Source organism: Leucopleurus acutus (genome assembly GCF_964270905.1).
Source record: "Leucopleurus acutus genome assembly, chromosome: 1".
Taxonomy (NCBI): domain Eukaryota; kingdom Metazoa; phylum Chordata; class Mammalia; order Artiodactyla; family Delphinidae; genus Leucopleurus; species Leucopleurus acutus.
Genome location: NC_139142.1, coordinates 132,287,656 through 132,431,834, shown reverse-complemented (window position 1 = coordinate 132,431,834; position 144,179 = coordinate 132,287,656). Strand labels below are relative to the sequence as shown.

Here is a 144,179-nt window from a genome sequence, read left to right as displayed (position 1 = left end):
CAGCAATGGGAGGAGGAATTTCTAGAGAATCAGACTTTGAAGGCTAGTGGGATTTGACTGCAGGACTTTGACAGGACTGGGGGAAACAGAGACTCCACTCTTGGAGGGCACACACAAAGTAGTGTGCATATCGGGACCCAGGGGAAGGAGCAGTAACCCCATAGAAGACTGAACCAGACCTAGCTGCTAGTGTTGGAGGGTCTCCTGCAGAGGCGGGGGGCAGCTGTGGCTCACCACAAGGACAAGGACATTGGCAGCAGAAGCTATGGGAAGTACTCCTTAAGGTGAGCTCTCCCAGAGTTTGCCATTAGCCCCACCAAAGAGCCCAGGTAGGCTCCAGTGTTGGGTTGCCTCAGGCAAACCAACCAACAGGGAGGGAACCCAGCCCCACGCATCAACAGTCAAGCCAACTAAAGTTTTACTGAGCTCTGCCCACCAGAGCAACAGTCAGCTCTACCCACCACCAGTCCCTCCCATCAGGAAACTAGCACAAGCCTCTTAGGTAGCCTCATCCACCAGAGGGTAGACAGCAGAAGCAAGAAGAGCTACAATCCTGCAGCCTGTGGAACAAAAACCACATTCACAGAAAGACAGACAAGATGAAAATGCAGAGGGCTATGTACCAGATGAAGGGACAAGATAAAACCCCAGAAAAACAACTAAATGAAGTGCAGATAGGCAACCTTCCAGAAAAAGAATTCAGAATAATGATAGTGAAGACGATCCAGGACCTCAGAAAAAGAATGGAGGCAAAATCGAGAAGATGTAAGAAATGTTTAGCAAAGACCTAGAAGAATTAAAGAACAAACAAACAGTGATGAACAATACAAAAACTGAAATGAAAACTACACTAGAAGAAATCAATAGCAGAATAACTGAGGCAGAAGAACGGATAAATGACCTGGAAGACAGAATGGTGGAATTCACTGCCACAGAACAGAATAAAGAAAAAAGAAGGAAAAGAAATGAAGACAGCCTAAGAGACCTCTGGGACAACATTAAACACAACAACATTCACATTATAGGGGTCCCAGAAGGAGAAGAGAGAGAGAAAGGACCCGAGAAAATATTTGGAGATTATAGTCAAAAACTTCCCTAACATGGGAAAGGAAATCGCCACCCAAGTCCAGGAAGCACAGAGAGACCCATACAGAATAAACCCAAAGAGAAACACGCCGAGACACACGGTAATCAAACTGGCAAAAATTAAAGACAAAGAAAAATTATTGAAAGCAGCAAGGGAAAAACAACAAATAACATACAAGGGAACTCCCATAAGGTTAACAGATGATTTCTCAGCAGAAACTTTACAAGCCATAAGGGAGTGGCATGATATATTTAAAGTGATGAAAGGGAAGAACATACAACCAAGATTACTCCACCCAGCAAGGAACTCATTCAGATTCGATGGAGAAATCAAAAGCTTTACAGACAAGCAAAAGCTAAGAGAATTCAGCACCACCAAACCAGCTCTACAACAAATGCTAAAGGAACTACTCTAAGTGGGAAACACAAGAGAAGAAAAGGACTTACAAAAACAAACCTAAAACAAGAAAATGGTCACAGGAACATACATATCAATAAGTACCTTAAACGTGAATGTATTAAATGCTCCAACCAAAAGACACAGGCTTGCTGAATGGGTACAAAAACAAGACCCGTATATATGCCTTCTACAAGAGACCCACTTCAGACCTAGGGACACGTACGGACTGAAAGTGAGGGGATGGAAAAAGATATTCCATGCAAATGGAAATCAAAAGAAAGATGGAGTAGCAATACTCATATCAGATAATATATACTTTAAAATAAAGAATGTTACAAGACACCAGGAAGGACACTACATAAGGGTCAAGGGATCAATCCAAGAAGAAGATATAACAATCATAAATATATATGCACCCAACATAGAAGCACATCTAAACATAAGGCAACTGCTAACAGCTATAAAAGAGGAAATCGACAGTAACACAATAAGAGTGGGGGACTTTAACTCCTCACTTACACCAATGGACAGATCATCCAAAATGAAAATAAATAAGGAAACAGAAGCTTTAAATCACACAATAGAGCAGATAGATTTAGTAGATAGATTTAATTGATATTTATAGGACATGCCATCCAAAAACAGCAGATTACACTTTCTTCTCAAGTGCGCACAGAACATTCTCCAGGATAGATCACATCTTGGGTCACAAATCAAGCCACAGTAAATTTAAGAAGATTGAAATCATATCAAGCATCTTCTCTGACCACAATGCTATGAGATTAGAAATGAATTACAGGGAAAAAATGTAAAATACACGAACACATGGTGGCTAAACCATATGTTACTAAATAACCAAGAGCTCACTGAAGAAATCAAAGAGGAAATCAAAAAATACCTAGAGACAAAAGACAATGAAAACACAATGATCCAAAACCTATGGGATGAAGCAAAATCACTTCTAAGAGGGAAGTTTATAGCTATACAAGCCTACCTCAAGAAACAAGAAAAATCTCAAATAAACAATCTAACCTTACACTTAAAGGATCTAGAGAAAGAAGAACAAACAAAACCCAAAGTTAGTAAAAGGAAATAAATCATAAAGATCAGAGCAGAAATACATGAAATAGAAACAAAGAAAACAATAGCAAAGATCAATAAAACTAAAAGCTGGTTCTTTGAGAAGACAAACAAAATTGATAAACCATTAGCCAGACTCATCAAAAGGGAGAGGACTCAAATCAATAAAATTAGAAATGAAAAACGAGATGTTACAACAGACACCACAGAAATACAAAGCATCCTAAGAAACTACTACAAGCAACTCTTTGCCAATAAAATGGACAACCTGGAAGAAATGGACAAATTCTTAGAAAAGTATAACCTTCCAAGACTGAACGAGGAAGAAATAGAAAATATGAACAGACCAATCACAAGTAATGAAATTGAAACTGTGATTAAAAATCTTCTAACAAACAAAAGTCCAGGACCACATGGGTTCGCAGGTGAATTCTATCAAACATTTAGAGAAGAGCCAACACCCATCCTTCTCAAACGCTTCCAAAATATTGCGGAGGAAGGAACACTCCCAAACTCATTCTATGAGGCCACCATGACCCTGATACCAAAACCAGACAAAGATACTACAAAAAAAGAAAATTACAGACCAATATCACTGATGAATATAGATGCAAAAATCCTCAAGAAAATACTAGCAAACAGACTCCAACAACACATTAAAAGGATCATACACCATGATCAAGTGGGATTTATCCCAGGGATGCAGGATTCTTCAATATACATAAATCAATCAATGTGATATACCATATTAACAAATTGAAGAATAAAAACCATATGATCATCTCAATAGATGCAGAAAAAGCTTTTGACAAAATTCAACACCGATTTATGATAAAAACTCTCCAGAAAGTGGGCACAGAGGGAACCTACCTCAACATAATAAAGGCCATATATGACAAACCCACAGCAAACATCATTCTCAATGGTGAAAAACTGAAAGCATTTCCTCTAAGATCAGGAACGAGACAAGGATGTCCACTCTCACCACTATTATTCAACACAGTTTTGCAAGTCCTAGCCACAGCAATCAGAGAAGAAAAAGAAATAAAAGGAATACAAATTGGAAAAGAAGAAGGAAAACTGTGACTGTTTGCAGACGACATGACAGTATACATAGAGAATCCTAAAGATGCCACCTTAAAACTACCAGGGCTAATCAATGAATTTGGTAAAGTTGCAGGATACAAAATTAATGCACAGAAATCTCTGGCATTCCTATACACTAATGATGAAAAATCTGAAAGAGAAATTAAGGAAACACTCCCATTTACCACTGCAACAAAAAGAATAAAATACCTAGGAATAAACCTACCTAGGGAGACAAAAGACCTGTATGCGGAAAACTATAAGACACTGATGAAAGAAATTAAAGATGATACCAACAGATGGAGAGATATACCATGTTCTTGGATTGGAAGAATCAATATTGTGAAAATGACTATACTACACAAAGCAATCTACAGATTCCATGCAATCCCTATCAAATTACCAATGGCATTTTTTACGGAACTAGAACAAAAAATCATAAAATTTGTATGGAGACACAAAAGACCCCGAGTAGCCCAAGCAGTCTTGAGGGAAAAAAACTGAGCTGGAGGAATCAGACTCCCTGACTTCAGACTATACTACAAAGCTACAGTAATCAAGTAATCAAGCTACAGTAATCAAAGCTACAGTAATCAAGGCAATATGGTACTGGCACAAAAACAGAAACATAGATCAACAGAACAAGATAGAAAGCCCAGAGATAAACCCACACACCTATGGTCAACTAATCTATGACAAAGGAGGCAAGAATACACAATGGAGAAAAGACAGTCTCTTCAATAAGTGGTGCTGGAAAAACTGGACAGCTACATGTAAAAGAATGAAATTAGAACACTCCCTAACACCATACACAAAAATAAACTCAAGAAGGATTAGAGACCTTAATGTAAGACCGGACACTATAAAACTCTTAGAGGAAAACACAGGAAGAACACTCTTTGACATAAATCACAGCAAGATCCTTTGTGACCCATCTCCTAGAGTAATGGAAATAAAAACAAAAATAAACAAACGGGACCTAATGAGACTTCCAGCTTTTGCACAGCAAAGGAAACCATAAACAAGATGAAAAGACAACCCTCAGAATGGGAGAAAATATTTGCAAACAAATCAATGGACAAAGGATTAATCTCCAAAATATATAAACAGCTCATGCAGCTCAATATTAGAAAAACAAACAACCCAGTCCAAAAATGGGCAGAAGACCTAAATAGACATTTCTCCAAAGAAGACATACAGATGGCCAAGAAGCACATGAAAAGCTGCTCAGCATCACTAATTATTAGAGAAATCCAAATCAAAACTACGAGGTATCACCTCACACCAGTGAGAATGGCCATCATCAGAAAATCTACAAACAACAAATGCTGGAGAGGGTGTGGAGAACCCTCTTGCACTGTTGGTGGGAATGTAAATTGATACAGCCACTATGGAGAACAGTATGGAGGATCCTTAAAAAACTAAAAATAGAATTATCATATGATCCAGCATCCCACTACTGGGCATATACCCAGAGAAAACCATTATTGAAAAAGACACATGCACCCCAGTGTTCACTGCAGCACTATTTACAATAGCCAGGTCATGGAAGCAACCTAAATGCCTATCGACAGACAAATGGATAAAGAAGATGTTGTACGTATATACAATGGAATATTACTCAGCCATAAAAAGGAACGAAATTGGGTCATTTGTAGAGACGTGGGTGGATCTAGAGACTGTCATACAGAGTGAAGTAAGTCAGAAAGAGAAAAACAAATATCGTATATTAACGCATATATGTGGAAGCTAGAAAAACGGTACAGATGAACAGGTTTGCAGGGCTGAAATTGAGATGTAGAGAACAAACGTATGGACACCAAGGGGGTAAAGCGGCTGGGGGTGGGGGTGGTGGCGGGATGAATTGGGAGATTGGGATTGATATGTATACACTGATGTGTATGAAACTGATGACCAATAAGAACTTGCTGTATAAAAAAATAAATAAAATAAAATTCAACAAAACACAACAAAACAAAAAAACAACAAAAAAGAAATTCAAATGCAAATGCTGTGTCAATAGTATTCTGAAGGCAGAAATAACTATAACATAACAAACCAAGACTGGAAGAATTCATAGGACCAAGAGATCAGACTGAGCCGGAGTTGCTGGATAAATTTTCATGGAGAAGGTGGGACTTGAATTAGGTTTTGAAGGATTGGCAAGATTTCAAGGAATGAGAACTGTTTTCTAGGTGGAGGAAGCAGTGTAAACAAAGGGCCACCTGGAGAAGTTGTGCAAGTCCAGAGTTAACACTGGTAAAGACCAGGCACTAAGCAGTCCTAATGCTTACTGGCCAAGTAGTCTCAGTTGCTGGGTTTGAGGGGAGGTCCCTGCAGAGGCACTGGGGTAGAGGAGGGATGCTGAGGTTGTGGTGGCGTGCTCAGGACAGCAGTCAGAGATGGCTTCCTCGCAATTTAACCCTCTGCTGAAGTATTTTAGTATTTTTACAAACAGGACAGCTCCATCCGTGCACACAGGCTAAACGTCTGCCCTGCACTGGAGACTCGGGCAGCTGAGGATGGAAAGACAGCATGGAGTTAAATTGTGAAGGGCTTTGAATGCCGGGGGTCTGGGATTCCCGAAACAAACATGACCCTCATTTATTTTTAGAGACAAACCTTAGGGAACCCCTCCCTCTATAAATATCTAATAATAAATGAGTAGTTAAATAAACAATAGTATATCTACATAATGGAATAGTCTGTAATTATTAATATCAAGTTTCTGAAGACTCTTTAATGACACGGAATAAGTGGAAACAAAACGTGTATAGAGTATAATACCAATTTAGTAACTACAAATATGAAGATAAGAATAGAAAAACCAACATCAAAGTGTAAACTGTGGTTATTTTTGGATGGTAGTATTATACTTGATTTTTATTTTCATCATTACTTTTTTCTATGTTTTAACTTTTTGTATAATGAGCACATGTTACTTTTATAATAAATACATAATAAATGTTATTTTTCAAAAGCAAAGCTTAAAAGTGGAGTTTGGTGCGGTGGTTGCCATTGCTACTATCTTATTCTTTCTAAGCAGGTGAACTGCATTCTCACTTTCACAGTATCCAGGAACTGGGCGCCCACGTGATTCAGTTTACAGTAGCTGAGCAACCTCTGTCCCAGTGGTGTCAGACTGCCTGTCACTGAGCACATGACTGGGAAAGCCTCTCACTTGTCATCATTCCCGAAAGGTCCTCGGGTGCGCCTGTAATTCCAGCAATTCCCCGAGGTTTTTTGGGCCCCAGGAAAGGCACAGGACCTCCCTGAGCATGCGCGAGGACTGACACGGAACTGTAGGCAGCTAGAGCACATTCAGATGCAAATTCTCATTTTATAGTTGAGAAAACAGGCCAGAAAGAAGGCTCTTGCCCAAGGTCACACAGTGAATTAGCCGCAAGGAGAGACTTGGGCCCAGGGCTGCGGGGTCGTGGGCTCTGTTATCAACAGTCACAGGCTCTTAGACGACTGTCTTTCCCAGGTTCTGTTCAAATTTGTTTTCTGTCTACTCTTGAGTAACTACACAGTCAGATGTAGTTTGGGTTAAAGTTCACAGAATGACTTCTATTCTTGTCTGTTTCGTTCCACGCTCCCTGGGTTCCTTCGACTAAATTCTGATCTCGTTTAAATCTCATACTGTATCAAAATGGTGAAAATATTCTTTGAAAACAGTCAGGCAGTTCCTCAAAAAGTTACACACAGCATTACCCAGCAAATTCCACTCCTAGGCATGAATCCAAGAGAAGTGAAAGCCTGTGTCCACACAAAACTTGTATACCAATGTCTATAGCAGCATTATCCGTAATAACCAAAAACTAGAAACCACCTAAATGTCCATCAACTGGTAAGTGGATAAACAAAATGTGCTCCAGATACTGAGAACAAACCAGTGGTTACCAGAGAGGAGGAGCAAGACTGGGGTGGGGGAGCAAGAGGTACAAACTATTAGGTATAAAATAAGCTACAAGGATATATTGTACAACATGGAGAATATAGCCAACCTTTCATAATAACTATATATGGAGTATAAGCTTTAAAAATTGTGGGGACTTCCCTGGCGGTCCAGAGGTTAAGAATCCGCACTCCCGGGCTTCCCTGGTGACGCAGTGGTTGAGAGTCCGCCTGCCGAGGCAGGGGACACGGGTTCGTGCCCCGGTCCGGGAAGATCCCATATGCCACGGAGCAGCTGGGCCCGTGAGCCATGGCCGCTGAGCCTGCGCTCCGCAACGGGAGAGGCCACAGCGGTGAGAGGCCCACGTACCGCAAAGAAAAAAAAAAAAAAATTCGCACTCCCACTGCAGGGGGCATGGGTTTGATCCCTGGTCGGGGAACTAAGATCCCACATGCCGTGCAGTGCAGCCAAAAAAAAAAAATTGTGAATCACTATATTGTACACCTGTAACTTATATAACATTGTACAGAAACTATACTTCAATAAAAATTTTTAAATGTGCTATATCCATACAGTGGCATGTTACATGGTAATAAAATGGAATGAAGTACTGTTAAATGCTAAACATGGATGAACCTTTAAAATATACGCTAAGTGAGAGAAGCCAGCCACCAAAGACCACATGTTATATGATTCCATTTACATGAGACGTCCAGAATAGGTAAATCCTCAGAGACAGACAGTAGATTAATGGTTTCAAGAGGCTTTGGGGTGAGGAGAATGGGAAGTGACTGCTAATGGATATGGGTTTCTTTACTGAGAGATGAAAATGTACTGGAATTAGATATTGGAGGAAAGCCACAATGAAAACAGTATTGTGGTATAAAGAGCTACATTTAAGCTACATGCCTGAGCCTAAGGCAGCATTTAGAAGCAGGTCTTCTACTCTGAAAGGTGGAGTGGAGTGGTGGAATAGGTCATGCCGTAAATTAGCTACTCAGATACTAATTAGAATTCCAGGGACTCCACTAACTAGATACAAGACCTTAGTCAAGTTACTCATCCTTAATCCACCTCAGTTTCTTCATCTGTAAAATGGGATAATAGCCTGTCTTGCAGGTAATTGCATGCACAATGCCTCACACTCAACCTTTTAGTTGCCCCTGGTTTCCCCCTCTCATCTCTAATATCAGGAGTCACTCTTGAAATACTGGGGGGCACTGGCACCCCCCAGGAGATTCGAGAAGACCTCTTAACACAAGGGTCTGGGAGCTTTTCTGAGTGGGTGCTTCTCAAACTGTAACAGGCATAGGACTTATTTCTTTCCCACTGATTTTCTCAAACCCCACAGGTTAGTGACTAGGACAAGGCTTTCACATCAGATCACTTGGGGATCTTGTAAAATGTAGATTCTGAGTCTCTGAGTCATAGGTCTGGGGTGGAGTTTGAGATTCTACATTTCTAAACCTCCCATGCTGTTGTTTCTGGTCCTTGAAAATACCTTCATAGTGGTACAAAGTCACTGGAAATGTTAAACTAGAATGATTTCTAGAAACTTCCTCAAGTAGCAAACTCTGAATATCTAAAGTAGATAAGAGATAAAATAAATGAATATGGTTTCATAACAAAAATGACAGCGTCTGAAATATTATCAAAGATTTTTAAAAGGCCGTTCAGGTCTTCACAGAAATATTCACAGCTTTCCACGAGGGTCCAGAGTTGACATATGAAATTCTCATTTGAACCATAAAAGTTACAAGTTGCATCGAGTGTCAACATTGTCTAAGCACGGCTTGCATCTAGTATCTCCTTTAATCTGCCTAGACCAAGTCTAGGCGGGAGGCAGAGCAGGAATAACTGTCCTCTGTTGGTAGATGACAAAACTGAAGCTCAGGCAGTTTAAGCGATCTGTTAAGGCCACTTGGCTTGTCCCTGGCTGAGCCTGGCCCAAGGGAAACGGCTCCTCTCTGCATGTGGTTTCTGTGCCCTCCTGCTTATCATGACATGACAGAGGATTCTCTGCAACTTCAGATCTTCCCTCTGGTCCTGGGTGTACAAACAAGGCAGCTTCAGGGATAAGGAAGCAAGCTAGAGAACCCCTACCAAAGGGTATCCTCAGAGGTGCAAGCTAACAGAGCTAGTCACATCTCTACCCTTCTCTTTGGTACCACCCCACAATCCAGGACTAAAAAATGTCACAGTCTTGCCTACACTAAAACAAGTGTGTTTGGGATTCAAACACCCATCTTGCTATCTTCTTGCCCTTGTTGTTTACAGGACAGCAGGAAGGCTGCAGGTTGCCAGCCTTCAGCACGTCCCCAGGCTCCCTTCACCCAACATCTCTCGACCTGATTTGTCCCCTGAAAACTCTCAGGTCTTTGGAGGAGTGGGGGGGGGGGGCGGGTGTGGGGTATGGTGGGAAGGCAGAAACCATCTCTTTGTATTTGGAGCGTATGTCCTTTAATTCATCACTTAGGCATTCAAGAATATAAGGGTGTGTGTGATTTTTAACCTTGAAGGTTTCAAGTTGGGGAAGTTTAAAAATATTGATGCTGGGCCCCACCCCTAGAGATCTGTGGTGGGCTAGGATTTTTTAAGTATTCCAGGCATTCTCATGAATAGCCAGGGTTGCAAACTGCCACATTAAGGTCAAGGACTTGAAGAGATCCCCCTACCCTACCTCCACAGGTGAGTTCTATCCACTCTGTCCTAGAGGTTTCGCTCACCCTGAATTTAAAATGTTGTGTGAATGCCATGCCACACAAATCAAGTCGTGTGTATGACATATGGTCTGGAAGGAGGCTGGTGAATTTCTTGTCTCTACCACTTGCTGTCAGAGAGGCGGTACGTGAAGGAAGGTTATGGGCACAGACCTTCTGGCCTTGCATCCCGGCTCCACTGCTAACTAATTTAGCAAATCAGAACATACTGCTGAGCTGTCCTAAGCCTCAGGTTCCTTAGCTGTGAAATGGGGCTATGGGTTGTTGAAGGAATGCAGGGCTGGGAAGAGGACACACTTCCATGACCCTGAACACGAGTGTCTCCTTAAGTTTTGCATCCTGGGCACCTCGCTTGCCTCACCTTAGCCCTTGCTCTGAGGGGGTGCAAGGAGATAATGCATGCCCAGTGCTTCACCCAGTGCCTGGCACGCTTTAGGTACTCAATAAATGTTCATTAGGAGCAGGACTTGGGTCAATAACCCAACTCTTAACTCAGCCAACCTCACTGTATTTTATTCCCCCCAACCAATTAAACTTCATTCCTTTCTGATAGAGAACAGACTTGCCAAGGGGCGGGGAGGCATGGAGTGTGGTGGAGAGGGAGGGGGAGGGAAGGATTGGGAGTTTGGGATTAGCAGATGCAAACTATTATGTATAGGATGGATAAACAACAAGGTCCTACTGTACAGCACAGGGAACTATATTCAATATCCTGTGATAAACCATAATGGAAAAGAATATATATGTATAACTGAATCACTTTACTGTACAGCAGAAATTAACACAACATTGTAAATCAATTATACTTCAAAAAAATTTTAAAAATCAAAAAAAAAACTCCACTGCTTTCTATTTAAGTTAACCCAATTCAATCCCCCCCACTCCACCCTTCCCCAAATCCCCACGGCTTTCCAAACTGGTCCAAGCAAGTTGATTCGATACAGTTTAATTCTTTTAACATCTCTTTACTCATAGAGTTGACATTTAATAACAACAAACATTCGGGATGCCCAGTTAAATTTGAATTTTAGATCACTGAGCAATCATTTTAGTATATGTCCCATGCTATATTCAAATTTAAATTTGAAATAAGTTTGAAATATTTTAAAGTAAAAAATTCAAGTTGAAGCACACTGTATTTTATCTGGCAACCTTACTCACTTGTTACTGCCCAGGCACAGTTGGGCTCTGTGCCCTCTGGTGCTTTTTCTTTCCCACCTTATAGTGCTTATGTTGTAAGACAAATTCTAAGTGGTCCCCAGCAGACTGGGAGCAACTAGGAGATGTGTGCTTTATTTCAATTACTTAGCATAGTTCCCGGTACTGTTTGTGGAAGGTGGGAAGGAAGCGAGAGAGGGAAGGAAGGAGAGAGGAAGGAAAGAAGGAAGAAGAGAAGAGGGGGAAGGGAGAAAGGAAAGTTCTGCTTCTCAGCTAATAATCCGATTTAGTGCACAGATAAGCAAAAATTACACCCTCTCGTGTGCTTAACGCTTTGTCTTTTCAGTAATTAACATATATCCAATGTTTTAAAGTTTACAAATGGTTTACACATATATTATTATTTATTTATTTTGCGGTACGCGGGCCTCTCTCACTGTTGTGGCCTCTCCCGATGTGGAGCACAGGCTCCGGATGCGCAGGCTCAGCGGCCATGGCCCACGGGCCCAGCCGCTCCACGGCACGCGGGATCCTCCCAGACTGGGGCACGAACCCGCGTCCCCTGCACTGGCAGGCGGACTCCCAACCACTGCGCCACCAGGGAAGCCCTACACATATATTATTTAATCTTTGCCTCGAGACTTCAGGGGAGGTGTTATTTTTCACCCCAGGCAGCAGACACAGTTGGATGTCCACTCACCAGTTACTCCAGTAACTCCCCATCCGCCACTTCTTGCTGGTGACGATTGCAACGCTGCTCTGCTCCTCTCCGCCTTTCCCGAGACTCAGAGAAGGCGGCCCCATTCCCAGCTCCGGGAGTGAATCATGGTTGGTCCAAGCCCACCATGGTGGGCCTCTGTCTTTGCTAATCGCCACTTTAGGCCCTTGGCATGATTCTAACTGATGCAATGCAGGAGCCGTGCTGTTGAGGGACTTTGAGGTATGCTCTCCCTTGCTCTTTGTAGAGCGGCTGTCCTGCTCTTTTGCTGCTGGACTGTGCTGTGTCTGAGTACAAGGTCTGGAGGCGGAGCAGAGACAGGAAGAGCACAAAGATAGAAGGAACCTGGGTCCTTGACAACAGCATTGAGCCAATAAAGCCAAGCCTGACGGTCTTCCCTCCCCCTACTCATTATGTTATAATGAGACATAGTTTCAGCTGCTTCCAGTTGGGTTTTCTGTTCTTTGAAGCTGAAGCATCCTCACTGACACACTCCGGTGTTATAGGTAAGAGTAAATTGAGGCCTAAGGAGGCAAATAACTTGCCCTGGATTGCAGAGCTGGTAAACTCCAGAGAAGGGTCCCAGGCCCAGGTGCATCTAGGTTCAGGTCTGAGGTTGTCTGTGCTTCAGGTCCCCTTGTTAACCACTGTCCTCCTTTGTGTCTGCCACAGTAACTCAGATTCCCACTGCTTAGCTGTGTCTTTGGGCTAAGATATTAAGGACCTTTATAAAAATGCAACTGCATTTGTAGTTTACTTCTGAATGTGTATGTGTATTCAGTGTGGTGGACTGATCTTCTTTTTTTTCCCTGAGAGGTAAAAATTAGTCCATTTATACTGTATCAGCATGTTACTACGTGGACACACCTGCTCACACAGCTGACTTTTCTTATAGCAAAAGAGGGATTTTTCTCCTTTTGTTTTCTCTGGAGGGATGAAAGATTTTCAAAGTACATATTTTCATATTAAGTAGAAACTATAAATAATTGATTTTCTAAAAAAGTCACAAGGCATTGGGCTGATGAGCAAGCGAATCTGTGCATTAATTATTACAGAAATGCAAATCAAAATGCAAATCAAAACTACAATGAGGGGCTTCCCTGGTGGCTCAGTGGTTAAGAATCTGCCTGCCAATGCAGGGGACACAGGTTCGAGCCCTGGTCCGGGAAGATCCCACATGTCACGGAGCAACTAAGCTCATGCGCCACAACTACTGAGCCTGCGCTCTAGAGCCCACAAGCCACAACTACTGAAGCTCGCATGCCACAACTACTGAGCCCTCACACCACAATTACAGAAGCCCACACGCCTAGAGCCCATGCTCTGCAACAAGAAGCCACTGCAATGAGAAGCCTGCACACCGCAATGAGAAGCCTGTGCACCGCAACAAAGAGTAGCCCCCACTCGCCGCAACTAGAGAAAGCCTGTGTGCAGCAACGAAGACCCAACGCAGCCAAAAATAATAAATACATTTTTAAAAAAAGGATACTAAAATACCTAAAATTAAAAAACAAACTGCAGTGAGGTACCACCTCACACTGGTCAGAATGGCCATCATTAAAAAGTCTACAACTAAATGCTGGAGAGGGTATGGAGAAAAGGTAACCCTCCTACACTGTTGGTAAATGGGAATGTAAATTGGTGCAGTCATTATGGAGAACAATGCGGAGGTTCCTTAAAAAACTAAAAACAGAGTTGCCCTATGATCCAGCAATCCCACTACTGGGCATATATCTGGACAAATCTATAATTCAAAAAATACACGCACCCCCATGTTCATAGCAGCACTATTCACAATAGCCAAGATGTGGAAACAAGCTAAACGTCCATTAACAGTTGAATGGATAAAGAAGATGTGGTACATATATACAATGGAATATTACTCAGCCATAAGAAAGAATAAAATAATGCCATTTGCAGCAACATGGATGGACCTAGAGATTATCATACTAAGTGAAGTCAGAAAGAGAAAGACAAATATTATATGATATCACTTATACGTGGAATCTAAAATATGACACAAATGAACCTATCTACAAAACAGAAACAGACTCACAGACACAGAGAACAGACTTGTGGTTGCCAAGGGGGGTGGAGGGATGGAGTGGGAGTTTGGGATTAGCAGATGCAAACTATTATATACAGAATGGATAAACAACAAGGTCCTACTGTATAGCACAGGGAACTATATTCAATATCCTGTGATAAACCATAGTGGAAAAGAATGTGAAAAAGACTCTCGCTCTCTCTCCCTCTCTCTCCCTCTCTCTCCCTCTCTCTCTCTCTCTCTCTCTCTCTCTCTATATATATATATATATATATATATATATATATATATGAATCACTTCTCTCTACAGCAGAAATTAACACAACATTGTAAATCAACTATACTTCAATAAAATAAATTTTTAAAAATTAAAATAAGTTTAGATACCTTCTTCTGGAGCAGATGAGCCCTTCAAAAAAAAAAGAATTTGTGCATTGCACTGATGTGTTTCACACAATAAAGCCAATCAAAATATATGCAGGCTACCTTAAAACTGGAAATTCACGGGCTTTAAATTGTTTTTAAAATAATATAAACATCTACAAATGTGCAATTTTGCAGTCAACTCACATTTTCTCTCTCATAGGCTCTGGTCACCCTCCCCCAGCTCCACAACGCCTGCGGTTGATTCCCCGGGGGTGTGCCCATTCCTGGCCCCTCTACACTTCCTGCTTCTGCTCTTCTGGGCTTGGAGATGTGAGAGGGAAATGGTCTTGTACCACGACTGACTGTGGCAGGCCCTCCTCGTTGCTCTAGTTGCTGATCTCCAGGGTGACCCAGGGACCGTGGCCCCTGAGCTATCTCATTGTCAGAAGGTTCTGAATGGATGGGTGGAAGCCCCGTCAGGCCCCAGAGGGGCAGGACTTGAGCACTCCCCTTGATGTTGGCTGGCCCATGAGGGATCTGACCCCATCTTTTCAGCTACCTTATTCCATCCCCAATGGGCAGCACTCCACTCCCCCCATGCTATACCAGTCTCTTTACCTTTGAGGTCCCCAGCTCTGGAGCCCTCAGCCCAGTTGTACTTTTCAAGGACTATGACAGAAGGAGGTGGCCTTGACCATTCTCATCCTAAGGCCCAAGCCTCCCCTCTCCTTCCTCCCAGCTCTGGTCAGGCCAGCCAGCTTTGCAGCTCTACAAGAGATTGTCTTGTGGTTCTCCCACTATTGGCTTTAAGTCGTGTGACCCATCTTGTGACCCCTCGCAATGGGAGGAGATGGCAAAAAATGATCTCACTTACATAAAGGGCACCCTCCCAAAGTTCATCATCACTCCCACCCCAATGCATCTTGCAGAGACTGGGGATGGAGTGATGGGGTTCAGATGGGAGAAATGCGGTGCTGGTGCTGCAGAAAGGACGTTTTGCCTTTCAGAAAGTTTTTACAGGGGTGAGGTGGGCCCACAGGTGGAGTTGCTCTAAAAATGTGAGAAGTTTCCAGCTGTGGACTCTCAGAGGCAATTCTGGAAAAAAGGAAAGATACCCCTATCACGATACATTGTTAAAGTATAGTGCGGCAGGTGCTATACCAGGGACATTTACAGCAGGAAGGGGGTAGGGCCACCTCTCCTTGGCAGGGGTGGGAGTGGGATGGGGCTGAGGTTGGGCTGGGCCTTGAAGAAGGAAGGCACCTGCTAGAGAGAGGGGACGAGATTTCCAATCAGGGAAGAATGTGAGCGAAGAGTCTGGCCTGAAAGGCAGGGCCTGTTCAGGAAAGAGTCAGGAGAGCCCGCCTGGCTGGTCTGTGGAGTGTCTGGGTCTGGGGAAGGAGATGATTCTGGAAAGTGGGTTGCGGCCTGTTGTGAGGGCATAAGTGCCTAGGTAAGGAGCATGGGCTTCTGTTGGCTTACTGGGTCTTTAAGTAGGAGGCTAACATCACAGGATGGGTTTAACTTTTTTGTATATTTTCTCATTATGATAAAGACTGTTACAATGAATTATATATTTTAAAAGTTTCCACTTCTAACATGTTTTTAAAGTCATAGGGTGCACATCAACACCCCAGAACAAAAATTCCCATGGGGTTTTATTTATATAACCAATAATTAAAAGTAGATACATTCTATGGGTAGCTATTTTAATACAGTAACATAGTATATATTTTCATTTCTCTTGAATTATAAGCCCTGCTAAATAATTGTGCAGTCTGAGCAAACCTGCCAAGTCTATAGAATAATGCTTACTATTTTTACTTTCATTTTCCCCCCTTTTCCTTCCTTTTAATTTTCATTTTCAATTAAAACAATAACTTTGGGGAGGGGAAGAGCTTTACCCAGTAACTACTGCACCTGTGCTTCCTGGGCACACAGTATTTTCCCACCTCTGCAGTGATACAGGCAAATAATTCAGTAACTTCCATGCTTTTAGAAATAGTAGCCGAGTTTCAGAATAAAAGTATTTTCCCTGACCCTTCACAGCTCACCTTGAATGCTGTGTGGCTATTTCTAAAACTACCTATACTTTCTCCCCTTTCTTATTTTTACTTTTTATTTAAGAAATTCGAATCTAAAAAAAAAAGAAGAGAAAACTACCTATACTTTCTCCCCTTTCTTCTTTTTACTTTTTAAAACATTCGAATCTAAAAAAAAAGAAGAGAAAAAAAATCAAATCTATAGGAAAGTTGCAAAGATATTACAACAAATGCCTGTATACCTTTCAATGCAATTCACCTACTGTTAACATTTTACCACTTTCTCTTTCTGTATTCATATGCACACACACATATATACATACACACACATACAACCCAGCCTCACTGGTGTTTCCCTTTTTGCTTCTGAACCATATGAGAGTAAGTTGCAGATATAACTCTTCACCCCTAAATACTTCAGCATGTAACTTATAAGTACAAGGATATGCTTTTATATAATCACAATACAGTTATCAAATTCAGGAAATTTAACACTAATACAGTAATGCACATTCTTTAATCAAACTGCCATTATTCCAATAATATCTTTAAAGCATGTTTTTTCCCCCAATCCAGTATCCGATTCAAGATCACACATATTATGTACTTTTCATTCACTTTAATTCCCTTCAATCTGGAAGTGTTCCTTATTCTTTTTTGTTTTTCATGGTATTAACGTTTTTTAAGTTTATGGGGCAAGATGTTTTGTAGCGTGTCCCTCAGTGTCTGACTGTCCCCTCATTATTAGACGCAGCTGATGACTTCAGGGCAGAAATACTACAGAAACAGTGTGTCCTTTGCACTACATCATACCAGGAGGCGCCTGATGTCGGCTGTCTCATTACTGATGTTAACTCTGGTCATTTGGTTAAGGTTGTGTTTCCAGATCTCTCAACTGCCAAGGGACACTTTTCCCTTTGTAATTAATGAATAATTCATGGAGAAAGACTTGAGACTGTGTAAATATTGGGCTTCCCAGCAAATTATCACCTGATGATTTTAGCATCCATTGGGGATTTTTTTTTTTTTGCCCAAATCCTTTATTATAGTAGTTTCAAAACAGTGATTTTCTTACCTATCATTTCTTCTACACTTATCTGATATGAAGATAAGCTTTCCTTCCCCATACTAGTTCCTATCCCGTAATTACTTATCTATTTGTCTACACGTTTGTATTTATAAGTATCAGTATGGGCTAATAGATTCTTTGAATGGGATATGTTATAATCTTTTACAGTTATTATTTACGTTGATGCCCAAATCGTCCCCAGTTTTTCCAGTAATAACCCTTTAACAGTGGCTCCTGTGGGTTTGTGGTTTTTTTTTTAATTGACTGAGGTATTTTCCATGAAATAAAAAACGTTAAAACTTCCTCATTTTCTGGCCCCACAAGACATTCCAGCCTCACCTAGTATTTTCTTGCCCTAGACCTGGAATCAACTGTTTCTCCGAGGAGTGCTTGTTCCTTGTAGTGGAGAATGGTTTTTCGAAACCAAGATTTGGGTACTGGGTGTGGTAGAGAATGTATTTTAGAAAAATCAAATGAAACTCAGCAGGTTGTGTGGCGGCAGTCACACACGGAAAAAACGCCTTCTCCCTTCCTTCTTTTCTTTCCTGGGCAGGGCCTCCGGCATTAATACCTTTCACTCACCACTCTTGCTTCCCTGAGAGGGGCTGGATGAGAGATGCCCAACCACAGAAACGATGGAGCATTCTTTGTGGCCTCCTACCCTCTTTTACTGCCTCCTAGTTTCCCACCTTTGGTGAACCTGCGAGCTTGTCCTGCTCTGAACCTTTCCAACCTTCCCTATATCCAAAAAATTCATCCCAACCCCACCGTTTTCCAACGTGCTCCATTCTTTGGAACGAGAAGAAGAGGATTTGGACTCAAACTCTGGTTCCTCTACCTGTGTGCCCACGAGCAAGTTAATATATCTGGGCCTCAGTTTCCTCATCCTTAAAATGCAGGAATCATCTTTAAAACAATAAATTAAAATGAAAGTGCTTTGATCCTGAGAGACTACTACAAGCAACTCTATGCCAATAAAATGGACAACCTGGAAGAAATGGACAAATTCTTAGAAAGGTATAACCTTCCAAGACTGAACCAGGAAGAAATAGAAGATATGAACAGACCAATCACAAGTAATAAAGTTGAAACTGTGATTAAAAATCTTCCAACAGGGATACCCTGGTGGCGCAGTGGTTGAGAGTCCGCCTGCCGATGCAGGGTACACAGGTTCGTGCCCCGGTCTGGGAAGATCCCACATGCCGCGGAGCGGCTGGGCCCATGAGCCATGGCTGCTGAGCCTGCGCATCCGGAGCCTGTGCTCCACAACGGGAGAGGCCAAAACAGTGAGAGGCCTGCGTACCGCAAAAAAAAAAAAAAATCTTCCAACAAACAAAAGTCCAGGACCAGATGGCTTCACAGGTGAATTCTATCAAACATTTAGAGAAGAGCTAACACCCATATTTCTCAAACTCTTCCAAAATCTTGCAGAGGAAGGAACAGTCACAAACTCATTCTATGAGGCCACCATCACCCTGATACCAAAACCAGACAAAGATACTACAAAAAAAGAAAATTACAGACCAATATCACTGATGAATATAGATGCAAAAATCCTCAACAAAATACTAGCAAACAGAATCCAACAACACATTAAAAGGATCATACACCATGATCAAGTGGGGTTTATCCCAGGGATGCAGGGCTTGCTGTACTGACCAGGGCTGGAGTAGTAGCAGATGTCTTTGCTTTCTGGGAGGGAGTGAGGGTGGAGTGTTGGGGCGAGAGGGCGTGGGAGAGTGATTCTCAATCATGGCTGTACATTAGAATAACGTGGGGAGCTTTTCAAAAGTCCCAGTGCCCAGGATGCACCCCAGGCCAATTATATCAGAATCTCTGGGCGGTGAGACGAGGCATCCCTAATCTTTAAAGCTCCCCACGTGATTCCAATGTTAAGTGAGCTAATAAACCTAACTCCTGCTGTCCCTTCTCTTCTCTTCCTTTGGGACTGTGACCCAAAAGGGTAGCTAACGGTGGCAACAATAGGTCTGGGGCAAGGTGGCGAGGAAGGCAGTTCAGAATGGGCAAGCTTTTCAGATCCCCTCGGACACAAGCAGCCGTGCATTGGGGCTGTTTCCTGAGTGTATTTTGGTGGAACTTGTTAAGTGACATCATTTGAAAGCTAAAAAGGTCTGCTTGCAGCACAATGTTGATACCTTCCTCCCTCACCACCCCTCCCCAAGTACAAAGGATCTTATGTTTAAAAACTCTCCTTGGGCTTCCCTGGTGGCGCAGTGGTTGAGAGTCCGCCTGCCAATGCAGGGGACTCAGGTTCGTGCCCCGGTCTGGGAAGATCCCACGTGCAGTGGAGCGGCTGGGCCCGTGAGCCATGCCCGCTGAGCCTGCGTGTCCGGAGCCTGTGCTCCACAATGGGAGAGGCCACAACAGTGAGAGGCCCGCGTACCGCAAAACAAACAAACAAAAAACTCTCCTTAATAATAGTGATATACCGAAATGATGTTGAAGCTGCCTGTTCAAAACATCAACAATATACTTAAATGTAAAATAAGCACATTATGCATGCAACCTGGAGTTAGCCAGAGACTGGTCATCTTGATCGCATGCTGTCCTGTCAGGCAGAGGCTTCCAGGAGACCACATGGGTGCCCCCCAGTCACGCCCTCCCATGCTGGGCTGGTCCCTGGCCCACATTTGAATAATTTGGGTTTGGGGATTACAGTGAAGCTCTGTGTTTATGTTATGTTCTTGCTAGCACGTTTTTTGGAGCGGCTATCATGTAGTGTCTCTACCCCCAAAGATGGGGGGTAGTGTCTCCTTGTTCTGTCAAAGGGGTGGCAGGAAGGGCCAGAAAAAGATCCAGGGGACTTAGCTACTAGGGTCCCTCTCTCCGCCCTTGAGCAGATGTCTTTGCTTTCTGCAGATCTTTCCATTCCTCAGGTAAATGCCTAGTTCCACCTGCAGTGAGGCCAGCTGGGTAGATCATGCAGTAAGTAGTGCAGGTGGTTCTTGAACTGTCGAGGTGACAGAGCACCTGGAGGCCGTGGTGCTCTTTTAGCTACTGTGTGCTGATCGCCTACCATGTGCCCAGTGCTTTGTGTGCACCGTTTGTTGTATCCCAACGGCCCTACACCCTGCTGGGTGGATATTATCCCTACTTATTCTCCAATGATAAAACCAAGGCCCCGAGAGGTGAAATAAGTTGCCCAAAGTTACACAGCTAGTAAATGGCAAGACCAAGATTGGAAACCAGGGCTGACTGACAGACTCCACTCTCAACATTAAACTACACTATTCCAGGAGGTCCAAGTTACTGCCTCCACCACCTCCTCTGGCCTACAGAAACGTGAGGATTCATGAGCAAGTCTTGCCTCTCCCCAAAACCATCAAGCTGAGAGGTGGTACTTGTAGACATCCTGCCCTCCTTCCAGAATGATTTCCTCTTACCTCTATGACCACCACCAGCAGACATGACAATGACATAACAGACAGCAAGGAAAGCATTTCTTTCACACTGGCCTCAGGGCACTGTTCCCAGCCTTCTCTGGAAACTCATTGTGTGGACACATCTAGAACACACCACAGGCCGGCAAGGCTCATCTCTGGCTTTCACGCTCTATATGGACATTCTGCTTTTGTGTCCATCCATTTTTGGTCCCCCTGGTCAGCAGAGGCCAGACTTGTAATGAGTTGAACTTAAAATCTAGTCTTGATTTTAAAAATTCAGGCTCATAGGATCTTACAGGCACAGAATTTTAAAGCTGGAAAGGATGCTAAAGATTACCCATTTAGATGGACTAGAGAGCCAGAAATAAACCCACACACCTACAGTCAATTAATCTTTGACAAAGGAGGCAAGAATATGCAGTGGAGAAAAGACAGTCTCTTCAGCAAGTGGTACTCGGAAAGCTGGACAGCTGCGTTTGCTCGGTGAAGTTAGAACACACCCTCACACTACACACAAAAATAAACTCCAAATAGCTTAAAGACTTAAATATAAGACATGACACCATAACACTCCTAGAAGAGAACATAGGCAAAACATTTTCTGACATAAATTGCGGCAATACTTTCTTAGATCAGTCTCCCAAGGCAAAATAAATAAAAGCAAAAATAAACAAATGGGACCTAATCAAACTTACAAGCTTTTGCACAGCAAAGGAAACCATAAACAAAATGAAAAGACAACCTACAGAATGGGAGAAAATATTTGTAAATGACATGACCAACAAGGGCGTAATTTTCAAAATATACAAACAGCTCATATATCTCAATAATAAAAAAACCCCAAACAACCCAATCAAAAAATGAGCAGAAGACCTAGACATTTCTCCAAAGAAGACATACAGATGGCCAACAGGCACATGAAAGGACGCTCCATATCACTAATTATTAGAGAAATGCAACTCAAAACTACAACAAGGTATCACCTCACACCAGTCAGAATGGCCATCGTCAAAAAGTCTGCAAACAATAAATGCTGCAGAGAGTGTGGAGAAAAGGGAACCCTCCTATACTGTTGGTGGGAATGTAAATTGGTGCAGCCACTGTGGAGAACAGTGTGGAGGTCCCTTAAAACACTAAAAATAGAACTACCATATGATCCAGCAATCCCACTCCTATGCACGTATCCAGAAAATACGAAAACTCTAATTAGAAAAGATACATGCACCCCAGTGTTCATAGCAGCATTATTTACAATAGCCAAGACATGGAAGCAACCTAAATGTCCACTGACAGAGGAATGGATAAAGAAGATGTGGTATATCTATACAATGGAATATTACTTAGCCATAAAAAGAATGAAATACTGCCATTTGCAGCAACATGGATGTACCTGGAGATTATCACACGAAGTGAAGTAAGAAGTCAGACAAAGACAAATATCATGATACTGCTTCTATGTGGAATGTAAAAAAATGATGCAAATGAACTTATTTACAAAACAGAAACAGACTCACAGATGTGGAAAACAAACTTACGGTTACCTACTGGGAAAGGGAAGGGGAAGGGATAAGTTAGGAGTTTGGGATTAACATATACACACTACTATGTATAAAATAGATAACCAACAAGGACCTACCGTACAGCACAGGGAACTATATTCAGTATCTTATAATAACCTACAACAGAAAAGAATCTGAAAAAGAATATATATATGTATACGTACAACAATCACTTTGTTGTACACCTGAAACTAACACAACATTGTAAATCAGCTATACTTCAAAATAAAAAACAAAACAGAACAAAGACAAAATAAAAAAAGAAAAAAAAAGGTTATCCTTTATGTTTCCTTTATTTACAGCCAGGGAAACTGAGGTCTTAGACACCCGCTAAGGTTACAATGTAAAATCAGTGGTCAGAGCACAGTACTACCATGAGAAATTAAGTCACATGATCCCTTTCCCCTTGTCAGTCTATCCCAGAGTTTTGCTCCTCTCTGACACTTCGATTGCTTTTCCAGAACTTACTTCTGGGACTTCCTCCACCAAGAGATGGGGCAAAGTAGGCAGTACCTGTGAGTGGGCAAGACAAAGGGGACAGGAGGTCACTCACTTTCAAACCCAGGCCACAGCTTGGGATCAAATGCAGCCTGGAGAGATGCTGGTCACAGAACACTTTTGCCTCAGAAACCAGGAACATTTTGAGGTAACAACTCCACGTGGCAGGAGGGGGACAGGGCATTTAGCAATGCCCCTCAAATAGATGCCACTGTGAGGAAGCTCCAGTGGCAGGGGAATCCCAGACCTGGGTCCTAGTCCCCAGTTGCCTGGAGAACCAGCTCTGATCTCCTTGAGAGCTCTGGCCCCAGCACAGCCCCTGGTGTGTGCTCAGTGAATTATACCTTTGAAACCACCTGGGGAGCCACATGAGGAACCCAGGTGCGTTTCTGAGGTTTCTCCTCCAGTTGGGGGCAGAGAGCAGTATTTCACTCTTATTCCACAGATGCAGCTCTGAACGACTTTAGCAGTTTTTTAAAAACTCCAGTTTATCAGGGCTTTCCTGGTGGCACAGTGGTTAAGAATCCGCCTGCCAATGCAGGGGACATGGGTGCCAGCCCTGGTCCAGGAAGATCCCACATGCCGCGGAGCAACGAAGCCCGTGTGCCACAACTACTGAGCCTGCACTCTAGAGCCTGGGAGCCACAACAACTGAAGCCCTCGTGCCACAACTACTGAAGCCCACACGCCTAGAGCCTGTGATCTGCAACAAGAGAAGCCACCGCAACGAGAAGCCCGCACACCGCAATGAAGAGTGGCCCCCGCTCGCCACAACTAAAAAGAAAGCCCACGCGCAGCAACGAAGACCCAGTGCAGCCAAAAATAAATAAAGGAATAAATTTATAAAAAAAAAAATCCAGTCTATCTTTAGAGTAAGAAGATTGGTTACTGTTGACAAGATTCAAGGGAAGTGCTGTAGACTTTGAAGGCATTTCTACAGGAAGAGCTCCCGAAAGCCTTGGAGCCGTGATTCTCAACCCCCTGCTTGTTAGAACCACCTGGTAAATTTGAAAACCTCCCCCTTCCCTGGCCCTGCCTGCATAATTCAGTAAGAACCTCTGGAGGTCCACCAGCATCAGTACTTTAGATCTCCCCAGGCGGTTCCAACACGGCCAGTTGCAACCCCTTGGTGGAATTAGTGGAGTCTCCCGTGGCATCCTTTGCAAAGGACAGCAGTGGTTTGGAGAGCTAAGTTCCCACGTGATTGCTCCAAACTATCCTTAAGCACCTTGTTAGTCCGGTTAACCCCCGACAGTGGGGCACACCTGGGTACATGTCACTGATCTGATGTGATTCAGGCGCAGCCAGACCCAGCACCGTGGTTGAACAGTCCTGGATGGTAGCTTGTAGATGGCTATAGCCTGTTACATGGCTTTGAGGTGGAAAAGGAGGAGAGAAGCGGCTGTAACAAAACAGAAGGGTCTTGCTGTCATTCCATTGGTTGGTCCCAAGCATTACTCTCTTCGCCTCTTCTTTGTTACTGCTGGAGAAATCCAGATGTCTGCTGGTGGTCTTGGGAAAATGGATTTGAAGCCCAGAGACAATAAACAATTTTCCCAAGATTACCAGCAGATAAGTGGGTATTATTCCTATCTGTAAAATGGGAATAATACTGACCTCATAGCATTGAAGAAAGGAGTAAATGAAATTATGTTGGTCAAACTCCTGGCCCAGTGCCCGCCCCTGGAAAAGCCACTCACTGAATAGCTAATATTTGTATTCACTGATTGGCATGATAATACAAAAGACTCAAAAAGTTTGTTTTTAAAGAGGATACTTTACGGGTCAGTTCTATTTTAATGTGCATAGGAAAGGTGAAGAATTTCCATGTCTTCATTCAACTGCTCAGATGTGAGTACCCAGCTCACAGTTAGCCACTTATGATGCTAATGTTTCTCTGGTGGATGTTGATTCAACATTACACTCGCAGAGATGGCCACATCTCAGTACCATAACAGAAAGCGGAAAGCGTAAAAGTCTATTAAGATAACATCTTTCATGATCCAAAGAAACTCACATCTTTTTTTTTTAAAGGGAACTTTGTATTTATTTATTTATTTATTTATGGCTGTGTTGGGTCTTCGTTGCTACACGGGCTTTCTTTAGTTACAGCAAGCGGGGGCTACTCTTCATTGCAGTGCATGGGTTCCTCATTGCGGTGGCTTCTCTTGTTGCAGACCACGGGCTCTAGGCACACGGGCTTCAGTAGTTGTGGCACGAGGGCTCAGTAGTTGTGGCACACGAGATCAAGAGCGCAGGCTCAGTAGTTGTGGCGCATGGGCTTAGTTGCTCCATGGCATGTGGGATCTTCCCGGATGAGGGCTCGAACCCATGTCCCCTGCATTGGCAGGTGGATTCTTAACCACTGTGCTACCAGGGAAGCCCGAAACTCACATCTTTGACATACTTTCAGGCTCTGACTGCTTTCAAAGTCGGGCACAATAGAGCTCAGGGGAAGAGATCCCCCATCAACAATAGTCATAATCCCTAACCTGTACAAGATGCTTTAGTTTTCTGTACCATTTTTTCTTTCATTTTGGCCATGCTGTGCGACATGTGGGATCTTAGTTCACCAACCAGCAATCAAACCCGTGCCCCCTGCAGCAGAAGCGTGGAGTCTTAACCACTGGACCGCCGGGGAAGTCCCTGCTTTAGTTTTCAAAGCACTTCCCATATTCAATGCAGTAACCTTGGAAGAAAGGCAGGGGAGCCTTATACTCATTTTACAGATAAAGAAACTGTGGACTAAAGATATTCAACAGAGCTGGGCCTGAAATGAAGGACAGTGAATGGGGTAGATGTGGCACTGTCCTCATGGAGCCCACAGTTTAATGGCGTTTGATGAGTACAGTCACTGTCTGTCTCCAATTGGCTCCTCTGCTCAGGGTGGCTGCTCTTTCCAACCTGACGTTAGCAATGAGTGTCTAATGTAAATCTCTACTGCACCTATGCTCCAGAAAAGGCAGCTACTTTTGCTCATCAGCCAGACACAGCCCATGGCTGATGGGACGTCATTCAGTTTGGTCAGCTGGCGCCCTCATAGGGGGTGATCAGAGCCCTACGCGTGCTGTCTTTCACGTCTTAGACGTTTGGATCTGAAGACCCAGCGGTCCAAGGCCCGCCCTTGTGGAGGGTTTCCCCTTCACCACAGTTTGGATTATGGAGCCCTGGAGGTGGGCCCGGTGACTTCTGTGTCAGGTGTCGGAGGTGGAAAAGTGAGGGAGAGGGAGGCTGGGGAGCTATTTTCATCTTGTTCCAATGGCTTAAAACACCAGCTTTTCTTGTGCCTTATTTAGATGAACAGTCTTGACCTAAAAAAAAAACCAGTCTTGACCACAGTCAAAGCTGTGACTCAGTTGAGCTCCTGAGTTGCTCAAAACACCCTGGGCTCCTGTCTGGGGCTATTCTGAACAACATCTTTGGATGGTCTGAGGTGGACATCACGTTTAGGCAACTGAAAGAGCCTTTGGCAATCACCCCCCTGGATTCTGGGGCCAGGATGAAAAACGCTGGTGTCTGGGAGCCCAGCTTGCTGTTTTTGCCCACTCTTATTTTTAAATAGTGTGGGTGGGACTTGCCCATTGAAAGAAAAGTGTGTTTCTAGCTTTCTAAAGCAGAGAAGATGGAACTTGCAGACATACCAAGGTGAGCCCAGAGACCAGATCCCACCTGAGGAACCACTTGTGCTATGTGTACCAGGAACACACTCCCTTGGGGAGAGGACCCACGTGGCAGGGCCAGGGTGGGGTAAACACATTCATTTCAAACCTCTTCTCAACACCGGGCTGGCCTGAGGGAAGCCTGCGGAGTGGGGCAGGTTTGCCTCTGGTGTCCTGTGCTGCCCTCTGATCACTGCACAGCCCCCTACCCTGACCCCATTGTTGAGTCCTGTCCCTGTCTTCCTTTCCCAGACAGTACCCTGTGCTCCAAAATGATCTCTGCCTCACCACACCCATCTCATTAAACTATTGCTTTTTTTTTTGCTATTTCTTTTTTTTTTCACATCTTTATTGGGGTATAATTGCTTTACAATGGTGTGTTAGTTTCTGCTTTATAACAAAGTGAATCCGTTATACATACACATATGTTCCCATATCTCTTCCCTCTTGGCGTCTCCCTCCCTCCCACCCTCCCTATCCCACCCCTCCAGGCGGTCACAAAGCACCGAGCCGATATCCCTTTGCCACGCGGCTGCTTCCCACTAGCTATCTACCTTACATTTGTTAGTGTATTGCTTTTTATTCACGTAGAACCCCAGTAACAGGAGAAAAGTGTGTTCCTCACTTTGTCCCAGTGTCCAGCCTGCTTGAGCTCAGGATCTAAGTGGGAATGCACAGACAAGAAGAGGTGGCCTGATGTGAGGGCAGATGCAGGGGTTCTGGGGACTTGGTTGGAATCCCACCAGTGCTGTTCTCTGGCCGGGTGACCATGGTCTAAGGCTCTTCACCTCTTTGAACCTCAGTTTCCTTTTCTGTGACAACCTCATGGGCCACCAATCTACAAAAACATCTCTATCAATGGTTTCAGCAAATACAGACACAAGCAATAATGGTGGGCTTTGTACAAGTTTTGAAATCAGCCTTTGGTGGTGATGTCAGTGCTAATGCCACCCAGCTACCCCCTCCAATACCAACAGGCTTGACTAAGTTACAGTCAGACAGTGATGGCAGCGATACTCACAAGCACGTGTATAGTACGTGCAGGGCAGGCTCCGCAGCCAGATTATTTGGCTGGTATCTGAAGGCTTCCACTTCCTGGGTGAGTGGCCTTGGGCTGGCATCCCGGTTCCCTTATCTAGAAATTAGGGTAATGACAATGCCCCACCCCTTCACAGTGATGTTACGAAGATGAAATGAGTTGGTTCATGTAAAGCTCTTGGAACAGTGCCTAGCGTCTAGAAGGCATTCAATAAGTGTTATTATAACTAGTAGTCAGCATCTGAAGAGAATGCTCAGGTGCGTTACCTGTTTAGAGAATCATATCATTTCATGAATAAGGAAACTCAGATTCAAATGGATGAAATGTCTCACCTGGGAACAGAGCCCAGGTTTTCTGACTCCAAGACCAGTCCTCTTCTACTGCCACATGGACAAAAGTACCCTTAAAGCTAAACAACAAAGGCCTATGACACCCAAGTCAGGGGTCAATATTTTTGTAACTTCTTGTCAAGGGCTAGATAAAATCAAACAAAGGTTCAGATGTGGCTTTTTCGTTTTTTAGATGTGGCTTTTGAGTGGTGGGTTCCCCACCCTAATGTCTGTAGCTTTTCAGAGCTGCCAAGGCAGGTATGACCTGCCAGGTGCCTAAGGTTCTGTAAATATGACCTCAGAGGGAGGATAAATTTTCCCCGAAGAGGACTCGTGAGAACAGTCTGTACTCTTTCTGGGCTGCTGGGGGATAGGAGGGTTTGGAGAGAGATGAGAGGTCAGATGACTTCATTCACCCAGCTGTACTGAGGGAATTTCTTCACCGGATTTCAGCTGCTCTTATTCAATGCCCACTTCAATTTAAAAATAAAAATTAAAATATTTGGTTAAGGGCTTCCCTGGTGGCGCAGTGGTTGAGAGTCCGCCTGCCGATGCAGGGGACGCGGGTTCGTGCCCCGGTCCGGGAAGATCCCACGTGCCGCGGAGCGGCTGGGCCCGTGAGCCATGGCCGCTGAGCCTGCGCGTCCGGAGCCTGTGCTCCGCGACGGGAGAGGCCACAGCAGTGAGAGGCCCGCGTACCGCAAAAAAAAAAAAAAAAAAAAATTGGTTAAAGGCAGAATCCAATATCCCAACCTGAAAATGCAGTTCCAGAGATACAGATGAGCAAGTGCAGCCAGACCCCTCTGCCTGTGGAAACCCTGATGGCAAAGCACTGACTTCATTCTGGTCCCTCCCGCCATCCATCAGGCCACCCAGCAGTCATTCTCCCACCTGACACGCATTTATTAAGCTCTGACTCTCAAGGCCTCCTCTTGAGTCACTTGTGGCTCGTGCAGCAGGCACAGTTAGCTGCAGCTAAGAACGGTGGCCTGGTGCCTCTCCTCAGGGGCAATCCTGGCTCAAAGCAGTAGTTTGGCCTCCTTGGTTTGCCCCTTCCCTCCCTCTTTCCCTTTGAATCTGGGCCAGTGTCTTCAGACATGGCGAGGATGGTGATTTCCTAAAGCATGGCTATTATTTTGTTTCCATATTCAGCCCATCTGGATGTCATGTGTTTAATTTCAAAGCACCATTGGACCCGTTTTTTCTCTGCTTCTTGGAAACAGGTCCTCCCAGAGCTGCCTCTTAGGTCCTCCCCTGCCACATACAGCTGGTTACACTCACACCCCCTCATCAGAAGAGCCCAGAATCATGTCTCCCTGTTGTCACTGTTGGGCATCCACACCCAAGTCACGTGGCTCTCGGATACCCTGAGCTCTTCTCCACTGACAGCAGGAGGGGAAGGTGGAGGATGGGGAAGGAGGGTGTCAGGCAAAGGGGCAAGCCCACAGAACCAGGAGGCAGAGACCTGGGAGCTTCCTGGTTCCTGTCCTGGCTCTGCCAGTAACTAACTTGCTCTCAGACCCCAGGCAAGCAGCTTCACTGTTCTCTTCTTCTGTTTATCTGTATCTCAAGGATGGGAAATTGCCCTTAGCTATAGGGCTATAGGGAGGACCAATAGAGAGGGTATGATATCACGTATTAAAAAGTTCCAGTCCAGGGACTTCCCTGGTGGCGCAGTGGTTAAGAATCTGCCTGCCAATGCAGGGGACACAGGTTTGAGCCCTGGCCCAAGAAGATCCCACATGCCGCAGAGCAACTAAGCCCACAACTACTGAGGCTGCGCTCTACAGCCCGCGAGCCACAACTACTGAGCCCTCGTGCCACACTACTGAAGCCCGTGTGCCTATTGCCCATGCTCCGCAACAAGAGAAGACGCCGCAATGAGAAGCCCACGCACTGCAACGAAGAGTAGCCCCCGCTCGCCACAACTAGGGAAAGCCCGAGCGCAGCAACGAAGACCTGACGCAGCCAAAAATAAATAAATAAATAAACTTATTAAAAAAAAAAGATCCAGTCCTATCTAAAAATTAGTTACTATGGATGACAGATTGTTATAGGGGCAAAAGAGAGTCCTGCTGATTTAGATGCCTAACTCCTAACACCTGCTTAATGCTTTTATGTGACTATGAAATAAGATGAACCACCTCCGTGATCTGGGGCTAGAGGTTCATGCCCAGACAGTTCTAGAAAGGGTTGAGAAGCCAGAAACCTGTCACACAAGTTCATACAACTCACAGGGCAAGTACTTAGAGATGAGGGATGATATCGCTATTGGTGCCTCTGGTTGTAAAAATGCAACATTGTTTTAAAATCTTTAGCAACAGTGTCTTAAAAGGCACCAGTGTTAAGAATACTCATTTGTGTATATAGGTCTTTTGTGCTTCTTTTTCTCATAGTCTATGCATACATCTCTGTTTCTTCCTATATTTATCCCACTTCACTTATTTTTTCAAAATTACTTTAACTTTTTATTCCCATTTCCCTTGGTATTGCTCCCTTGAACTGGTCATAATTTAAAAACAAGGTTAACATCAATGCCAAAATAGACTCACAGACATAGAAAACGAACTTATGCTTACCAAAGGGGAAAGGGCGGGGAGGGATAAATTAGGAATCTGGGGTTAACAGATACACACTACTACATATAAAATAGATAAACAACAAGGACCTACTGTATAGCACAGGGAACTATATTCATTATCCTGTAATAAACCATAATGAAAAAGAATATATATATATATATATATATATATATATATATATATAACTGAATCACTTTGCTGTACACCTGGAACGTTGTAAACCAACAATACTTCAATTTAAAAAAAGATTAACAACAACAATTCGAGGTTCATTGTTCTTGCCTGTGTTTATTGAAAGAGTTTTAAATACCCTGCTCTGATTTTTAAGTTGGATGGATAGACTATTTTATGAAAGGTGAAGTCATCAAGCAACAAAACTTATTTTTCACCAACATACTAGTATTTTTACAACAGAATGTTCTGAAACTATTAGGTTGGCCCAAAGTTTGTTTGGGTTTTTCTTTTCTTTTCTTTTCTTTTAAACATCTTTATTGGAGTATAATTGCTTTACAATTGTGTGGTTAGTTTCTGCTGTATAACAAAGTGAATCAGCTATATATATATATACATACATCCCGTTTGGGTTTTTCTGTAAGAACTTTTTGGCCAATCCAATATTTGCAGGGGATTCTTTTTCAGATCCTCAATGAGAGCAAAATCTTTAAGGGCAGGTTTTTGGAAACAGGCAAAAATGAGCTGGATTTGCCTCTGAAGCTTTAGCAGCTCTGTCCCTAGCACCCTCTGAACAGATTTTCATGTCCCTTTCCCTGCCCGGGGCAAGCTCTCTAGGCTCCATTCTCCAGTACCCTCCCAGGTCTGCCTGCTCAGCTGTGGGCTCAGGGACGGACTGCCCTTAGACCTGGGGAAGAGGGCACTCATCCTGGGCCTTACATTTCATGGGACTGCTCTGGTCCTCCCCTTTCCCGTGGGCTGAGAAGTTCATGGGGCCAAGTGGCTATGCCCACCCAGAACCTGAGCCTCCCTACTAGACCATCCTCAGGGTACCAGGAACTCCCAAATTCCCTGCCCAAGGGTCTCCAAGTGCTACTGCAGGGCCTGCATGACCTGTTTTTCAGATTGCACAGCTGCTGTGCTTACCTCTGGCTGGGCGGGGGCTGAGGGCAGCGGCTTGTGTTGGCGGGGGCGAGGGTGCCGAGTGTGTGCAGGGCGGGGTGTGGAGGTGCATTCATCTAAGGCCCTGCATGGTGTGAGACAGAGCTGGGAGTGGAAGGAAAACAGGGCAGGGAGACCTACAGGTTGGGGGTTGGGGGCCGTGCTGCCCTATGCGGACTTCAAACTTTGAGGAGGGTAAACATCCTAAATCTCAGCCTGGCTTTCCTTCTTGTTATGAAGGTGTATTTGTCAAGGTAGGAGGACAGAACATATTTTAATTCACCTTTCGTTAGCTTGATTTATCACTTCCAAATGCTGAGGTATATGGTCTGTGGCCTCTGTCAGTACTCTCACCTTTTTATGTTAAGGTGGCCTGAGTGGGGCGGGCCTGTTGTTTGTCCTAGTATCTACCTCTTAGCCCGGCCCTGTTTGAAGATGCCCAGCTTCACCCCAGATCCTGATCTATGACTCCACACGGCCCAGGGCCAGCCCCATCCAACCACTCCATACAGCCCTGCTTCCTGAGAGCCCCGGAAAGGAAATGTCAACAACTGGGAACCGAACCTGGTGAATCAGGCTGGGACTTGGGCTAGATCATTGCCTTTATTTGCTTCAAGTTGTAGGAGGCCATTAAGGGGGGGGCTGGTTTCTCCTGTGGCCGACAGGCTGGCCCTTCAGGCGGCTCCCTAGGAGGCCTGGGCACAGGCAGCATGACGGGTGGAGGGAGTTGGAGGTGGTCAGGGCTCTGCAGAGACTTAAAGTTGAGAGATCAGGTGAGTCAGATGGGGAGAGAACAAGGCCCAGAACCGGGCCAAGACCAGAACGGCCTTCTAAGCCCATTCCAGAGTCAGTTACTGGAGGAACAGCAGAACACTGCTGCTTACGGGCAGTAGTACCTGCTATGGTCTGAATGTTTACGTCTCCCTAAAATTCACATGTTGATGTTCCAACCCCTAAGGTGATGGTATTAGGGGGTGGGGCCTTTGGGAGGTCATTAGGTCATGAGGGTAGAGCCCTCGCGGTGGAGCTTATGCCCCAGAGATCTTGCTTGCCCCCTCCTCCATGCGAGGACACGTGAGAAACCGCTGGCCATGAACAGGAGGAGGGCCCTCACCAGGTCACGACCACGCTGGCACCTTGATCTTGGACTTCCAGCCTCCAGAACTTCTGAGAAATAAGACTCTGTAGTTTAGAAGCCACCCAGGCTGTGGTATCCTGTTATAGCTGCCCAAATGGACAAAGCTAGTACCCTACTGGAAAGGTGTTTCCCAACACGCCTCTCATGGGGAGCACTGTGGGCCGTGGGAGGGGGGTCCTCAGTCTGGGGTGGGAGCTGAGCCCCGGGAGTGTGCTGTGAGAGCAGATTCATTGATGCCTTCCAAGGAGGTGGGCTCGGCACCCACAGGCCTTCCTCCGGCCTGGTGCCCTGTTCTTGGAGAAGAGAGATAGCCAGGGCCTGGATCACGTAGGGCCGCGCTGGCTGTGGTGAGAACTTCGGGTTTTATTTTTGGTGACAGGACATTGTCGGAGTGTTTGAAGCTGGGCAATGATCTAATATGACACACAGGGAGGGGATCCCTGGGACTGCTGTGTAGACTGCAGGGGACAGAGGGTGGCCAGGTTGGAGCCTGGAGGCTCCTGCAAAACTCCAAGCCAGAGACGCTGGCAGTGTAGACTTGATCAGATATTCCCATCCGGAATTCAGGGAGTTCATGCACTCAGATGGGAGCGGGGAAGAGGGGAGATAGTATATATATATAATATATATATGTTATATATATAATATATATATACACACACATATATATATTATATATATATATCTTTATTTTCATTACCCTCCAACTAAATTTATCCTTTCCTTCAATGATCAATGTAGGCAACAAATCACAATACAAGCATTGCCTGTGACTTTGACACCACTAGAAATCACAGATGTTTTTATATCACATTATATACAGTTACTGCGGGTCTAGAAACATTGTCTATATTCAACACTACCTTGGAATTATAATAGTTATTAGACTTGCCACTAGATCTTTTCATTTCATGTGGTACTAATAAAGCACATCTATTAATATATCACAAGTTTATTCTTTACAATATTTTGATAACTGTATTTCAATATGATTGGTTTCCTTTGTAATCCTCAGTATTTTATTTTAGGTATTTAAAAACATTATTTGGATACAGGGATTCATAGGTTCTGGCAAAAAAAGATGCTGAGACAAGGTGGAAATAGTAGATGTGGTGAGAAATGGTCAGGTTCTACATGTAGTTTGCAGGGAAAGCTGGCAGAATTAGCTGATGGATTAAGTGTGAAACGGAAAGGAAGAGAAGTCAGCACTCCTGGGTCTTTGGCCTGAGCAGGTGGGTTAAAACTGATGGTGTTACAGAGAAGAGGCAGATGGGGTGGGCGGGGGGAGCAGGCTTGGAGGGGTGGGGAATGGAAAGTTCTGTTTGAAGTCTGTTGATTATTGGACGTCCAAGAGCAGAGGTCCAGGAGACAGTCATATAAACGAATCTAGAGCTCAGGGGAGAAGCTGGCATTGGAGATTCAAATTTGGGAGGCATCAGCCTATAGACTGTATAAAAGCCATAGGACTGGATGTAGGTATTACTACACCCATCTTCTAGATCAGGTACCTACTATGGGCAGAGCCAGTTCTTTAAGCCTAGACTTCCTCTCCTAAGCAGCCCCTACTCTGGTCCAACAGGCTAAAAAGAAACCTAGTATGATGAATCAAGCCCCTCACATGGGGACCACTGCAAAGAGGAGTTATTTGACCCTGTATTGAGTCTGGTACCAGAAGGATGAAATACATGAAGTTTCCTTGCATCTTGACAAGTGGCACATCTTTCCCCTAATTCAGGCCTCTGCACGCCTGTGGAGCCCATGGGCATTTCACGCGCAATGGACTGCTCCAGCCACAATGTAGTCCAGGCAAGGATTACTTTAGGAAGGTGGTAATTTAACTGCACAACCAAGAGACGTTCTCATATACAATCGCTCATATTGATGCTAAACCTTAAACACTGTTTACCAGAAACCCAAGGGTGGTTAGTAATTTTGTTTCAGACACGAAAGCATGGAGCAGTTATGACCAACGTGACTGACTGGGCCTCAGTTTCCTTATCTATTAGCCAAACAGGTTCAGCAAGGTGTAGTGAACATCCCCAAGCCTCTAAAATGAGGTTTCCCTTTTCTCTGAACTTGCTTCCCCTCTTGTGAATGTCTTGTAATTCCAGGAAGAGGCGGGGAGAGTTCCAGGTGACTGCATTTCTGTTCCTGGCTGGCTGCTCTGATCTCAAGGAAGTCTTCCTACATTTTGGGGCCTCTATTCTTTTTAAGCTCTTGTATAAGAAAGGAAACTTTCAGAAGTGACTGGAGAGATGAATTTCATGATTATAGAACACTCTGAACAGAATACAAAAAGCCCAGAAGAATCCTTCATTTGAATCACCGTAAAAGTATTTCTCGAGTATTTTGTATCACACAGTATTTGCAAAGAGATAAAATGTGATGTGGTGACAGACTGTGGGCTTTGGAGGCGGGAGACCCAGCCCCAATGCCAGCACTGCCACTTCCTAGCTGTGCGACCAGGGGCAAGTTTCCGATTATAGCTACCACTGTGTGCCTATGCACCAGGTGCTTTACAGAAATGGTGTCTTCCCATCATGACAATCACCCCCATTTTACACATTAGGAAACATTACATATAGTTCGGTGCTGTTCCCCAGCTCGTGGGTCAGGGCTAGGATCAAGCCCAGGTCACCTAGAAGACTCTAAGTTCTCCTCATCACTGCAGGGAGACCTGGGGGAGAAAGTGCATGTAAAACACCTGGGACGTAATAGTTGCTCAATGCACACCGCTTTCTTCTCATTTTGGGCTAAAACAGATAATACAGACTCACAAGTCCAGAGAAGATTCTTTGCATTCTACCCCTGCCCCCTGGCTTCCTTCAATCACTTAATTTTCACCAGCATCAGAGCCACTGAAAATATCAGCCCCTCATCTAGGAATCTACTTTGCTACCAGGAAGCTCTGTGGGTCCAGCTTCGGCAGCCTTTGCCTCATCAGGGCTGGGCTCTGTGCCCTTGAGGCGCGGTCTTGGGAGGAACATCTTTTGCTGATCTTAAAATCAGCTCATATCCTCGGAGCATTCACTATGGGCCAAGGACTATGTCCAGCACTGAGATGCGTTTTCTCACCTCATCCTCAGAGCAGACCTGAGAGGTAGATACAGTTGATATCTCTATTTCAGAGAAGAAACTGAGTCTTACAGAGGGCCAGCCACTTTGCTAAGGTCACACACCGTGCCACTAGCAGTCAAGATTAGAAATGAGGTCTGCCTTAGGAACTTCCCTGGTGGCGCAGTGGATAAGATGTCGCGCTCGTAATGTAGGGTGCCCGGGTTCAATCCCTGGTCAGATCCCCCATGCATGTCACAACTAAAAGTTCGCATGCCACAACTAAGAAGCCCACGTGCTACAGAGCCTGCCTGTCGAAACTAAGGAGCCTGCCTGCTAACACCCGGTGCAACGAAATAAATAAATAAATATTTTTTTAAAAAAAGAAAGAAATGAGTTGTCTGTCTTACTCCTAAATTCTTCATGCCACTTAGAAAATAGACATTTCTTTGGGCAAACTGGGGTTGGCCCATCTCCTCCCAGCTGTCTTCTTTAGCCTCCCCACAACCCAGTAAAACAAAAACAAGCCCAAAATAGATTATTTCTAAAATGAAGATTCCTAGGCGTTTGGGAGGACCCAGGGCTTTAAGTAAATAGCTATTGACAAAGGGAAAGCTCTACGGGTTACATGGCAAAGGCCACGCGGATGGTCACGCCCCCTGACTTAGTAATTGCACCCCTGGTATTCTGCTAAGGTTATATTTAACATAAACAAAAACCTCCACGAGTATATTTATCATGAAGTTATTTCAATATCTAAAATTTAGAAGCAACATCAATGTCCAAAATAAGGAACTGCTGTGGACCACTATGCATCAACACAACTGAACATTATGCAGCCGTTAAAATGATGACTATTTAGTCTATATAGAAATGGAGAAACATTTATGGATATTATCGCACATGATTAAGTGAAAATAGTAGACTATAAAATATATGTGCAATATAATTGCGACTAAGCACAGTATACATGTGTGTGGGCAAAGTCTGAAAAGGAATTAATGAAAATGAAAATAGTGTTGTTAGACTGGTAGAATCATAGGTCCTTTTATTTTTTTTAAAGCAATTTCTGCTCATGTTTTAAAAAAAAAGTTCAAGCAATAAAGAAGGTGTGAAGTTGAAAGTATTTCTATTCTCCAAAGGTAGTTCTTATTACATTTTCTTTTTTTAAAATTTAATTAATTAATTATATTTATATATTTGGCTGCACTGGGTCTTCGTTGCTGCGTGCGGGCTTTCTCTAGTTGCGGCGAGCGGGAGCTACTCTTCATTGTGGTGCGCGGGCTTCTCATTGCGGTGGTTTCTCTTTGTTGCGGAGCACGGGCTCTAGGTGAATGGGCTTCACTAGCTGTGGAACGCAGGCTCAGTAGTTGTGGCTCGTGGGCTCTAGAGCTCAGGCTTCAGTAGTTGTGGCGCACGGGCTTAGTTGCTCCGCGGCATGTGGGATCTTCCCGGACCAGGGCTTGAACCCGTGTCCCCGACACTGGCAGGTGGATTCTTAACCACTGCGCCACCAGGGAAGTCCCACCTATTACATTTTCTTGTGCTCATTTCATAGATGTATTTTTAAATTTAAAAAGATCCTTAATGCTATTTTTAGTTATAAACCAAGCAAAAAAAGTCCTTTCCTTCACAATAGCTAGTACCTCTTTCTTTCAGATCACTTGGATTCTTTTAATTAAATTTAACTTTGGTTATTAACATTTTTTAATTTGAAAAATTTTCAGAAATATAAAAATTTTAGAATATAAAGTAATGGTCATATGTGTACCTACTACCCAGTAGAAAAACAAGACACTTAAAATACAGCTTTATTGGGCTTCCCTGGTGGCGCAGTGGTTGAGAGTCCGCCTGCCGATGCAGGGGACACGGGTTCGTGCCCCGGTCTGGGAAGATCCCACATGCCGCGGAGGGGCTGGGCCCGTGAGCCATGGCCGCTGAGCCTGTGCGTCTGGAGCCTGTGCTCTGCATCGGGAGAGGCCACAGCAGTGAGAGGCCCGCGTACCACACACAAAAAAAGAGATGGCCTAACAAAGGGGAATAGACTGTGGGCTAAACCATTAAGATACTACAGTGTGGGATATATTATTCTACTAAGGGTCTAGGGATTCACCACTGATAGCTTTTCCGGGTACTGTCAATTCCAGGTTACACCTCACTTTTGTCTTGGGGAAGGATATAGACCAGTATGGTCTTACAGGAGTAGGTCTGTCTTGTTAAATATCAACTGATTTTCACCCCTTTTTTTGTTGTTGTTTCAGGCTCAATGTTTGGCTGTCAATTTGAGGGTGCTATATAACATTTGCCTCTAAAAAGTACCCAGGTCAGGTGGGTTTGCACTTGAGTGCCCAAAGGGATAGACCTGCTGGGCCGCTTTGAGGATTCACAGCCATGGACCACTATATGGGAAGGTCCTCTGTTCATTCCCATCAGTGCAAAGGTCCTCTGTTCATTCCCATCAGTGCAAAGGTCCTCTGTTCATTCCCATCAGTGCAAAGGTCCTCTGTTCATTCCCATCAGTCCTGTTTAACTGATGTTTAACATCAGTTAAACAGGACTTCTGTTTCTATTCACAATGGAATAACAAGGATTGAATTTATCTTCCCATGCAAAACAACTAAAAAATTGGATAAAATATTTGAAACAATGGCAACACGTGAGGTGAGCCCTACAGTTACCTAGCTCATTGCCTGAAGAAAGTTTTTCATCTGTGACATATGGAGGGGAACCCAGGCAGAGCCTGGGAGTCTCCCTGTGTTTAGTGAACAGAGATGGGCTGCAGGGCAGCTATGGCAGCTAGACCTCACGGGGCGGAGTAGCAGAGGAGAGAGCTGCACACAGACAGAACTATGAAGATATGCAGAGGGTCTCCCTTGAGTATTCATTTGAGTACTGGCCAGCCAAGGCATGTGAAGACTCCTGCTGAAACCAGGGAAAGAACCACCCAAAAGGATTTGAGGGAACAGGGCTCAGAGCTCATAGGGCCAAGAACAATGCCTGCTCCCAGCAGCCAGAGTGGAAAATCTCATAATTCAGGAGGCACTGATCAGAGTACCAAGGAGGGTCTTGCCTTGGGGGAAAAAATTAACTCTAAATTAAATGCAGGGACTTCCCCCGTGGCTCAGCGGTTAAGACGCCATGCTCCCAATGCAGGTGCAATCCCTGGTCAGGGAACTAAATTCCACATGCATGCTGCAACTAAGAGTTCACATGCCACAACTAAGGAGATGGTAAGCCACAACTAAGGAGCCTGTGAGCTGCAACTAGCAACTAAGACCCAGTGCAACCAATATATATATTTTTAAAAAAAGTAAATTAAATGCATCTCTGGCCTGCCCAGCCTAACAAAAGTGAAAAATAAGACATGAAATTATCAAACTGTTGGGGAGGAAGAAATCTTCCTCTATCCTTCTAGTTCTTTTGGCTGGTCTAAGAATTAAATTGACATGAGACAGATTAAGAGGAGAAAAATTAAACAGAAGTTTAGTAACATGTATACATGGCAGAGACCCAGGAAAGCTGAGTAACTCACCAAAATGGCCTAAGCCCTCACCTTAAATACCATCTTCAGCTAAAGACAAAAGAGGATGTTGGGAGTAGTGGTTTGGGACTTCAAAGGCGAGGAAAGCAATCGACATGAAGATGGAAAAGCAACTGTTTGGAAAAGCCATGCGGAGACAATGGAACTCTGATCTTTAGGCCCTGCCTAGAGTTTCCCCCACCATCCTAGCCCATATCTTTGCAGAGATCTCTGGTGATAGCTCTATTCCAGAAGCAGACCCTTTATGTAAAAATTTTTTAGGGAGGGGTCAAAATTTCTTCCTGAGTCTTTTGGGCCTTGACTGTTTTTGTTCAAAACAGTCCGCATGCCAGAGAGACATTTTGGGGTGGCAAGTTTTGCTCCCCTACAGTACTGTTTCCAAGTAACTTAACTGCATTCCAGAACAAAGCTCAAGAATATTTACATGAATACAAAAATACTCAATATCTAAGAAGGTAAAATTCACAATGTTTGGCATCCCAACAAAAAGTACCAGGCATGCAAAAATGCAGGAAAATTAATCCAGAATGAAGAGAAAAATCAATCCATCAAAGCTGACCCAGAAAGAATACAAATGATAGAATTCATATACAATAATATATATATATATATATATATATATATATATATTTTTTTTTTTTTTTTTTTTTTTTTTGGTGGTACGCGGGCCTTTCACTGTTATGGCCTCTCCCGCTGCGGAGCACAGGCTCCGGACGCGCAGGCTCAGCGGCCATGGCTCACGGGCCCAGCCGCTCCGCGGCACGTGGGATCTTCCTGGACCGGGGCACGAACCCACGTCCCCTGCATCGGCAGGCGGACTCCCAACCACTGCGCCACCAGGGAAGCCCTACAATAATATTTTTTTAAAGTTATTATGACTATACTGCATATTTCAAGAAGCTAGAGGAAAGACTGAATATGATAAGTAGAGACATGAAAGACATAAAATAAACCCAAACTGAACTTTTAGAGATGAAAACTGTGATGTCCAAGACGAAAAATTCACTTGCTAATATTAATAGCAGATTATACATTGCAGGAGAAAACAACAGTGAATGTGAAGATAGAGCAATAGAAACAATTCAAGATTAAACTCAGAAAAATGACTAAAAAAAAAAAAATTGGGGCATCAGTGAACTGTGGGATAACTTTAAGTGCCCTAACAGACATGTAATTTAGTGACTGGAGTCCCTGAAATGGGGCGTGGGATGGGCAGGAAGCCAAAAATATTTGAGGAAGTAATAGCCAAAAAAGTTCTAAATTTGATTAAAACTATAAACTGACAGACCCAAAGAAGCTCAATAAACCCCAAGCACAAAAACATGAAGAAAACGTCACTAAGGCATATCGTAATCAAATTGCTTCAAGCCAGCGATAAACAGAAAATCAAAGGAGGCTGAGAAAAAAGACATATTGTTCTAGAGAAACAAAAATAAAGATGACAGACTTCTTGTTAGAAACAAAGTAAGCTAGAAGACAGTAGAATGACATCTTTAAAGTACTAAAAAGAAAAAGAAACCAACTGTCAAACTAGACTTCCATACCCAATGAAAGTATCTTTCAAAAATGAAGATGGTCAGGAGAATAAGAAGACAAGCCACAGACAGGGAGAAAATATTTGCAAAAGACAAAACTGAAAAAAGACTGTTATCCAAAATACACACACATAAACCCCTTAAAACTGAACAATATGCAAACGAACAACCCAATTTAAAAAGTGGGCCAAAGATCTTAACAGACACCTCACCAAAGAAGATATAAAGATGGCAAATAAGCATTTGAAAAGATGCTCCACATTACATGTCAACAGGGAAATGCAAATTAAAACAATGAGCTACCTCTATGTACCTATTACTATGGCCAAAATCTGCAATGCTGATGACACCGAATGTTAGTGAGGGTGTGGAACTCTCATTCCAGTGGGAACGTAAAAACGGTGCAGCACTTTGGAAGACAGTGTGATGGTTTCTCACAAAACTGAACATAGTCTTACCATATGATCCAGCGATCATTATTTCTTGGTATTTACCCAAAGGAGCTGAAAACTTATGTCCAGAAAACCTTGCACATGGATGTTTATAGCAGCTTTATTCATAACTGTCAGAACTTGGAAGCAATCAAGACGCCCTTCAAAAGGTAAATGAATAAACTGTGGTACATGTAGACAATGTTCTATTATTCAGTGCTAAAAAGAACGAGCTATTGAGCCATATAAAAAACCCATGAATATTACTGAGTGAAAGAAGCCAGTCTGAAGAGGCTATGTACTGTATGATTCCAACCATGACACCCTGGAAAAGGCAAAACTATGGAGATGGTAAAGAGATCAGTGGTTGCCAGAGGTTGGGGAAGGGGGAAAAGGATGAATAGGCAGAGCATAGAGGGTTTTTAGAATAGTGAAGATACTTTGTATGATACTATAATGGTGGTTACATGTCATCGTGCATTTATCCAAAACCATACAATGTACAACTCCATGAGTGAATCCTAAGGTAAACTGTGGGCTTTGGGTGATTATGATGTGTCAGTGTAGGTTCATCAATTGCAACAAATGTACCATTTAATCAGGGGTGTTGATAATGGGGGAGGCTATGCATGTGTGGAGGCAAGGAGTATATGGGAAATCTCTGTACCTTCCTCTCAATTTTGATGTGAACATAAAATGGCTCCAAAAAATCAATATCTTTTTTAAAAAAAGAATTATAAGAGGAAAAAAGAGGGACTTCCCTGGTGGCGCAGTGGATAAGACTCCGAGCTCCTAATTCAGGGGGCCCGGGTTCAATCCCTGGTCAGGGAACTAGATCCCACGTGCACGTCGCAGCTAAGAGTTCACATGCCACAACTAAGGAGCCCGCATGCCACAACTAAGGAGCCCGCCTGCCGCAGCCAAGACCCGGTGCAACCAAATAAATAAATAGATATTTAAAAAAAAAAGAGGAAAAAAGAAAGTTAGGGGAAATATTTTTTCAGATATACAAAAACTGAAAGAATTCACCACCAGCAGACTTATTTTATAAGGAATATTATTGGAAGTCTGACAAGCAGAGGGAAAATGATAGCAGAGGGGAATCTGGATCCACATAAAGGAATAAAGAGCATCACAAATGACACTACACAGGTAATTTTTTTTTTTTTTGGCAGCTTGCAGAATCTTAGTTCCCCGATCAGGGATCGAACCTGTGCCCCCCTGCAATGGAAGCACTGAGTCCTAACCACTGGACTGCCAGGGAATTCCCTGCATAGGCAATTTAAAGACCTTTTTCTTCTTAGTTAAATCTCTTTAAAAGATAATTGACTATTCAAAACAAAAATAATAACAATGCCATTACATAGAAGTAAATGTATGACGACAATAACACAAAGGCTGGGAGGGGAGAAATAGAAATAGTTGTTATAAGGTTCTCATATGTTCACTTTTTTTTTTTTTTTGCGGTACGCGGGCCTCTCACTGTTGTGGCCTCTCCCGTTGCGGAGCACAGGCTCCGGACGCGCAGGCTCAGCGGCCATGGCTCACGGGCCCAGCCGCTCTGCGGGATGTGGGATCTTCCCGGACCGGGGCACGAACCCGTGTCCCCTGCCTCGGCAGGCGGACTCAACCACTGTGCCACCAGGGAAGCCCAGGTTCTCATATTTTACATGAAGGTAATAATATCTCTTGAAGGCAAACCATAATAAGTTAAAGATGTATACCATAAACCTTAAAGCAACCACTAAAGTAGCACAACAAAGAGTTATAGCTAATAAGTCAACAACGGAGATAAAAATGGAATCATGAAAAATATCCAATTAATCCAAAAACAGTCAGAACAAGATGGAAAAATGAACAAAAAAATAGAAGGGAAAGACAGAAAACAAACAGCAAGGTGGTAGAATTAAAGCTAACCATATAAAAATCACAACAAATTTAAATGGGCTAAACATCCAAATTGAAATAGAGATAGTCATATTGGACAAAAAAGCCAAGACCCAACTATATGCTATCTATAAGAAATCCACTTTAAATACAAAACACAAGTAGGTCAAATGTAAAAGGATAGAAAATAATATACCATGCTGACACTAGTCAAAAGAAAACTGGAGTGGTTATATTAACACCAGACAAAGTAGATTTCAGAGAAACAATATTAGCAGAGATAAAGAGGGTAATTTCATAATGACAAAGGGGTCAATTCATCAAGATGACATAATAATCTTAACCATGTGTATACCTCATAATAGAGCTTCAAAATACATGAAGCAAAAACTGAGAGAACTGCAAGGAGTTATAGAAAAATCCACAACTATTGTTTGAAATTTAAAAACCTGTCTTTCAGAGAAGAAGTAGAAAAATCAGACCCAAGTGGTTTAGTTCAGCCAGAATGGAAGGTGCAGGAAAGGAGTGAGGGGGAAATTAGTTAACTACCCTGGAGGGAGGATAACAGGAAAAAACATGAAAACAGGGAAGACGGACTCAGTAACTCTGGCACCAAGGGAAAAGAAGTGTTGGGTAAACATGAAGCTCTCCTATTACTAATCATAATTAGGTCAGAAGACCTCCAGTTTCCATAGTCTCAGGCATCCTTTTTATTTTTGTATAAACAATCTGTAAGTTTTTGCCACAGGGAACATTGCTGCTCGTTAATCACACAGAACCAGTCTGGAGTAGAATCCTTTGAATTGTATGAAGTCAAACGGAGAGAACAGTCTATGACAGAGTGGAGACCTGCTTTTTAATCCAGTCCTAGATGCACCTCTGAGTGACCCCAAGCGTAGAAGGAAGTGAGGTAAGCCACCATATCTAGAGGAGAGTGAAGAACGGGCAGAGCTCCTGAGAGCAATCCATCATCTTGTCCATCCATCCATCCATCTATCAATCCATCAGCCTTCTATTTTTCCACTCATCTACCATTTATCCTTCATCCATCCATCCATCCACCCACTCACTCACTCACTCATACAATAAGTAGTCACATCCTGGGTTGGGTGGCAGCTTCACCTGTGGTTCCTTGGCCCTATTCAGAAGTAACTGAGACCTCATAGCTCATTTGCCTTCGGGGGAAATTACCACCAAGGCACACCCAGATCATCACTGTCCCTTGGGAGGACACTGTGGCAATAACAGACATCCTGTTGCATGAAACCATGGCCTATCCTGTCAACTCAAGCCTTCCCAAATCAGGTTCCCAAACACTGGTTTGCCAGGAATTAGGGTAGAGTGGGAGACACACCTGGATCGAATTGTGTTGAAGGGAGAGGGAACCAATCAGACAAGAGGCCCTTCTCCAAGAAGGGAAAGAGAGATGGGTGGGAGTGGGGGGTACACATTTTTCCCTTTATGTTCTCCCATTCATCCCCTGTTTCTGTCTCTCCTACCCTCAACCCAAGAGCATAATTTGGTCCTTAAAAGCCAACCACCCTCTTAGTTGGCAGATGTGTGAACCTCTCTTAGAAGTGCTGAGACAAACCCCACTTAAAAGGGAATTTGGAGTCCTGAAGAGGCATCAACTTTGGACTCTACGTTCAGATCCCAGTTCTAACCCTGAGAAGTCGTATAATCTTGATTAAGTCATTTAACTTCTCTAAGGCTTGGTTTTTCCCTCTGTAAAATGGGAATGATACTAACCTTGCAGAGGTGGTTGAGAGGACTAAACCAGATAACACATGTGTGGGTATTACATTTCCCAGGTTACAACCTTGGGTATCTAAACAAGAAAATTTAATTTTCGTTTTCTGTAATTTAACTCTAAACACTATCTTGAGCTTCCATTTTGCCTCCTGGTTAAACACAAACAAATAACAACTTTATTGTTATTACCAGTTTTTTATGTGTTCTTTCAAAATTAAATTATGCATTTACAAGCATATTTATAGGAGCATATAGAAGATGATCATATAATATATATATATAATCATTTATCTCTCACTGATCTAAGTATACCTCGTATATACACACACACAAATATACATATATCATATATACATATATGCAAATATATATATACATCATACATACACACAAAAAAGTCTCATATATATACATACATACAAATATATATATATTTGTATATACACAATGTGTGTGTGTATACACTCTGCTGTCTAAGATAGATTGAAAAGATTTTGTATATACAGGTTAGAAAAGTGCTAGGAACAAGTTGGGAGGAGTAGGTTGAGGCCAGGTTAAGGAGTTTGAAACATATCCTATAGGCAAGTAGTTGTTAACCTCGACTGTGCCTCTGAACTATCTGTAAGTTTTTAAAAACACATAGCCTGGGTCCAAGGTCAGTTCTACAGAATCAGATTCTATGCGGGTTGGTGATGTGCCTTTGAATGAAAACTGCACGTCATTCAGATGCCTCAGAGGGTTGAAATTCTTCTTTAGGCAGTGAGCCGGCATGGAAGGAAGAAAGCAACACCACCATGTTAGGAACATTAATTTGGCAATTGTGGGACGGAGAGGAAGAAGACTGTAGGCAAGGGAGCTAGTCTGAGGGCTGTGGAAATGGTCCAGGGAGGAGCGTGCTAAGGCCTGAACCGGCTGGTGAAGTGGAACAGAATGAACCGGGTGGATGTGGAAGACGTTTCAAGGCTTTGTAACATTTGGGTGGGGGGAGGGGCCGGGAGTGAGAGGGAAAAGACTGGAAGTTAATGGTTTCTAGCAAAACCCACTGCAGCAAACCCTTTCCTTTACTCTTTCTCTAGTCATCAGTCCTTTATTCGAGAGAGGGAGTCCTAATAGGAAACATCCAGTGTTTCTGTTATTGACTCTGAGATTCAATGATAGATTCCCAGCTTTTCAAACAGGGCTAGTTAATTTTTAAAGGTACTCAGCAGTGAGCCAACAGGTGAGCAAAAGCCACAGGAGATACACGGCATCTCTCTCTAGAGCAGGGTTCAGCCAACATTTTCTGTAAAAGGCCGGATAGTAAACAGGCTTTGTGGGCTATGTGGTTTCTGTAGCAGCCACTCAACTTTGCTGTTGGAACACGAAAGCAGCCTGACAATCTCTAACTGAATGAGCGTGGCTGTATTCCAATAAAAATTTATTTACAAAAGCAGGCGTGAGGCTAGTCCGCGGCCCATGGCTTGCTGACTCCTAATCTAGAGCACCGATTTTGCTGGAAGATGTGGGGGAAATGTTATTTTTGCTACCCAGGTGCTTATACGGTCCCCTATGTCTAGGGTCACCTTCTCTTGAACATCCAGCCAGTGCCATTCTCTAAGTGCAGGCTGTGTAATGCACAGAGGCACCTAAGCAAGGTGACAAGTGGGGTTGGTACCAGCCTTTCTATAATTCATTGCTCAGAGGGGCCCTTGGTTTGTAGTTGGCATGAAGGTACCATACGTGCTCATGACAGCCTTGGAACACTCTCCCTCCCTTCTAATCTGGCCCCAGGAGCTGTCTTCCTCTCCAGTACTTCTCAAGGTCCTGGGGACAGTTTCTGCTTGCCAGGTGATGTTTAGCTTGTTTGCCAGGTGATGGCTTGCTGTCTCTCCATTGGTCACCACTGGCTGCCTTGAACTCCTTCTCTGGGATGCTCCCCTGGTCCACAAGGGTGGAGTCAGGCCTCTCTCTTGATGCCAAGGTACCACTCAGACAAGGCCAGCGGGTGTACTAGACCTGGCTGAGGCTTGAGGCCAACAAGAGAAACACAGCTCAGAAACGGGAAGCTTACATCAGCCATCACTGGTCCCGTGTGCCGTGGCTGAAGTCAGCCTTTTCTGTTATTAATCAGTCTCAACATTAGGTCAGAAACACTTGGATTTGGATCACTTGCCTGTTTCTGATCTCCTTTCAGAAGCAGAAGCCTCACACCTGAAGAACTGAAAATCCTTAGAGCTTTCCATTAAATGAATCAGGATTTTAATGGAAGCGAATGTACCATTTTAACACATTTCAAACGCATAAAGCTTGGAAGAAAATTTGCATTTGTCCCAAGTAGCTTTGGGCCATGGTCTCCGGTTCCTGGGTACAAGGCCACTGGCTTCTGTCATTAGAGAAAATATTCTGTCAGAAGAAAACACTGAGAAGCTCTGAATTCAGTTCTTTTTTCTGATTTAGCATGGATGCCCAGACTTCTTAGAAAGTGCATATCTAGTGTCAAACATGGTTGCCTGTGGCCAATTTAAATGAGTTCTCACCCTCTTTTTGAAACCCCATCCTCATTTTCCCCAACTGATGTGAAGCTTGAGGCTTCTCCACCTGGAAAACTCTAGCTTGCTGCCATGTCCACACACGGGTTCTCCTTAAAAGAGTAAGGGCTTATTTTCTCTTGGAAATTCCGGTCCTTATACACCCCAGATCTGCTTTGTTCATTCAGGTCTTAGGTATTCCAGACACAGAGCTCACCATGCACCTACACACCGAAGTTACTGTTCAACCTTTCCCAGGGAGTGAGGCCTCATCATCAGAGGCTGAAAAGAGGGACATCTAGCCTCACGGCTACTTGTCCCTCTCCCCAACCTCTGAACTTGGAGAGCCTCTCTTGTAACTGATTTGTCTGTTTATGAAATTGTTCCTAGTTGCTTTGAGATTTTCCAACTTAATTGCCTTGTGAATGTAAAGCAAGAGCCATGGAATTTCGGACATAAAAAATCGTTCTGAAAGGGAGCCCTCCTACACTGTTGGTGGGAATGTAAGTTGTGCAGCCACTGTGGAAAACAGTATGGCGGCTCCTCAGAAAACTAAAAATAGAGCTACCATATAATCCAGCAATCCCACTCCTGGGCATACATCCAAACAAAACTATAATTCAAAAAGATACATGCACCCCTATGTCCATAGCAGAACTATTCACAATAGCCAAGACATGGAAACAACCTAAATGTTCATCAACAGATGAATGGATAAAGATGATGTGGTACATATATACAATGGAGTATTACTCGGCCATAAAAAAGAATGAAATAAACACTTCACTGTACAGCAGAAACTGACCCAGCAGTATAAATCAACTACTCCAATTTTTAAAAAAAGAGGAAGAAGACAGAGGTGTCTCTCTTTCCACATATGCACACAAAGAAGAAGTTGTGTAAGCATACAGTAAGATGGTGGTTGTCTGCAAGCAAGGAAGTAGTCCATCACCAAGAACAGAATCTGTCGCACCTTGATCTTAGAATTCCAATCTCCAGAACTGTGAGAAATAAAGGTTAAGCCACGTCCCCCCCAAAAAGAACGAAATAATGTCATTTGCAACAACATGAATGCAACTAGAGATTACCATATCAATACTAAGTGAAGTAAGTCAGAAAGAGAAAGACAAATACCATATGATATCACTTATATGTGGAATCTAAACTATGACACAAATGAACTTATCTACGAAACAGAAACAGACCCACAGACACAGAGAACAGGCTTGGGGTGGCCAAGGGGGAGGGTGTTGGGGGAGGGATGGAGTGGGAGGTTGGGGTTAGCGGATGTAAGCTTTTATATATAGGACGGATAAACAACAAGGTCCTGCTGTATAGCACAGGGAACCATATTCAATATCCTGTGATAAACCATAATAGAAAAGAATACAGAAAAAAAGAATGTTTTATATATATAAATATATATATGGATAACTGAATCACTTTGCTATACAGCAGAAATTAACACATTGTAAATAAATCAACTATACTTCAATAAAAAAATTATTTTGGCAAAAAAAAAATCATTTTGAAAACAAAACGTAGAACAAAGTTTTGGCAACAGAGGAAGAATTTTTAGGTGGAGACGGCATCCAGTCCCTCTGAGTTCCACTTTGAGGCCTGTCATTGGGTCCAGGGATATGCTTTTTGGTCCTCTGGGCCCAGGGCAGCCACAGCTTCTTGGCTTCCCAGTTGACATGGCTGGCACTGGCACCCAGCACTAAATACAAAGGCAGTATTACCCCTAGATCTGGGCAGTCAGGGTGCCTGTCCTATACCTTCTGCTTTTAGGACCATCTGCTCAGGCCTTCCTGTGGCTGGGCCCCTCCCCACGGAGAATAAGGAGCCAGGCGGAGCCAAGGACAAGGAGGACCTGCCAGGTCAGCTCTGGATACCTGAGCCCTGGAATTCTCTGCTGAAATGACCCCAAGCCCTCTTCTAGGGCCATTAATGAACTCTTCCCCAGACCCATCCTTCCAAAGGTGGGCCCAACAGATGGCCAAGGGGGCTCTGGTGGGGGGCATGCCAATGAAACTTGGACAGGGTTGTTTGCACCCATGTCCGCAAGGCCCTCTGTCGTGAGGAACAGAACCAGAGGTGTGGAGAGAAGCATTATGAACTGTGGGCCAGGGAGCCCTCATTTAAGTTCTTGCCTTGGTCTCTGCAAATGTTAGTAGTGCGCCTGCCCAAAGAAGAACGGATGGGAAACAACCAGAGAAAGTATAAGAATCATGAAACCTACACATTTACTAGAACTCCTGTTTTGGTGTAGGGAGAAAAGAGTCCCCAAAGTCACTGCATTGATAAACCTGGACTTAAAGCTTCATTTATTTTTCATGTTAAAAGTCAGAAAAGGGACTTTCCTGGTGGCACAGTCATTAAGAATCCGCCTGCCAATGCAGGGGACACGGGTTTGAGCCCTGGTCCAGGAAGATCCCACATGCCATGAGCCACAACTACTGAGCCCGTGTGCCACAGCTTCTGAAGCCTGTGCGCCTGGAGCCCGTGCTCCACAACAAGAGAAGCCACCGCAATGAGAAGCCCACGCACTGCAATGAAGAGTAGCCCCCCGCTCGCCGCAACTAGAGAAAGCCCACGCCTAGCAACGAAGACCCAACGCAGCCAAAAATAAATAAATAAATAAATAGAAGACATTTTAAAAAGTATAAAAAATGGTCAGAAAAAAATAAATTATTCCAATAACTGAGATTCATTTGTTGAAAAAAATGGCAAAAATAGGTCCCTATGTTAGTGTGAGGATAAGATGAGAAGGCAGGCAGTATCTAGTGGCAGGAAGCACTTAGTACATACTGATAAGATTGTTCTGTTTCTATTTTCCTCCAGCTAGTCCCTAAGATAACGTTCAAAGCTTTACCTTTTCCTTCATTTGGCTTATACTGTCTGGTCAAATACAGTTGATAAAAAACAGACACTAAGATGTTTTTAAACGTCAAGTTAGCCAAGTTAGTAATTGCTTGCCCACAATATGAGAGCAAACTGTATTCCAGGATCAAAAGCAATTGATTTTCTACTTTTCAGAGCAGCCAGAATTCCTGAGACTTCACTCTACCAGGTGAGTGTGCGGACAACCTTAGAATCTGAATGATCTCATCATCACAGCTCATGCCAGACACCAGCTGGGGGCATCTCTCCAGCTTGACGAGGGTGTGATTTAACTTGTCTTGTCTGAAAAGAAAGGAAGAGCTGAAACCCATGCTGGGGAGCCACGCAATCCGCTAAAATATCAAACCACGCCACCCGTGGAGAGTCTTCAAAAGCTGGTGAGGTTTAGGGGATGTGACTCATGCCAGAAATCACAGTTACCACGTCTTACACTCGTGTAGCATTTCGTGGTTTCCACAAGGTTGCGGTAGACAGGATTTCCCATCATCCGCGTATGGAGACAGAGTGGTGCTCGCCACACAGAGCACCCAGGGATGGAACCCTCGGCATTCCCCAAACTCCCATTGGGAGAGCATTTGGAGACAATGACGCCAGCTATCGGGGCTGGACAGAGGACAGTGCTCGGTAAGTGCCCATCAGATGCTGCTGGGATTCAGCTGTGCCATTCTCTGCAAGACCCCTAAGCAGTGGGGAAGTCACGATGCCTTCGGGGAAACCCTGGACCCCTGAGTGCAGCCCCTCCCATCAAGGCCTAGGTAACGGGGAAGCTATTGTGCTTGTGCCCATGGATATGGGGTTTTGTCTCTCCTCTGCCTGCCCTGGAGGAACAGACGTTCCTCACACAGGTGGGCATCTGGAGACCCACGTTTTGAGCCACAGATGTCTGAAAGAGAGCACGGGGCTGCAGATCTAGAAGGAGGAAATGGTCCCGGACGTGTGGTACCTCTCAGGGCTTGGGGCCAGATGCTCTACAACCTCATGGGTGTTCAGGCTGATGCACTCAGAAGAGGTGCAAAGGCAGGCAGCTGGCCAAAGTAATCCAAAAGATCACACTACCATTTATGGAGGGCCTCCACGCGCTAATCACTCCATATACATTATCTCATTTCATCCTCGGAACACCTTGCATTGGTTTCATTATTCCCATTTCACAGATAAGGAATATGAGGCTTAGTGGGGTGAAGAAATCTCCCAAAGGTATGCAGCTAGAAGTGGTGGAACCAAGAGCTTTCTGTCAAAAAGTCTGCTTACGGAAAGTCAGAAGTGCAGCACTTGGGTCGAGGGTGCTCCCAGGGCGTTGTCTAGGGAAACTTATTTTCCCATCGGAGACTTTCACACTTCCAAGCAATATCACTTAAGATTCCACTGAACTCACTTTGAGGCAACTGTCCTGCATCACAGCCTAACCTGGCGTGGCTTACTTCCAGTCTGGGGCTCCTGGTCCAGGGCCTTCTCCACATCTTCTGGAAGCTTCCCTGTGGTTACCAAGACTGAGCCTGGGGAAGGGCCTGGTGCTGTCAGCTTTTGCCTCTTTCAGCAGCACATGGGACTCTAGCTGGGGATGTGCCAGGAGAAATATGATTCTTGGAAAGGCCTGGCTATCAGCTCTGTGGGGCAGAAACACTCCCCTGGGACTTCGCAGCTCTCGGGAAGCAAGGCCTAGGGGTTTTCCCAAAGGACCACATCCATCTCCTCTATAGTTCTACTGTGGGCTGCCTCGCTTTTTCCTGGTAGAGGAGGAAAGACGCTGTGGATGCCTCCCTCCCAGTCCTGTGGTTTTTAACCCTCTGGGACAACAGAGAGAACACATCCCAGAGCGGGCCAAGGTGGGGAGTGCAGAACTGGGGGTCCAGTGCCCGGGGCTGATGCTGGGTCCTGGGCTGGTTCAGAAGAACAGAGGGCAAATCGGAAGTAGGTTAAGCCGTGCCGACAGCGAGGGTCGGATGGCACCTGAGGAGGGGAGGGGCCCCGGTTCCGGGAGTGTGAAACGGAAGGTGGAGGGGAGGCAGGTGGGCAGGAGCCGTGGGAACCAGCAGGCGCCAGGTGGACAAGAAGCGAGGGGGCAAGACTTAGAGGCGACAGGGGCACGTGGAGCTGGTAGTTCTGGTTGCTGGGCCTGTGGACTCATCAGAGGTAAAGGAGAGAGACAGCCTGTCCCAATTGTTCGCTCCTATGAGGCACATTGTCCAAGTTAAACTAAAAATCCTATAGGACTCAAAACAAGCTTTTGCACACGCTGGCCTCCACTTTCCTTTCTGGCCTCACCTCCACCAGTTCTCTTTTTGGTCCACCCTATGCCTCAAAAAGTCTGTGTTCCTTGGCATAAGGCTCTCTCCTACCTCAACACCTGAGTAAGCCGTTTGCTGCCCTCAAAGTGCCTGCTCACCAGTGCTCTGCCTGTAGACCTCCTGTTCATCTCACCTGAACAGGCAAGTCATGTAAGAGTTACAGCCAGGAAGGATAGGGAAACATAGTTAACAGAGAAATGAGAATTGAAATTTATTACGAGGGGCATCCCTGGTGGCGCAGTGGTTGAGAATCTGCCTGCTAATGCAGGGGACACAGGTTCGAGCCCTGGTCTGGGAAGATCCCACATGCTGCGGAGCAACTAAGCCCGTGAGCCACAACTACTAAGCCTGCGCGTCTGGAGCCTGTGCTCCGCAACAAGAGCGGCCGCGATAGTGAGAGGCCCGCGCACGGTGATGAAGAGGGGCCCCCGCTTGCCACAACTAGAGAAAGCCCTCGCACAGAAACAAAGACCCAACACAGCAAAAATGAATAAATAAATTAATAAACTCCTACCCCCAATATCAAAAAAAAAATTTATTACGAGGCATCATGGCATAGTTATGACACTAGCAGATTACAAAAAACAAAAACAAAACAAAACGAGAAGTCACCCAACATTGTCACGCTTTTGATGAAACAAGTACATCTACTGCTGGTGACGGTGTAAATGGGTCCAACCTTTTTTTGGGGGGAGAAAAATGGAGCGATGTATTTCAAAGGAGATAGAAATGTTCATGCCCGTTTACCCCCATCAATACTACCTTGCAGAGCTAAACTAAAGAAAAGGATACCAAAAAAGAAAGAAAGCTACGTGCATAATAAAAATTCCCCTTACACCATAACTGTTAACTGTGAAGAAACTGGAGAAATAGCACAACTATCCCACACCAGGGGACTGTAAAGGAAATTACATTCACCACCAGATGGAAAGTAAGATGAAAACTATTAGCAAAAGGAAATGCTTATCACATAATGCTTATGAGAGCACAAAATTGTACTGTGAAGATACTATAAAAATCACATAAAGGTATGAATAAGGATGTGTAAAGGAACACAGAGAAAGGAAAATCACTACTCATTAGGGTATTATTTTTACTGGAATGTTGTTGATGTAATAAAAATCTCCTATAGAAAATGCTGGGACTTCCCTGGTGGCACAGTGGTTAAGAATCCACCTGCCAATGCAGGGGACACGGGCTTGAGCCCTAGTCCCAGAAGATCCCACATGCTGCAGAGCAACTAAGCCCGTGCACCACAACTACTGAGCCTGCGCTCTAGAGCTCGCAAGCCACAACTACTGAGCCCACGCACCACAACTACTGAAGCCCACACACCTAGAGCCCGTGCTCCACGACAAGAGAAGCCACTGCAATGAGAAGCCTGTGCACCGCAAGGAAGAGTAGCCCTCGCTCGCTACAACTAGAGAAAGCCCGCACGCAGCAACGAAGACCTAATGCAGTCAAAAAGAAATTTTAAAAAAATAAATTTATGGAAAACAAAGAGTGTGATGTTTAAAAAAAAAAAAGAGAAAGAAAATGCTACCCTTCCTTCAAAATCCCTGATTCACCTTGTCCCTACCTGGTTTGTGATCCTTACTACATTATACCCTGAATGTAATTATTACAGTGTACTAGTTTTAGCCCCCTTTGGACCATAAACTCTTAAGGGGCAAGGACTATGATTTACTTTTTTGTCTCACCTGAGCACTTGTATTTGCCTGGCATGTACTAAACGTTCAATAAATATTAAGTGAACTCAACCACTCCTAAAGATTATATTTGTTTAAAATTAAAATGCAGCAGATCATTCCTCCACTCTCTTGTCTCCTGGCAAAAAACACTCAGATGAATAGATATCTGTATTATTTTTAAAGGCTTCCTGGGAAGGAAAATGCACATTTGAAAAGTTAGCATTTTATATTTGGAGTGAAACACAGATGCAGCAATAGAGGCAACACTTGAAAATCTACTGAGGCTCTTAAGGCAACAAGATGTTTAAAAATTGAAGCCATACTGAGGTTTGCCACTTGGGGCCAGGTGGATCCTGGCCAGGAGGACGATTCACCACTCCCGCTGGGAGCCCCAAAGTTGCTGTGCTTAAATCAGGTCCAGTCTCATATGAGCTTAAATGTTAGGACTGGCCAGGAGACAGGAAATGGGACAAACTAGCCGGAGCTTATCCCTCCCAAAGAGAATAACAGGAATTTACTGAGGAAGTATTTTTATAAGTACCCAGGCTTTATTGAGTGCCAGGCACGCTGTATGCAATACCTTAGGCTCCCATTTTACAGATAAAAACTTGAAGTTCAGAGACATTATTTGACTCATCCAAGGTCAAATAGCTAGTGAGGGCACGACCCCAAAGCAGCCACAGGCTCTTAACCTTCCCTACCCAGCATGCCTTGCAACTCACTCTGAACAGCCCCATTTTTGCGTGTGTCTGTGTGTTTAATTTTTTTTTTAACATCTCTATTGGAGTATAATTGCTTTACAATGGTGTGTTACTTTCTGCTTTATAACAAAGTGAATCAGTTATACATATACATATGTTTTCATATCTCTTGCGTCTCCCTCCCTCCCACCCTCCCTAACCCACCCCTCTGGGTGGTCACAAAGCACTGAGCTGATCTCCCTGTGCTATGCGGCTGCTTCCCACTAGCTATTTTACATTTGGTAGTGTATATATGTCCATGCCACTCTCTCGCTTCGTCCCAGCTTCCCCTTCCCCTTCCCTGTGTCCTCAAGTCCATTCTCTACGTCTGTGTCTTTATTCCTGTCCTGCCCCTAGGTTCTTCAGAACCATTTTTTTTTAGATTCCATATATATGTGTTAGCATATGGTATTTGTTTTTCTCTTTCTTACTTCACTCTGTATGACAGACTCTAGGTCCATCCACCTCACTACAAATAACTCAATTTCATTTCTTTTTATGGCTGAGTAATATTCCATAGTATATATGTGCCACATCTTCTTTATCCATTCATCCGATGATGGACACTTAGGTTGCTTCCGTGTCCTGGCTATTGTAAATAGAGCTGCAATGAACATTGTGGTACATGACTCCTTTTGAATCATGGTTTTCTCAGGGTATATGCCCAGTAGTGGGATTGCTGGATCATATGGTAATTCTAGTTTTAGTTTTTTAATGAACCTCCATACTGTTCTCCATAGTGGCTGTATCAATTTACATTCCCACCAACAGTGCAAGAGGGTTCCCTTTTCTCCACACCCTCTCCAGCATTTGTTATTTGGAGATTTTTTGATGATGGCCATTCTGACTGGTGTGAGGTGATACCTCATTGTAGTTTTGATTTGCAGTTCTCTAATGATTAGTGATGTTGAGCATCCTTTCATGTGTTTGTTGGTAATCTGTATATCTTCTTTGGAGAAATGTCTGTTTAGGTCTTCTGCCCATTTTTGGATTGGGTTGTTTGCTTTTTTTGATATTGAGCTGCATGAGCTGCTTGTAAATTTTGGAGATGAATCCTTTGTCAGTTGCTTCATTTGCAAATATTTTCTCCCATTCTGAGGGTTGTCTCTTCATCTTTTTTATGGTTTCCTTTGTGAACAGCCCCGTTTTGGCTGTTTGTCCAGGTCAGTGAAGTCTCAGGGTTTTCCTTTTCCTTTTTTTCTCATTTTTAGAAGGCCAGTTTCCAGGTCTGTGGTGAGGAGGCAGTGGGTAGATTCTTGCACAGTGGGTAGATATCTTACAGATATCTCCCTTTCTTGCAGCCTGCAAATCAGACTATTTTTGCCTCGCCTACGTTTTTTCTCGTTTTCATCCTGACTCACGGAGCCCTTGATTTTACTCCACGCTCTTTGAATTGCGGTGGTCATCAGTCATTTTCTCCTTAAGAAAATCACATACTACCTGTTATCCGTGACTTTCCTGATGCCTGAGTGTATAAATCGTTTCTGGGACATGTTACTTTAGCCGACTGCAGTCTCACATATTGAGGACAGGGTTTGGGGATTAAAACAGCAGTTGTTCCAGGACAGTTTCTTCCAAAATTATATGAATATTCTTTTTTCTTGGAAGTAAAGCTTTTTCACAAATTGCACTTCTTAGCATTTACTATCCTCCTACTCTCACTGTGTTCCCTTTCCTCTTTTTCTTCCATGCATTTTGTTTGTGGTGCAAAACTGCTTTTTTTTCAGTCTCTCTTAATGCGAGTAACAGTAACATCTGATGTAATATCCAGCTAACCTCGGGCAGAGGCAGAACCCCCTCCACCTGCTTTCCTGTTAGAACTGCCTCCTGTTTTGCTCACTTCTATTCTTCTTAGCTTTATTCTGTGCCCTTCAAATTGTCTTCCTAAAACACAAAATTCCACATCAACTAAAAATTAATTGAGAAATAGATGGTACTTAGTAAGTCCCAAACTACAGAATCTCACCCATTCTCGTCGTCTGGGGCTTATACGGTTAAACATTAAGTGGTAACAGATGTTCCCTGCTGGAGACTCAATTTCCAGGACTGTGTTTTATCATTCTCTCTAAAAGACAGTCAGGTTTTCCCCTTTTATTCTTGCATTTAAAAAAGAGCATTATCTAGGTTTAAAAAGAGTGAAAAGTCTGCATTTGGAAGAACAGTTTAGTGATAGATGCTTTTTCTTTCAACCAGTTAAGGGAAATTGTGGAAATTTAGGCTATGTTTTCTAGGTTTGCTGTATATTATGTATATTTCAATATTAAATGAATATCTTAATATATGCGTGTGGTGGATGAAATCTGGCCACAGATTCTTTGCACTTCCTCCCACCAAGAAGCGGAATCTATTTTCCTACCCTTTGAATCTAGGCTGGACTTATGACTTGTTCTGACCAATAACAGCTGGCTGAACTGGCATCCTGTGAGTTCAGGGGCAAGGAACTTAAGAGGACTTGCAGCTTCTGCCTTTGTCACTTGGAATTCTGTCCTGAGACTGTCATATAAAGAAGCCAGTCGACCCTGCTGCAGGGTGAGAAGGAGAACCCAACACCAACTTTGTCTTCCCAACATAGAGCTCCAGAGAGCCTTTCATTAGAAACTGACTCCTGCAGGCCCCACAGAGCTAAAGTGTAAACCTTTGTTCTTTTAGGGGAACCATGATTCCGCCCGAGGTCAGGCTGGCACCATAGAAGTCCACAGTGGGAAAGAACCACAAACCAACTCCCCTGGGTGGCATGGTCTGGGTGGCGCTTTATTTAGATGAATGCACACAGAGATGCTACAGTTCGGTCTAAGCATATGATTATATGGTTTGGATGACATGTGGTCTTACGGGAAGTCAAGAATGCTGTGAATCCCAGCTCGCACCAATGTGCCCTGCCTCAATTTCCCTTTTTCTCAAATTGGCAGCACAGCTGTCACTTATCTTGTAGGTATGATCGTTCTATCCTCGTCCTCAAATCCCTTTCCAAAGAACCCCGAGTCTCTACTGTAAATGCTACATAAATCCAAGTTTTGAAGTACCTTTGGGCTGAAACCAATTTTCAAGTCAGACAAGATCTCAGGCTCCACCCTCTTTTCTTCCTTGAAGATCCCTTGGTGCAAAGGAGGTCGTGCGACCATGATTAGCCCGGGAGAGCCAAGGAAAAGGAAGAGAAAGGGTAACTTTCATTTTGTTCATCAAGACCTTATTGAAGAGAGGTGGGCGAGTGGACCCTGGAAAGGAGGCTCAAAGGCTGTTAGCGTCTTCCATCCCTTTGGAGGTGGGCACCAAAGGGACAGGCTCTCAGTGATGGGTGGGAAGGAAGAGGATGGCTCTCTTTCTGATATAAATCTCTATCAACGGTCAGGAGGGGACACTTGTCAGGGCGTTCTGATTCTTGGCAAATTATCACCGGACATAAATCTAAATTTCACACAGGGCTCTGCCCCCTGCATTATTATCTCTTTAAAGAGACACATCACCACCCGAGCCCTGCAGGCTCATTCAGAAACTACCTTCTCTGAGATCTCATTTTCCTGGACTATTTTGGTTTGATCCTCTTGGTGTCGTGACATTTTCAGACATTATTTTTAATTTCAAAAGTCATTTAGAATTCAATTTAATGAGTTCTGAACACACACTTACAAATCTTGTAAAAATATCAAATACTATACAAGGGCATTCAACAAAAAGTAAATGTCCATTCCATCCCAGCCAAACGCCAATCTGTAACTAGATTCCTGTGTATTTCAAAGCCATTTTATACTTAAAATGTCTATTTTTTCAGGCATTAAAAAATTGTACTTTTTACTTTGAAAGCTACTTGAACTCAAGACAAGGCAGAAAGGTAGACACCTGTGGATTAAAAAAGAAGAAAAAAAGGTCTGAGGTATAATTGTTTTAAATACTGTGTTGATGTGTTGAGTTTAAAAATATTTTGATGTGTCCCAACGCACGGAACACAAGATGCTGTGACTCACTCACTGCCCCAAATAAACTGTCCAATGTGATTATATAAGTTTGTGTTTACTTGGCAAGGTCACCTCGACAAGTTTATATAATAATATACAGAAAACAGAAAGTCACCAAATAAAGTGGAGTGAGCAGGAAGGAAGGGAGAGGAGAAGAACACAGACTGTTCTACCTAAAGAGGTGCTGAGAAGGAAAAGAGACGAGAGACTGTAGAGGTAGGTCAGCCAAGCCCTGGGCCAGTGCTTTCCTAGAGGATTTTCTGCAATGCTGGACATGATCATGTTCTGCAATGTCCAATAGGGCAGCCACTGGTGCTACTGAGCCCTTGAAATGTGACTAGCATGACTGGGAGATTGGATTTTTCATTTCATTTAGTTCATTTGAATTTAAATAGCCACATGGGTTAGTGGTCGCCAGAGTAGACAGTGCAACATCCTTGGGAGGCATCAAATGAACACAGAGAAAAGAGAATGAAAAAGAGGTAGAGAATAAAGGAGGGGAAAGTAAAAGCAGTTGAGAAAAGAAGGAAGGGAAAGGGAAGAGCAAAAAAGAAAAGGACAAGTAGAAGAAGCAGGGGAAGATGGAAAAAAGAGTAAGATGTCATGGAAAGGTAGACAGCTCAGAACAACTGTCTTAAGTGACAATAAGTAACCCTGTACTACTGGAAGGACCCCCCTGCTACCACCACCTCTGGCATTTATTCTGAGGTCTCTGCAACAGCACCGCTGGAACGGCCTGCGGAGAGTTAAATTCTGCAGCAACATCCTACCCGCACTGACCTTGGGAGGCCTGGGGGCCTCAACTACCTAATCTGTGAAGGGTGCAGGGGTCCAAGGGCTCCTTCACCCTAACTTGTAAAATAAAATACTTTACTCCAAGGAAAACCCACAGTTTTGATACACCACTAGGTGTCACCATTAACCAAAATGAGTTTTTATTTTTTTGCCCTGCAAAATTTGGTGAAAGTTTCTTCTTTGAATCTATATCTGATCTACACAATTTATTTGGCTATTTTCTCACTCTGTCACACCAAAAGCAAAATGGTTTGTGCTCTGGGAGCCCACTAAAGAGGGATACTCATCCTAATTTGTTATATATATATATTTTTTCTTTCCAGCTATGTGCCAAGTAGGGGGTCTCATGTACAGCTGTGTAAGTTGTATACTGCACAACTTACGCTGGTGGGGCGCTGCTCACATAGATGTCAATGTGATTGCCTGAAGAGTTCAGCCCAGAGGCTCTGCAAGATATTGGTCTGGGTTCGGGGACAAAAGGATGGTCCATGCTGTTCCCTTCCTCTCTGTTTTCTCTCTTAGGAAAGAATGTTAGTCTAAAATCTTCTTTGTAACTAGAAGTATCTGTGCCCCACATACATTTTGAGAGTTAAACATACCACATATAGCTCTTTATCTTCCAGCCTTATAAAAAGTAAACTTTCATTCCTTTTCAGAAAAGTTATACCCCTCACAGAGCATATTTTACGACTAAAGAAATGTACTGGGAAAATCAAGGCATGGCCTTTGCCCTTGAGAAATTCAAGAAGAGGTTTGATCACACCTAAGATACAACATAATATCCTTAAGATCTGTATATCTCAACCTGACCTTTGACTAGAAGAGGGGTGGCAGCAACTGAACATGAACCTAGGGACCAGGACCTCGAGATCTAGCCTGATTAGGCAGGCGTTCTTGGGAAACAGGCCTCTTAGGTTTTGCTGTGTCACAAACCACCTGGAACCTAAGTGGCTTAAAATAGCAAACACTTATTATTTCTCATGATTCCATAAGCCATTTGGACAGTTAATCTGATCTATGTTGGTGTGGTGGATCTCTGAGGTCTGTAGGTGGCTTATCTGGAGTTGGCTGGCCTCACTCACATATCAGGAGATTGACAGGCTGGTTGGTCAGGGGGGAGTCAGCTGGGATGACCCAACTCTGCTCTGTATGATCGCTCATCCTCCAGCAGGCTAACCCAGGCTTCACATGGTGGTCTCAGGGTACCCAAGGGCAGTAAGAGAGGGCAAACTCCAATATGCAAGCACTTAAAATTTTCTGCTTGTGTCATATTTGCTCTTGTTTCATTGGCCAAAGCAAGTCACATGGCCAAGCCTGAGTCAGTGGGAAAGGTGTGACTCAAGAGGGTGGATCCAGGGAGGTATGAACAAATTGAGGGCCAGTGCTGCAAAAATCTACTGAAGAAAATTAATTTAATTTATCTTTATCTCAGTTTTCACCAAAATGATAATAATACCTCCTTTACCCATTGTCCAGGGATGCAAAAGGAATAAACACACAAAAGAAACTGCTATATATCATTCAAAGAAAAGGAATAATATAAACATTATTAATTTTACTTCAGTTTCTTCATTTACCTTTCTCATGTCTCCTCTATAACATGACTAATCTATCCCACTTATTGGAAATTCCTATTGAAAGTAAAGGTACTATTTTAAAAATAAATTTCCATTTGTGTCATAATCTTCACCTGTAAATAGGTACACTTCAAGGGATACCTACCTAACAGTGTAAGTAGGAGTATTATTCAGGAACAGAGACCCAGGAATGTCTGTCCTCATGCTAACTTCCACAATTGCCCCTATATGTTAGACTTTGCAGGTACATTTTATTCTAAATAGTTGCTCAGCGCTGCACAGGTTGAACACCTGTTAGTATAGCACTCAAATGATTTATTAGGTAATAAATAAGTCATTAGAGAATGACTAAGAGTTTACGGTGTCTGTTCTCATTCCTATTTGCATGTTGCTGAGTATTACTGAAGGTAACAACACCTTTGCAAATTCACATTGAATCCTACTGGTGCCAAGACTGGGCAAGAGCATTACTTCACTCTTACAAATGACTTCTTTTTCCTATAATTTGTGGCCTCTATAATTTAATTTGATGAATAAAAATTTATTGAGCATCTACTACGTGTGAAGAACTGCTGCAGAGATAGGGATGAATAAAACACAGCCCTTGCCCTCCTGGAGGTCACTATCTAATGGGACAGTTAGATAACTAACAACAAACTATAAGGCAAGTCTGACACAGAAGTGCTATGGGGGCGCTAGGGAAGAAATGATGCACCCCCATGGGATGAACTTGAGAAGACTTCATAAGAATGATGAGCCTTGATCAATGAGTAGGATTTCTCAACGTGGAGAAAGGATAAGAAAACTCTATGTATGGTAAACAGATTGGGTTTAAAGTACACCTGTTCAGGAAAAAGAGATCACCCAGAGTGGTTTGAATGTGGGATAAGTTGTGTAAGTGGAAAAGGAGGTAAGACCAGCTTGTCAAGACCTTTGAATGCTCTTATTAAAGAGCTTATGGTGAGGGTCTTTAACGGCTTCTGATTAAAGCATTCTCATGATCATAGTTATTTTAGAAGTATCACTCTGGCTTCTGGATCCTGACAAATGGCAACACATTTTAGGCTACTGGCTATTTCCTTCAACCCAGCTACGGAGTACCTCAGAAATGGGGCAGTTGTTGGATCTGAGTATCTAATGCAATAACTGTGAGAAGCCTCTAGAAGGACAGCAAATAGTTGGGTTCCAATATGTGTGTCTGTGACAGTAGTTTACAGAGGAAGGGGAAAGATGCGACAGGTGGGGAAGCTTTTATCTTGGGATCTTTTTTCTCCCTCATATTTTCATGGGCAGATTGTTGTCTACCCCAATTCCACTACAAGACAAAACAGAATGATTAGTCCTGTGTGCCAACAGAAGATGGAGCCTGTGGCTACCTTAGGGCAGGTTTAACCCATGGGGATAGGGAGGAGATAATAGTGCAGACAGCCCCATGTTCCCTCTAAGAACAGGAGCTGCTACAACTCAACAGCGTACTGGAGGTCTTGGCCAATGTGATAAGACATGAAGAAGAAGCGATATGCATAAGGATTTGAAAGGAAGTGACCAAACTGTCATTATTTATAGCTTATCTGATTACCTATGTGGAAAACCTCACAGAATTAATAGAAAAACTTTTAGAACTACCACTTATTGTCTGCCAGGATGTCAGGAACAAGATCTCCTTACAAAAATCAGTAGCATTCTTCTACATCAGCAATGCTCAACCAGAAAATATAATAGAAAATAAGACACCTTTCACAAGAGCAATGAACCTATAAAGTACCTAAAAATGTACTATATCTGGAGAAAACCATACTTCAGAAAGACACATGTGCCCCTATGTTCATTGCAGCACTCTGTACAACAGCCAAGACACGGAAGCAACCTAAATGCCCATCAACAGATGAACGGATAAAGAAGATGTGGTACATATATACAATGGAATATTACTCAGCCATAAAAAAGAATGAAATAATGCCATTTGCCACAACATGGATGGATCTAGAGATTATCATACTAAGTGAAGTAAATCAGAGAAAGACAAATATCATATGATATCACTTACATGTGCAATCTAAAAAATGACACAAATGAACTTAACAGGAGTTAACTTAACTTAACTTAACAGAACTTAACTTAACTTAACAGAAACAGACACAGACCTAGGAAACAAACTTCTGGTTACCAAAGGGGAAAGGTGGTGGGGGCAGGGATAAATTAGAAGGTTGGGATTAACATATACACACTACTATATGTAAAATAAACAACAAGGACCTACTGTATAGCACAGGGAACTCTACTCAATACTCCGTAATAACCTACATGGGAAAAGAATCTGAAAAAATATGTATATGTATAACTGAATCACTTTGCTGTATACCTGAAGCTAACACAACATCGTAAATCAACTATACTCCAATATAAAATAAAAATTTAATAAAACTACAAAGTACCTAAAAATTAACTTAAAAGGCTCAAAATAAATTTTTAGAGAGAAATATAAAACTATTAAAGGACATAATATAAGACTTGAATAAGCAAAGAGGTGGTGCCACGGTGGTGGGCAAGACCCCTTAACATGTAAAGATACCAATTTTCCCAAAGTTAATATAAAAATTCAAGGCAATTTCAATACACTTCCAACAAATATTTTGAGGGAATGAAAAAGCATATTCCAAAATTTATGTGGAAGAATAAAACCAAAGTCCACAATTAGTTGAGTCTATACTGAGAAAAGAGCAAAGAGAAAGGACTTGTCCCGCTCTGCTCCAATGCCGTATAACAAAATGCTATGGTCCTGGTGCAAAAACATGCAAATAGACCAAGGACCAGAAAGTGCTCAGAAATGTATACGTGTGTGTTTATGCATTTGGCTGTGAGTGCACCTGATGTATGGAAAAGAACACATCACAAATCAGTGGGGTCAGGATACGTTGCTTAGTAGATAGTGCAGGGGAAACTGGTTCACTAGATGGAGAAGAATTAAGCTGAATCCCTAACACCATAAACAAAGGTGAATTTCAGAGGCATTAAAGATATGAATGTGAAAGGCAACCCTACAAAACAAATAAATAGAAATATATATATATATATTTTTTTGCGGTACGCGGGCTTGTCACTGCTGTAGCCTCTCGCGTTGCGGAGCACAGGCTCCGGACGCGCAGGCTCAGCGGCCACGGCTCACGGGCCCAGCCGCTCCGCGGCATGTGGGGTCTTCCCGGACCAGGGCACGAACCTGTGTCCCCTGCATCGGCAGGGGGACTCTCAACCACTGCGCCACCAGGGAAGCCCAAATAGAAATATTTATAGGAGAATATATTTATGATCTTTAAAGTGGGGAAGGATTTCTTTTTTAAAAAAAAAACAAGACCTAAAAAGTACAACCATAGGCCAAAGAAAAAATTGAGGGATTTGACTATTTTAAAATTAATGATAGCATATATGTGAAACCTAGAAAACTGGTACAGATGAACCGGTTTGCAGGGCAGAAAGTGAGACACAGATGTAGAGAACAAACGTATGGACACCAAGCGGGGAAAGCAGCGACGGGTGGGGTTGGTGGTGTGATGAATTGGGAGATTAGGATTGACATGTATACACTGATGTGTATAAAATGGATGACTAATAAAAGCCTGCTGTATAAAAAAATAAATAAAATTCAAAAGAAAAAACCACCAAACATAGCTTTTTCTCCTTTCATAGATTTATTATCTATAGCTAGCTAACATAATTTATTTTTGTATTTAGTATGTTCAGATATCATATACCATAGTATCTTTATTAAATTCTCCCTAATATTTTCTAACTTTTCATGTGAAATAATATTGATATGTGGGATATTATATAGATTACAGTATCTTTGCATATGTATATCCATTATTTGTAAAAATAAAAGCATGTGTACATGTAAAAAAATTAATGATAATGATAAGGATGGGTATCATTATCAAAATCAACTGACGGGTGAAAAACTGGGAAAAAAATTGACACTTCTAAAACCAGCAAGGGATTCTCACCTAGAACATATAAGAAAGTTCTACAGTCAATCAGAAAAAGACAGAGAACCCAGTAGAAAAATGGGCAAAGGCTATGAATATGTGACTCACAAAAGAAAATCCACTAGCTTTGCTCAACCCCACTAGTTATTAGATAAATGCTCAATCTCATTAGCTAACAGATAAATGAAAATTAAAACAATAGAAAGAGGACTTCCCTGGTGGCGCAATGCAGGGAACATGGGTTTGAGCCCTGCTCTGGTAAGATCCCACATGCTGCGGAGCAACTGAGCCCGTGCGCCACAACTACTGAGCCTGCGCTCTAGAGCCCACGAGCCACAAGTACTGAGCCCATGCGCCACAACTACTGAAGCCCACACACCTAGAGCCCATGCTACACAACAAGAGAAGCCACCGCAATGAGAAGCCCACACACCGCAAGGAAGAGTAGCCCCTGCTTGCCACAACTAGAGAAAGCCCATGTGCAGCAAAAAAGACCCAATGCAGCCAAAAATAAATGAATAAATTTAAAATAATAATTGGTGTTTTCAGAACAACAAAAAATGTGAGTGCTTATTGCATATTGGATACTATGCTTAAGATGTTTATACCCATTAGCTCATTCACAACTCTATAAAAGAGACTATTATGCTCCATTTTATTGATTAGGAAACTGAAGCTTAGAGAAGTTAAGTTCTTGCCCAAGGTCACAAAGCTTCTACAAACTCAAATCTTCTGATTCCGTAGCCCTACTATGTATTAGACACCATGCCACAGGCTTCATTTTCATATAATTCTCACAAGTTTTCTCCATGAGATAGGCTTATTATCTTCTTACAAATGTGGAAAGTGAGGCTCAGAGCACTTAGATGACAGGTCCAACCTCTCTTAGCTAGTAAGTGGTGGAGTGCGATGCAGACCCAAAGTCTGTGCTCTTTTCACAATACACACCTGCACATCTCTGCTACTGCTCAAATGATTCTTCAGGCTACCAATTCAAATTATACCTATAGATCAAAAGAATCTAAAGAGATGTCTTAACCTATTGCAGTGTAGGGACCTTGTTTGGAGTCCAGTTCAAACAAACGGATAGTAAAACCACCAAGAAGACAATAAGAAAAATGTGATACTGAGAAACTATTATTGATTTTTGTGAGTGATGGTGACATCATGATTACCTTTTAAAGAAGGGAGTCCTGGGGGAGGGGGGTGTAGGCACACACAACATGGATAAATCTCAGGAGGATTAGGCTAAGTAAAAGCCACCACACATGAAAGATACGTATCGTATGACTCCATAGATAAAATCCTAAAAAAGTTTAAAAATCTATAGTGACAGAAAACAGCTCACTGGTTCTTGGGGTGTTTGGAGTGGGTCGGTACAACAGCCTGAGGGATTAGAAAGGGGCACAAGAAATCTTTGGGGCTATCAGAAATGTTCTTTATCTTGATTGTCATGATGGTTTCATGGATATACACATATGTCAAAACTCCAAATTAAGACATTTTAAATATGTATTGTTTACTGCATGTCAAGTATATCTCAATAAAGCTGCTGAAAAATTTAAAAATTATTTTAAAAAAAGAAGTCCTTTTTAAAAGCAAAATACATACAGGTAAAATAATACCATTGTTCTCGAAGTGTGGTCCCTGGATCTGCAGCATCAGTATTGCCTGGAAACTTGTTAGAAATACAAATTCTCAACCCCACCCTAGAACTGCTGAATCAGAAACTCTGGGGGTGGGGCTCAGCAATCTGTTTTAACAAGTCCCCCAGGGGACTCTGATGCTCCCTCAAGTTTGACAACCACTTAAATAATGTGATGTCTTGAATTTGTCTCAAAATAACCCGGGGAAGGGAGTGATGGGTTGGTGGGGGTAGAGATGAAACAAAGTGGGTCATGAGTTGATCATTGTTGGAGCTGGGTGATAGCTACGTGGGGACTCATTATAACTACACTCTCTACCTTTTTTTTTTTTTAACTCTTTTTTAAAAAAAATTTATTTACTTATTTGGTTGCACTGGGTCTTTAGTTGCGGCTCGAGGGCTCGTTAGTTGCAGCATGCATGTGGGATCTAGTTCCCTGACCAGGGATTGAACCCTGGCCCCCTGCATGGGGAGTGTGGCGTCTTAACCACTGCACCACCAGGGAAGTCCCTCTCTACTTTTATATATATATTTGTAAGTTTGCCATAATAAAAAGTTTTCAAAAATCCAAAGTGTTGGGCTTCCCTGGTGGCGCAGTGGTTGAGAGTCCGCCTGCTGATGCAGGGGACACGGGTTCGTGCCCCGGTCCGGGAAGATCCCACATGCCGCAGAGTGGCCGGCCCGTGAGCCATGGCTGCTGAGCCTGTGCGTCTGGAGCCTGTGCTCCGCAACGGGAGAGGCCACAGCAGTGAGAGGCCCATGTACCGGAAAAAAAAAAAAAAAAAAAAAAAAAAATCCAAAGTGTTTTCCACAGTGCCTCTTCACTGCTCTCCCCTTGCTCCTCTTGGTCCCTTCTTTTCCAGCTCTCGTCCGTCTGGAACATTCCCTCCACCTGGTCTCCTTGTTCTCCTCATAAGCCTCAAGATGTTGTTGATGTTAAAATTTTAAGACTATGCAGGAATGTGGAAAAATCCTTATGACCCACTGTTAGTTTCCAAAAACGTAGTATACAAAATACAGTATATTTACTTGGTAGTAACTTGGTAAATATTTTTTGTTGACACGGACGAGAACAAAAATGGAACGTACAAGAATGAAGTTATTGTCAGGTCGGATGGAGTAGTGGGCAATTCTTTTCCTTTACGAATTCCCCCTAAATAGCTCTGTATATAAAAATCACTTGGCTGAGATGTTTCCAGGTTCTAGTTCAACGTTTAAAGTTCCGTTTCCAGGAACTTTAAAGGGAAGGGAGGAGGGGAAAGACGGGTAGGGAATTAAGAGGCACAAACGTAGTAATGCATAAAATAAATAAGCTACAAGGATATATTGTACAGCACAGGGAATACTGCCAGTATTTTATAACAAATTTAAATGGAGTACTGAATTACTCTGTTATACACCTGAAACTAATATAATATTGTAACTCAATACTGCAATTAAAAAAAAATGTTCCATTTCCAGTCTTGCCTGGCATGCTTTGTGCAGCATCAGACTCTGTATTGAGTCTTCACAAGACCACCTTGTTGTTCAGCCCCCGGTGGAAGCCCATACACCTTCTTTCACTTTCCTGCATCTCCCCTTTTGTCTGGACAATGGCTACGAGTTAGAACTCTTCCATAACTTTTCTCTGCTATCTTCTCCACTTCTTACCACTTCTCTTCTGCTGACAGCTAGTTACATGAGACCTATTATGATGGGATTTCTCTTATTCACCATCTCTGAATTGATTTCTTTCCTATGAAGTGGGCCTGTGTCAACTTGTTTGTTCTCTCAGAGGGTAGAATAAGCCCAGGGATCCTTCTTATAACAGACACATCTGTTGCCTGCACTAAAAACAAACAGCCAACTCAACAGTTACAGGCAAAGTACACTTTATAATCTTGGCGTTTAGTGTTCTTCTTAAACATCTCAAAAGAATTTTACAAATTCTCATTGGAATTAAGTACCACTTCATTTTATCATCAAGTTTCTATGATAAAAATGGAATGACTGAGGTATTGGAGGGATTTTCCCTTCCCATTTCCCCCAGAGGAAACCGAATTTGAAGAGTGAGCCCAAGTTTGTGAGTTTTCATTTTCTGATCTTTGAACACCCTTTAAGGACTCTCTCTGTATCTTGTCATCATTTCTAACCGCCACAAAACCCTGTCGAGACGAGAAAACAGATATGTAATATCAAAGAGAAGTTTTGCATATCTGTGTTAAAAAACTAGGATGCAGACATAAGTAACCTTGTTATAATTTATTCCACTGCAAAGTGAGCCCCAAACTCTTACTTCAAGGATAAGAGACCAGGGGAGACCAATGCAAACTGAAATGCAAGCATCTGGGGGTTGTTTGCTAGTTTGTTTTGAAAGGAACTGAAAGGAGGGATAAGCTCATACATTCCTGCAATTGCACGGAACTAGAGCATCCAGGCAAGGGGAAATTGCCAGCTTATTCCAATAGTACGTGGCATCTCTGAGCTCAGGAATACCTCCCAGCCCCAAGAGTCTAGTGACTGGGCATTTCCTGTGGCAGAGTGGTTCTGAGTCTACTGATTTAGAAAGCATCATTGCTTCAGTAGGGAGTTTGGCTTGTTATGACAAAAACTACATTCTTTGAGAGGCCAATGTGTAGAATTGCGGGGGACAGCGTTACTTGGAAATCACTCATTCTTTTCCTAGGGTTCACGGAATTTGGTGTGATTGCTCAAACCAGGGAGGCTGGTGGGGTTGCCCGAACTAGGAACTATGGGGTGAAATAGTCCCCCTTCAGCCAATCAAGACCTTTCTGCAGCAGAGAACTACATTTACATAGTGCTCATTATGAGCCACTGCACTAAGCTCTTCACATGCCTAGCTCATTACATTTATTCCTCCCCTCTCCTCTTTGCAGTATACTTACTCTACGGCTTTCATCTCTTTAAAAAGTAGGAAACTGAGACTCAGAGAGGTTAGGTGACTTGCTCACGGTCACACAGGAAGTGAGTGGTGGAGCTGAGTTGCGAAGTCCAGTTTCATATGATGCCAGAGCTCTTTCCCCTCTACTATTTGGCCTCCCTAACCATTGGTGGAAGTTGTCAGAATCGATATGAAGACTATTTGCTTTGGGTTGGCACCTGTGAGCTTGCTGCAATGCGGTCTGTGACCGCACTATGGTTTAAAACACAGGGTTGAGAGAGGACAGTGCTTCAGACTGAGAACAAGGAGAACAGGATCTGGACCAAACCTCTGAGGTTAGAGGAGAGTGGATCCAACCAGCAGGTGTGAAAGGATAGATGGGTATGAGAAACCTTAAGCTATTATAGTCTAATGATATCTCCTAAGCAGTCTTGGTGTCAGCTAACCATGGTTTTCAGAATAATTTACCTGGAAAGAGGTAACACATAATGGCACCCAGGTTTATTTTCACTTAAAATGCTAACTTTCCCCGTGCATAGGATTTTGATTTATTGTCATTTTTAATCAATCATGAAGAGGGCCTTATAAAAGTCCTGGTGACAAGCCATCATTCCCTACTCGACAGAAGAAGCAGTTGGAGTCCGTGGACAAGTAATTAGACCAGAGTCACAAGTTACCATGGAAACTGGTAGCAGGGGCTGGGTAAGAACTTACGGTCCCTGGTTGGAATCCAGATTTCATTTTCTTAAGTTAGTAAACCAAGACTGAGATCAAGACATCTTTCTTTTGTTTCAAGCCCACTCTCAGGAACATGTTGTGTATGTCAAGTGCTTTTGTTTTCCAAAGTACTTTCCCATATACGGTCTCATCCTACACTCACAACCCCGGGTGGGGTTAGACATTCTTATTTCAACGTACAGATCAGAAAACTGAGGCATACACTGGGCCAGAGACTTGCTAAGGGCCCAGAGCTGGTTCCTGGCAGAGCCACAAGTCTGGCCTTCTTTCCTGTGGGTCACATTGCCCTCCACCTGATCCTGCCTGAAATTGAGCACGGTAGCTAGGGTTCACACAGAGGTTATGACTCTGAGCCACAGCTGCAGAAGTGAAGAAGCAGATGTGAAGAAAGAGACAAAAGTGACTGTATTTTTTCGAAGACCTAGACTTTCACACATATATCAAGGGGTCCATGCACGTCTTGGCCTAGGGGTTCCCTCAGTCACCGCCCAGGCATAGGAAACCCCTTGGTCTTTTCCTTCCTTCTTCCTTCCCTCTCCTCCACCTTCCCTCCATACGCCACCCTCCACCCCACCCCAGTCAAAGCAGAGCTCATTAATATAACAAAGAACTCCGTGGTTGGGCTCATATTCTCCTTTGCTGGAGAACATATCGAATCAAAGTTCTGTGGTGTCAGGTTCTTCGTATCCCATTTGGGCAGATGCTCTGCGCAGTGAGCGGAGTGCAGGGGCCCTCAGCACCCCCTCCCCGTGGCGCTCTGGGAGAAGGACACAGCCATGTCCCACATGGAGCATTATGTGATTGCCAGAAGTGGTACACTGTGCCCCGGATCAACAAAAACACTCACAGCATCTGGAAAACTGGAGAAGCCACATCTCAGAGGGCTCTGGAAACACAACGTCCCCATTTGAGGCATTTGTTAGGGTGGCCATGGAAAGAGCTTGCCTGGGCCTTGGAGACAGAGAATTATCTAGTTGACAATTCAGTCTCTGCTACTCAAGCCTCGTGAACCTGTGCAAGGAAGGTATTTCTCTTTTCCAAGCCTCAGATGCCTCATCCGTAAAGCGGCAAATGTAACACTCATCCCCACAGGTTGTTGTAAGAATAAAGTGCCAAGTTCAGTGTCTGGCAAATAGCAGGCACTCAATACATGTTAGTTCTCTTCCCGCCAGCCCTTTCCTTTGCCCCATCAAAAGCTGCATTCCCGGGCTTCCCTGGTTGTGCAGTGGTTGGGAGTCCGCCTGCCGATGCAGGGGACACGGGAGTCCGCCTGCCGATGCAGGGGACACGGGTTCGTGCCCCGGTCCGGGAGGATCCCACATGCCGCGGAGCGGCTGGGCCCGTGAGCCATGGCCGCTGAGCCTGGGCGTCCGGAGCCTGTGCTCCGCAACGGGAGAGACCACAACAGTGAGAGGCCCGCGTACCGTAAAAAAAAAAAAAAAAAAAAAAAAAAGCTGCATTTCCAATTGAGTGATACTATCTGAAGAGTTAATTCTGACCTTAAGAAATAAAAATCTCTATACTCTAACCCTTATGCCTGAAAGGCCAACGATTAGCTTGTGTAAAGGGCAAATACTGCCAGATGGCACCAGCTTTGAGAAAGAAGAGCCTGGTATTAGGTGTGCATTTCAAAGGTTTTAGGAAGTCATAAAATCTAACCCTTACACTGAAGATGTCTTCCCTCAAAGCCCCAGGACAGAGTGTGCCCCTTCTGGTTATACAGCAACCTTCCATCAAGCTTCTAACAATCATAATTACATGGTTATGTATGAGATTGTTTTATGTGTACACACTCTCCAAGAGCAAGCACTATGCCTAGCACAGCTCCTAGCACATAGAGGGCGAACGAATGAATGAAAAGTTTCCACTCACCTTATCTCGTTCCAGCCATATATCAATTCTCTCAATGCCCCAGCGGCCGGGATGACAATCTACATTTTAGAGACGATGAGGATACCGAAGTTCAGAGAGGCTGCATCACTGTCAAGGCCATCCAGCAAGTGATGGGGCAGGCACTTCCGTCTAGACCTCCTGACACCACATCCGGTGTTCCTTTCCTCCACACTCCTCTGCCCTTTGACTCATCAGCCTCACCCTCCAGTTGATCCAGATGGCAACATTTTAGAGAAGCTCTCCTCCCTGGGGCCTTCCATCTGGGCGTGTCATTTGTTGGCCTGGTACCATCTTTTGAGCACTGAAGGTCCACTTTCTACCTTAATCCATTGAGTAATGAGCTATTTATTAGCTGACAACAGCCTCATCTGCTGATGGCAAGGCAAATCCAAACATGTTCAGTTACACAGGCCTCAGGAAGCCTCTGGCAGGGAGGGTTCCCAGAGTTGGGGTCTTAAGCGGGTGAGGTCTGTGCTGCTTGCTGGGGAGTGGGACGGGGAGGCTTGGTATTCAGCTTCAGTGTTTTAGAAGTTTGGTCATTCCATTCATTTCTGTGGGATTTTTTCCCCCCTCTGACACCCTAGGATCAAAAAAAAAAAAATCACTCTTGTAGGTCAATTATACTTCAAACAGACAAACTCACAGAAAAAGAGATCAGATTTCTGGTTATCAGAGGTGGGGGCAGTGGGGGAATTGGATGCAGGCGGTCAAAAGGTACAAACTTCCAGTTATAAGACAAATAAATACTAGGGATGTACGTACAACGTGATAAATACGATTAACACCGCTGGAAGTTATACAGGAAAGTTGCTGTAGCAAATCTTAAGAGTTCTCATCACAAGGGAAAACCAATTTCTTCTTTTTCTTTTATTTTGTATGTATACCAGATAATGGGTGTTCACTGAACTTACTGTGGAAATCATTTCATGAGGTGTGTAAGTCAAATCATTATGCTGTACACCCTAAACTTATACAGTGCTGTTATCAATCATATCTCAATAAAACTAGAAGAAAACAACTTAAGCACTTAGGACAATTGGGTCTCCATTTACATTCTCAATTCTCTTTTAATTGCTATCCATTCTTTACTAATTAACCGGGTCTTTGATCTAGTTATGCAGTAAACAACCCAACCCTCTCCTTTCTCTCCATCAAACCGAGTTCACAAAATTCTATTAAATCCATCCCCTTTTTAGACTTCTCTGTCTCTGGGGAATCGTTGGGGAACACTTAGAGGTTCATGCTCGAGGAGAAATTGGACTTACTGTTTAGCCAGAAAGAACAAAGTGGGAGTAACAAAATGTGTGCCCAGCCCAGTTTCCCTTGAACCAGTGGTGAAATGTGGGGTGAGTGATTTCACCTCCATGGTGAGCATTTCTGAACCTGCAGTAGCTCCTCCCCAACCGCTGTGTTCCTCTAGTACATTTCATCTTCTAAAGACCTTGATGACAAATCAGAGACGTGAATGTTTCAAGAACCACAGTGAAATGCTCACTCACCACCCGGAGGTGTGGCTCTTGATCAAGAGTTACAGGCAGAAAAGGTCATCCTTAAGTCTACCATCCTCTGAAAGCGCTTGTAACAAGATTGTCTTTGTAACTACTTCCTTAAAAAGACTTCAAAGCCCTTTATTAACCCAAACGATAGCTGAGAGGATAGGGACAGCACAGTTGCACCCCTTGAAATGTGGGTGGCATGTGCTTCCTGGAGACTTTCAGCAGACAAGCTGCTCTATCCCTCCAAAACTACCACGGTCAACCAGCTTCTCTGGTCACTGAGGCCAGCCTGAGAGTCCACTTAGGCTGAGGATCAGCAGAGACCAGAGAGGTGTGGGCTGGTCAGGCCGCTGTGGTCAAGAGAAGAAGGCAGGCTGGCCCAGGTAACAAAACCAAAGGTCATATACCAGGGCTGGGGGTGGGCACCCTTCAGCAGCCCATGTGATCTGAGCCATATCTGTAGGCAGCAGGGAGCCAAGAGAATAGGCAGGGTCACAGAGCAGGAAGGAGACAGAGCCCAGCATGGGGAGCAGGGCAGACACGTTCAGAGGACCCAGGGAAGCCAGAAGCACAAATGACAAGGGTAGTGGTGGGAACAGCGTGTGGCAGTAACAGCAGCAGGAAGGTTTAGTGAGCACTGGGGGCAGCAAGTTAGTAAGACCTTTGACTTAACAACTGAACATGGACTAAATACGAAGAGTGTCAGAACCGCAAGTATATGACTAGATGTATGCATATATTTAAAAGAATACAGACACGTGAGGAAAGTGGGCAGAAACGAGCAACAGGTGATGACAATCTGCACTGAAAACAGAACTCAGACACCGATCTAAGCCAAGATGCAAAACACCTGGTACAGAGCCTTACACTGAGTAGGTCCTCAGTAAATAACGTTAAGTCCCTTTCTTTCACCGCTACCCCAGAGAAGGGACGCCCCCCTCCCAGCTTCCTAAAGAACTATTGATATTATGAACTAGTATGAGCCTTGCCTACTTACCTGTTATGAGAGCAAAGTCTAATTGCTTAGTAAAGCTGTTTAGTCTATTTATCTGTATATCTGCTTCTATCTCACAGTGTATCCCCACTGTGCCATTTACCTGTTAATTTCTTGGCGTCTAAATTTCAAAGGTAAGACCTTATCAGGACCCACTGTACCGTCCACAGAAATTCGTAATTTGAATGCAGCCCTCGCCAAACCCCACCTGTGTCGTCCAGTCCCTAAAGTGTGCCCAGTCCAGGCAGGCACACGATTGGGGCCCAGAGGAGGCTCCTGCCCAGATGGCATTGTACTAAGGGGGCTTCTCAGTAAAGGCAATGACAGACCAAGGGCGTGGCCACTGAAGCGAGTCCCTAGACGCACCCCCTCCCGACCGGGCCAAGGCAGGCGGATCTCCCCCACGCCTGCCCGCGGCTCCCACGGAGAAGGGGGTTCCCAGGTCAGCCCCGGCTCCGGGGAGCGCCCTAGCCGCTGTCCCGCGGAGAGCTGCTGAAGTCAGGGTTACAACTCACCTTGGAACTGGGGCGCCAGACCTCCCGTAGGCAGGGCGTTCTCCCTCCACCCTCCACCCGGTGACATCATGTGTTTAGGACTGAGTCTCTCCATAAAAGCAGCCCGCGGGGAGCCAGGAGCCCAAAGAACTGACGTGCTCGCCCTTGGCGCCCCGGCTGCACGCACGAGCTCCCGGTGCGCACCCCGCCGGCCCCAGCGCCGGAGCCAGAGAGAGACAAGCCCAGCTGCCGGCAGCCCGCGCCCGCCTCCTGTCCGGAGCAGCCGCCAGAAGATGCCCCTCCGCAGCCTGCACGCGGCTGCCGTCCTCCTACTCGTGGTCTTAAAGGAACAGCCTTCTAACCCAACCCCACACAACGGTAAAGTTTCTTCTTTCCTAACAATCCCGAGCGATCAGCCACACCTGGGCAGAAGGATTTCCACGGGGCTCGTTAATGATAAAAATCATCTGGGGGGAGCGGGGAAGGACCTGCATGGTCTCAAAATAGCACATTTTTACAAAGGATGCTTCGTTTTCCTGTGGAATGCAGGATCGGCTCCGGTTGCCAGGGCGCACGTCGTCTTCGCATTAAAATATGTTTGTGTGTTCTCGGAGCACTCCCGCTCTGGAGAGGTGGTTTGGGAATTTGCTAACCGGGGAGGAGAAACAGAACCGGGATTTCAAATATTGTGCCTCGATCCACGTGCACATGGTGGAGTGACCGGGGCGTTCTGGGCAGCCTCTTTACCAGGGAGGGTTTGCTCAGTGGTGGGTGCTTTTCTTTGGATGAGAGGCTCTTTACCACTGTTTCACCTCCAAGTCAAAGGAATGATGCCTCCCATCCTTAATCATTATTTTTCTCCAGAAGGGCTCTACTTCTGGTACGCGTGTGTGTGTGCGTGCCCTCAGACGAGCACACACAGCTTATTTCTGAGTGTAATTAGGGCTTTGAACCCTGAAGGGCTGGAGGCTGGTGGTGCCCAGCCAGTAGCAGAAGGAGATGGAGGGGCCTCACCGGTAGGCTCAGGTCTGGGCAGTGAGTTGCAGAGAGCAGCCAAGGTCGGGGCTTTTGCCTGCCTCTCCACAGCTGGGTGAGCGCTTTTCTGGGGGAGTAGAGGGTGACTTATGGAAACTTCCCGAGTAACGGATGGTGGCTCCTGCCCTTGACAGTTTGTCCCAAGTTGTACGGACATCTGTAGCTGTGACCATTCCCGGACCCAGGCTTGGCTGAAACACTTATAGAAGGGCCCAAAGTGACTAGAATGGTGGACGATCCACCCTCCCTGGCTGGGTGGTGGCAGTGGGAAACTGGTCCTGCTCAGCGGCATGGAAGCTGGAGCCCCCTCCCCTCAGAGGTCACGGTGCCCATGGGGCAGGGCAAGGGGGGGCAGGGGGAGCCTGGCTGTCAGCAGCTTTGCCATTCTTCTTAATTCAGTTGAGTCCACCAGCTGGCATGAAATGCTGGGTAGTATCTTCCTCTTCTGGTGGGGCAGAAGGTGGGTGGAAGAAAGTAGTTACAAAAAAGTGGAAATTAATTTATAAAACTGCAAACTTTGACACAGATTCCCCTCTGAAGAAAGCTGCCCTGAGACCCAAAGTTTGATTGACTTGAAAGAGCTCCAAGCTGCTCCAGGACGAGAGAGAAGCCCTTTACCGGCCCTCTTTCCTGAAAGCCTGTTACTCCCCTCACTCTGGGGGCAGCTCATCCTCCCCCCTCTGCTTCTCTGACCTCCCATACCCTCCTCTCCCCCTCGCTCTTCTCCCTTCCCCCTTCTCCCAGTCGGCTGGGGAAAGTTTTCAGTAAAAAATTTACTTTCACCCCACACTGAGGAGGCAGCCTGCTTACCCCTCGATTCTAAGAACACAGCTTTTAAAATTCTGTTATGCCTCAGGCAGGTTTCTTGGCTTTTTAATTGCCTCCAGGGACAAGGTCAAAGCAAAACTTACTGAGGTGTAAAGTGTCAGTATTAAACCCAAGGTTTCAGGGTGGAGCGGGGTTAAGCTGGGCAACAGGGTGAGAGTGTGGTCCGCCCTCCGCCTGGGGCACTTAAACTCCCAGCTGTTGGCACTGGGGAACATCAGGGTTAGGGAGGGAAGGGGCATAATAAGGTGAAGCCTTGCATCTTCCAGACATAACCTAGGAATTCTCAGCTGCTGGAGGGGAACATTTCTATGAACTCTGCAGAGCCTGCTTTGCCTGAGCCTGGTGTGGAGAGCTGGGCAGCCTTGGGCTGCGTGGACGTGGGTTCTAGCACCCAGGACAGGAAGCAGGCAGGGCCCTGAACCCCTGACCCGAATCTCTGTAAACATCATTTTCTCCGAAGGCACCCAGGACATTCTCCTTGCCCAGTATAAGCTGGGTCTGCAGGTTCTAACAGGCATCCAGCCGGGCCTCCCAAGGCTCCGGATGGAACAGATAACCTTCTTGGAAAGGGAACAGTGCTCTCAGGAAGCTACTGAGGTGTAACCGCAGGGGCCTTTGCCTGGCCTGCCTGTGGGGTCAGTTTAATTCTGTGAAGACCCTTGCCCCTAAAGCTAAAGGTGGTAAACCAGGAGGGGACATTTCCAAAAAGCAAAGGGGCACACTTCCTTTATAAAATCTTCCTGCCTTCAGTTCTGGCTGAACTGAATGAACCAGGCTGGGCCCTGACCTTCATGCAGTGAGAACCCCTGACTCGGCCCACCCTCCCCTTCATTTTACCGTGCTTCTCCTCCCCAGACTCCAGCTTCTGAGCCCCTCCAGGCACAGCCCTTGATACCCAAAGCACCAAGTCCTGAGGGCCAAGCAGGTTCGCTCAGAGAAAGGAGGGCAGGAAAGATTGCTCTGATGCTGCTGCTTTTTAAGAACAACTCCCCAGTCCTGTGTCACCACCTGAGCCCTTACACTCCCTGATGCACTCGATCACACTGGGCCCTGAGCCTACCAGAGTATTATGCTGATACCTCATCTGAGGATGAGAGCTGCAACAACACGGAAACCGCAGCTTAGCAAGCTTTGGGGAAAGTAGCAGAAGATGCAGGTTATTAAGGCCATGATTTGATTTTGGTGCAGGTGCAATTAAAATGTCTGGCCAAGGCACGACTGCTCAGAGGTAGCAGATGTTTTTCCTGGTGGCCTCCAGGATCACTGAGTGGCCTATGTCTCTCAGGGAAGCAGTGAGGACAAACTTCCCCGTTCTTTGTGGGGTTTCACAACCTGGGCCTCCAAGTGCTCTGCCTGGCTAAGTGGCAATCACCTGGCTTCCTTCGCCTCTGAAATCCATGATTCTATTTTAACAGAAGCCCTCAAACAGAACGCTGAGGGGAAATGTTCAGAAAAGAGGTTTGAAGTCTTCTGTAGCTTGGTTCCAAAGCCAGGCTGTTTTGTTCCTTTTCACTACTGTTTCAGTAAAAGGCTAGCAGTAAACTTGGGGGTCACATACAAGTTTGGGTTTCCCCACAGTTCTGGATGTCTTCATCCAATTGCTAATTCAGAGGAGGTTAATCTGGGGACTATTAACTCCCATCCGGTCCATAGCAAGTTTCAGGGGGTCTGTGGGGCCCTGTGTACTTTCACCTGTAAGCATCTTTGCCGCAAGCACTTTCACTGCGTAACTAATTGACCCATAAGGCAATTTTGCTGTAGAAAATAAAATAAAAGTAAAAGAGGGATATCAAGAGGGACATAATGAACAGAAACAGAGTCACAGATGTAGAAAACAAACTTATGGTTACTGGGGGTAAAGGAGCGGGGAGGGATAAATTGGGAGATTGGGATTGACATATACACACTACTATATATAAAATAGATAACTAATAAGGACCTGCTGTATAGCACAGGGAACTCTACTCAATACTCTGTAATGACCTATATGGGAAAAGAATCTAGAAAAGAGTGCATATATGTATGTATAACTGATTCACTTTGCTGTACACCGGAAACTAACACATTGTAAATCAACTAAACTCCAATAAAAATTTTTTTAAAAAAGGACACAGTGAAACATAAGAAATAAATAACAATTTAAAGACTTTATTGCAAAATACAAAATATTTGAATACATTTAAAACATGTGTAGATTCATGGCACTACTGTGCAAATAACTGATTTTATTTTGTGGGTTGTACCTAAGTATTTGTCTTCCAAGTCTTTCATTCATAATATTTTATACCTTTTTCTTTCTTTCTTTCTTTTTCTTTTTGGTTTGTTGATTCATCTCCTCATTCGGCAGTGCACTTTTTCGTTCTCGCTAACATTTCTTCCTTCATTAAGAGAGGTATCAGTTTCCAAATACAGGGATGCATGTTTGTACCTGAGCTTTGTGTTGCACTGTGAAAGCCTCTACCCTGTGGTGTATTCTTGGCATCTTGTCACATCTCTAGTGACAGATGTTTCAAAGTTCTGTGGGAAATGTTGGCTCAACTCTGCACCTTCGAGGCCTTCTGCCTCTTTCTCCTCCAATGTAGTGTGTTTCAAAATAAGAAACCAACTCTTGGGGCAAATGATCGTCATCGGTCAGCTGGATAAAGACATCAATAACATCACTGACTGGAAGAAACGCTAATGCATTTCAACCAGTGGAAACCAAACTGTCAAACCAAAACTTTCAACTAGTTATTTGATCTTTCACAGAAAAATTGTCTTAATGCCAATTAATTATGCAGCAGCGAAGATGTTTATGGCAAAGAAGCTTACAGTAAACAAAACAAACAAAAAAACACCTAACATGGTTCTATGGACCTCCTTAAGTTAACTGTACATGAAATTTTGTGTCCAAGCTTATGGGCATTTTAAAAATTAATTTTTATTGGCGTATGGTTGCTTTACAATGTTGTGTTAGTGGGCATTTTTAGTGAGGAAAGGTCCATAGTACTGATCAAATACTCTAAGGGGTCTGGACTCCCCCCTCTACCCCAAAGATTGGGAAGGAGACTCAAAGATTCTCTAAGTTCGTGGGAAGTGATGGGAAATGTGGAGATATGCTTCTTAGCAGGCACTGATCTTCCGCTTCTCCTTGTGGACTTTCATTTTCTCATCTATAAAACGAGGTGTCGGGTTGCAGGTACGTGAAAGAGCCCTCAATCCATCTCTTCCAAAGTGAGATGTCAACAAATAATGCCTAAACCAAAGCAAATCATGAAGGCACAACATGGCATGTTTTATAGAGATGAGATAATGCCAAGAGAATCATTTTAAAAGAATTCACAGTGGTTGCCATAGGGAGCAGGAAAGTGACTAGGGAATGTCGGGGGACCAATATTTTTATTAAAAGCCTTATAGAACCATCTGACTCTTTAAACCATGTACAAGTGTAATTTGGAAAAATTGCCAATTGAATTTGAAAATTAAAAAGACCAAGGCAAAGAAATGAAACAGAACAACAACAAAAATAGGACATTAAACCAGCTTACAAAGAAAAAACAAACAAAATCCTCTTTTCGCTTTTCAAAACCACCATTGGCTTGAGTAGGAAATGCCCAGTTGTGATAAGTGACTACCAGATGGTTGGTCAGGTAAGTTTTACTGCAAATCATTCCCAAGAGAGAAAGGAGATGTGAGTCTTCCTCTTGCATCCGTACCCTGGTGGGCCGAGAATCTCAGAGGCACTGGGAGAAGCTGGGAGAGAGGGACATAGGAGTTGAACAGTCCCCTCGTTGTGATGTGTCCCGAGACACCCTGAGTCTCAGTTTGGGGTCTCAGGCTCCTCCTGGAGATGAAGAGGGAGGTGTGCCAGCAGGGTAATGAGAGCACAGCTCTGCAACGACTTTTTAAAAACTAAAGTATAGTTAATGTACAATATTGTCAGTTTCAGGTATACAGCAAAGTGATTCAGTTATACATATATCTATATATTCTTTTTCAGATTCTTTTCCCTTATAGGTTATTACAAGGTAGTTCCGTGCATATAGTTCCCTGTGCTATACAGTAGGTCCTTGTTGGTTATTTATGCAACGACTTTTAAAAAAAATTTTATTTTATATTGGAGCATAGTTGATTAAACAATGTTGTGTTAGTTTCAGGTGTACTATGCAATGACTTTTTAAAACTATGTTTTGCTGTCAGCACAAAGGACTTTTATGAGTGAAGGGTGTGGAGTGGGAAGTGATAGGTGACTTTCATTATATTCCTGGCAGGACCCCTCCTCCACATTGCCACTGCCCCTGGAATTCTAACTCAGATGAGGGTGGCAGCTTCCTCAAAGAAAAACTTTCCTTTGGGGATTAGTTTTCTCCTCTTTATGTACTGAGGTGAACTCTTCTCCAGGCTGTGTTGTTAAGTGGGAAAAAGCAAGATGCAATGCAAAAAGGCGGGGGGGGGGGGGGACAGAATACAGAGACCTGTGTGTGCAGCCACACTGTGCAAGTGTTCCCATCAGCTGGTGAAACTAAGTCTAATGAAGCAGGGAGTTCGGGAGGCAGGAATCACTGTCACTGTGTACCTCTCGGTGGCTTTTGAGTTTTGAGCCTTGTGACTTTATTACCCATTCAGGTGATGAAATTTGGCTTCTCTAAGATATACGGGAGGCTTCTGATCAAGAAGCGCCCTCCCTAAGCCCTGGGCCCCTGCAAAAAATCACTGCCTTGTGCTTTGTCTCCCCTGGGAGCACAGCTGCTCTGAGAAGCAGTTGTTCTGACACAGACTCTGAAAAAGGTTTTTTTTTTTCTAATTAAAAAGAATTTTTTTCTTACAGTTTCATTGAGATATACTTGACACACAGCACTGTAAAAATTTAATATGTACGGTATAATGATGTGACTTACATATATCATGAAATGATTATCACAGTAAGTTTAGTGAACACCCATCATCTCATATAGGTACAAAATTAAATAGAAAAAAAAATTTTCCTTCTGATGAGAACTCTTAGGACTCTCTTTTTTTTTTTTTTTGTGGTACGCGGGCCTCTCACTGTTGTGGCCTCTCCCGTTGCGGAGCACAGGCTCCGGACGCCCAGGCTCAGCAGCCATGGCTCACGGGCCCAGCCGCTCCACGGCATGGGGGATCTTCCCGGACCGGGGCACGAACCCGTGTCCCCTGCATCGGTAGGCGGACTCTCAACCACTGCGCCACAAGGGAAGCCCCTCTTAGGACTCTCTTAACATTTTCATATGTAACGTCCAGCCGTGTTAATTATATTTAGCATGTTGTACATCACATCCCTAGTACTTATTTATGACTGGAAGTTAGTACCTTTTGGTCATCTTCATCCAACTCCCCCTGCCCTCACCCACTGCCTCTGGTAGCCACAAATAAGATCTCTTTTTCTATAAGTAAGTTTGTTTGTTTTTGAAGTATATTGACCTACAACACTATGTTAGCTCCTATTATACAACAGAGTGATTTTTTTCTATACAATTAAAATGTCACCATCCAAGGATATTAGTTATTGACTATATTCCCCACACTGTACATTTCATATCAGTGACTCATTTATTTTGCAACTGGAAGCTTGTACCTCTTACTCTCCATCACCTGTTTCTATCCTCCCTCCATGCACCTCTCCTCTGGAAACCACCTATTCTCTGTATCTCTGTTTCTTTTGTCATGTTTGCTCATTTGGTTGGATTTTTAGATTCCACATATACGTGAAATCATACAGTATTTGTCTTTCTCTACTTATTTCACTTAGCATAATACTCTCTAGGTCCAGCCAGGTTGTCACAAATGGCAAGATTTAATTCTTTTTTATGGCGGGGTAATATTCCATATATATATATCTATGGAATATATATATATATATATATATATATCTCAGTTCTTTATCCATTCACCTATTAATGGTCACTTGGGTTGCTTCCATATCTTGACTATTGTAAATAATGCTGTAATGAACATAGGGGTGCATATATCTTTCCTAATTAGTGTTTTGTTTTCTTTGGATAAATATCCAGGAGTGGAATTGCTGGACCATATGGCAGTTCTGTTCTTAATTTTTTTGAGCAACCTATAGATCAATACTGTTTTCCATAGTGGCTGCACCAATTTACATTCCCACCAGCAGTGCATAAGGATTCCCTTTTCTCCATGTTGAAAAAGTCTGAAGTTCTGGGCATCCACCTCCTTTTAATTTCACCCATTTAAAAATAAAATCTGCCATGTTTTCTCTAACTTGTTCAAGCTCAGTTGTACTTACTTGCTTTTTTTCTTTTTCTTCTTTGCAGGATCCAAGTGGACCTATATAGGTAAGTAGAGATCTTAAATACTTTTTTGAGGAGATGACTATTTAATGAGAAAGTCAGAAACTTCTTGATCTGTAGAGGTTATTTTGGGGGGTTGGGGAGAGCAGTTCTGGTATTGTCAAAAGAGGGCACAACGTCCTCTCTAAAGACTTGCTCCACACGGGTCTCAGACAGCTCTTTCTCCAAGGAGCTGAGCCTGCTTTGTGCATTTGAACTGCGAGTCACAGTGTAAGGCTTTCAGATTCCTGCAAACCACCCAGGTGAGGATGCCCAGGTTACCTTCAGACTGCAAGGGCCCTAGGCAGGAGAGTGCCCTTCTCTGGAGGACATTTATTCTACAGTAAACAAAGAATAAAGGGCTCCTTTCTGAAAGTTAGGCTCAGGCCCGAGAACTTAAGCTGCCAGTGTGTCTAGAATTAACTTCTCGTTGCCGTGTTTGTAAGCAAGCAGTGGACCAAGCAGTGATGGTCAGTCCTTAGTGAAAGAGGAATGCTTGTCTTAAATGGAGAGACAGGGACATCAAGTGTGCAAAGAGGTTTCGAGATAAGCAGCTTGAAATCGGCTTAGCTCATGTATTGCAATGAATGGGAAATTTGGTCATCAGCTGGAGTGGGGATGGGGGTCAAGCTCTAGGGTCCACTGGCAAGCACAGGAATGTTAATAATGACTTGTTTGGGACTGAGTGACGAGGGATGTGCAAGAGGCATTGTTATGGGGAGCAGGAGGGTGGAACTGGCCTCACTGGCACAGGAGGGGTGGTGAGAGGCAGGGAAGTTGATTACTACAGAGGAAGCAGAATCCAGAGAAAGATCTGATTTGGATTTGCTAGTTAGCCTTTGGATGTTTGTTAGCCCGAGAGGCAGAGAAAAGTCCCTGAGCTAATCAACCAGCTACCTCCAGGCCAAGGTCTCTTTGGCTCTAGCATTGCATGGCTCCACTGCTACTAACATCCCTTACGTACTTATTATGGGCAAGGCACGTTGCTAAGTGGGTGGGTAATTAGAAGCATAGGCTGTGGTCTGTAGATGGGAATTACTTAAAGCTCACAATTCCAAGCAGAATATAATAGGTAATAATAGCAGATAACAAGTACAATTCAGATAACAGCCCCAATTCAGTACTCTGATGGTTCAGAGGAGGACGAGAGTGCTAGGGCTAGATGGTCAAGGAAGGCTTCCTGGAGGAAGAGGGTTTTCAACCAGACCTTGGAGGATGGGGAGGATTCAGTACGATGGGAAGGAAGTGCTATTGGCCAAGTTGATGATGGTATCACATGAATGGAGGCAAGAACGAGCAAGACGGCATTTGAGGGAAAACATGTAGAGAAGTCGTTACAGGGGAGGGATGGACTCTAAGGTCAGAAAGATAGGTTGGGTCACGTATTAAAAGACTGCAGCAGGTCTGTAAGTAAGGATGCTGGCCCATCTCCCATCTCCAAGCTAGGTGGTCAAATGAAAAAAGCCAGGTATAGTGTGTATACGTGGCACCATGTGTGTACATTGTAACTTTGTGTTTGCACGGAATTTTTCTAGAAGGATTCAGGAGAAACCGAAACAGTAATGGCCCCTGGAAAGGAGTACTGAGGGACTAGGGGTCAGCTCTGGGAGGGAAGAGTTACTTTTCACTGTCCGTAAAGTTTGAATGTTTATCCTGTGATTGCCTTACCAAAACATGCAAAATAAAACAAAATACTAAAAAAAATGTTTTTCAACAACATTTAGCTAATACTTTAAATTATCCCAAAATACAGAGAGAAAAACATGAGACACAGCAGGCCTTTTTTTTCCCCCCAAAAGACTAACATTGTGCAACAGGAAGGCATTGTTGCTGTTCTAAAGGCCTATATCAGACTTTCTACTAATGGTACCAACCACAGGGTTACTGTGAGGATCGAATGGTGAGATCCATGTGAAATGGGCTGGCACAGTATTGATACTTGTTCTACAGCAAGCACCCAATAAAAGTAGACTATGACTATTATTATCAAGATACATTGTTTTCTTGGAATAGATTTTTACTTCTCTCAAAAATAATAATAGTTTTGTGTCTACATGTTTTCTTAATATGAGAAGGCAATTTGACGCCTGTGTATCTCATCATTATTTTTTGGAGTTGAATGTTATTTCCCTCACTACCACAAATAAAAGCTTCATGTATGTCCATCTTTTGGTAACATGTTGTTAAAGCTATAATGATTGCATTGTGTCAACAGTATTCTATTATATTGAGAGCGTTGTATGGACTTCTCTAAGGTGAACATATTTCATTAATAAATATTGTTCTAAATTAAAAAAAGAATCAGGGGCAGCATGGAGGGGGAGGCCAGGCTCTTCCCACTTTGTCCCATGGATGGAGGGGCGGGGCAGGGGGTAATTTGCATTTTAAGGAGAGTAGGGGGTGGTAGGTGGTGGAAGAGGACGGATGGGAGGGAGGCCGGAAGGTGTTTGGCCTTTGAAGAAACCCTATTCTGTGTCTTAACGTCCAGTTTACAGTGGCGGCAGTAAGAGGGAAGGGTAGGGCAAGAGACCTGACAAAGGAGGAATTCGTGCAGTCTGGGGATCAGGGCCCCTTGGGCAGGTTCAGTGTGTGGGAGGAGACAGGAGCAGTGTAGGCACGGAACGAAGGTGGGACTCAAGTTCTGGACCTTATTCCATATGGTCTGGAGGAAGCACGTGAGCCCTTGGGGTCTTGCTTTCTCCCCATCTGTGACCTGGGGAAGGGGTTATCCAGATCAGTGTTCCTCAAGCTATGGGTTGGGCTCACCTGCATCAGAATCACCTGGAATGCCTTCCAGATATACAGATTTCTGAGCCGCAGCCTGGATCTGGGGGAGGGAGGGAACCTGAAAAACCTGTCTATTTCAGGTGATTCTTAGGCACTCTGTTAGAGAACCTCTGACCACATGGTTCCCAAGACCTTTCTAGCCTGAGTCAGAGGTAACTTGCCCCACACCTCTTCTACTGGCTTCCCAGGTGGAGTGGAGACACAAGTCACGTCTCCCCAGGGCTCCCTTCGTCTGCGGGACAGCGCCCCTGGGCAGGGCAAGGAAGTTACAGAGAACAGAGAGACACGGTGTCAAGAAGGTGTAGGAGGAAAATCTTACTGCCACTTAGGCATGACATGGTGCTCCCCAAGGGAGGGCCTTTCTGTCCAGCCGTACCAACCAATCCAGAAGCACTTCTTCCTGACCATTAGCGCTGGCCAGCCCTCTGTCCCTCCTGCGTACAGTTAGAGCAGCTCTTTGCTGAGGAAGCAAAGGGCAGGGTCTAAAGATGCATGGCATGCATGCGGGCGAGCACAGAGGCAAACCTGGTTTTTTATTAGTGAAATGAGCACACGTGATGTGGAGTCAGGTCAGTGGGGGCCAGTGAAGGAGGCAAACAGGTCCAGGCTGGCAGCTGGCACTTGTGCTTGGAGTCACACAAGTAAACAGAGAGCCTGGCATAGGTGCCGGGGGTAGCGGGGGAGGGAAGGATGGTTTCCAAACAATACAGGCTGCATCAAATGGGGCAAGTCCAACCCAAGGCCACATGCCAGTTTTCCCAGGGCGCAGACCTCAGCTACTTTTCACATAGATGCCGCTGAGTCATCCTACTCTGCGGGCCTCTCGCTTCCAGGAACACATGATAGGACTTCTAGAAGCACACGGAAAGAGAACTCGAGCCCCATCCCCTCTCCACACTGACTCACCAGGCTAACCTCCCGGATGGCCCCCTGCAGACAGGAGGACCGTCTGGCAGCCAGGATGGAGCCAGCCCTGCCCCTGAGGGCTCCTCCCGGGTGGCTGGAGCAGCAGCTGGGTACGCGTTGGGATATGCTGGGTCAGAGCCCTACCCCCTGCAATCAGCCCCAATTCAATCCTGCTGAGCCACCAACTCTGAAATGGAGGGCAACTGCAAGTCAGGCTGACACGTGAGAGAAGGCTGAACTCCAGTCTGCTCAAGTGCATCTCTGCTGTTAGAAGGCAGGGTAGCGGTTGCCCTTGGGGTGCGGAGGTGACTGGAAGGAGGGCATATTGGTCACGTTTCGTCCCTTGACACGGGTGCTGTGTTCAGTTTGTGAAAATCCATCAAGCTGTTCACTTACGATACGTGCACTTTTCTGTATGTATATTATAGTCAATAAAAGAGTGAAAAAATTCCAGCTGGCTGGGAGAGTCATCCGTACCCCAAGAGATTTTTCAGCCCTCCCACAAGAAACAACCAAAAAACCCTCAGCGTGTTCAAAATAACAGAGCAACCAAAAGGAGTGACTGTATTGAAGCTAACGACCCAGGAACGCATCACGTGAGCAGAGAACGGACATGGGGCTCCATCCCAGAGGATGCCAGACACTGCTCTGGTGCTCCTCCAGTGTGAGCTAGTTCAGAAACAGACAAATACCACTGTTCATCATTTGGGAGAAATAAGACAAACCGTCATGGGAGATGAGACGTAAGGGGAAGAGGAAGCCAACCCCCCTCCTGGCAGGTGAATGAGTCCCACTTCTCCCCAAGTCAGGGTCTCGCAAGGCATCCACCCCTCCATCCCAGATCGGGGACGCTGGAAAGATGGCAGCTTAGCCTGCTGGTGCCGGGCACCGGGCTCGTAGGCCCTCCTGCCCAGCTTCTTGGTCCCGGGCTCTGTCAGGACTCCCTGTGACCAGGCACTGCCACCTCATTCCTTAACTGCTCTCCTTTCTCCCAGACAACAGACGCTCTGTCTTAAAGAATTTCCTTTGGGAATTAGGAAGGGATCCTCCATTGGAGCGAACCTCATTGGTTCTCCAGGCTCCCACCTCCACCCCCTTCTGTCCAGCATCTGCTGGAATATTAAGTTACTATAAACAAACTATCTCTGGGGTTCGGGACATCCTTCCCAAGCTAGAACAAGACATGGAACACATGCAAGGAAGCTAGGAAGCTTTACTTTTGTACTAGGCAAAGGCACCGTGTGACCTTCACACTCAAAGGCAGTATAAAAAACAGATTAAATAGAGCTAAAGGGAGAACTTAGAACAGCAGTTAGGGAGCATGTGCAATTAATAGGCTGATTTTATTACGGAGAACTGTCGTCTTTACCAAAGGTAGAGGCCTGGACAACTCACAATACCCCAGTGACTTCTCCCCCGTTCCCACGCCATCCTGAGGATGAAGGACGAGAGGCACAAAGGCCTCTTATGGGAAAGAGGGAGAGAGAACAAAAAAGGCCAAAACATGTTTTTCATCCCAGGGAACTGAATCCCTAACCCCTGTGTCTTGGGGATTTCCCTCGAGGCTTAGCAATCCAACCCGCTGTGATTTATTAAATCTGTGCTGTGGTTCCAGTTACTTCTAATTGAAGTTGTGACATCCAGGGTCTGCCTGGATGTGGTGTGGTCTACCCACTCGTCATGATTTCTCATCTTTCCTGAGTTGCAGAATTGAGGTTTGTGTGTTCTGGAGGATCTTGGCCTGTAGCTGCCCAAATGCCTGCATGTTCATATTCACAGCTGGCCTTACCAGCTGGGTGAAAAACTAGGGAAGCTAGCATTTGTTCCTAAAGGCGGGTGTAGTGTCATGGGGGGCGAGGGACGGGTGAGACAGAAAACCAGGAGGAAGAAGTGGAGAGTGTACAAAGCCCAGAACCAGGCAGACCTCCTGGAAATAGCAGCTAGGCCACTTTCTGGATAAATGGTCTTAGGAAAGTAACAACCTCTCTGGAGCTTGGTTTTCTCAACTACAAAATAGGAGCAGTAATAGCATCTACCTCAGTGGCACCTGGAAGGGCAGCACCAACATCACCTGGGGCTTGGGATGCCCTTCCCAAACACTCAGAACTACAAGCGAAACTCATGGGAGAAGCCTGGGAGGAAAAACCCAAACCCTTCACCTCCTGTTCTTTTAGCAGCAAGAAAAGCACCATATATGACTCTGTTAGAAACGCAAATTCTCGGGCCCTGCCCAGATTTACCTCCAAATCAAAAACTCTGGGGCTGGGCCCAGCAGTCTGTTTTAACAAGCCCATCAGGTGATTCTGATACACACTCAAGTCTGAGAAACTCTGCTTTGCTTCAGAGTCATGGCGAGGATTAAATAATACACAGAAGCAGGCTCGCGGTGCCTGGCGAACAGTGAGCACGTGTAGCTAATCGTCTTCTTTCCCTTCACTTCACAGAGTTATGGTGGAATTCTATTAGCTAATAGATGGGGAAATGCCTGGTAAACTCCACAATACCAAACAAACCTGAGTTTTGTTAGAAAGGATCTACTTCTTCGTGCTTTTCTGAACTGCCTGAGTTTTTAACAGTGAGGAGGTATTCTTTTTATATTCTGAACAAACAAAAGGAGTTTCCCTTGTGAGAAAAAAAGTGATTGAGCAAAAAACCCCAAGGGCGCCAAGCGGGCGTCACAGGCCAGAAAGTTCTTCCCAGCTTTATCCTTCAGACCAGGGGTCGAGCTGGAGCTCATCACCTGGGCACTTTCCTGGCATCTAGGCACCAGATATCTGGTTCCATAGCCGTGTCACCTCAGCCACGCAGCTGAAGTCACTGGAGCACGCCCTGCCTCCCTGCCCAGCCACGGGGGCAGGGTGCTGCTCCCCCCTGAGCCTCTGGGCTGAGCCTCGATTTAGGGTTCAGGAGTGGAGCTGGGAAGAAATCTGGGGCTGGGCTACCAGGGCTCTGAGCTATGTAAGTCCAGCCCCGTGCAGGGACTGTCACCCGCCTGGGGCAGAGACAAGCCTTGGAACTGCGGGCTGAGAGTTGGCTGGCGAGAGCTGGGAGGGGGTCCTGCCAGGGGCTCCGTCAGGCCTCTGGCTGTGCTCAAACTTGCCCTCTCTGCTTCATGCTGGTCTCAAGCCCCAGGCATTCAGAAGCCAGTTAAAGCCCTTGGCAGCCCATTCCCAGCAGGGGGAGAGAGAGGAGCCCGTGGGGTAAACCAGCTTAGAAGAAAGATTGAAAGCAAAAAGGCTGAATTCAGAGCAGGTGTGTGAAGGCGCCCCGGGCAGAGACTAGAAGGTCTCGTTTTCCACGGAGAATGGACCAGAGATTGTCTCAGCAGGCTCCACGTCTCCTTGAAGGGAGCAGGGGCCCTCTCTCCTGGTCTGTTACTGTCTTCCTCTGCAGGGGCGGCGACAGGGGTGAAGGGTGCAAGCACGACTGCGGAGCCCAAGAGCACAGCCAGATTCTTCCCAGGGTCACACCGCATGGCCAAGAAAGAGAGCCAGGGAGTGTTCTAATTTCATAATTTTACATGTAGCTGTCCAGTTTTCTCAGCACCACTTATTGAAGAGGCTGTCTTTTCTCCACTGTATATTCTTGCCTCCTACCAAACATAAAATAGATAGCTAGTGGGAAGCAGTCGCATAGCACAGGGAGATCAACTCGGTGCTTTGTGACCACCTAGAGGGGTGGGATAGGGAGGGTGGGAGGGAGGGAGACGCAAGAGGGAAGAGATATGGGAACATATGTATATGTATAACTGATTCACTTTGTTATAAAGCAGAAACTAACACACCATTGTAAAGCAATTATACTCCAATAAAGATGTTAAAAAAAAAAAAAGAGAGAGCCAGGACCTGCTGTGGACAAAGACGGTATTTCATTGATTCTCAGATGCAACTTTTTTATTTTAGCATCTCTGTAAGTGGGATATATCTTATAATCCACGGCATCTAGAAGCAATGAAATATGGTAGCTGTTCCGCAAATACCAAGAAGCACCCTGTTTGATGCTAAGAGCACAGAGAAAGGAGCTGAAATGATTTAATTTATCAACAATTAAATAGTGAAACAGTAGGGGCAAGAAAATGTAAAAATAATGGCTAGTATGCATGCTGTCCAACACAGCATATAGGAATGATGGGGAATCATATTAGATTTTGAACTGTAACTTCTTTCAATTTTCAGTCAAGCCACAGTTCACTTACACTTTTTAGTGGTGTTGGACCAGTATGACAAGTATTTGTAAACAAAATAAATTAGGTGCTTTTTTTTTTTTTTTTTTGGCTGAGACACATGGCTTGTGGGATCTTAGTTCCCTGACCAGGGATTGAACTGGGCCACGGCAGTGAGAGCACCGAGGCCTAACCACTGGACCGCCACGGAATTCCCATAGACAGGCTCTTTTTCTTCTTCTTTTTTTTTAACTCACAAAAGTATTCCTTTAAGGAACAAGCTTTCCAGTGACCTGGCAAACATTTAATTTTTGCCAACCAGGAAGGAACAAATACGAGCTGCCACCTCCTCATGTCCATAAAGGTTGACTCAGGACTGACGTAACTGTCCTATGTGACAGTTTTGTCATTGTTAGAGATTTCAGTAATTAAAACGGGAAGCAGAAGCTTAGGTTACTTTCCTTATCAAAACTATGTTCCTTGGAGCCGCAATATTATGATGGTTTTTGTGCTTTTGTACATTGCATGTCTTAAGCTGAGTGCAGTTTAAGGGATCCTTTCTAATTACAGGAAGGTACTTCTTTCCTTCAACACTGTGATCTGACCTGTGACAAATCTGTACTATATACTGTGTAAATGGCTAACAAGTCAATTGCAAACCAACTGAATGTACAAACCTTAGTGCTGGTGCTGAAATCTCTTCAGAATAGTCATCATGATCTCAAAGTTTGTTTCAAAATTTGCAAGCATCAAGTGTCAATCAAAACTGAAGATGAAACACTAATGAATGTTGAATTCTCATGCTTTAGGTGGACTTCCTTATTAGAGTTTTTGGTTCTCTGCTATTTTTACCGTACTGTTTCATTTAAATTTCCTACATGCTAACTTCATTTGTGCGACTGAAATAAAATTGCAGTATATAAAAAAAAAAAGAACTGGCATGACTCTAAATAAAATGGCTCATTTAGCTCATCTTAACTTTTTAAATGAGTTTGTAATCATTAACTTGTGACTAGATCAGCTGTATGAGTTCTGGGTGAATAGGAGACCCATGCAGATCTCGTAAGGATGCCCGTGGTTAGCTTCAGGGCAGATGGTCATGCTGCCCCCACCTTTTGGGACAGTTGGCTTAGAAAGGGCTCCTTGGTTATGATGAGGGTGAGACCTGCTTATAGCAGGGAATGGTGACACTGGCAAATGGCGCCTGCTGCTTTTGTAGGGAGGCCTCTCCTTGGTACTCCATCTTCTGGGAACTGCACGAGAAGTGGAGAAAGGAGAAAAGGTGACTGTGAAGGTTGTGGAACAAAGAGGTTTTGTAGCGGGTCTGAGGCAGTCATGCAAATGACTGTTTCCCCTTTTGGCTTTGCCCACCAGGAAGCCCAGAGGCAAACTGGTGATTCCAACCTGCAAATCTAAAGGTTCTTCATTGATAGTGCCCTTCGAGTTTACAGGTGTTTTTCATGATCCTGAGCCAAAATGTTATACAAATAAATTTCTGGAATTATTACCTAGAAGGGACCTGAGAGTAATGGTACCCTACACATGCATCACTCTTTTATTCTGCCCTCCTCCATGGATACCATTGTTTAAAAGGTTTAACAAATTATTAATGAAATAGTTAGTTCTCCCATTTGTTATTAATCAAAGACAGATCTGAAAACCAATCAAAGTTTTTAGTTAGCCCAAGATAAGGATTCACATTTATTCCATAAACATTTATAGAGTAAAAACAAAGTGCCAAGTATTAGGCTAGGTGCTGAGGAAATGATGAATAAGGCATGAAAAAGACTGAGAATCTGGGAGGAGACAGTGAATTAGGCCTTACAAAGCAGAGAGATGAACCACAGAAAAGAGTGCCCTCACTTGGGAAAGGATTAGAGAAGGCTTCCTGGAGGAGGTGATGTCTAAGCTGAGACCTGGAGGACACGTAAGAGCTAGCCAGGCAAAGGGCAGGGGTTGAAAGAGCCTTTAGGGTTAAGGGACAGACTGTGCAATGATCACCTAGGTTGGCAGGTTCTGGGCACTACCAGGGACCTCAGTGAGGAGCGCAGGGGCTGGGGAGATGGACCAGGGCCAGAGTGAGGGGCCCGTGAGCTGGCTGAGGAGTTGGGACCTCATTCTGGAGACAGCAGGGGGACAGCTGGAGCGTTCTAGGTGGAAAGCTGAGATAAGCCTTTTAGAAGGATCACTGTGGCTACAAAGTAAAGAGTGAATTGAGTGTGAAACATGGAAGGAAGGGGGCCAGATGCAGGAGAGGGGGATAGGGGTCTGAACCACGGGAGGGGCAGTGGGGGTCCTGACCTGTTGATATAACTCAGCCAGAAACGTACGATATCTAATGTTGCAACTGGCAGGAGCAGCCTGATTGTAGATGAGAGCCCATCTCTGTTGGGCTTCGTGAAGTATTCAAATCAGCATCCAGGCTGCCACTGCTGCCTAGGTGGGACCCTAGTGGGGAGCACTGATGTGGCCAAGCCCCACACTCATTTACAGATGAGGCGAGGAAAGCTCAGAGCTGTCAAGTGGCCCAAGCATGAGAAGCTGAGCCAGGACTGGAATTTGTGTCTCCTGATTTCCGTCTCGTGTATTCTCCCAGCCATCTGGTGGATGCTCATTTTATGCCAGGCATTGTGCACCCTACACGACGCATCACAACACGGCGCAAAAGCCATTGAGGAAATGCAGTGAGTTTTTTGAAAAAGTAAATAATATAGACTTGCCAGAAACAAATTATGCCAAATTAACTTGCTTTTCTTCCCTACATCAGAGTAAAAGCCTTAGTGGTTAAAGAAAACACAACAGACTTAATACCTGTTGACATAAATAAACATTTGATATGGTTCCTTGTGACACACTCAAGGGAAATGTAGATCAAAGACCAGTGTGGTTGCCAGGGAAAAAAATCAATACAGTCAAGTCATCGTTACTGTAGGCAGCACACGGCTGGGAGAGATGTCAGAGGTCCTACAGGGACAGTAATGAATCAACACCGTTTTCGGATTCTTGGGAGTAGGATGGACAGCTGAGGGAGTGTGGTGGTTGGAATCAGAAAGATGAGAGTTGGAAGGAAGAACTGGGAATAGACACACGTAAGTGAAGAAGAAAAGCAGATCAAAGAGAGTGGGTGGACCTGGGGGTGGGGAGAAGGGCAGGAAGTAGCTCCTGGTGAGGAACACCGTGCGAGCGCAGCAAGACAGGAGCCCCAGCAGAGACTGAATGAGAGCTGCCTGCCCCGTGCTCGGTCCTGGTGATTCAGGAGAGGTGTATGCACGCATTTACACATGCACACATATGTGTGCTCGCATGCATCCACGTTCACGTGTATCTACATTCTTAGGTGTGTCCACACCCCCGACACTCACACCTCCATCTCCTACACCATGAACTTGGAGTGAGCCTCTCCGCCGGTTTCTGAGCTACGGGAATGTGTGTCGACATCCCACTGCCTGGAGCGGTGCTTGGGTGAGAACTTACAGCCACCCCTCAGTGCTTCCTTTTGGCAGTTTCCCAAGAGCCTCCCAGCTCTTGATGAACCTTCTGGTGTAATGCTTAAACGTCTCTATCAGCAAGGATGGAACAGGGAGTGCCCCAGCACTGAGTAAAACTGAGCATGGGAGGTCTGCAGGGAAGACTGGGTGTGCAAAGATGTCCGGTCAGAAACCTTGTTACGCCGTGGGGAAAACAATGGAGAACGGCAGGACTTTGATGCTCTTCCTTCACTTAATTGCCTTGAGAAGCATAGGATCCTCTGGGGTTAATAACCAAGTGCTCGCTCTCCAGCGAAGGCTAATGTGCTGAATGATCACTGGAGAATGTTTTCCTCCCTGGTGGTTTTTGAGCACGAGCCTGCTGCAAGCAAGGCAGTGTTCGAGGGGTACGGGACTGAGCAGGAGCCCCTTCTGGCCCCAAGGGGGGTTACCTAGAAGGAGAACATATGCACACCATGTGGGGAGTGACAGCCTCCCCCAAGGGGCTGCTCGGGCAGAGGCAGAGAGCCCAGTGCAGGAGAGGTGCTGAGGGAACGAGGAAAGAATGGTTTGTTTCTCTGTTTACTTTTGGCTCTGGGAGTGAGGGAAGGCACCAGGGAGAAGGTGGCACTTGATCTGGGATGGCAGGATTTCAGAGGTGAAACCAGTCTGAAACGAAATGCCACATCACCATGCATATCTCATTAGAAGTAAAAGGAGCCAGGCAGGGAGCCCTAGATTTGTTTTCCGGAGAGATGAAAAGGAGAACTTGCTCTAAAATGTTGGAAAACAGCCCCTAAGGGCGGGCGGGGGGGGGGGGGGCGGCGGAAAGGAGGAATTGAGACAATTCCATTCAGAAGGGCCTGGGAACCAGCATGTCTTATAAGTCCATCACAAATAGACACTACGCTACCATGTTTATTCCTCCCAACAGCCCTGGGGTCCTGCCGGGTGGGTACTGCCACTTTCATTTTGTAAGCGAGGCTCAGGGAATCTAAGAGATATGTTCAAGGTCACACAGCCAGTAGGTGGTGGAGCTGTGACTGGCAGCTTGGCCAATGGCTCCAAAGCCCTTGACCTTCCCACTGCACTTCACACCCCTCTGGAAGGGAGACAGAAGTAGCCTGGATGGGGACTTCCCTGGTGGCGCTGTGGTTAAGAATACACCTGCCAATGCAGGGGACATGGGTTCGATCCCTGGTCCGCGAAGATCCCACAGGCCGCGGAGCAAATAAGCCCGTGCACCACAACTACTGAGCCTGCACTGTAGAGCCCACGTGCCACAAATCCTGAGCCTGTGTGCCACAACTACTGAAGCCCGCGTGCCTAGAGCCCGTGCTCCACAACAAGAGAAGCCACCGCAATGAGAAGCCCGCGCACCGCAACGAAGAGCAGCCCCTGCTCGCCACAACTAGAGAAAGCCCGTGTGCAGCAACGAAGACGCAACACAGCCAAAAATAAATTAATTAATTAAAAAAAAAAGAAGTAGCCTGGATGAACTGGATGAAGGCTTTCAGGTGTGAGAAGAACCATCAAACAGCAAGTTTTCCCCCTAAAAGGGAAAACTGAGGGAGCAGCTTTAAATAACAGCAAAAGCGCTATAGGTTAGATATCAGAAAGGACTTCCTCTTTGTGAAAGCTGGTAAGTGAAGGACGGGCTCAACAGCAGGCCAATGTTCAGAGACTAGCCAGCCTCCCTTAGGTCAGGTTCCCCCGTGGGTAGCTGCAGAAAGCTCACGTCTTTTACCAGATCCCCTCTTTCTGTTATTTCCAGACCCCCCAGGAATGTTTACAAGGTCACAAATCTCTCCATTGCTGCTTCTCCCCTCTAGCTCTGGACCATCGCCAGGGCTTGTCTGCTGGTCCCCTCTCACCACCTCATAACTGCTGCTGCCGCCCAGGCTCTGGACCCTCCAAAGGCTGCTGCTGGGGAGAACGTGAGGGTCAGGGTCAGTGGCAGCCTGGCTGCTTACTGGCACGTGACTTTGGGCATATTACTCAACATCTGTGCCTCAGTCACCTCATCTGCTAAATGAGAACATAGTGCCTCTGTCGTAGGGTTGTTACGCAGATTAATTAATACCTGTTAAGCATATAGAATGGGGGTTGGTGAACTATGGCCCATGGGCCAAATCCAGTCCACCACCTGTTTTTGTGAATAAAATCTTCTTGGAACACGGCTACACTCACCTGTTTACATATTCTCTATGGCTGCCTTTTTTTTTTTTTTAAACAAAAGCAGAGTTGGGTAGTAGTGACAGAGATCATACAGCTCACAAAGCCTAAAATATTTGCTATCTGGCCTTTTGTAGAAAATGTTAGCCAACCTTTGATATAGAATGATGCCTGGCATGTAGTAAGTGCTCATTAAATGGTAGCTTTAAGAAAAACAACAACTCACTAGGCTTTGGAGTTTAACAAAATTTGACTGAGGTCCCAGGGTGACGCAGGCAACTACAGCCTAAGAGGAAAGTCAGATGTCTCTGTCATCAGTACTCCCCGAAGGCAATGATCGTCCCCGTCCCTGGGGGTTTCCTACCATCAGGATGTACGCACCAGTCTTGCTCTCCTGGCCTGGAGACCTGACTGTGTTTCCCCTCCCCTGAGGTTAGGCCTCCATTCCTCTTTCCTGCCCCAGGATGACTGACAGAGAGAGCACCTCATTCTTTCTAGAAGAACACCCTCTGCAATGTGTGATCTGCTCTTTCCTTCTGCGTGGCCCAGCCGAGACAATCACAATAGTCCAGGGCTTCTCAGCCTCTGCACTGTTGACATTTGGGGCAGGATAATTCTTTGTCTGGGGGCTGTCCTGTGCCCTGTGCGATGTTTAGCAGCAACCCTGGCCAGCCATCTACCCACTGAATGTCAGCAGCATTCCCCCTTATGACACCAAAAATGTCTCCACAGACGTTGCCAAACATCCCGAGGGGACAAAAGTCACTCCTGAGCACCACTGGCTTAGTCTGAAATAACACCACAGGTGAGGCAACAACCTTCCAGTCCAGGACAGCTAAATCCATTATTTTAGAAAGGCAGTGCTCTTCGCAAGGGCACAGACCAGTTAAAGACGCACCCTATTTGGATCACTGGATCACTAGACAGAACGCTTGGCACCTCAGCCTGAAACGCCAGCACTTGGACTGTTACAGCCGGGGCTGAGCTTTCACAGAAACGCTGGGTAGTTACCTGCCTCAAGTCTGGGTCACTAAGAGGGCTTATCCAAGTGCTCTGTCCTGCAACAGGGGGAGTGGGACAAAGTTTTGGTCCCTCCCCCAGAATGCAGAAAATGCTTATGGACCTCCCCAGCTGCCCTGCCCCTTCCCACATGAAGATTTTCCATCCTCATCCGTTTTTTACATTCTACTCCCCCTCAAGTGACAGGAAGAAACTGCTAGCAGCTTTAAAATAACAGTCTATTCACTGATTCACTTATTCTTTTGATCAATCCTTAATGATTCCCTTTGTGGGCTGGTCACTGAGGATCAGAGACAAGCAGGACACAGCCCCTGCCTTCCATGCACTGAGGGTTGAGAGGCAAGCAGGCGTGTAAACAGGTAATGACAACGGAGCAGATTAAGTCTTGTGATAATGTACACTGACCCTGGGGACACAAAGGTGGGGCAGAATTCCTACATTTGGGGGTGACGGTGGCTGTCAGGCTTCCCTGAGGAGCTGATTCTTGAAAGATAAAGGAGTTAGCCGGGCAAGGAGAGTGCGTGTATGTTTACGTGCATGGTGGTGTGCGTTTTAGGGATGAAAATGGCATTCCGCTGCAGGCGGCAGAGCTCCGAAACCAGACGAGAGTGTGGGGTGCGATCAGAGAATCAGGATGGCAGCAGCTCAGTGTCTGAGAGGTGGTAGGGAAAAGATTCTCCCTGCGTCTGTGAGCAGAGGCTCCGACAGCTTTCGTTCCAGACTATCTTTTCAAAGATGTTTATGTAGCAAGTCATCTTGTATAGATAAGGCAGTGTCTCCTTCCAGGGCAGAGAGCAGATCTGTTTGCTGTCCAGTAAAATCATGTCTCTCTTGGAGGCAAAGGTTGGGCAAGTTTGCTAACCACCCCCCTTTACACGCTGGGGTTTCCTAAGCTGAGAGGGACGCTCCTTATGCAGAGCAGCTCGCAAGTGGAGGCGTTACAAGGCCCTGGTTACATCACCCTATGGAACTGGGGCTTGAGAAACAGCTGCAAATGTCACTCTGCTATCCCTGTGAGTATTAAACTGTCCTTCGTCTCTGACTCAGCAGTCTCGTGTCTTTACCAGCATCCGTGAAACTGTGGCAGGCTAACTTGTTAGTCGGGGTGAAGTCTTAAGACTCCCACCCCCACTTTGTGACACACGGTAGTAGGGGAAGCAAAGCCTAGAGAGGGGGGTGGGATCATGACGGGCTTGTGGGCTGCACTCCAGACCTTGGGATTAAGCCTGAAGGCTTGAGGAGCCACTGAAGAACTTTCAGCAGAGAAATGTCTGGATCTGGATCTAGCGTAGGGAGTGGAGGGCTGGAGAAACAAGGCCAGTGAGGTCTACAGATATGGAGCTATGCATCTGAACAGGGCTCTGCCAGTAGGGGCAGATGAAGGCCAAGTTTAAAAGAAACTTAATTTGGTCCTTGATAGCTTTTTTTCCTGAACTGGGAGTCAATCCGGATAATTCATTAAATTTATTTGTGGCATCTCTTTAGACCTTTCCTGCTCTTGACATTTCTGACGCATACAGACTAGATATCACATAGCATGTCCTTCCATTTGGGTTTGTCTGAGGGTTTCTCATGAGATTCAGGTTGTCCATTTTGGCGTGAAGAATACAGTATATACAGAAGTATATACTGTTATTATATATTATATATGTATACACACATATCTCTATACACACATATATTCACAATGGAATATTACTCAGCCATAAAAAAGAATGAAATAATGCCATTTGCAGCAACATGGATGGACCTAGAGATTATCATACTAAATGAAGTAAGTCAGACAGAAAGACAGGTATCATATGATATCACTTATATGTGGAATCTTCAAAAAAATGATACAAATGAACTTATTTACAAAATAGAAATGGACTCAGAGACACAAAAAACAAACTTATGGTTACCAAAGGGAAAAAAGGGGGAGGGAGGGATAAATTAGGAATTTGGGATTAACAGAAACACACTACTATATATAAAATAAACAACAAAGTCCTACTGTATAAAACAGGGAACTATACTCAGTCTCTTGTAATAACCTATAATGGGAAAGAATCTGAAAAAGAATATATATGTATACACACACACGTATACATATATGCACACACGTATACATATACATACACACACCCACACATATACACATACACAGCCACATATACGTATACACACACACGTCTCCGTACACACCCACGTCTATGTACACACACACGTCTCCGTACACACCCATGTCTACATATACACACACACGTCTATGTATACACACACGTATACATATATACACACACATATACATATATACACACACACATATATAACTGAATCATTCTGCTGTACACCTGACTCTAACACAACACTGTAAATCAACTATACTTCAATTTTTAAAAAAAGATTAAAAATAAAGAAAAAATATTGTCCTAAAAAAAAGACTCCTAAAAGAGTAAAATTGTTACATCTCTGTGCCTAAAAATGGGGCCAAAGGAAAGGAAGGAGTGGAGTGTGATTCCCAGGCTTTGGGGGGTGGGCGGTTCTATCAGCTGAGATAGAGAACCTCGAAGGAGGTGGAGGAGGTTTTGGAAGGAGGAGGGTGACAGAGGAAAGGATGGTAGGTTTGGTTATTTTTCAAATTATTTGTTTGCTTGTCTGCCTCCCCCTCCAGCCACGTCTGATTTCAGGAACCCATGGAGCATCCAATGGGGGTGGCCAGTAGGCAATGGGTCTGGAGCTCAGGAGGAAACCCCGACAGGGCAGAGGTGGTGCTGAAGCCACGGGAGGGGACAAGGTCACCCCAGGGGAGTGTAAATGAGAGAGAAAGAGAAGAGCCAAAAGGACAAAACCACAGGGAGAGCTGACATTAAGGGCAGGTAGCTACAGAGAGCTAAGAAGGGGCAGGAGAAATGGGAAGATAACTCAGACAAAGCAGTATCCCCCAGAAACCCAGAGAGGACAGGTTCAGAAATGGGGTGGGGTGGGGGGGAGGCACCGGGGCCAAGGGCTGCAAGACAAATGAGGGCTGAAGAGTCTATTTGAATCCAGTGGGATGTGGGCCTGGAAGCAGTGAGATCTGAGCAGGAAGTGGAGATGCAGAAGTGACCGGACGATGTTTGGTTGCAAAGAGCGGGTGAGGAATCAGAGCAGGAGGGAAGGGGAGGTTCTCGTCCTAGTAAACAGATATCAAAGTCCACAACTAAATAGCTTGTTCAGGGCCGCATCCAACTTAGATATGCAGGACGGCCCCTGACCTGCTGTCTAGCCACCCCATCCAGTCTCAGGTCCTCACTGACAGGCTCACACATTTCACAAAGATGAGTGCTGAGAAGGTGGATGGGGGAGCAAGGGAGAGAACAGCAGCTTTTTGGCAGCAGAGTCAGTCTCAGTCTCTCTATCTCTCTCTCTCTCTCTCTCTGCCAGGGAAGGAGCGGGTCACTAGGGCAGCCTCTGCTCACATTATTTGCTCTCCCATCAGTTTCCTTTTGCTGCCAGGGAACATTGCTTCATCACCTTGCATGGAACACACCTTTATTATCATGATTATTTGAAGTTTTCTCTCTTCATTCAGAGGCTTGTTACAAATACTAGCCTCATTGTCCCTCAGACCCTTGTCTCCAGGAAACCAGGCTGTATTATCTCCAGCTTCCTTTTGTGCCAGCTCTGTTGACAGTTTACTTTCTAAAACCCACACAAGAGGAACGTGAATGCTTTATTTCAGTCAACAGCTATTTTATAGCAGAGAATAGCAAGTTAACTGCAGTCAAATATTTAAACTACAGCAAAAAGCAACCCTATGAAATGAGAAACACGTGTGATACAGCCATACAATGGGATACTCTTCAGCCATAAAAAAGGAATGAAGTACTGATACATGCTACATCATAGATGAACCTTGAAAACATTATACTGTGTGAAAGAAGCCAGACACAAATTGTGTGATTCCATTTATCAGAAATATCCAGAAGAGACAAACCTATAGAGACAGCAGGTAGATTAGTGGTTGCCAAGGGCTGGGGGGAGGAGGGGAAATGACTGCTTAGTGAGTGTGGCGTTTCCTTTGGGATGATGCAAATGTCCCGGAACTAAACAGTGGTGACAGTTGTACAACACTGTGAATATACTAAATGTAATTAATGGTAAATTTATGTTATATATATTCTGCCACAATAAAAAATTAACTACTTTGGAAAAAAGAAACCCTACCTTGACACCAGAGAGCAAAAAGCCCTGGCCCCAGCCCCAACGGTGTCGATGTAATGAAGCCTTTCTATCAGCGGCTCTTAACTTCGGCCGCACATCAGAATCACCTGAGCAGCTTCTTAAAGCCTCCTGTCTCTGGACGCCACCCAAGACCCATTAAACCTGATCTCTGGGGCGGGGCCAGGGGCGAACTTAGAAGCTCTAGGAAGCTCCAATGTGCAGTTAGGGTTGAGAAATACTGTGCTAGACCAGTGGTCCTCAGAGTGTGGTCCCCAGACCAGCAGTACCAGCATCACCTGGGAATTTGGTTAGAAAGGCACATTCTGGGACTGCACCCCAAACCTTCTTTTTTTTTTTTTGCGGTACGCGGGCCTCTCACTGTTGTGGCCCCTCCCGTTGCGCAGCACAGGCTCCGGACGCGCAGGCTCAGCGGCCATGGCTCACGGGCCCAGACACTCCGCGGCATGTGGGATCCTCCTGGACCGGGGCACGAGCCTGCGTCCCCTGCATCGGCAGGCGGACTCTCAACCACTGCGCCACCAGGGAAGCCCGACCAAAAGCTTTTATTATACGAAAACTTTGACTGTTGGTTAAAAAAAAGGTGTGTCAACATCTAGAATGTGTAAAACCTTGCCACTGTAGTTTTATCCATTGGGGCAAGTTTTGATCTGACTGTGTTTCGGTAGCCGGTCTAAAGAGACAGGCCCTGGGGATGGTGGCCCAGGATGGGCTGCCCAGGCGTTCACATAGACACTGAGGGCTCTACCCCAAGAGTGTGGCTACCACAAATGTCAGGGGCGCCAGGTAGGTCTGAGGGACAGACTTAGGCCCAAAAAGGTAAACGTCATAATAGGATAATAATGAATACTGTTTTTTTTTTTGTCCAGACTTGTCGGATACAGTCAAGTTACAAACAATATTTATTTTCACTAGAATTTTTGTTATTCTTAAGCACATAGGATGCAGTCAGTGAGAAAGAGTAATCAGTGAGAAACAGCAATCAAACTGTACCAGTAATTACATAGTTCTGATCTTCTAAGGAGCCCTATATGCTTTTATTATTACAATACATGCTGTAACGTATATGTTGTAAATGTATAAATATAAGAAATTGCTCAACCCATAAAGTGTTTTACTTACCCCATACCATGTCTGCAAACAGATTATAAAATAATAAAATTATCCTTCATTTACTTGCATGAATTGTTATTTGCCCAAGGCAGTAGTGAGTCTCTACGTATGTATGTACAGAGCAAATACACCCATGTTGGAGAAAAATAAAAGGAGGACCTACAGATTAAAAGAAACTCAAGGGACATATTAACCAGTCATGATACATGGACCTTATTTGGACCCTGATCCAAACAAACTATTTCATAAATATATGAGACTATAGCACAGGGAACTACATTCAATATCTTATAATAACCTACAATGGAAAAGAATCTGAAAAAGATATATATATATATAACTGAATCACTTTGCTATATACCTGACACATTGTAAATCAACTATACTTCAATTAAAAAATAGGAAAAAAAACCAAAAAAGATTTATGAGACAATTGGGAAAATTTGAATTTGCACTGGATATTTGATGACATTAAGAAACCATTGGGGGCTTCCCTGGTGGCATAGTGGTTGAGAATCTGCCTGCTAATGTGGGGGACACGGGTTCGAGCCCTGGTCTGGGAAGATCCCACATGCCACGGAGCAACTAGGCCCGTGGGCCACAACTACTGAGCCTGCGCGTCTGGAGCCTGTGCTCTGCAAAAAGAGAGGCCGCGATAGTGAGAGGCCCGTGCACCGCGATGAAGAGTGGCCCCCACTCCCCGCAACTAGAGAAAGCCCTCGCACAGAAACGAAGACCAACACAGCAAAAATAAATAAAATAAATTAATAAACTCCTACCCCCAACAACAACAACAAAAAGAAACCACTGGGAGACACAAGAGGGAGGAGATATAGGGATATATGTATATGTATAGCTGATTCACTCTGTTATAAAGCAGAAACTAACACACCATTGTAAAGAAATTATACTCCAATAAAGATTTTTTAAAAAATTAAAAAAAAATCATTGTTAACAGTTTTTAGATGTGAAGATGATATTGTGGTTATTTTTACAGAGTTATTACCTATAATTATATATATGCATCCATAGATTTTCTTCAAAGGAATCCAGTGGAGGGGGAATGGATAGGGCGGGGGTATGGATGAAACTAGATTAGTCATGGAGAGACGGGTACACGGGGCCATGCTACTATGCTCTTTACTGTTGTACCTGCTTTGAAATTGTATTAAATTTTAAAACAAGACATAAGGTGTAGTAAGAAAATAGCCAAATACAGGTTCACTTTAAAAATCACATTGACTCTTTTAGGCTCATGGGTGTACTTGGGCTGCATGCATCTCAGAATGTGAGAAACTGAGACTGTCTGTCATCCCACAGCCATCCTCTTCTCTGATCACCTCTGCAGGCCTGCTGAGTTCTAGGATTTCTGACTGGGTTTTTACTCTATGGGCTTCCTTTCCAGGAAGGCTTCAGTGTTCTGGTCTGATCCATTCAGCAAACACTTACGGAGTGCCTCCTTCAGCCCAGAGGTGATTTCTACCTCTGCTGGCTGGGTCCACCCCTCCCCCACTGTCTTCTAAGGGCCACACTCCATGAATCAGCCCCTCCTTCTCCTGAAACCATCCTTCCTTCTCTAGTCCCCTTTCCTTCTACGTGGAAGTGTGCTCAAGTCTCTTCATTAAAAAAATAAAAAATGCTTCTCGTCACCCTCATCTTCCTATAAACACCACACACACACACCCCCACACACCCTTCTCCCATCCCTTTATGGCTAGATTTCTGAAATGAGCTTAAGAAACCCTCCAAATCAATTCATTAAGTGTCTAGGAAATGCCACTATATGCTCAGACACGGGGGGAGGGACGTGACAGAGTTCTAGGCTTCCAAAGGTCTTCAAAACTTACAGACAGAGTTCTAGTCTGGAACGGGTTTAGAGTAACAGTCCCAGGTGAGATGGCTAAATGACAATTCGAGGCACTGTACCATTGTAGGAAGCCGGGTAATCTGGCCTAGGAGTTCAAGGCAGGAAGAAAGTGCTGGAGTAGCTTGCCCAGGACTTGAGCTGGATTTTGGAGACGGACAAGATTTGGAAAGGTAGAGAGGAAAGAAGGCAGCATTGTAAGCAGATTTTTAGCATAAGAACATTTGTGAAGGTTGGTCTGAGGATGGCGGAGCTGGCCTGACCATGGGGGCGAACTGCGGTGGGTATGGCTGCGGTTCTGCTTTGTTTTATTGGGGGCGGGGGGCAGGGCAGGAAGTGCTATGGAGAAAGGGAGTGGACGGATGGGTGGTACCATGGGAGCAGGGCTACACCTGGTTCTGGCTGCAACAGCAAAGGCTGGGGCGGGGACCCCGCGTGGAGCCTCTGCAGTGTGACCTGGTAAGGGCCTAACCGGGGTGGTGGTGGTGATGGTGGAAACTTGGGACCCCATGACCCACCCCGAGGGCAAAGGATGGGCTGAGCCAGCCTGGCTCTGAGATTTTGAGCCTTGGAAGAGCGGGGCCACTTGTCCTCTGACAAGGCTTAGCGCCATCAAATTGAGATCTAGGCCATAACACATCAACAGCTTCACTATGTGGACCTTCTCCGAATCCTGAATTTTACAAACAACCATTAAAAAGATATGAAAACAACAAGGTCCTACTGTAAAGCACAGAGAACTATATTCAATATCCTGCAATAAACCATAACAGAAAAGAATATGAAAAGAATGTATAGATATGTGCATAACTGAATCACTTTGCTGTACAGCAGAAATTAATGCAACATTGTAAATCAACTATACTTCAATAAAAGAAATTTTTTTTTAACTCTGAAATTCCTATTTTATTTTTTTAACATCTTTATTGGAGTATAATTGCTTTACAATGGTGTGTTAGTTTCTGCTTTATAACAAAGTGAGTCAGTTATACATATGTCCCCAAATCTCTCCCCTCTTGCATTTCCCTCCCTCCCACCCTCCCTATCCCACCCCTCCAGGTGGTCACAAAGCACCGAGCTGATCTCCCTGTGCTATGTGGCTGCTTCCCACTAGCTGTCTATTTTACATTTGGTAGTGTATATATGTCCGTGCCACTCTCTCACTTCATCCCAGCTTACCCTTCCCCCTTCCCTTGTCCTCAAGCCCATTCTCTAGTAGGTCTGCATCTTTATTCCCATCTTGCCCCTAGGTTCTTCTGACCATTTTTTTTCTTTCTTTTTTTTTAGATTCCATATATATGTGTTAGCATATAGTGTTTCTTTTTCTCTTTCTCACTTACTTCACTCTGTATGACAGTCTCTACGTCCATCCACCTCATTACAAATAACTCAGTTTCATTCCTTTTTATGGCTGAATAATATTCCATTGTATATATGTGCCACATCTTCTTTATCCATTCATCCGATGATGGACATTTAGGTTGTTTCCATCTCCGGGCTATTGTAAATAGAGCTGCAATGAACATTTTGGTACATGACTCTTTTTGAATTATGGTTTTCTCAGGGTATATGCCCAGTAGTGGGATTGCTGGGTCATATGGTAGTTCTATTTTTAGTTTTTTAAGGAACCTCCATACTGTTCTCCATAGTGGCTATATCAACTTACATTCCCACCAGCAGTGCAAGAGGGTTCCCTTTTCTCCACACCCTCTCCAGCATTTATTGTTTGTAAAAAGAAATGTTTTAAAAAGATATGAGATAATTGGAAAATTTTGAATTCTGACTGGATTTAATAATATTAAGGAGTTGTTAACCTTTTAAGTGTGGTAATGGTATTGTGCTTTCTTTCTAAGAGCCCTTATGTTTTAGAGACATACTGAAATATGCACAGATGAAATATATTTGGATTTGTTTCAAAATTATCCAGGGATAGGGGAGAGCAGGTGTGGTAGAGATGAAGGTGGATAGGCTGTGGGTTGTTAGTTGTCGAAGCTCGGGGATATGGGGTTCACTTTGCTCCTCCCTCTACAGTTGCACGCATTTGACATTTTCCCTGAAAGAAATTCTGGTCCTCGGGTAATGCACGTCTTGTACTCTGGGCCTCAATAATGCCCAGCTGGAAAGCACGAGAGGCATTTTGAGCCGTGCCACGTTCATCTCTTGTTACAATTCAAAACAGAAATTTGGTCCACTTCTGTTTTGCCTCAAACAGAAAAATTCATGAACTGGAAAGAAATAATGCCTTGATTTTAGTTGGAAAAACAAACTGGGAGATACACATGATCTCCTTTATCATGATCACGTGAGGAATCTAATCCACGGAAGAAGCAAAGTCACAGCCCGAGAGAAAAGTCACATTTTGATGGTAGCTGGAAACAAATGCTGCTTTTGGAAGAGTCAGTCCCAGGAGAGGTTTTCTGGCAGCAGAGCACTTGGCATGAGTGTGAAAGCTGAGAACAAGTTGAAAAATTACAGCCTGGGCAGTAGCTGCCAGCGAAAAGAAAGTGCAGTGTTAGATCAGCAATGACGTTGCTCACACAGAGGCTGCAGGGCGGAAGGGAGCCTGCTGCCTACGTGCCTGATACTGGGTGTCCTGGTGCCCAGCCACATGGCACCTCTCTCTCTCACTCACAAGCCACAGAGATCAGAGGCTGCTCTGACAACGTCTCTAGCCATGTAAGCAGGGGACACAGCCATCACACGCTGGCGGAGAGTCCCGTGAACTGCAACGAAACCCCATACTCAGCAGATCGTCTCCCAGGCTACCGGCCAGCAACCGGATTTCTTTTTCAATGAGTGGCCCCAAACAGAACAAAACCTCACACAGGCACACTAGAAAGCTAGGAGGGTAACTTTTGAACCTGAGCAAGTAACATCATTTTTCTTTACTTTTTATAGGAAAAAGAAAATTATGTGGGGGCATAGAGAGAAACTAGGGGGTTTAATATAGGTGCATGCTTCCCTGGAGAGGCACAAGCAGAAAATTAGTAAGAGAATCCAGCTCAGGAAACATGTGAGGGCCTGCTCTATGCCAGGCACTGTGGACAAGGCAGGGGTGAATGAGACATGGTCCCTGCCTTCAAGGAGGTCATGGGAGAAGGAGGATACGAGCGTGCACGAAATCTCCTGGATAAATAATGAAATAGAAGGCATGGAGGTCCTGTGACCCAGGCAAGGTAACTCTGTTACTAAGCCAAAGTCTGTCTTTGGGCAAATCACTTCATCTCAATTTTTCATCTACAGAATGGGGCAATTCTTGCCTTGTTGACCCCATGGAGTTGTAGAGGTGTAAGGACCAAAACTACTAACATCACCATCATCACCATCACCATCATGAGGAGGAGGAGGGATAGAAGAGGCTTCCTAGATCCTGCTGCCCAAAGGGCCTGTGATGGGCACTCAGGACGAGTGCTTCCAGTGGTCAGTGGCCCAAACCGGCAGCACTGCCCACTCTCCCGCCAGCCCCAGGAGCAGCAGCGCCCTGTGCCCTCGTTCCCACAGCTGGTTCCCACTGGGCACCTCGTCACATGCCCAGGAACTGCCTTTGGATGAGCAATTCTCTCCAACCCGTTCCAACCGGCCTGATACAGAGGTGAAGGTGCTTAGTCCTAGTAATCTTAAGAAATCTCAGAGCTTGAGAGTCAGAAGGGACCTTCCAGAACATAGTGTCCACCCCTCCCATTTGTACAAAGGGCAAAGGAGACGAAGGCAGGGAAGGTGACTGGCTTGAGGTCACTCACGGAGGTGGAGGGCGGGTGACGGCTGGTGCTGGAATCTGGTTCTCTGGAGTCTCCGGGTCCAATACAGCTGCTTCTCTTTCCTAGGAAGGTTTTGCCACCACTGACTCTGTTGCCTTTTTTTTTTTTTAATTTTATTTATGTATTTATTTTTGCTGTGTTGGGTCTACGTTTCTGTGCGAGGGCTTTCTCTAGTTGTGGTGAGTGGGGGCCACTCTTCATCGCGGTGCGCAGGCCTCTCACTGTTGCGGCCTCTCTTGTTGCGGAGCGCAGGCTCCAGACGCGCAGGCTCAGTAGTTGTGGCTCACGGGCCCGGCTGCTCCGCGGCATGTGGGATCCTCCCGGACCAGGGCTCGAACCCGTGTCCCCTGCGCCGGCAGGCAGACTCTCAACCACTGCGCCACCAGGGAAGCCCTCTGTTGCCTTTTATATCCTTAGTCTTTTCTGCTCCCAAATACCTAATTTGGCCAACTTCCACGAACGTATTTAGGGCAAAAGGAAAATTCTTCCTCATAACCTTTCCCCAAGCTCTCTGTTCTTTGGGGGTCTTTCATTCTTTGGGGAAGACGTTTACTCAGTGCCTGTTATGCATGTGATCCTAAGCACGACATGGGTTCACAGAGATGAAATGGGATGGCCCAGTCCCCTCTTCATGAAACCTTCAGGGGAGCTCTGGCTCTGGGAAAAGAAAGCCCTTCTTACTCAGTTCCCTTTAGCTATGTGTTCAAGGGGAGATCTCTTTGCCACACCTCTTCATGTCCTGAGTTTTTCCATTCATGCCTGTCTGGCAGCTTCTGCCACCCTGGCTGTGGGCCCAGATGCCGTTGTGAGCAGAGAAAAGGCTGGTGGCCTCACTCTGGAAGGGCTGCCACCTAGGAGCTGTGCTGCTTCCTGACCCTCAGGGCTGGCATGATACCTCTTGACTGCTTCATCTCTGAACCCTGTGGTCTCTAAGGGGTTCGGTTTTGCCCCCAGCTGAGTAACTGCCCTGATCCAGTCTGCCCCCTGGAGTGACTGCCTTGGTGTCCTCCAGCCTGCCTCTCCGCCAGTCGCCATCTTGGTGTAGTTTAGTTGCCTTGAGTCCAGGGCTTTGAGGCCATGGAAAGAAAAACAATACAGTTCAGTGGAAACTCTGACATGTGAGAGTTGGGAAAACTGGTGTCCAGTGAGAGGCTGGGCTGGAGAGTCTGAAATCCCTTCCAGCTCCAACATTTCTGAAAAGGTATACCCGAAGGCTGACAGCCTGAAATATTAGAGGGTTCTCCTGTGTGTGTCCAGACCTAGGACCAACTCGTCATAGCATTTCAAATGAATGTGGGCACCAAGTTTTGCTTCTGACTCTCCCTACTCTCAGGTGAGGTCCCCTAGTTAGAGAACAAGATGTAGGGGATGGGGATTCTGTGAGGCCGGTGTACACACACGCGCTCCTGTGAAATGGTGCCGTGGTCTATGGCAAGGGTGCCCAGAAGACGTGGTATTCCTTCCCCTTCTGCTCTAGGTGACACCTTTCCGTGTGCTGAAATACTGATGAATGAACTCCAGGTGGCAAACCTTGGTTCCCAACTCCTAGAGAGCCCACAGGGCACCATGGTTCTACTCTAACGAGCCGTGACCTGCCAATTATTTGCTTTTCTGGAGAAACCTCAGCTTGAAAATCCACTTAATTACCATGGGAGATAATCTTTTAAACATAGCCTTACATCCCTGAAAGACTTTTCCCTGTGGGAGTAAGAAAGTGAACGTGGGATTAGATTGTTTATTTTCATTTCCAGGGGAAGGACTATTACCTGGTAGTTAGCAAGAAGCCTGAGCCCTGGAGGGTTTATTTGATAAGTTTGCTCCTCCTCACTGCTAGTTTGTCAATTATATTGTAATAATTAGTTTGTAATATTGTCATACTTTTCCCCAGCGTAAACACTGCATTTAGTTCCGTGATTCCGGACTTATAATTACTTGATATTTTCCAAGCTTCCCTATCAGGTTGGGGGTTTTTACTTGCTCTAGATGTGGGTATTCAGAGTCAAGGTCCTCAAGGGTTTCCTAACAGGAAGATCATACCTGTAAATCACCAACCTCAAAGACCTACCTGGAGTTGGAGACAGACTCCAATTTTTCCAACGTGGGACATCCCAGTGGATTAAATAAATTCTTCCCCACTAGGAGAGGGAAGGGTGGAGGGGCAATATAGGGGTAGTGGAGTGAGAGGTACAAACTATTAGGTGTAAAATAAGCTACAAGGACATATTGCACAACATGGGGAATACATTCCATATTTTAAAATAACTCTATGTGGAGTATAACCTTTAGAAATTGTGAATCACTATATTGTACACCTGTAACATATAATATTGTACAGCAACTATACTTCAATTTTTAAAAAGTACCAAAGGAAAGAGAGCCATAGGTTTTAAACTGAACTTGAACAACAACAACAACAAATGTCCTTAGCTTCTAAAAACACAAAAAAATTATAAAATAAAAAAAAAAATCTTCCCCACTAGAATGTAAGCTTGGGCAGCCCCAAGACCCAGAGCAATTCCTGCTCATAGGAGGCGTTCAATGCACAGATGCTAAGTTGCTGAGAGTCACAAGGTCTTCACGTGGAATGGATGTGCATCGGGTCGAAATATGAACAACGGACAGAATACTGCAGAGTCCCTGCCACGGGGCTGCTCTGGTCCCTCTTTCCCCACATCACTTCAAAAGCAAATGGTCTGGAGGCATTTGCATGACCTGGTTCTGTAGGCTGGGGTCTCTGGGCCTTAAGAGTATACCTCTAGGGATTAAGAAAAGAATAGAAAAGGAGTGATTGTATTGCACACAGAATTAGAAGGTGAGGAAAAATCTTTAGTGGAAAACGGATTAAGTCATGGACCTGAACCTCTCCTTCCAGGTCCCGACGGGGAGAAGAGCTGGTCCAAGAGCTACCCATCATGTGGGGGCCTGATGCAGTCCCCAATAGACCTGCAGGATGACATCCTCCAGTACAACGCCAGCCTTGTGCCCCTTGGCTTCCAAGGCTACAGTGAGTCTGCCAACCAGCAATTTGTCCTGACCAACAATGGCCATTCAGGTGAGGGAGCGACCTCCAAGACCTGAAGGGGTGTCTGAGCTTTTCTCAGCTCCCTGGCCTCTTCTGTCTGCCGGGGCAGGGGGTAGGGTGGGTTCTACTGAGGCACCCAGGAAGGAGGGCAAAGGGGAGCCTTGAGAGATGCTTGGACCACTCTCTCCAGGGGATGCTGCAGGTCCTGGGCTCGGCTGGTTCTGCCGGGGTGGTACCTCTCAGAAGCGGCACATCTCTTGGGATGGGAGAGGGGACAGGCCTGAGCCCCTTGGCCTATTGGATATGGTGCGGGAGTGAATTCTGGGGCACCATGAACAACTCAAGGGGCCACACAGTTTACTGGGGGCCTTGCCCAGTCTTTGGAGTCAGACCAACCCGAATTTGAATCGTGGCTTGACTACTTATGAGTCATGAGACTCTGGATGAGAATTTTAAACTCCTTGAGGTTTCATCTGGAAAATGGGCATACTGATGTGTACTGTAAAGACTAGAGGTTATGTACGTTAATATCCAGAATAGAGAAGTGCTTAATAAAGAGCGATTATTATTGTTGTTGTTGTTATATAATTCTACAGCTTGGCAAATACTTCATGACAGGTTCTATCTTCATAGCCAAGTGTGTAATACATGGATATATAAACAAACGTTCATCCATTGGTCTAAATTAGTTCCTGACATCATTTTCCAAGGGGAACCAAGAAGGTGCTTGTGCCACTGGAATAGCTTTAGTGAAAGGGGGACATTCTCAGAGAAAGAGCCCAGGTTTCTGACCTACAGGCTGCATCTCTCTGGTCCCCACCTCGCTGTATCCACTCGCCCCTGTCTAGGCCCCGGGCAGGTGATGCCTACCTGCTCTCAGGCAGTACTCAGCTGGCCAGGGCTCTGAAGACTGCCCCTCCTCTCCCTGCAGTGAAACTGAAACTGCCCAAGGACATGCACATCCAGGGCCTTGGGGCCCGCTACAATGCCTCGCAGCTGCACCTGCACTGGGGGGACGAGAATGAACCTCACGGCTCGGAGCACACTGTGGGCGGGAAGCACTTTGCTGCCGAGGTGAGTGGGGCGGCCCGGCTGGCAGAGGATTCCCGGCGGTGGGTGGTCTGGCACCCTTCCACTTGGCTGGTGTGCAGACAAGATCAGAGCACAAGGGGTGAGGTGGAGGGGGCCGTCTCACTCTACACACCCACCCCAGCCCTGCTGGCAGCACAGGAAGGTATGGCCACTCCGGCCACGCTGCAGCTCATCCCCGGTGTCCCGCTTCCCTTCCTCTCCTGAACTTGCTGAGTTTGTTTCCATGTCTTTTACTGAGTGATGCTGCTCAGAAAGCAGTGAGTGCTCCCAGGGGGGCACAGTGGGACACACATGCCCCTTTTCTAGACATCGCCCTTCTGTTTGCACAGATTAAGATCCCAGCAGCTTGTGTGGCTGACATCCCACTGCCATATCACACAAGGCTAAGTGCTCCCCCAACTTTTTGGTTTTCTTCATATGCTATGCTGCTTGCGTAAGTTTTTCCCATCCCATCTTTCCTTTCGGGCATGGGTTGTGCTTGGAGCCTGGGGACCCGGGTCCAGGGTCACTCTTCTATTTGGCCACAAATCAAGGGGTGACTGGCATTATAACGCGTAGGGCATTGTGGCCATCAGAGACTCACTGAGGATAGCCTGGGACATCATCACAGTGTTGCGTTACGTTGCCCTGAGGTGCTACCCCAAATGCCAAAGAAAACAGGAAGAGGAGCAGAGCTTCGTTCCTGCACTACAAGTGTTCAGCGGAGGCTGGGGGATTGAGCTGCTCCTTTTCAGCGTTCCCGTGGGATTGCACTTGGGGGTGTGGTTCTGAATGTTTAAAGGGCAATAAATACAAAGGGATAAATGCTACTGATCAGCTAACGGAGCCCATGGTAAACAGTGATGCGACCATTCCCCTCTGTTCTTAAAGGCCGAACTGCTTAATGTCTTAGGCTAATTAGAGGTCGAGTTACAAGAGGTGGAGGAGCTATAATTCTGGCCCAATAGGATGGCCCTACTGGAAGTGCACATATTCCAGACCAGGCCCCTCTCTGAACCTCCAGGACTGCCATTTCTTTCAGCCTAACTGCAATAAGGAGGCTTCTATTTTCCCACGGCGGGTAAAGGAGTTAGGGTGTAGGCTGAGAGGGTTTGGGCATTTAAAAATAGTTACTGAATTTTCTGCTATTAAGCCACATCATCAGACCAAGAACCTGGTGAAGATGGACCATAAATGTCAATAACAGAGAAAAAACATCAAGGTGGCCCTAAAGTGGCAGATTCTCTATGGAGGGTCCTTGAAAGTGTAGCAGTTCTTCTGGCTTGAGTCTATATAAGAAGACTCTCTTAATCCTCTCAGCAGGGAATTCCCTTCTGTTTGTATTAGTCTTCACCTCCTCTTGATTTCATCTCAACAAGTGAGAAAAGTGCTAAAACAGAACACAAGCTCAAAGGTCAGCTGTAAAAAGAAATAAGGATCGGGACTTCCCTGGTGGCGCAGTGGTTAAGAATCTGCCTGCTAATGCAAGGGACATGGGTTCGAGCCCTGGTCTGGGAAGATCCCATATGCCGCGGAGCAGCTAAGCCCGTGAGCCACAACTGCTGAGCCCGTGTGCCACAACTACTGAAGCCCACACGCCTAGAGCCTGTGTTCCGCCACAAGAGAAGCCACCACAATGAGAAGCCCGCACACCTCAACGAAGAGTAGCCCCCGCTCGCTACAACTAGAGAAAGCCTGTGCGCAGCAATGAAGACCCAACGCAGCCAAAAATAGACAATGAATAAATAAATTAAGAAATAAGAAATAAGGATCTAGGACCTTCAGGGTTTTAGCCACATAGAGTTCTGCACTATTTCCCAAAGCAATGCCAGGCCAAGATGGTGTGGGGCAGTGTGGAGGCTACATCCTTTGGGGGGGAAACATGGTAAAGTAGGAGCCCCTAAGAAATCCTTAATACAGGACCATTAAAAAGAAGAAATAACTTGATATAATTTTTTTTTAATTAGAAAGGGCCACTTGAAAAGTGGGGGACATTGAGCTGTATTCATTAAAATATGCTTGAATTCTACTTATAATCACATAAGATGGGAAAAGAGATTAACGAAGAAAAAGGAAAAGAGAGGTAAAATCTCAGTGTGTCATAGTCTCAAGAGGCAAAGAACCAACTAAAATACACATGATCATGTATAATGTAGTTTTTTGGAGGACAGGTGATACCACCTTTAGGATTAAAAATCAGGTTAAACAAAGTAGGAGGATGACACTCCTGCATGTCTAAGGGGCTTTATCAGAATGAAGTCATGTCTATAAGCTCCTAATGTCCAGAAGGAGAATGTAGAACAGACATAATATATTTAAACTACCCAAAAATTACAGGAATTTTTCTGTGAAGAATGATAAAGATTTCCAACAACATGCTTTACTGTTTAAAGCTTTAATACCTGAAGAAAATATAACATTGATCATAGAAAAATCAATCCAAGGCATGACATAAGGGAGTTTGTGATACAAATATTACCTTAAATATGAGGTATTCAAAGGTGATGGAAAAAACCAGATATGTTCTTAGGCGCCTTGAGTAAGTGTGAGAAGGAGTTATTTAGAAGTAAGTGAAGATGTGAAGATGCCCAGATAGGGGTTCCACCAAGGAAAGTGTGTTAGGTATCTATTGCTACATAACAAATTACCCTAAAAATTAGCAGTTTAAGACAACAAACGTTTATTATCTTGTAGTTTCTGTGGGTAAAAAAATTGGGAGCAACTTAGGGGACTGGCTCTGGTTCAGAGTCTCTCATGAGACTGCTGTCATGGTATTGGCTGGGCTACAGTTATCTGAAAGCTTGACTGGGGCTGAAGGATCTGCTTCCAAAATGGCTCATATGGTGGACAAGTTGATGCTGGCTATTGGCAGGAGGCCTCAGTCCCTTGCTACATGAACCTGTTCATAGAGTTGCTTGGGTGCCCTTATGACATGACAGCTGGCTTTCTCTACAGTGAGTGATCCAAGTGTGAGCAAGGCAAAAGCCACAATGCCTTTTATGATGTGGTCTCAGAAGTCATATATTATCACCTCCACCTTACATGATTTATTAGAAGCAAGACGTTTAGTCAATGCCACACCTGAGGGGAGAGGAATTAGGCTCTACTTTCTGAAGAACGAGTCAAAGAATTTGTGGATATATTTTAACACATCACATAAGGCAAGAGAGAACAGACAAAGAGCAGAGCAGCCTTGCTGGTAGATCTAAGACAAACTTCATTTCCTGTATAAAGCTGATGACAAGTAATACAAACTATTCCCCTTTTGCCAACTGCCAAGAGGTCCAGCTATAACCCTTTAGAACGGGCTAGAGCAGCCTCTGGCAGGAAACGAGGAATTATCTGAGATTTTTAGGAACACTTTCACTCTACAAATATCTATCCACCTGTTTCCTGAAGGCTGGAACTGTTTTAATATTGAGGCAAAAGCCACATCTGGAGAGAAGAGACAACAAAGAAAATGACAATTGAAACAAACACCAATGCAGCTGAAAATGGAAATATTTACTAACCAATTGGTGGGGAGTCTCAGATCACAGACTTAACCTTGTCATGTAGGGGGAGGATGACAGATTCCAAGAGAATCAGGAGAAAGGACTGTGAAATAAAATGGAGTCACTTACGTCAAGGGGTTTTAAAATGGAGCTGGGAGGCCATCAAGGAGGTGAACCTTATGCACGTCCTCACCAGTGGGAACCATGAACTTCGGAACTGGGCCAAACCACCAATACTCCATGGACTCTGCAAGAACACCTGCAACTTGTCACATTAACGAACTTTTCCCTCCCTCTAGTAACAGCCTTAGTATTCAACCATGTTTAGCCAAGACTAGCTTCTGCCTCCAGCTTGAAAATCACAAAATTCTTTGTAATGCAAACCTCCCTTCTTTGCCTTTAAAAGCCCCTTTTACTCCCTAGCAGGACACTGTTTGGGAAGCTACCCAAATCTGTGTGCCCCAAATCGCATTCTTTGATCCAAATAAACATTTTTTTTGCTTAAGAAAAAAAAAATCAGGTTAAACATTGACAGAGCTTGTCATAATAATGTCTTAATGCTTACCTAGACTGTTTCTTTTTAATTTTTTAAGACTTTTTTTTTTTTTAGAGCATTTTAGGTTCACAGCAAAATGCAGAGGAAGATACAGAGATTTCTCATATACTCTTTGCCCTCACACGTGCATAGCCTCCCTCATTATCAACATCACTCATCAGAGTTTACCTAGACTTTTTTTTTTTTTTTTTTTGCGCTATGTGGGCCTCTCACTGTTGTGGCCTCTCCCGTTGTGGAGCACAGGCTCCAGATGCGCAGGCTCAGCGGCCATGGCTCACGGGCCCAGCCGCTCCACGGCATGTGGGATCTTCCCGGACTGGGGCACAAACCCGTGTCCCCTGCATCGGCAGGCGGACTCTCAACCACTGCACCACCAGGGAAGCCCTACCTAGACCTTTTAAACCCAACATTTCTCAAAAACTTCTCTTTTCCTCACTTTAATAATGATAAGTAATTTCTGCTTTAAAAAAAAATGAGTTTAGAATGGTATTTTGGGGTCTACATTCATGGAGTAGCATTTTTGTTTCATGGTCTCTTAAAATATAGTTGATAAAACCTGCATAAAAGTCATGTTGTGATTGTCTCCACCTGAGAGATAAATGCATGTCCTGCTCTGGGTACAAGTATGACTAAGTTACAGTTGGAGGTTTACTGCCCCGGCCCCCAGATCAAATGCAGAGTGGCCGGGCTTAGGCTGGGCAAGCCACATGGGACCATTTTGCCCCAGGCTCCAGAATAAGTAGGAAAAATCAGAAGGGAGAAGTGCTCCAAAGTATCCAAGCTTTTTCACAGCTAGTATAAAAGCCAATTTGTTCATTCATTCATTCAATATCTATTGTGTACCTGGTACTTTTCAAGCACCATATCAGACACTGGGATACCATGAGTGAATAAGATGGACAGACTGGCCTGGTGGAGTTTGCAGTCTAGAGGACTGAGAGAAAAGGGAACACTGGGGTAGCCATGAGGCAAGGGTCTGGGAGGCCGAATCTAGCTGGGGATGGGGGTGGTCTGTCCCTCCCATTGGATTCCAGTCTCCTGCAAAAGTGAAAGCTTCCCATGGGTCCCTATCCCCGATGGATAGCAACTCATCTCCCCTCTCCCACTGCAGCTGCATATGGTCTATTATAACTCGGACCTGTACCCCAATGCCAGCATCGCCAGTGACAAGCCAGAAGGCCTCGCGGTCCTAGCTGTTCTCATAGAGGTAAGAGATGTTGAGAGGCATTTTACATGAAATTTGATGTCAGGATGACATCAGACTTGGCATTTGGTTCCATGCACACCCGTCTGTTCCGTTTCGGCTGTGTCTTGACTCTAGAGCAGGGGCTATTTCCCCACAGGGTTCCTGCTCTCTTGGCCTGGAGGCAGCCCTTTCTGTGGCAGACAGCAGGAATGGGCATGTCCTAGGTGACACTGGAAAGATGAGTCCTAGTCTCCAGCCCTATTGCATAATCAAGGAATTGCCAAGTTGGACAGGGCCTGTCGGGGGTGGGGGAATCATTCACTGCTGCCCCATCACATGCCTAATACAATTTCCAGCATCCAAGCTCCATCCTTTATAGGAACCCCAGCATAAGTTCTTTCCTTAATCCCAGAACATGGGAACACCTCCTGATTTGCTTGCATTTTCCCCCTAAGGAGACAGCACGTATGTCGCTTCTCAACATACTTACTTGCCTGACTTGGCTTGCATGAACTCAAGCTCCCTTAAGTTCTGGTTAGAGAACATGCTATTTGTGGCCTTTAAGCTCACAGCCAGATAATCAGGAGCACAAGCTCTACCTGTTGCTCTGGGACACCCCAGCCCCAGTGCCTTGAGCTGGAAATAGGATGTCCTGAGATGCAAGAGGGCAGGACCATTCCGCCAACCCCCTAACAACCTAGTGATGCATCATAACTGTCCTAGTAAAGTGCATCCTTTGGGGAGGATCTCAGCAGTGGTGATTACACACCCTCAGCAGAGCCCTTCCATTCACAATTGTCGAGCCAAGCTCAGCCTATTGAATTCTGTCCCTGTTCAACCTGCCCCATCTCTGTTGCAGATGGGCTCCTTCAATCCATCATATGACAAGATCTTCAGTCACCTTAAAGATGTAAAGTACAAAGGTGAGAGGTCCTTGGAGGCGTATTCACCCTCTGTTGGAGAAGAGTGTATTCACCCTTGTGTGATCTGAAGAAGAACCCATGCAGGGGGCCGGGTACTGTCTGTGACCAAGTCCTAGGATCAGATGGCTCAGAATGGGGCTAGTTCACCTTCCTAGTCTGTCATATGCTCCGCTGCACCTCTGCCTTGGGGAGCAAGGTGACATCATCCCCCAACATGTCTCTCCAGGCCAAGAAGTGTCCATTCCGGGTTTCAGCATTGAAGAGCTGCTGCCAAAGAGGCCTGAGGAGTACTACCGCTACCGAGGGTCCCTGACCACACCTCCTTGCTACCCGACCGTGCTCTGGACGGTTTTCCGGAACCCTGTGGAAATTTCCCAGCAGCAGGTAACTGTTGTGCTCTTTCTTGTCAGAGAGCACGTGGTACCTCGGACACTACCACCACCCATATCATAATCAACGACTTGATTTCCTCACTTAGAGTTTCACTGGCAGCTATTCAAAACCTCTCCAAATATCACAGGGGCTTGGAAGCACTTCAGAAATTACAGGCTGAGCTTCAAAAGTGGAGCTATCAAGTCAAGTGGGGAAAATGAATCTGTCTCCACAGTTCTTTAAATAAGAGCTGTTAAGCTGCGTTTCCTAATATATCCCTCAGTGGATAGTGTCTACCTCCCAGGCAGGAAAGAGCATGGCTCCTTTACAGGCGCAGAATAAAGACAGGATCAGGTTAGACTGTTTAACAAAGCCGAGGGGATGGGGATTACAGCAACGAGGATCTCTGCCCTCAAGAAGTTCACAGTCTAGTGTAAAACTGGGGGACAGAGTCCTTGGGAATCATCTCTAACCCTCTCATTTCTTAGGTGATGAAAGCAAGGGTTAGAGAGTTGAGGAAACTTGGGGATCACCAGCTGGTTAGTGACAGAGCTAAGACCCAAAGATAGAGCTGAGTTCCAGGTCACTGCCGGTGTCTCTACCCTGCAGCTGAGTTTCATCAGTCGAAGTATGGCTGCCCAGGAGACGGGGCCAGGGGGCCGCTGCACACTGGCTCACGGCCCCCACCCGCTTCATGAGCCAGCACAGCTCTCACTGCTGCTCCTTCCTTTCTACTATGAGCTATTGATCTGAGTAACCTCGATACATAGCAGCAAGTAGGCTGACAGGAATAAAGACGTGATGAATCAAGAGATAAAATGCTCAGAAAGGCAGTAATATGTCCTAACCCAGAAACTGCCTTGGAAACAGTTACATGATCTACATGGGTGTATGAAAATACCATGGAACTAGAAGTCAGATGACCTGTGAGCCTCTTGCCTCCCTCTTTTGGTTCCTCTTGATGGGACCATCAGACTAAGGCCCAGCCCCCTCTGATTCAGAGCTGGGTCCTGAATGAGGCTCAGAAGAGGAATGCAGTCTCCGTGGGAGGCTGAGGAACCCCTCACCACCCCAGGTTTCCCTCCCTGCAGGGCAGATTTCAGTCAATCAGGATCTGACAGCACGAACCCTTCCGGCAGCCCCAGGAGGTGGGAAGACAGTGGGAAGACACACGGGCTCGCCGAGCCCCATCACTCAGACACGCGCAGGGGAGGGGCAGCTTCTGGCTTCCCCACTGCTTTCTCAAGGGTCTCCCGCCAGGCCTCGGAGGTGAGATCTGGTGGTCCTTTCCCTCGAGGTCAGGCAAGGGGGCGTCACTCTGCCCGTGGGGGGTGTTTCTGCTCTTCCCCCGCAGCTGACGGATTTGGAGACAGCCCTGTACTGCACACGGGTGGAGGACCCGTCCCCTAGAGAGATGATCAACAACTTCCGGCAGGTCCAGAAATTTGATGAGAGGCTGGTGTACGTCTCCTTCCGACGTGAAGGTGAGGAGGTGCAGTGTGTGGCGAGTGTGGGGCCGAGATGTCTGTTTTGTGTGAAATCGGGTGCCCTGCTCTTGGGCACTGTCACTGATACCCTTAGGAGATGGGTTAAGAGCACCCTGGCTGCCAAGGGAACCAGATGCATGAGGAGCTACCGTGTGTGGGTTTACCGAGGTCTCCCTCCACCGACCCTGACTTCCCTGAGCCTTGGTAGAGAAGCGCGAGCCAGGCCCTCCAGGCGCGTGGACCACAACAATCATTAAGTCTGGGAGTCTCCCACAGATGGGGTTCTGGGGGCCTCTCTGCCCCGAAGAACTGCCTACCCCTTCTCCTAAGATACGTGATAGGGCCCTTTTCATGAGATCAAACCTTCTAACTTCTTACAGGCTTTCTTGGCATCAAGGCCCATCTTTGGCCTTGCCAGGTGATTCCTGGCACCACCAGCACCACCAAGGTCCAGGGATGCTCCTTTGTAAGGTTTTAGAAAATGGGCATAACCCACATCCGAGCCACAAGCAGCTCATGGTCTACTGTAGCAGGGCCCGTTAGACAAGAAAGTATCTTCAGAACTGCCTTTTGTCTCATCTCCTTGAAGCTTGCACAGGCATCCGAGATCTATACGGAATGACGCTTAATAGTTCGGTTTCTTCCTGAGCTGTGGAAGCTCAGTTCTTCCTTTTAAATCCGTAACCATAACCCCCCAGATGGACAGTTAACATCTTGACTTGCACGGTATCTACATCAAGACAGCTGAAAGCTGGGGGCCCGGGGAAAGGGGTGAGGGGCCCACACTCTTCAAATCGCTAAGTTCACTTTCTCACATCGCTTGTGGCCAAGCTGGGCCAGGGGTTCATATTTAAGGATGACCATTAACCCACTTGTCAGAGAATCAGCTCTCCTCGTCTCACATGGGGCACCTTGTTCTGTTGTTGTTCCTTTCATAGTGTGTGAGATTGTAACTGTCACCTGCTAAGCTTAGTGGACCACAGGAAGATTGAATTTCAAGGCCCTTGCCAGAAAGCTTTAGAAACATGCCCTTCTGCACTGACCCACACATATGGTCAGAATTACGTCCTTCTCTGTCAGTTACTTAAACAAGAACTGTCCAAGAATTTATCTTTTGTGTTCTCCTCTCCAGATGTCACTAGTTAAGGTCATCTCCCTCTTTTCACCAGTTTCTTGGTCTGCAAACTGAATCTATAAACAATGGCCCCTCCTAAAAACTGAGGATGTACATGATGATAACTACACCAACTCCTTTTCCAGGAAATACCTCAAATGCATAGAATTATCCCCTGGTGTTCTATTCTGGATATAACATTCTCTTTTCCTATTTTTCTAAATGAAGTATATAGTAGTCAAGGGTTAAACGGAAATACTTCAACTCTTAAATAAAATAAAACTCCTCCTGGAGATAAGGGACTCTGCCCACATAGATCAGGTAGAATTTTCCTTGTGATTCAAGGATAATAGTCAGCTCTGTTCTCTGTGCTAAGTCTCTACAAGTCACCAGGGATGGTGTGACAGATACTCCCCAACAGTCAGTAGACCCAGGTTCAAGGCCTCACCTTGTTTCCTCCTGGCTATATGACGCAGGCAAATCATGTCCCTCCTTTGGCCTTGGTTTCCTCAGCCATAAAATGATGGGTTGGACTAGGTGAGTTAACGTCCTTTCGGTGCTAACACGTTCTGATTCTAAGTGGACACTAACAACTGTCCATCCTGACTTCACGTTGCAGGGACAGTGTGTGAGGGCAGTTACAGAGGAGCAGAAGAAAGCATGCAGGAACTTGACATCCAAAAGTAACCCCCACGTGTACAATGAACTGTAGCCTCGGGGATAATTAGCCATCTTCTTAGACCAGTTCAGGTCTAAGCTGGCACCTGTAGAGCAGGCAGTGCGGTCACGCTGGTAACAGAGCGCTTCAGTAGACCCTCCCAGTCTGGCTGGGGGAGCTTGAGGGGCCTCTAAGCAGAAGCCCCCAGACCGGCTCCAGCTCAGGACGTGGAGATCACAGCCCTAATGCAGCTTTGCCGCTGCCCCTCCAGCATGGCTTACCCAGAGCTGCTGCTTGCAAAGGCTGGGCTGGGCTTTCTCCCTCGAGTAAGAATCTGTGGCAGTCTAAGGCAAACCTGTTCATTTGAAGGCTGATTATAGAAACTTGGCCAGAATTCTCCCTTTCCCCTCATTTCCCAAAGACTCGGGCAGCAAATGGGGCTGTCCCCTAAGAAACAAGGATGAGGCAGCCCCAAAGGAGTGAAGCCCCAAACCTCATCCCCCCAGGGGCGCCTGCAATTCACAAGGGCCTTCTCACACCACCGTGGTGCGGGTGTCAGACTGTAACATGTCCTTTCAGATGGATGGGGTAAGCTTGTTTGTCAGTGGGAGCCTTGAGCAATTTGGACTCAATTGTTTGCAGGCTCTTCCACTGAGGCATGTCTGTAATTAGGGGCTGGTTTAATTCAGGGTCTTCTCTGAAAGTTAACAGGAACTATGGGGCTGGAAAATGAAAACTCTGGAGTTTTCTGCCAGGAAAAAAGTAATGTTAAGGAAATCCTTTATGAAAGAAAGTGCACGGACCTTGAGAGGGGGATCTGAGGTTTAACCAAATTGGAACAACTGGGACTGAATCACTTAACTGGACGCTGTATTTTCTTCAACTGTACTAGAAAAGGAACACAGAGCTTGGTTTCTGTCCTTAAGAGGTGTAGAGTCTATGACGGCCCTAGGGCAGGGTTTCCCAGCCTTGGCATCAGCACGTCAATACTGACACGTGGGGCTGGATAATTCTCACTGTGAGGGCTGCCCTTTGCACTGCAGGATGTTTAGCAGTGTCCTTGAACTCTACCCTCTCGATGCCAGCAGCATCCCCCCCTTGTGACAGCCAAAACATCTCTAGACATTCTCAAGTGTCTCTGGGGGATGAGAGGCAAAGTTGCCCCTGATTGAGAACCGCTGCCCTACTGATTGTACAATGACTTTCCTAGGCCCAGAACTTTTTTTTCCCACTCCTATCACAGGGTTCTAGGGTTTTATATCACATGCCCTGGTCTTTATTCTATTCTATCCCTGTTTCCCATCTTCCTTTAGGATTTGAGTAGGTACTCTTCTTGTATAATTGGGTAGGGCCAAGGCTAAGAGAAGCAGACGAGAGAGAACTATTCACCCTTCAGAGAAGCATACCAATTCCTTCACCAGGGGTCCAGGTGCCTCTGAGGTAGCAACTTTCTTCAGAATCCCCTCATCATTCTGTTCCTTCCCTTCCGTATGATTTTTTTTTTTCTCTCATGTATGTTGTTTCTTGTTGCCTTTGGTTAAAATGCCCTGTCCGTGTGGAGAGATGAAAGTCACGCCAGGCACTTTTTTTCAGCTCTTAAAAAGTGCCTCTTCCAAGTGGCACAAATGGAAGTCTTGAGCTGAAGAGAGGAAACAAGACTCATGTCCTCCAGGTGGGGTCTTGGAGAGGAGGAACACATCCTGGGAGCAGTCCAGATCTCGTAAGAGTCAGCTGCCCGATGTGAGGAAGGAGAAAGACAGTAGAGGCACATCTATATAGTTCAGGGGCCCGAATCTCGGTTCCCCAAAGTTGACCCCTTCCCAGCCAAAGACACCCACACTGGGTCCAGATGAAAAAGGGTAATAAAGCCAGACCAGTAAAACCCAAATGCCAATGTTATCAAGTTCTATTTTCAACACGTCAGGGCAAGGAAAACTTGAAGGCCAAGAGGAAGCCCAGAAGTTTCTATAATCGTGTCTTCAGTGCGCTTGCTCTGAGCGAGTGCATGTCACATGCCTCAGGGCCTGGAGCCAGCTGAGGCGACACTTAGACAAGGCCGCTGGGCAGTCGAGGGGTAGGGCTTTCCCCCTCAGCAGAGCTGTGGAGTAGCCTGATTAGAATCTGCTTGACCCTGAGGGACCTGGGTAGTTTCATAAAATGTTTAAAAAAGAGAGAGAAAAACCTTACAAAGCTAAGATGGCTAATTATCTAATTTTTTGAGACTAGAATGTATGCTTTGTGGTTATTGACCTTGTCAACTTTCTAAAAGTCCCTATTTATAAATAAACTCTATTAGATGGAAAAAGATTAATTCTTCCGAAGGATCCAAGTGAAAGACCAGAGGAGTTCCCCTTAAAATCGCCTACCCCGGATACAGGGTCTGAATAGTCAGGAATGATCGTCAAATGTGCTAAGAAGTGGAGTCCTAGTCACACCTAATGCAGTTCAACACACCACGTGTTACTGAGCACGTCCCACGTTAGCCACTGCGGGGAACAGAAAAGCCCACCAGGGATGTTCTCTTGCTCCCAGCAATAAGCCTCTGGGCTAGACAGCGGGAGAAGGGGTCAGGCGGAAAGCTGATCCTTCCAGCCTGTCTCCCCTGCTCCCATCCTGCCCTGCGGGGCCTCCTTCAACATGGCAGGTGCTTTCATGTGTGCATGCTATTGACTTTTGCACACAGGAGTCCCTTTGTCTGGGATGCCCCTCACCTCTTCCACCAGGAAAAATTTTCAAGACCCAACTCCAACCATATCCTGCCAAAGTCTTCCCCATGCCCCCGAGGGTGACTTACAGTCTCCTGCTTCAGTGCAGCTGAACTTGTTCATCTGTGTTATAGTTTTTAGCACACCACAGGGTAATTATGTATTACCACGCAGAAAAAAAAAAAAAAAGAAAAAACATGCCTCTATTACCCACACACCACAAGCCCCTTAAAGCAGGGGCTGTGGGCGTCTTACTAGCCTTTTGTGCCTGGCGCTCATTACAAGTCTGAAGGAATGGAGCCGACCCGTCTCCCTTCCCCTCTCCCCACCAGTGTCTTCTCTGCAGAACGATCTACACAGAAGCCTGACTGGTTGTCAAGTTTTAGTTTTATTTTGCTTTGTTATCAATTTGCCAACAGCATTTAAATCAATCTATTTGTTGAGGAAAACGTAAAGATCAGAACATAGCTGTCAAGTGTTAAAGGTCCGGGATGGGATGGGGGTGCTGAGGGATGCCGTCAGGCCTTCTGTCATCTGGCCTGACAGGGGTAAGAGCCCCGGTCCCACCACCTGTCATTCCTGCAGCACAAACAGCCTGACCCCCAAAGGGAACTGAGAGCATGAAGCACCAGGGCTGCATAATAACCCTCGCCCACCGTCCCAGGGTTTAGGCCCCCTCAGAGCAGCACGGCTCTCTCTTCTGGGCCTGCATGCCTGCAATCTGGAAGGCAAAGCCCTCAGGCCCTAGCACGGTCATAGAAAACCAGTTCCCATATGTAATCTGGCGGCATCTTTTGGGCAGACTTATTTGTAGAAATTATTTCTTCAACGGGGTTCCACAGTGTTAAGAAAAACTCCAGTAAAATATGTCCTCTTAAGATAGTTACGCTCTGTGGTTACGGAGGGCATCTTCTTTGCTTTTCTTACCAAAGCATCATCCAAAGAGAGGACCAGCATTTCAGTTACTTGAGTCTATGGCTTGTATTAAGCATAATAACAAGAGTTTTACCATCTGAAACTGGATTTTATACATTTAAACTCTCAAATCCCTGCTAAACCAAAACTCTCCCTGCCTCTTTTATAAGACTGGAGGCTGCTAAAGACATACACCTATATGTATAGGTATCTAATCACCGTGCAACATGTCACTTACTAAAACAGTCCATACTTTAAAATAATACACCGAAAGGAAAAGGATTGTATTCCTTTCTTTCAAAACTCTGTTTGAATAAACAGAACTGCAAATCGACCTAGAAAATGCTAGACTTCTTTCAGGAACTGCAAGCTGTGTAAATAAGGTGCTTGTTCCTCCCGCTGGACTTTTCTGTGTGTGCACCTGAGGCTTCAGAAGACCTCAGACGCAGTTAACCAGCATCCTCGTGTCCAGCAAGACGCCCGTGGAAGACGCAGCACCTGAGCCAGCCAGACAGGGAGCAGTGCCCCGTGGCGAGCAGCTTGCTCATCTTCTCGGGGGCCTGTACCTTCCCGGGTGAGGCATGTGGTACTGGAGTTCTTCTCTATCTGTGTGATTTCCTTCTGTGTGTCGTACTGCCCTTCTTCTGCTGACCCTGACTTGCACCGGAGCCTTGTATGGAGAGCAGGCAGCTCTCCCACGTCTGTGTGGCACGTGCCCTCGTACCTGCCAGCTCAGGGGCCCCTTCGTTGCGTTCTCACCCCGTGCCTCTCATGGGCCGTCTCTGTCAACCAGCCTGTCTCGTTTCTCCTGTCTGGCCCACTGTGCTTCAGTGGGAACTCCCTGTCTCATCTGCCATTCAGAAACCATTTCTGTGTTTAATCTGCAAGTGAATCTTTGCCCCTCCCTGCACCATCTTTTGATGCCTGTTCTCTGCAACAGCCCAGAGGCACTGTGGGGATGCAGGCTTCGGCTTCTCTCTCTGGGCACTAGTTCTCTAGTCGCCCCAACAGGTCTCCTGCTGCCTTTTGTGACCTCCCCTCTCCCTTTAGTTAGCAGATGCTCTGGCATCTGCCTCCAGTGGGACCCAAGCCCTGCGCTTTATCCAGCTCGGCAGAGGAGCTCTGCTCCTCGATGCTTGGCGCTGTCTCACCTGGCAGGAGATAGCATCCCAACGTCATCGTCCTGCCCTGGGGTTCCTGGCGGGTAGAATTCCCACGAGGCGCCGCCCTCGCTGCCATTCCTCTTCCCAAGGGGCTTATGCTCTTCGCTTGCTCAGTCAAGCTGCTTTGTTTTTTGCTGCATCAAACACTGGTCTGTAAAGCATCTGTCCCAGTCTCTGGGGACTTCCTTGTCTTCATACCTGCTTGGTCTTGTTTCATTGTTTCCAAGGAGAGGCAACTTAGGCCCTAAGAAGTCGTCATCCGGGAGCAAGGAACCCACATTAGAGCCCTGGATTAAATTAGGCTGTTGTTTATAGGGCCTGATACAGCCAAGGACACTGCTCAGTGACACAGGAAAGCCAGACTCTCCCTCCAGATCGGCCACCCAGCTGCGCCACGTGCGCACGAGAAAAGTCTCATGCCTGCGGCCTTGCTTCCAAGCCTTCACTCCGCCCCCTAAGCCCATGGCCTGAGGGCACCTCCTCCAGCCCCAGAGCGGGGCTGTCAGTTGTCTGGGGGCCTGTGTGGCTCTCAGGATGTTTGAGGTGACTGTGAAAGCGACGACTTTAGAAACCTGGACGGCTTAGCCAAGTGGTTAGGCTTACTAGTAACAGTCTTATGTGGCAAGAACTAGTTTAGTACCACAAGCATCTGGAGCTTTAGGAACAAAAAAAAAAAGTGTATTTCATCAAAAAGGCTTGGAACAGAAATCACGACTAGTTGGGTTTTTCTTCAGTGGTTGTTGTTTTTAAGATCCTAGTGGCCTTGGTTACCTCTAGGTACCTTAAAAAACAAAACAAAACAAAACAAATTATAGTGTGCAGAGGCCACAGGCCATGCAGGGAACAGAACATGTGCTGTACAAACACTTGATGCTTTTCCCAGGGGGAGACTCACGTCCTGAGAATCTCCCCAAGCCACAGACTGGTCCCTGTGTTCAGGGCAGGGAATCCAGCGAGGGAAGCCACGCTCTCTGCCACCTGGGAGGCCGTGGGCTGCCAGTGGTGGCCGGCAACAGCCAAGAGAACAGGCCACCCTGCCCTTTGTGGACGGCTTCTATCCATACCTGCCTTGCTTATCCTTTCAACAGTCTGGGGCCACCCGGGAAGCCAGACCAGGGACAACTAGGGCCCAGCTGTGGACCAGGGAGGCTACTGGCTCAATATTAGACTGTGAAGGAAGACAGTAGGGGAAGAACTTGGGGCTGATGGCCCCAGGGGAATCAGCCAGACTGGGGCCAGATGGCAGGAGAAGGGGCTGAGCAAAACCTCACCCTGCAGTCTCAGGTCTGGTTCCCCAGGGTATCAAGTGCCCCAAGGGGAGGTGGTCCCTGGCCCTCTGCCTGCATCTCACACTTGATCGGGGCTCTCCCAGGGTCTCCGTCGCCATGGTGGGCTCTATGGGCACAGGCTCTCCTGAGTGTCTGGCTGGGTGGCCACCATCTGCACAACTCTGGCTTCCAGTGTGAACTGGAACAACCCCCCATCCTCTCCCCCACACCACAAGCCAGAAGTTTCTACTGAGATCAGAAAATCACCAGACAGGCGGGTGTGTGTAAGCAGAGACTTTCTTCAGATGGAGAATCTGACTGGAAGAATGAGGAGTAGTTCTGAGAACATGGAAGCAGCTGGGGTAACCTGGGGGCTCTGTGACTGGGCTCCTCTGTGTTACTCGAGAGGACAGGCTCACTCAGGGCCCTCTCCAGAGAGGTTCCTAGCAGGCTGACCATGGGATTTCACCTTCGATCACTGGGCACTATTTCAGCCCCACTGAGGACCCCACTAACTCACCCCATTCATCTCCAACAATAACTTGCTGAAGATGCCACGCTCCTCTGTCTCCATGTAGCAGGGAAGAGAGGCTGGTATGGTGGAGGGGCTTCTCCAGTTTGTCCACCAGGGCCAAAGCAAAAATAGAACCAAACCATGACAACAGTACTGGATGGGGATGGGTGGACAAGGCTGGCGATAGGTTCCAACCAAGCTCTGCTGGCCCCAGCCAGCTAGAACCTGGCAGCTTCCTTGCTGAGGAAGAGAGGTAGGTGCCAGAGACGCAGATGACAGCCCACCAAGGCAGACTCTGATTCTTACCCTTCCTCACCTTCCAAGTTGACAATATTGTATCAAAAACTGAAGTCTTAGCCACGCAAAGAGACGGTTGTGATTAAAGGAGCATCAGAGGGAGGGATCACGGTGCGAACTCCCTGGGTGGGCAATTCCCTCTACCCCATCAGGCACCTGAGCCAAGAGTGAACATCCCCAGAAGGGCTGCATCAGCCCTGTGCCTCCACCCAAACAAAAGGTAGAGCTTTGCTCAACACACTGGTCAAATATGCCAGGGTTTGACTCGGTTAATTTCTGGTATTTTCCTCTCCCCTTTGAAGGGCCAGACGCTACCTACACAGGACCAAGTCTGGGTACGTGGCCAGCCGGCCGTGCATGCTGCAGCTGGGTGATCATGGTGGTTCTCGGTGTGATCCGGGCCTGTGACTCTTCAAGCCCATCCTCTCTGCTTCTCTGTGCTATCACTCTGACTCCTGACGCCCTCCTCACCATGTGTCTTACCCTCAAGTCACTCTCTGATTCAAAGATGAGCTGCCAATCAAATGCTCCCCTAATGAACGACCTAATCACTTTATAGCATGTGTACATTCAAAAAGCCTATCCAAGACCTTCTGTTTGCCAGGATGCGAAGCCATTGCCTAAAAACTAGGCCTAAGCCCAGTATGGAGGTTGGGTGACCAGCCAGTTGACCTTGGCAATGGGCCCTGGTTGTTTTGGACTGCTTAGGACTGTGTAATGGAACTTGGGGCCAAAGCTGATAAAGAGGCATCTCAAGGGGCCTTAAATCCAGCAAGCAAAAATGGAATAAGTTCTTATTCTGTAGCCCAGGGTTTCTCAAAGTGTGGTTCATGGACCACATACATCAGCATCAGCTAGAGGTGTTTGGTTAAAATGCAGATTCCTGGGCCTAACTCTCGATTGAATCAGAGTCTCTGAGGGTTGGGCTCAAAAAAAGTGTACATTAGACACAAGCTCTTCAGATGATGCTGGTGCAAGTTTGAGAACCCCTGCTGGAGAATCGCTACAATTTGCAAATGGCCCCCTGTGAGTACTCCAGCCAACCCTGCTAGGCCAAAGACCAGAACCTAAGAACAGAGATGGGGAAATTACACCCTTCTGTGGATGATTCTGCAGCTGTCACTGGACTGCGCACACACGTGCTACGGGGGTGAGATGAAGGGGAAGGGAGGATTGTAATGAGTGTGCACTTCCCCTCAACAGGCATCGCCCTTTTCGTGGCCCTGGCTGGCGTTCTGGGCATCTGTATTGTCCTGGCAGTATCCATTTGGCTTTTCAGAAGGAAGAAGAGGTGAGCTGATTTGGGCCCAAGATGGGAGTGGGTGGCTTTGTGTCCATGAGGATTGATCTGTTCGGGAAGGCAGCCTGCAGAACGAAGAGCCCTGTCACCTGTACCAACACTTATCCTTGGCTGGTTTGGGAGTGCCATTTCCCAGACACCACTGATCCAGTGAGACACTGGACACTGGTGGTTCAAGAGTCATTGCGCTCAGAGTTGGAGGTGGGCCTGCCAGCTTTGCTGCCCCTGCTAAGACCTTGGACAAGCCTCTTGATTTGGAAGGGAGGTCCCATTTACCTACACACAGGCACCAAGGCTGTCTTCTTTCTAAGATCTTGACATCCGGTTTTTCTTCCCTGAACCCAGAAGAAAACTGAGGGAAATTTTTTGATTTCTTACTCACATTGATGCCCTTTGCTTGTGTTTCTATTGTCATGTTTAGTTTTTCCTAAAACCTAATTTATTTTTCCTGCTATGAAAAAAGAGGTTGTCAGAAACCCTGTAGAAATCAGAGATTTGAAGCAGGGTGGTAATGAAACCTTCATCAAAATGCAGGTCTAAGTATCGTCAAGCGTTAAAAGAGAACAGTTGAAAAATGAACCGGTTCCCTTTTGGTTAATGCTTTATTGGGGGGCGTTTCCTCCCAAGACCAACAGAACTGGAGAAAGGTCTCCAAGGGAGGAATCTGACTTGCCTCATTCCATAGCTGAGTTGGGCTGCTCTTGCCTCTCTTTCCACTTTGACTAACAACACTCATGTGTCCTTGCTGTTCCAGCAGCAAAAAAGTTGCCAACAAAGGAGTCATCTACAAACCGGCCATCAAGCAGGACGCTGAGGCCCATGTGTGAGGCCCTGGCACGCCCAGGCGTGTCCAAGGAAGGACCTGGCTTTGGACACAGCCTGTTGTGGCTCCCTGGACACTTGAAATACCTGAGGGTTCTCTGGAGTTCCACCCACAAGCACCCCAGACCCTTGGGGGACCCCACCATCCTGATGCCATGCCACCCCCAGTGGGAGCGTGGATGGGGAGAGCTTGCGTAGGAGGTAGGAAGTCTGAGCTGTCTGCTTCGTGAGTGTGAGACCATGAAGTGGTTCGGATTCGGGGAGCACAAACCACGTCGCCCGCTGCGGGCTGTTGATGGTTAGAAAACACTCTCATCCAGGGCTTCACTTGAATGTGGTTTCCAGTGTCCTGGGAATTCTGCTTTTTGTCCATGTTTTCAGACCAGAACACGGACTCTCTCTGCACTCAGACTTAGGCTCTGCTCTTGAGACTGTTTCCTTCCTCAGGGAAGGGCTTGTTGTCTGCTTTCCTTCTGCTATGACAAAACCTTTAGTCTGACCTTACAGCTGGGGGGACGGGGGTAACAGGAAGGGTCAAGGTGTCCGAGACAAAAAGAAAACAAGAGATATTCTTTGTAATATAGTAGAGGCATTTTCCAAGTCCTGCCCTTTGTTTGTTTGTTTTTTTCTTTGTCTGTTTAACTTCTTTATTGGAGTACAATTGCTTTACAATTGAATCAGACGCACTGAATGGACCTCAGAGAGAGAGAAGACACGTGAGATCTGGAAGAGTCTCACTTTGGAATGAGAACTGGAATCAGAAGTTGCTTGTCAAGCCCTAAGTGTGAGGACAGAATATTAAGCCCGACCCAAGCTCCTGTCAGGGCTGTCGTTATGTTTCATACTTTACGGATTTTATAAATAATTGGGCTATTCCTTGAAAATGTGTTGTTGCCTTCTCTCTCCTCGAGGAGACGTGAACTCTGAGATGACTTAAGCTGCTTTTGTGTCTAAAGGAAACAGAAGCAAAATGGTTGAAGGGCTTTGTCTCTCCTGCCCAAATTTTATCTTTACCACCTTTGCGGTCTGTGTCCCTACTGTCAGCCTGGAATTGGGACCTATCAACTTCTCTGACTTGGAAGAAGACATCGAGCCATGGCTGAGTTAAAGGATATTTTCAAACTATGAAAGCAGGAAGTCATCTGTGCAGGGGCTGGCAACATGGTATTCAGGGACCAGAAATAATGGAATGTTACAGAGATCCTTCATGGTCTTCCCTCCAAGTGACAAAGACAGTTTCTGGGATGACGTAACTCCTTTATTCTCCGCCCTCCGATGTAAGAGCCCAGCAGAGACCAGTTAGTTCCATGACTGAGAAGGAGGCCCCCACCACCAATCTCTCCTGGCTGACACCTTGCAGTTCACAGAGAACCTTCTGATTCCCGCTCTCATTTTGACAGCATGAGATGTCCTCCTGAAGCATAGGTTTCTTTAGATCGCCTTTTTCCCTCTCCTCCTCCCTTGACTCTGAGAAGTCTTCTCTCTTCTCTACTGTCTTAACTTTTTGTAGTGATGGCAAGCCCTATGTCTTTGTAGCTTGTTTGCTAGGCGGAGTTACAGGTGGAGACTTGGGTGTGTGTGTGTGTGTGTGTGTGTGTGTGTGTGTGTGTGTGTGTGTGTGTGTGTGTGTGTGTGTGTGTGTGTGTGTGTGTGTGTGTGTGTGTGTGTGTGTGTGTGTGTGTGTGTGTGTGTGTGTGTGTGTGTGTGTGTGTATGAGACCTCCGACCGCCCTGGAGCCAGGGGTGGCATCCGGCCTTGCCAGTAGCACACCAGCCTGATGCTGATCAAATGACAGCAGCGACAGCCCTCAGGACTGAGCAGTGGGAATCAGACAATGCTTTCTTGGCCTCGTCCCAAAGTTGCCAATCAGAAACCAATAAAAACCACTCCAGAGCTGTGAGGCTGTCTTTCAAAGAGCTCTCTACAGCTTTTAGGGACAGATTTTGTGAGAGCACAGGGAGAGCATCGTACCTGGCACAATGGCTGTTCATAAAAAGGGAGTTATGGGGGAGGTGAAAACAGTGACAGTTTTCCTGCCCTCTCCCTCCTCAGCACAGCCTGCCTGGGCTCTCGGCCCTCTTGGCTCAGACGAAACAAAGCCAGGGAGAGGGCTCCTAGGATCAACACTGTCACCCTCCTCGCTACTCCGTGTGGGACTCCTGAGGACCCAGCCCTGCAGCTGCAAAAGCTTTCCTCAGGTTCTCACTCATTCCCTGACACTGGCTGCCTCTACAGGAAAGCGCTGCTGAAGCTTCTCTGCTTCCCACTGACCCCTGACAGGGCCCAGGTGCTGTGCTGGGCGCATGGTAGGTGAAGGTAACAAAGACGGGGCCCTGGCTGGGGCAGGGACACAGGGAAGGCCCTGGCTTCTTTGCCTCTCAGGAAGGGGAGGTCTTCAGTCTCTTTGCTCTATTTCGTTAGTGTCAAATGGTAAAAACCTATACGTAGTTCCTTAATAAACATTCTAGGACTTTGCTGCATTGACTATTAATCCCATTTTAGGTTCCACCTTAAATTCTTTTCCCCTTCGCTCAACTCTCCAAATTTTCTTTGAAAAGATTTGATCTATATTTAGATTTCATAAAAATTTACCTTTGAAAAAGCATATTCACGTACCCAAGTTGCTCCAAACACACAGTTTTCCAAATAACTGAATTATCAGCTTTTAAATGTATTAAAATAAAATAAAATAAATGGAGTTTCTCAGATTCAGTAGCCACATTCGAAGTCCTCTGCAGCTACTCATGGCCAGTGGCCAGATATGGGACCCTAACCTCCTTTGACATATCCTTTGGAAGGGTTAAACCTAGATGACTTTCACACAAAATAAACCCTAGAAGAAAGCTCTGGAAGGTGAGGATGGGGGACAGCATACAGAGATGGGGGAATCCAGAGAGGGTGGATATGGAGGATGGGAGAAAAGAGGGCATAGGAAAATCAGGCCCAAGGGAAGCAGGCCAGCAGCCCTTAGGCGTGGCTCCCCTTATCCTTGCACCCCTTCCCCTCGCCCCTTCCAGGGGCCCCCAGCCCTCTCTGCCCTGGCCACACACCCTTCAGCCACACCCTGGGGTCCAGGTGCTCAGCAGCGACCCGGTCTAGGGCATCCTTGCCTTTGTGGGAGCTCCCGCTGCGGGCATGAGGGTGCCTGGTTAACTTCCGGGGACCTCGCTGCAGGACCCTGGCCAGGTGCCAGGTGCTACCTGCCCCCTGGGCCCCCAACACCCCCTCCTAATCTCCTCGGAGTCTGAACATTCCCGCGCCGGACAATGCGGTGCAAACACATTCTCTACTGGAACCTGCCATCCTGAAGGGGGCGAACGCCTGAAACCCGAGTCTCTTGACTTGTTAGCTGTGCCCTGTCCCTCACGTTAGAAGGAGTCACCTTCCTTCGAGATGTGGGGAGAAGCTCGAGACCCACTTACAGGAGGAAATGAGACCTCCCGGGCCACCTGCCGGGCAGCAGAGGTGCCTCCTGGGCAGCGGGTACCATTTTGGCATCACCATGCATATCCACATTGGACACGGCGGGCAGGCACGCCTGGCCCTACGTGGTCCTCTGGCTGGGATTCAACTGCCGCAGGGTGTAGGGGAAAGGTGCGAGGCCGAGACAACACTGCAGGGGAGGGTCCCTCTGCCCCACCCATATGCCCTTTCACTATAGAATGGCGGCAGAAACAAGGGCCAAAGTGCTCTGTGGTATGGAATTATTCACCAAAAAAAATTATTGCAGGTCAGCACATCATCATGACTGCAGGTCAGCCGGGGATTCAGTAACGCCTCCCGCTTGTACACCCTTGACTGTTTCGATGCACCTTCACGCCTTTATGCGACAACCCAGGGAAAGAGGGAGCGCTGCGCCTATATCTTATAAGTGGAAAACGAAACAAGGGCTGGAGCTCTGGGCTAAGCCAAGGCCACACAGCTCCCGCAGTGCTCTGATCTCCAGCGGCACTGCAGGGTCCGCCCTCCACAGCTCTGGTGCCACGGAAACACCTTCTTGTAATAGAATTTGCCATACGCTTATCATAATCACGCCACAACGTCATAAAACCCCACAGGATAAAGGCCCTAAAGGCATTTGTGCCAACAATTTCTGGAAAATCAACGACAACCTCCCGCCTCCAATCTGCTTCATAATATTAAACTCTGCCATCTGCTCAGGAAAAGTCTGAGCAAGTTCTGCCAACTACCAGCAGACAAAGGAGTCAGCTTAACTCCTGGGATGTTACCCTCACCTCTAATTCAGCGAACCAAATTCCCAGGGACACGTGCACTTAACTTTCTCTCTTCCTGAAGCTGAACTGGAGACAAGGAATAAATACACACACAAATATAAACAAACACACATATAAAAATTCCATTTGTATAAAATTCTTAAAAATGCCAACTAAACTACAGTGACAGAAAGCAGATCAGCGGTTGCCTGGGGATGAGGCGGTGGCTGAAGGGATTACGAAGGGGTATGGAAAATTGTTGAGTTGACGGATATGTACGTTATCTTGCTTGTGGTGATGGTTTCTCTACATGTGTCAAAACGGCTGAAATTTTATACTTTAAATAGGTGTCATTTATCTTACATTAATTATACCTCAATAAAGAAGAAGAAGACACACTGTTGGAGAGGGGGAAGATGGCAGAAGAGTAAGAAGCAGAGATCACCTTCCTCCCCACAGATACACCAGAAATACATCTACACGTGGAACAACTCCGACAGAACACCTACTGAACGCTGGCAGAAGACCTCAGACCTCCCAAAAGGCAAGAAACCCCCCACGTACCTGGGTAGGGCAAAAGAAAAAAGAATAAACAGAGACAAAAGAATAGGGACGGGACCTGCACCAATGGGAGGGAGCCGTGAAGGAGGAAAGGTTTCCACACATTAGAAGCCCCTTCGCGGGCGGAGACTGTGGATGGCGGAGCGGGGAAGCTTCGGAGCAAAGAGAAGAGTGCAGCAACAGGGGTGCAGCGGGCAAAGCAGAGAGATTTCCGCACAGAGGATCAGTGTCGACCGGCACTCACCAGCCCGAGAGGCTGGTCTGCTCACCCGCCAGGGCGGGCGGGGTGGGGAGTTGAGGCCCGGGCTTCGGTCAGAGCGCAGGGAGACGAGACGGCTGGTGGCATGAATACAGCCTGAAGGGGTTAGTGCACCACGGCTAGCCCGGAGGGAGTCCGGGGAAAAGTCTGGACCTGCCGAAGAGGCAAGAGACTTCTTCCCTCTTTGTTTCCTGGTGCTCGAGGAGGGGGGATTAAGAACGCTGCTTAAAGGAGCTCCAGAGACGGGCGCGAGCCGCGGCTAACACCGCGGACCCCAGAGACAGGCATGAGACGCTAAGGCTGCTGCTGCCGCCACCAAGAAGCCTGTGTGCGAGCACAGGTCACTCTCCACATCTCCCTTCCGGGGAGGCTGTGCAGCCCGCCACTGCCAGGGTCCCGGGCCAGGGACAACTCCCCTGGGAGAACGCACGACGCGCCTCAGGCTGCTGCAACGTCACGCTGGCCTCTGCCGCCGCAGGCCCGCCCCACACTCCGTGACCCTCCCTACCCCTGGCCTGAGTGAGGCAGAGCCCCTGAATCAGCAGCTCCTTTAACCCCGTCCTGTCTGAGCGAAGAACAGACGCCCTCCGGCGACCTACATGCAGAGACCGGGCCAAATCCAAAGCTGAACCCCGGGAGCTGTGCAAACAAAGAAGAGAAAGGGAAATCTCTCCCAGCAGCCTCAGAAGCAGCGGATTAAATCTCCACAATCAACATGATGTACCCTGCATCTGTGGAATACATGAATAGACAACGAATCATCCCAAATTGAGGAGGTGGACTTTGAGAGCAAGATTTATTATTTTTTCCCCTTTTCCTCTTTTTGTGAGTGTGTATGTGTATGCTTCTGTGGGAGATTTTGTCTGTATAGCTTTGCTTCCACCATTTGCCCTAGGGTTCTATCTGTCCGTTTTTTGTTTGTTTGTTTGTTTTTGTTTTTACAAGGCTCTTGGTGCTGCAGCCAGGAGTCAGTGCTGTGCCTCTGAGGTGGGAGAGCCAACTTCAGGACAATGGTCCACAAGAGGCCTCCCAGCTGCACATAATATCAAACGGCGAAAAACTCCCAGAGATCTCCATCTCAACACCAGCACCCAGCTTCACTCAACGACCAGCAAGCTACAGTGCTGGACACCCTATGCCAAACAACTAGCAAGACAGGAACACAACCCCACCCATTAGCAGAGAGGCTGCCCAAAATCGTAAGTCCACAGACACCCCAAAACACACCACCAGACGTGGACCTGCCCACCAGAAAGTCAAGATCCAGCCTCATCCACCAGAACACAGGCACTAGTACCCTCCACCAGGAAGCCTACACAACCCACGGAACCAACCTTAGCCACTGGGGACAGACACCAAAAACAACGGGAACTACAAACCTGCAGCCTGCAAAAAGGAGACCCCAAACACAATAAGATAAGCAAAATGAGAAGACAGAAAAACACACCGCAGGTGAAGGAGCAAGATAAAAACCCACCAGACCTAACAAATGAAGAGGCAATAGGCAGTCTACCTGAAAAAGAATTCAGAATAATGACAGTAAAGATGATCCAAAATCTTGGAAATAGAATAGAGAAAATACAAGAAACATTTAACAAGGACCTAGAAGAACTAAAGATGAAACAAGCAACGATGAACAACACAATAAATGAAATGAAAAATACTCTAGAAGGGATCAATAGCAGAATAACTGAGGCAGAAGAACGGATAAGTGACCTGGAAGATAAAATAGTGGAAATAACTACTGCAGAGCAGAATAAAGAAAAATGAATGAAAAGAATTGAGGACAGTCTCAGAGACCTCTGGGACAACATTAAACGCACCAACATTTGAATTATAGGGGTTCCAGAAGAAGAAGAGAAAAAGAAAGGGACAGAGAAAATATTTGAAGAGATTATAGTTGAAAACTTCCCTAATATGGGAAAGAAAATAGTTAATCAAGCCCAGGAAGCACAGAGAGTCCCATACAGGATAAATCCAAGGAGAAACACACCAAGACACATATTAATCAAACTGTCAAAAATTAAATACAAAGAAAACATATTAAAAGCAGCAAGGGAAAAACAACAAATAACACACAAGGGAATCCCCATAAGGTTAACAGCTGATCTTTCAGCAGAAACTCTGCAAGCCAAAAGGGACTGGCAGGACATATTTAAAGTGATGAAGGAGAAAAACCTACAACCAAGATTACTCTACCCAGCAAGGATCTCATTCAGATTTGATGGAGAAATTAAAACCTTTACAGACAAGCAAAAGCTGAGAGAGTTCAGCACCACCAAACCAGCTTCACAACAAATGCTAAAGGATCTTCTCTAGGCAAGAAACACAAGAGAAGGAAAAGACCTATAATAACAAAACCCAAAACAATTAAGAAAATGGGAATAGGAACATACATATCGATAATTACCTTAAATGTAAATGGATTAAATGCTCCCACCAAAAGACACAGACTGGCTGAATGGATACAAAAACAAGACCCATATATATGCTGTCTACAAGAGACCCACTTCAGACCTAAGGACACATACAGACTGAAAGTGAGGGGATGGAAAAAGATATTCCACGCAAATGGAAACCAAAAGAAAGCTGGAGTAGCAATTCTCATATCAGACAAAATAGACTTTAAAATAAAGACTATTAGAAGAGACAAAGAAGGACACTACATAATGATCAAGGGATCGATCCAAGAAGAAGATATAACAATTGTAAATATTTATGCACCCAACATAGGAGCACCTCAATACATAACGCAAATACTAAAAGCCATAAAAGGGGAAATTGACTGTAACACATTCATAGTAGGGGACTTTAACACCCCACTTTCACCAATGGACAGATGATCCAAAGTGAAAATAAGTAAGGAAACACAAGCTTTAAATGATACATTAAACAAGATGGACTTAATTGATATTTATAGGACATTCCATCCAAAAACAACAGAATACACATTTTTCTCAAGTGCTCATGGAACATTCTCCAGGATAGATCATATCTTGGGTTACAGATCAAGCCTTGGTAAACTTAAGAGAACTAAAATTGTATCAAGTATCTTTTCCGACCACAACACTATGAGACTAGATATCAATTACAGGAAAAGATCTGTAAAAAATACAAACACATGGAGGCTAAACAATACACTACTTAATAACGAAGTGATCACTGAGGAAATCAAAGAGAAAATCAAAAAATACCTAGAAACAAATGACAATGGAGACATGACAACCAAAATCCTACAGGATGCAGCAAAAGCAGTTCTAAGAGGAAAGTTTATAGCAATACAATCCTACCTTAAGAAACAGGAAACATCTTGAATAAACAACCTAACCTTGCACCTAAAGCAATCAGAAAGAAGAACAAAAAAACGCCAAAGTTAGCAGAAGGAGAGAAATCATAAAGATGAGATCAGAAATAAATGAAAAAGAAAAGAAGGAAACGATAGCAAAGATCAATAAAACTAAAAGCTGGTTCTTTGAGAAGATAAACAAAATTGATAAACCATTAGACAGACTCACCAAGAAAAAAAAGGGAGAAGACTCAAATCAATTGAATTAGAAATGAAAAAGGAGAAGTAACAATTGACACTGCAGAAATACAAAAGATCATGAGAGATTACTACAAGCAACTCTATGCCAATAAAAAGGACAACCTGGAAGAAATGGACAAATTCTTAGAAATGCACAACCTGCCAAGACTGAATCAGGAAGAAATAGAAAATATGAACAGACAAATCACAAGCACTGAAATTGAAACTGTGATTAAAAATCTTCCAACAAACAAAAGCCCAGGACCAGATGGCTTCACAGGAGAATTCTTTCAAACATTTAGAGAAGAGCTAACACCTATCCTTCTCAAACTCTTCCAAAATATAGCAGAGGGAGGAACACTCCTAAACTCATTCTACGAGGCCACCATCACCTTGATACCAAAACCAGACAAAGATGTCACAAAGAAAGAAAGCTACAGGCCAATATCACTGATGAACATAGATGCAAAAATCCTCAACAAAATACTAGCAAACAGAATCCAACAACACATTATAAGGATCATATACCATGATCAAGTGGGGTTTATTCCAGGAATGCAAGGATTCTTCAATATACGCAAATCAATCAACGTGATACACCATATTAACAAATTGAAGGAGAAAAACCATATGGTCATCTCAATAGATGCAGAGAAAGCTTTTGACAAAATTCAACACCCATTTATGATAAAAACCCTCCAGAAAGTAGGCATAGAGGGAACTTTCCTCAACATAATAAAGGCCGTATATGACAAACCCACAGCCAACATCGTCCTCAATGGTGAAAAACGGAAAGCATTCCCACTAAGATCAGGAGCAAGACAAGGTTGTCCACTCTCACCACTCTTATTCAACATAGTTTTGGAAGTTTTAGCCACATCAATCAGAGAAGAAAAAGAAATAAAAGGAATCCAAATCGGAAAAGAAGAAGTAAAGCTGTCACTGTTTGCAGATGACATGATACTATACACAGAGAATCCTAAAGATGCTACCAGAAAACTACTAGAGCTAATCAATAAATTTGGTAAAGTAGCAGGACACAAAATTAATGTACAGAAATCTCTGGCATTCCTATATACTAATGATGAAAAATTTGAAAGTGAAATCAAGAAAACACTCCCATTTATGACTGCAACAAAAAGAATAAAATACCTAGGAATAAACCTACTTAAGGAGAAAAAAGACCTCTATGCAGAAAATTATAAGACACTGATGAAAGAAATTAAAGATGATACAAATAGATGGAGAGATATACCATGTTCTTGGATTGGAAGACTCAACATTGTGAAAATGACTCTACTACCCAAAGCAATCTACAGATTCAATGCAATCCCTATCAAACTACCACTGGCATTTTTCACAGAACTAGAACAAAAAATTTCACAATTTGTATGGAAACACAAAAGACCCCGAATAGCCAAAGCAATCTTGAGAACAAAAAACAGAGCTGGAGGAATCAGGCTCCCTGAATTCAGACTATACTACAAAGCTACAGTAATCAAGGCAGTATGGTACTGGCACAAAAACAGAAATATAGATCAATGGAACAGGATAGAAAGCCCAGAGATAAACCCACGCACATATGGTCACCTTATCTTTGATAAAGGAGGCAGGAATGTACAGTGGAGAAAGGACAGCCTCTTCAATAAGTGGTGCTGGGAAAACTGGACAACTACATGTAAAAGTATGAGATTAGATCACTCCCTAACACCATACACAAAAATAAGCTCAAAATGGATTAAAGACCTAAATGTAAGGCCAGAAACTATCAAACTCTTAGAGGAAAACATAGGCAGAACACTCTATGACATAAATCACAGCAAGATCCTTTTTGACCCACCTCCTAGAGAAATGGAAATAAAAAAATAAATAAACAAATGGGACCTAATGAAACTTCAAAGCTTTTGCACAGCAAAGGAAACCATAAACAAGACCAAAAGACAACCCTCAGAATGGGAGAAAATATTTGCAAATGAAGCAACTGACAAAGGATTAATCTCCAAAATTTACAAGCAGTTCATGCAGCTCAATATCAAAAAAAACAAACAACCCAATCCAAAAATGAGCAGAAGACCTAAGTAGACATTTCTCCAACGAAGATATATATATATATATATGCCAACAAACATATGAAAGAATGCTCAGGGCTTCCCTGGTGGCGCAGTGGTTGAGAGTCTGCCTGCCAATGCAGGGGACACGGGTTCAAGTCCTGGTCTGGGAAGATCCCACATGCCGCAGAGCAACTGGGCCCGTGAGCCACAACTACTGAGACTGCGCGTCTGGAGCCTGTGCTCTGCAACAAGAGAGGCCGCAATAGTGAGAGGTGCGCATCGCGATGAAGAGTAGCCCCTGCTTGCCACAACTAGAGAAAGCCCTCGCACAGAAACAAAAACCCAACACAGCCAAAAATAAATTAACTCCTACCCCCAACATCTAAAAAAAAAAAAAAAATGCTCAACATCACTAATCACTAGAGAAATACAAATCAGAACTACAATGAAATATCATCTCACACCAGTCAGAATGGCCATCATCAAAAAATCTAGAAACAATAAATGCTGGAGAGGGTGTGGAGAAAAGGGAACCCTCTTGCACTGCTGGTGGGAATGTGAATTGGTACAGCCACTATGGAGAACAGTATGGAGGTTCCTTAAAAAACTACAAATAGAACTATCATATGACCCAGCAATCCCACTACTGGGCATATACCCTGAGAAAACCATAATTCAAAAAGAGTCATGTACCAAAATGTTCATTGCAGCTCTATTTACAATAGCTAGGACATGGAAACAACCTAAGTGTCCAACATCAGATGAATGGATAAAGAAGATGTGGCACATATATACAATGGAATATTACTCAGTCATAAAAAGAAACAAAATTGAACTATTTGTAATGAGGTAGATGGACCTAGAGTCTGTCATACAGAGTGAAGGAAGTCAGAAAGAGAAAGACAACTACCGTATACTAACACATATATATGGAATCTAAGAAAAAAAAATGTCATGAAGAACCTAGGGGTAAGACGGGAATAAAGGCACAGACCTACTAGAGAATGGACTTGAGGATATGGGGAGGGGGAAGGGTAAGCTGTGACAAAGTGAGAGAGTGGCATGGATATATATACACTATCAAACGTAAGGTAGATAGCTAGTGGGAAGCAGCCGCATAGCACAGGGAGATCAGCTTGGTGCTTTGTGACCACCTGGAGGGGTGGGGTAGGGAGGGTGGGAGGTAGGGAGACACAAGAGGGAAGAGATATGGGAACATATGTATATGTATAACTGATTCACTTTGTTATAAAGCAGAAACTAACACACCATTGTAAAGCAATTATACCCCAATATAGATGTAAAAACAAAAAAATTACA

At 45.3% G+C, this 144,179-nt stretch overlaps 1 protein-coding gene across 1 annotated transcript; it reads left to right on the top strand.

The window, feature by feature from the left end:
* Nucleotides 1-75,856: 75,856 nt before the first annotated feature.
* On the top strand, nt 75,857-132,253 carry CA12 (carbonic anhydrase 12; the record flags this gene model as incomplete). The annotated part of the gene is made up of 11 exons (XM_082851050.1): nt 75,857-76,145; nt 83,909-83,929; nt 112,254-112,433; nt 113,335-113,477; nt 118,636-118,731; nt 119,570-119,633; nt 119,860-120,017; nt 121,360-121,489; nt 130,429-130,461; nt 131,330-131,417; nt 132,181-132,253. The coding sequence occupies 11 exons, from the start codon at nt 75,857-75,859 to the stop codon at nt 132,251-132,253; spliced, it is 1,275 nt and encodes a 424-aa protein (XP_082707176.1).
* Nucleotides 132,254-144,179: the final 11,926 nt, after the last annotated feature.